The 144,179-nt window shown below is 43.2% G+C and overlaps 1 protein-coding gene across 2 annotated transcripts; it reads right to left on the bottom strand.

Moving 5' to 3' along the window:
• Positions 1-70,351: 70,351 nt before the first annotated feature.
• KCNJ3 (potassium inwardly rectifying channel subfamily J member 3) lies at positions 70,352-123,464 on the bottom strand. Of its 2 annotated transcripts, none has more exons than XM_062637825.1 (3): positions 122,685-123,464; positions 117,318-117,534; positions 70,352-74,604 (listed from the first exon to the last, which is right to left on the bottom strand). In XM_062637825.1, the coding sequence occupies exons 1-3, from the start codon at positions 123,360-123,362 to the stop codon at positions 74,021-74,023; spliced, it is 1,479 nt and encodes a 492-aa protein (XP_062493809.1). In that variant the 5' UTR covers positions 123,363-123,464; the 3' UTR covers positions 70,352-74,020. The 2 variants fall into 2 exon arrangements, with proteins under 2 accessions (XP_062493809.1, XP_062493810.1); XM_062637826.1 differs by lacking the exon at positions 70,352-74,604 and adding an exon at positions 112,320-115,726.
• Positions 123,465-144,179: the final 20,715 nt, after the last annotated feature.

Here is a 144,179-nt window from a genome sequence, read left to right as displayed (position 1 = left end):
GCGCTCCAAGAGTCCCACGTCCTTCTCATGTTGGGGGCCCCAGGGCTGGATGCAGCACTGCAAGGAGGATCTCACCAGAGGGGAGCAGAGGGGGAGAATCCCCTCCCTCATCCTGCTGGTCACGCTGGTGGTGATCCAGGCCACAACACAGTTGGTTTCCTGGGCTGCGAGTGCACACTGTCAGGTCATGTTGTTATTAAGATGGGCTTTCTGAAGTGCTGGCTGCCCGCAGCTGCTGCCCACCACCACACCTCTCTGCCTGTGGGTCAGAAGACCCTCTGAGGCAAGTCTGCCAGTCCCTCACCTGCTGATGGGGACACCGATTACAGGCTGTCGCCCCACGGCAGCCCACTAAGGGGAGCTCTGATCACAACTATAAAACCTGAGCTTGGGAGGAATTTTTTTTAGGGTTTTGGAGCGGGGGGTGGTGTTTCTTTTTCTCTTTCTCTTTTTCTTTTTCTTTTTTTTTTTTTTTTTTTTTTTTTGGTGGAAATTTGACATATATTCGAATTTGTAATTTAGGACTGTCCAAAATGCACACATATTTGTAGAGCTTTTTTTTTTTTTTCAAGAAATTTGGAGTTGTGTTCTTCCATTTGGGTTGGTTTGGTTTTCCCTCTCTTTTGGCATAGGCTTTAAAGGCTATGCTGGAGTTTTAAACTTTATCTGCATAATAAAGGGGCAAATTATGTGGATGATTGTGTTTGGGGCTCTCTGGAGCAGAGATAGCATGCAGATCAAATATATTTGCTTAGGAATATTAGGCCATATTTACTACAAATGTAAACTTGGTGTGATTTTCTGTCGGAGGGCTGCCTGCACATCCAGACACAGAGGGACAGGTGCCCGGTTCCGCTGCCAGAGCGGCTCCCATCCGGGGCTGCCCTCTCCCTGAAGCCTCTGTCATAACAAGAATGTACCTCGTCCATTACGGGCCAGAAAGATCTTTCATTCTGGTTTGGGATTTGGTTAGGGTGGGGTGTTTGTTTATGTTTAATACATGTGGTATCTGAAACAATATGCAACTCAGTGTCTGGCATTAGAAAAGTTAATTCCTATATGATTTTAAGGTGACATTGAAAATGTTTCCAACATATTAAAAGTATCTTTAGGAAGTAACAGAGCAAAGCCTGACTGTTTATAAGCTCTGTCTGATCGGGGAGACCTATAGGGTGTTTACAAAACACTGTTCTTTCCCCAGTGAGTAATTACAGCCCTTGATTTGCATGGAAATATTATCTTAAAGGGCTCAGGTTTTGAAACAGGTTAAGCGTGAGCACGGTTAGCATGCGAGTAGCTCAGAGATGGAAATGCTGTGCTTTAGGGCTTTCATTTTTACTCTTCACTCTTATACCCAGAGACCAACTTGGAAACAGTGCCAGGTTTATACGGGTTTCACACTGGGGTTTTGTCAAGAGGATGCTTCTCTGCAGTTCTGCTCTGTGCGCACGCAGCGGCACTGCAGCCCCAGCCCCTGTGCTTGGACCCACTGAGTCCAACTCCCAGCATTTCCTGCAGCTGCTGTAGTATCTCCCAAGAAGGGAAGGACCAGCCCCCGGCAGCATACAGCTGCAAGCTTCATCTTCTCTGCTCCAGCCGGCAGCTGGATGCATTGCACCACTAGCCAAGGACAACCCGTTACAGGCTGCTGTGAGTGCAGAAAATCTGATTAAAATCAATGGAGAGCAGAAAACTGACCTAACATTCCTCAAACATCATTTTCCGTCATGATTTAATTGAACACTGCATGCAAGCAACCTGCAGTCAAGCTCTAGTAGGTGCAGCATTTGTTAGTAGCACCCCATGGTGAGCCAGCATGCATTTTGCAGACCCTTCCCAACATGTGTTCAGTGCAGTACATGGGTTTTGGATTGACTTTCACCATCAGTTATGTAAATCTTTGGTTTGTAAAACACTTGTTACGTGTCTGCCCTGAAAGGCTCATCATGCCTGCAGCCTGGGGATCCTGTGCTGCTGGCTGTGTGCCTGCAGGGTGTCACCGAGGAGGTGACTGTGGCAAGGTACATTGGCCCCAGATACTGCTGGATGGGCACCAGCAGTCTCTCCTGCCAAGGAGCTTGCTGAGGTTGGGAACAGTGAGAAACGAAACCTCAAATTCCCCAAACCCTCAGAATTCCCTTTGATATATCTGCTCGTCCCAAAGCAAAGGTATGACCTTGTCACAGGTGTTTGCAAAAACAAAGACTGAGGCTGTGCCTTCACATCAATGAGGAGAGGAACAAAACTGGGACTACTATTTGGGATGCTACAGGCTGGTACTAGAAACAGAATTGCTTGCCTGGTCTTCTCCATCTAGTATTTAAATAATTAGCAGATAAATCTGTGTATTATTGTTTGAGAGAGATATTAAGGGGCCATTACTGCTGTTAGCACAGAGCCCTGGGTTTGCCTGCAAGTATCTTTGTTAGCAACCAAGCATAAGACTATCCTGTAATAACACAGCCAAGCTCACAAGATGGTAATTTACAGATTTGCTCTGGATGCAGGCAATCTCAGCAGCCTGTAAAATTACAAAACTTCATGTGTTTAGGAAAGGTTTTAGAAAATGGGTGAAAAGATAACTATGTAAAGGACATAAATCAGGATTAAAAAGGTGTGCCAAAAGAACATAATTTCAGAGCTTTCCCCTGGCTGGTGTTCAGCAGCACTTGCAGGGTGATTTTTCACTGCTCACAAGGCTGTTACAGCTGCTAGTACTCAGGACCTAAGTAAAAATTAATTGGAAACGCATGCAATAAATACTAATTCACCCTGTGTTATGCCATAGTCAGTAGTAGAGCTTAGTCTGAAGTCTTCCCACACAGCTTCAGGCTCCATGGCAGCTCAGGACTGCCTACACATATCTTTGTGTATAGACTATTGATAAATATAAAGGAAAGGATGTTAAGGGTCCAGAATAAACCAGAGCAGAATGAGAAACGCTGTGCTGAAGTTATCTTTGCAACCCCTTGTACTCACAGGTCCTGGCACTGTCTGCAGTTACAGGCTCTCGTATTATCTTTCTGCCTGCCATATCTGCTGGTGTTTGCTGGTCAGCACAAAGTGGTGCAGAGATAAGTGGCCAGGTCCGTCACATGGAGGACATCTTTGTCAGTACTTGGCCAGTGTCAGGTGATTTCTCATGGCCTTTATGTAAGGGGACAAGGAATAAGAAAATGGCCTGTTTCTTGTGGGAACACCCCTGGTTTGTGCGCCCCTGGACACAGGGGTTCCAGTGCTGCTGCCAACGAGCAGGCAGGGCTGATGCAGGCAGGTTGCAATACCAGAGGAGTGGTCTGGGAGTTACTGTGCCAGCTCCATGGCCTGGAAATTTGTTTGAGACCTCCTTGGGCCAATAAATACTATTAATGGTCATAGCTGAACATTAAATTTGTTCTGGTGGCATAACTTAAAAAGAGAGTGTTCTTTCCTCTAGTCCGGAGGCTTTTCACATACTGAAAAAAATGTGTTGTTTTACAGGATCATGTTTTATAAAGAGCAAGAAAAGTTTTTGTTCTCTGAGGACCAAATTTTGCTTTCAATTTTTATTGTCTCCAGCTAGATTTGGCCAAATAAAGGACCTCTGTTCTCACCAGGAGCTGTCTAAGGGGTATCAACCCCTTACTTTTCCGTGGGTAATACTTTTCTTTCAGGGCTAACTTTTAATTTTATTTTTTTAATTTCCATTTTAAGTTTGAAAGTAATTTTTCTCTTCAGTCTGGAATGCTTCATCATCGGTCAGCAAAAATGAAATGCGGCACAACAAGAACAGCTAAGTCTGTCTCCCCATCCCTGGAGCACCATATTCCTAGGTCAAAAGGAAAGCAGTATGGGCAAAACCTACCATCCAGAACTACCAATTTTCCACTTGAAATGCCTTGTATCTAAGAGTATGGTTTGGCTCTGGAATACTTGACTTACACAATGTTAAAGATAGATTTTTATTTCATGAATGTTAATGGGAATTTCATCAAGCTTTGCGGAAGATGGAGTTGCCCTCTTGCATATTCTGCATTTTCTGCATTACTCACTTCTAATTAAACCTTATCTAAACTTCTCAAGAGCAGTTCTCAAAATTATTTGCAGGGCATCACATGCTTACTTACAGGCTATTTTTGGCATTGTTATCTGTGTACAAGCAGTTTTCTACGCCGTGCCTGGTCCATAGCCAGGGTGGCAGAAGATAAGTGGCAGGCAGCTCTGAGACCATCACAGGCCTGGCTGGTGACAGGGGTATGGCAGCAGTGCCAGGGGGATGGGGAATTCAGTGTGACACAGAACCCTTCCCAAAGGCCTAGCAGGAGTAACATGAGCTGGGTGTAAGCAGCCAGCACCCATGGTGGGACTAAAAGATTTTATTCCTTAGAGGTCATTTCTTTCACGCAGGATCCGTGTCCAAGACCCAGCATGGGAATAGCCACATGGGAGCAGTGATCCTCAGCCACAGCTTCACTCTCCCTAATCCTTTATGACCTTCCAAGTGACTTTTGCAAAGCAAAAGCATCTTTGCCTCTTGTGGTCTGAAGCCCAACCTCTGCAGATGGCTCTCAGCCTGGCAGAGGGGCTGCTCCAACTACCAGGCACCCTTTCCCAAGGACCCACATGGCATTGCTGGGGGGACAGCATGATCGCCTTCACCCTAGTAATGCCAGGCTTCCTTTTAGACAGCTAGTCTTGTCTCGGAGGTTATATTAAGGTTGCTAAAAACTACTTCTTTTAATTAAAGTGTTGACATATAATAAGGAAAAAAACCCTGGAGAGCAGTTGTCCAGTTAATTGTACAACTCCATCCAAACTTGCTTACCCAAGGGTATGTCCCCATCCTGCTGCAATTCAGAGCAATTAACCATGGGTAAATGGCAGATTTCAGCTTCCGAAAGACATTAACACATTTGCAGTACTTTGGGACATGGAAGCTGGAACAAGCTAATGGACCATGGCTTGTCAAAGTCCTCTCTAGTTTGGCACAAGGAATTACAGACATTACTCTGCCTGGGGACAGGAAGGGAAGCCAAGCCAGCAGCTTGACCCAGACCTGCCAGCCAGCACTCTTCAGCAAAATCCCAAATGCTGGGATTCAAGTCTATTTTGCAGTGTTGTAGTTTGCCAAATATAGTCTTTCTATAGTGAGGAACACAGATGAATTTCATCTGACCATGATTAAAATAACTTTTCAAATGTGCTAATGTGCTATACATAGACTTTTTTTTTTTTTAGTTACTAACTAGAGCAATGATTTCACAGAAGGCTGGTGGAGGGATGCTGGAAGTTTCGGGCCTTAAATCACAAACTCCCCTTTGATCCCTGTGTCAATGTATTCAGTGAAGGTACCTCCCGGCAGAGGACCCCTGACTGACCGCACATGCCGATGGGAAAGGCATTGGGTGGGCTTTGGGATGAGTGTATGAAAGGCATGGACAGCCAGCCTTTCTAGTGGGATGAGCACCTCTGGGACCAGGTGCTGTGCTTCCAATGCTACAGAAAGGCTGTTTAAATAATAAGTTTTCTGGGAAGGACAAACGGGGTGGCAGCTCTTCATCTATATTTATGGTGCCACAAATGCATGGCAGATGGCACTGCTTTTGTGTCTTCACACTTTCAGTGATGTTTAATTACAGGCCTATAAATAGCTGGGTTTATGACTTCTGGTTAGATGCTCTTTCATTATGGTGGGAAAATAAGTAATAATAAGCACATCAAGAGAGCAGCTTTTTCCCCCTTCTTCCCATCAGATGAGCTCCCCTGTAATCATAGCAGGATTTCAGAGATGGGGGGCTCTGGCAGATTTCTGCTGCACTCTGCTCATCTCCAGCCACCCAAAGGATTTAATTACAGTGAAAAGTTTGTAACCAGAGTGTTTATTACACAGAAAAAAAATCTAGATTTAATGAGATAATGGTTGGGCCCATGCACCCTTGAGTCTTACCAGGAAATAACCCATGTGGCAAAACAAGAACAGGCTGGATGTAAATCTAGTGCTTTCTTTGTAAAGTGCCATTGAAGACTTCACTGGTTTGCCTTCACTGTGTAAAAGAGTAATATATTCCTTGTTTCCTGAACCTATTAAGTCTCATTCAAATGAATCCAACCCCAACAGCTTGGCTTTTGTGAGCAAAAATTGCAGCCTCCCCACTATAACACGGTTTGGGATGAAAATCATCAGCCTCTAAATGCTCACAGCCATTTGGAAAATATGTTTTTTTTTCTCAAAGAAAAAAACTTGGGACAGTGAAGAGCAAGAGGGTGGAAGAAAATTTCCAGGCTCAGGAGCAGGCAGTGGGTAATCAGCCGCAGAACATCTCGTGCTTTGCTTTTACTCCTTCTGCCTTAAATGCTCTGTCATGTGAAGACCAAATAACTGTAATTAGGGGAAATAACAGTAGAAGCAGTGTCTTGTCCAGAGACGTCTCAGCTTTGTCAAAAGTAATACTCGTACTTCATGGGAAGGCTCATTTCAGCAGCAAATGCTCTGCTGCTATGGAAGGTGTGGGGGCTGCAGGGAGATGCTGCGGAGCAGGGAGGAGTGCCGGGGCAGCTGGGACTCATGTGCTGCCAATGTGCTCCTACAGGTAAAATAAGTGGATCCTACACAAGCTGTTTAATGAAGAAAATTAGCTGTCAGATGAATAAAAGCGGTGTAACAGTTGTTTTCGGAAAAGTGGGGAGAAAGAAACTTAAATTCAGGTTAAATGAGAAGCCAAATAGAAAACTAATTTAAAACCAACATTTAAGGTTTTCAAGCTGCTTATTTCTCATCAGTGTGTAAATTTGAACTTTCAGTAAAGCACTTGTAAAATCAGCTGTTCAGCCTCAGTGGCTACAGATCATACTCAGGGCACAGTGAGTTGGCACAGCAAACATCTGGTTATAACCAGGGGCTGGGGTCATCAGCCCAAGGGTGAAGTTTTGGAATCCCACAACCCTAGCTCTTGCCAGGACTAGAGCCCAACTCTTCCTGTTTCAGTGCAGGCTGATATGTTCTGAGAGCAGGAACAGGTAATCGCAGAGAGGGATGTTTGCAGTTTAATGAAAATGTCCTCTGAACCAGGAATTGCAATGTATAATTTTTGAGATTGAGTTTACCCATATTTATTAAAGTTTAAAAACCGGAAATAAAAATAATTGAATTACAATTCCTAGGCAAGTTTATTTTCTGTGTTTTGCTGCAGGTAGCCATCAAATGTTTCCCAAAGCTAAAAGAGCACAAGGCAGGGCATGATGGATAGAAGTGCACACATTTCTGCTGTGCTTCACAAAATGAGGTTTCCCCTTGTGCTCTAACCCTAAGCTCTGCTTGTCCATGGGTAAATATTACTATATGGCTTCTTGTGAGTTCCTCTGTTTTGCTCTCTGTAAAACTGATGATAACTCATCTCACAGAGGAAATAAATTCATTAATTCTTGGGACTATTCTAGTTCTCGGCGATGAGTTAATAGGAAAAACTATAGGAAAATAAAGAATTCTCTTACCAGCCTGTGATGACAGACAGTAAATAAGGCACAGACCACACGAATGGTGATGTACCTACAGCACAAAATGTCTTGTGCTGTGTGTGCCACAGTATAAGGTGAATGAGACATAATGAGATCTCAACCACCTCTTCTTAATGGCTGCTCTTGCAAACTGGTGTGGTCTTCCTAGGATAAAGTGTGAGATCATGGCTGCTATTAACATCATAGCAAAACACAATCTATTGGCTTAATTTGTTGGTCAGACCTAGTCAATACTTAACTTGTAGATATTAACTGTAAAAGAATAATGCTAAATCTTCACCAGAAGCAGGGGTCTGTAACTTTAAATCGTTGGTAGCTAGGTCCACCCCTAGGAAGCCACACTGACAAGGGAAAGATGGTCTCTTGCCCCACAGATCTGTGCTCCTTCCTGCAGTGGCCAGTATTAAACATTCATCTAATTGAGTGTCTTCATGATATTGACTCATTTTAGATTATTTTGGATTTCCTTTTTTCATAAATCTCTCTGCTTTCTTCCTTTTTTTCTCTTTTCCTTTTTTTTTTTCTGCAGGTAGCTACTTTTAGTGCCAATAATCACCTAACAGCTGGTGCTTAGCTGAATTTGTGACCATAATTTTCTGTGCTTAGATAATTTTGTCACTTTTGTTCCAGAAGAGATTCCACTCCACTACTGGACTAGTGCAGAGATGATGTGTTTTTTGGAATACTGTAAGCAATCATATGAATTACTCTGCAGGGAGGAAAAGATAAATATTTTATTTAGTCAAGGTCTGGCTTGGTATAGCATCCTGCTGTATAAAACTCCTAAATCTGAGCTTGTGGGTATTGTCTCCTTGTGTGATGGACATAAGCATGATACCACTTTTGTTTCCACACCCATTGTTTCACTCTACTTACTTAGCTAGTACTTACCAGCTTTCTGTCACATTTTTGGTTTTTAGTGAACATGCACCAAAAAGTGGCCACTACTGTGCTAAAAGAAAACCCCTTTAAATGTGTTGCTGCATGCTCCATTTTGGTCCCAGCCTCTAAATAAAACCAAAAGAGTGAGGAAGGGAAGATTTCAGCTGCCGCCAATACAAATTGCAAACCAGATTTCTTCTATCTAATTTATAGTGGAGCTGCATGACCCATCAGAAGGATCACATTTGAGGATGAGCTCCAGGAGAAAAACACAGCTCATGAATAATTATCTAAGAAGAAACAGGAATTGCTGAAAACACTTGAAGAGAGTGAACATCAATCTGTGATTCGTACCTTGATGAATGTACCTTGAATGTCGTGCTCTGGAAAAACAACTGCATATAAAGCTGAAGGGTTTCTCATTGAAAAATGGGAGTAATCAAATGCAGGGGGTGGGAAAGGAATGCTGTGTGCACCCAGCCCACACAATACTGCTGGGTCATCAGGCACTACACTAATAACAGGTATACTTTTTGATTAGCATGTGTGGGGTGGGAGCAGGGAGAGAAAGCCGGCTAATGTTGGATGACATTAGATAACTACTGTTTTATCCTCACATTCATGGCTGGAAGAGTGGTTGATAGTATTTTGTAGTGACATCTTGCCATTGCTCTGCGTGCCCTGTCATCATCTTCAGGCTCTACCCATCTTCTGCTTTTTGATCCCTTTCCTATGAAAAAGCACTTTATTCGAATATTATGTTTAGTACAATATATTTAGTACAAAGTCATTTAATCTAAACATAAAAAAATTTCTGTTCTGTAGCAGAGCAATATCCCTTTGATTGGGATTTTAGTGATTATTTCTTTCCCTTAGAGTAATCCTATCAATGGGCTTGTTAAAATAATTTGGAATGCTAATTGGTAATGTTTTCATATTGTGAAGGCATAAGCCCAAACCCGTGTGTCTTCTTGTCACTGCCTAGAAACGGATCTTTCTGGCTTGGCAGCATTTCAGGGCCAGGGTGTTTTGGTTAAAGAAAAACAGCCTCTATCTTATTTTTCTAGAAAAATAAGACTTTTAATTGCTTTCAAAGCTTATTATTATGCTGGGTTTATCATTGCGGCCAGTTGATATTTTAGTACAGTGTTGTCTCTCTGGCTTTGACATTAATGACATCTCATGAAAATGCTAATGTGTTCATAAGAGATGATCCTGCTTATTAAATATATTTCACTGATTTGAGGAGTATGTTGTTGAAAGCATGTATTCCCGCAATCAAAGATAAATGTATTTTATGTGCTTTAAATGACTTTGTCACTAATCAAAATTAATCAAGGCCAGATCGTTTGATTAGATTTTTTTTTTTTTTACTGATGCAGCTACAATTAGGCTAAAGAAGATGCTTTAATATTTAAGCTATGTATATTCATTTTATATAAGCTTTGGGAGGTTTACTTTTAAATGCACATGCCTGGATTTTCCACTACTTATTTTAGCAATGGATTTGATAGATGCAGCACTTAAAAAAACACTAGACAAGAACTGGAAACATGCATCTGTCCCACTCGCAGATGATGTGCAGCCACTTCACAGGTGCTGGTGTCTCAGAGGTAAGTGTTGTTGGGTGAATTCCTACAGTGTCATTAAAGGATTTTGGTTGGATTGAGAAGAGGATGTTATTTTAGGGGCATCAGCTTAAAGGAAAGCATGTAAAATGTTCAAAACGCAGGTGTTGCCATTAAACTTAACTTAGAAGGATGCAAATTCCCAATGATGGCACCTGTGATGTTATATGTAACCTACTGTGTTGTACACACCACCACATCAAATGCAGTTATAGAATTGGACATATTTGCTCATGAAACAAATTATACAGTTTCATTTTCTTCTGGAAACTTGCAAGTTCACAGCAGGCATGAACCATGAAGCAGATTATCCCATGGCAGCTTTGCCCTGGGTAACCTCATGGCTGAGATGTTGCTGGTTTTGACGGGAATGCTGAGCCACCAGGGCACTTCAAGAGAAAAGCATTACCCCTTGTAGAGGGTGAACACATGTGCCTGTTTAAGATACCATGGGGTTTCTTAGCATAATCAATTTTTATTCAGTCATGCAGCAAGGGGAAGGAAGCTGTAATGATTTCCTATGGTTTAGATGTTTCTCCCCTCCTGTTCTGTGCTATGGACAAATTAGCATGTTGCATGCTGTAGCAAGCAAACTTCAGAGCAGAATCATTAAAAGTGGAGTTTCTCCAAAAGAATTTATATCACCTGGCATAATGAAGTAGTCAGGGACCATCTAAAAACTAAATATCTAAATTTCCAGGGAAATGAAACATAAATCACTAAAAAGTTTTGTTTATTTGATTACAAATTTTTGGGATTTAGAGTTTATTTTGTCCTACACATTAAATCTAAATCTCTAGACATTTTCAATAAATATCTGATTTTATTACCCATAAATTTTTTTTTTTTTTTTTTTTTACTAAAATATTCTGATTTTTAAAATAATGGAGGTTAGAGGGTTTTATTTCTTTCTTTCTTTGGTAACTTATTTTGGTGGCCGTTCTCTTTTGTATTTACCACTAACTCCACTAGCATCATGCACAGTTAATGCAAACAAAAAGTATAAACAGTCCTTCTATATACATACAAATTATTATTTCTATTGCACATATGCATATATCCTTAATATACACAAGTAGAGGGATATTTAAGTAGAGAAGATGATGAAGCAACCTGCTATATTTGAAGATCTCCCTGCTCATGGCAGAGGGGTTTGGACTAGATGACCTTTAACCCACTATGATTCGATAAATATCATTGCGTTGTTTCATTACTTGGGATGTGGGAATTGCTAGCTTCTGGCATCTGATAGCTCCTGATAACCATCATGGCTGTCTCTGGCAGCCATCATCCAGAAATTTTGGTGGGATTCCTGCTTGGGAGTGAGAGCAATACCTGAAACAATTTCTCTTCAATTTTTGATTATGTTTTTTCCTCAATTTCTTGTTAAAGAAACTTTTTAAGAGGCAGAGTAGAAAAAACATAAAATGTCCACAGGAACCATCCTACTTTCTTTTGAAAACAATGTTTGAGGTTTGGAGAAAATGGGGGAAGCCCCAGGACCTGGTACACATGGGGCTCGTTCTCTTCGCAAAACCAGTGCAGCCCTCAGCCTCTGAAATTAAGGGAGTCATTCCACTGGTATGGTGGCACATAGACTCTTGATGCTGAGGGCTGAAGGCATTGCCTTATGCAGCCTCTCTGGTGAAGCAGTACAGGAGTACTCTGTAATTTCCATTTGTGGGAGGCAAAACCAGTGAATTATTATGAGGTTGCAATGTAAGGAGCATCTTCTGGGAGGCTGATCTCCATGCAGGATGATTCTCCCACAGCAGAAAGCTGCAACCTGCCAGAGTTATGAATTCTAGACTGGGAAGCCTTGGAAGGGTTGAAGGGTAACAGAGAAGTGAAATATGTCATGTGTCAAGAGTTTAATTAAAGAGGGAATGATTCGATGTCCCTCAGATCATTTAAACAGTAGCTCATGGGAGTCTTCTTTTATAATAGGTAATTACCAAAACATTTCCTTTATATATTCCACAAGAAAAAAATGAGTGTACTCATCTATTACCTGGTTAAACCCAAGGTTTGGAACAAATATGAACAAGGCATTATCAGGGCTAAATATTATTGCTAACTTCTCAACTCTTTAATTGTAAAAATGAGTCTTTCAAAAGTCAATCATGGTAGGTGTTTCAAAGCAGAAATATTTTAAAATGTTAATTATCGTACCCTAGTGTAACGATATCTGTATGGTAAAACTACAAATCAAAAGCTGAAAGAATAGCATCTGCTAAAAATAAAAAAGCAGAGCACTGGTTAGCCACCCTCGTTAAGTACCAGCTGGGATCAGAGCAAAAATACTAGATTTAAAGGGACAAAATAAGATTTTAGTCCTTTACACAGTGACTAGTAATTTGCAGTGTGTGCCTCAGTTCCCAAAAAATGGAAACATGCAAACACCTTGTAGAAGCTCTGAAGGCAACTGTGCATGTGCTGTGCTGTAGTGGAGCTCTATTCCCATAGCATAGAGCTCTGGCAGACAGGCAGAGAGCTAAAACTTCCCATGGGACTCCAACAATCTGACAAGTATTGATGTCCTTCTTTGGGTTTGGATATGTCATTAGTAAAGGCAATGCTATTACTATCCATGTGATTTAATATTCATCCCTACTATCAGTAGATACTTCCTCAGGAAAACAGCGGTAGATCTCTTGTTTAAATATGCTGATTTTATCACTTTATCTTACATACTCATTTGCAAACTATATCCATTAATTATGTACCTGAAACCTTGGCTGTGCTCTTGGTTTTTTTGCTAACACCATGTTTACACTGTTGCTTTTTAAGCTGTTGTAACAGGGGTTGGCACAGCCCAGAGTGAATTCTGCAAATACTGGGTAAATTGAACATTGATCTCTTCTGGGAGTGCTTGCTGCTTTTCATCTTTATTACCATTATGATTAAATGCTTTAAGAGAATTATTTTTCTTCTCTGTCAACAGAAACTATAAAATCTATTCTAAATTACACTATTACACACTTATTTTACTGTTGTCTGGAGAACAAATACTTTTATGTTGCAGATATAAATTAAAAATTTCACTGAGGCTTCCCAAACTCTGGTTTCTGTTTCCAGCCTCTTTAGTGCTCAGTGGTGGAGCCTCACACATATTTAACACACCTCCTGGATGTCATTATTGCTCAGGGAGAGTCATCTCCTGCATCTGTGTCACGAATCCTCAGAGAAGTTGCTGGAAAAGGAAAATTTAACTGTGCACCACTACTGCAGGGGCCCCCTTGGCAAAGCACACCTCAGAGCTGTGCCAGCATCCTTCAGTTTTATTGCTCAGTCACAGCAATGCCTGGATTTCTCCATACTGGCAAAATTTTCTGTATCACTAGGTTTAGTCAGCTGAAGTTTTCTTTTCTGTTCTTTTCCTCCCTGTTTTGGTGCAGAGAAAGACTAAAGTTGGCTTCAACTATGGCTGGATGGCACTGGAAATCACGGTGGATGCTGTCCACAGATGGTGGCAGAGCCACAGGTGCCCTGCCATCCTTCCCTTTCTGCTCCTCACCTCTCTGTGCTGCTAAGGAACTGAACTGACTGTACCCTGCCCTGAAGGTTGTGTGGTGACACCAGCCTCAGCAAGAGTTGCTGCAATGCCAAGTGGCACACCAATGCCCTTGCTGAGCACATACAAGCTTAAAAATGTTCCTTTTAGCATTGGCAAATAGAGAACCCATGCATCATCATGTAGCTGTTCTGAAAATTACCTTAAAAGTAGTGATGTATTACACTTCTGGCTGGAAGAACCAGCACCCACCATGGGAACAAATTAGCTCTAGCCTGCAGCAACAGAGCAGAGGGAAGCAGGGATCTCATGCTGAGTGGCCCTTTGCCACACAGACCAGAACATTGCCATACACACCACCACTGCAAAATGTGTTATTAAACCCTGTAGTTGTACCCCTCATGTGGAAGAGGTTTGAGAGCAGCGTAGCCAGGGCTGGTGGAAAGGGCTGGGATCAAGGTCTTGTTTCATCCCTTAACTCCCTGAGCTGTTGTTTCACCTCCATCCTACCTGCTGCTTTGGAGCAAAGGGTGTCTAGTGCAACCACTATGGCACACAACAACCCAGCTGTGACTCAGGGATCCCAGTTCTTGGCAGAGCTGTGCTGACAGGGACTGCAGCCCCGTGGAACACTCAGCCTGGCACCCAACAGGGCAGAGCAGGGTGGGAGGGAGCCCAGTGACCACCATCACTGGCTGATGGACCTGATGGGTCTGTGCTCCTGGAGGAGGTGACAGATACAGTGGTTCCTGTTCAGAAACCGCTCAGCTTCAGGGGCTGCGCTTTGGGGTTTTTAGTTGGCAGCTCAAGCATAACAAATGAAACAAGGTTATATTTAGAGCTATGAATAATTCTGCATTATGAATGAAAGAACATGTCATGTGAGACCAACACAGAAAGGCACTCTTTATGTGAAAGAACTCTTCTCCACTTGGGTGTTGGGTTTCCTTTGGGAAACAGGACTGTTATTCATTTTTGCGTGATTCAACCATATGCAAAAAAACTCTCTATAAAGGTAAAACCCTCTTATTCTCATATATAGATAATGAGAAAAAAGTTATAAATACCTAATGATATTTAGATATTTCATATGTTCATGGCTTAGAGCTTCTTGGTTCTAATTTTCTCCTTCCAGTCCTATCTTAGTCCGTTTTCCCTGGAGTATAGGGACTGTACTTGGAAAGTATGAATGTACTTAATAAGATGCAAGCTAAAAAATATTGCTCAGGATTATGAGGTAAGGTTGCTTAATTGGTGTATCAAAAGTGAAGAACTGGAAAGAGAGGTATTATGAATTAAGTTAGTTTACTCAAAAATATTTTATGTAGTAAAATTAAGTTATGACCCATCAGGAGAAAGACATAAGGAAAGATTACAAAATGCTTGGCTATCTAAATTCTAAGTTGTCTGTAATTGGCTTCCCATGATAGACGATGTATTTCAGGGTTTCTCCTAGCTATAGAAATGTAGGAATGCCATCAAGCCACAAATTCCAGCATCTGACTTGCACTGCTCGACTCACAGAGGGATAATATGTTCTAGAAAACACTGAATGTAAATGATGTTCCCTTGCTGCCTGTGCAGATCTTGTACCCAGCCTTGCCTGAGTCACCGGTGCTGCTCTGACCTTTCAGCCTTGAGATGGTGTCTGATTTCCCTTAGTGAAAACACAGAGCTTTGAAGAACGTGTCACCATACCCCATGTTTCTGGTTTTCATTTTTCATGCTCATGGTATTCTCATGCATAGCATAGACAGGGTGGTACCATCCCTGTTCACACCTCAGGGACCACCACAGCTGCCATCATCAGCATCTTGGGCTGGAGCTGCAGGGCTCTGATCATCTGCCACTGCTGCAGCGTGCTTGCAGTCAGTGAACCTGGGTCTGGCCCTGCCATACCAGCACATCAACTAGCAAACACTTTGAAACATCTCTTTTCACCTTTTACTTCAGATGAGCTCAATCCATTTTCCATCTGTTCGAATGGAACCTGCACATGCCAGGCTCCCCACACACACCTGTCCCTGGGGTTAAAATAGTGCATCCCCACTATTTTGGATACAGAAGGAAAAGAGCAGGAAGAAAAAGTATGGCTGGAGTGTGTTAAAACTGCCTGTAGAGGCCATGTCAGAACTGTAGTGTTAACCCTTGTAGACATAAGAGCCTGCAGCAAGAGCAGACAAGCAAGTGGTAGCTGCATTCTGCAAATTCCTGGGAGATCACAAAAGGGTTACTGTTCATTAACTAATTAGCTGAAATGCTAATTAGGAGCACATATCCCCATTTAAAATCAGGCTGTGGGGTAGGCTGGGTCAGCTGGGCTTTATTTGGGTACAGTTGCTGTTGGTATGGGGAACAGGTAGGTTTGTGGTGTTAAAGGGGCTTGGTTAAGGGGCTTGGTTCTGCTTGGTGTGGCTTTGGAGCTGAAGAGTGGTGGTCATTGGTGGTATCTGCAGCTAGCCTGGTCCTGTGGGACTTGTCTGCCCTGAGTAGGGCTCCCTGGCCCTGTGGCAATTGACCATGCAGTGAAGGGGTGTTTTCCTCAATGCTGTACCGGAGTGTGTTTGGCTGAGGGTTTATGTTTGCTTGGGTGATAATGAAGGTTCTGTGAGCCTTAGATCTATGTGAGGAAGTGATCCCATAGTGGCAGGGTGCTGTGCTTACACAGCTCTCTTTTGCATCAAAAGCTTTGCTTTTGTGGCTCTTCTATCTTATCTAATGTTTGAGATAAAACCCTTCTAATGTTTTGTTTTTTTGTTATTAAAAAAATGCTGTGTGCCTCACTAGGATTTGGAAGTGCTCAGGAAACCGAACCAGGCTCATGTAAGAAGTTGTGTTAGAGCTAAGAGAGGCTTATAGTGTAATTTGAGGTATAACTTATTTTTGGCACCGTGTTTGCGGACCTGCTTCACAACCCCAATAATTGTATTTTTAATTTTTTTTTTTTCTGTGATTGACATTGTCTTGAGCATAATTGGAGCTCTGAATTACTACCAAGATACTTGAGCAGGATGACAAGAAGCCCTGCTTTCTTAAAAAGTCTTTGCAGCATTAAGGAAACCCGTGTAACTGTTCCTGATAGCAGAAATTCATCTTTGAACCCCAAGCCTGCCTCTTTGCAGGTTTGGAAGTGACTTGACTGAGGGTGTGCTGGAGTTCTCCGAGGTGCAGATGAAGACCTGTGGGATAGAGCAGCTGCTGGAGGTGGGGGGGTTATCCTGGTGCCCTTCCTGCCCCATGGTCCCTTTGGCTGCAGGATTTGCTACTGGTTTAGTTTTCTCAGATTCTGATTGGAGTTTAAGTATTCACATAGATGTGTCTGTGACCAGAAGTGTGCCTGTGAATGATACATTTCCAAAACCTTGAGTAGTTCCAACCTGTGGTGCCAGATAAATCCAGCTGCTCATATGAATTCCCCAAGTTGTGTTGAAGAATTGCTTAATCTTCACACATATAGCTCCTAACAAAAAAAAAACAAGAAAACAAAAACAAACAAAAAAAAAACCTCATTATTTTGCAGCATATGGAATCATTCCAATCAAAAATAGCTTGTCTAGAATGTTTGCTGAAATTTCCAGGTATAAGTGGAAAACATAATTACCAGCTTCATGTAAAAATGAAAACACTGTTTAGGCTAGAGGAGATTCAATCTGTTGAAGTACATTTCAATCTCCATCTGATGCTAAATAGCTATCTGCATTGCAGATAAAGCTATATTTGCATGCAGACCTGGGTGTTGTCATCTCTTTTTGCAATTGTTTTGATTCGAGGTCCTTCGTACAAACTCATTAGCTGTCTAGAATATCTAGTATCTCTCTGGAGACAATATTCAAGATACCTTGAGGACCTCTGATTATTTCATACAAGTGTTTTTCCTGCTTTGAGGGCACTTACTGTCTTGGTCACCTTGATTTAACCTAAAATGAATGCGGTCAGGGTAACTTAGTTAGAAGGGGGAAGAAGGAAATTGATTGTAACTTTAATTTCTAGGCAATGCAAATACAGTTGAATATTCCTTATGAGTTTGAATAAAGGTGCTTTGGACAGTTTACAGGCTTTAAAAACAAATAGAATGCCCTTCCTTCATCTCTAAGTAAAATCCTAAGCTTTCCTTCCTGTGTGCTCTATCTTTTCTTGTATCTAAGAGTCCAGAATCTACTTGGATTGTAATTACTTTAGCCCAGAAGGGCTTTAATCCCTTACTGTTGAGTCAGGCTACTTTTGAGATATCACATTCTGTGATTTCTCTAATTTTGCAGCAATATTTGGTCCCTTGATCTTAAGATGTACTTACAAGAACAGAGACTTGGGTTTTGGATAATCCTCCATTTCTAAAATACATGACAAAAGTGTATTCCCTGTAATTCATGGATGTTTTACATCACTTTCCCTACTATTTGGATTTACATGCTAATAGAGCTTTTAAAAAAAAAAGAAAAGTCATGCATGTAGACCAGACCTGGGTACTAAAGGAATCTTCTGGGTTTGTGGTTTTGGTTAATGTGGCTGTGGAGAAAATAGTTTAAATAGATAAAGTATTTAAAATAGTTAATCAATAGTTAAAATAACTATCTCAGTGTTAAATGATCCACATCTTTTTTTTGTATAGCAATTTGACTTATTTCTGTGATTGAGGCTACTTAGGGTAACAAAATGGGCAGATCATTAATTTAGCCAATATTGAGGTTTGATAGCAACACTGGATGAATTATTCTTGGACATGTCTTGGGTTTTAAAATGGTCTTAACTACTTACATGTCCATTTTTTTAAATGTAAACCTGCATATATTCTCCCTCTTTTTAAATTTCATGCTCTTCACACCAGTTGCAGAAATAAATAAAAGCTGGGTTTCATGTTTTCATGTTGAAGTTATTTTTTGGTAACTATTTGATGTGAATATCGTGGGGTCTTGCCATGGATCCTTTCTCACTTGTCTGAGCTGCTGCTTCAGAGGGAGAGCTGCTCTGCTGATGACCAAGAGAGGAGCTATTTTGCTTCTCACTTGCCGTCTTCTCCAGGTGTCAATGTTGTTAGGAGACAAAAGGAATAAAGTTATCCTCTTCATGTTCAAATTCCCTGTAAGCAGCTTCTATAATGAGTTTTTGTTTACCTTGTCTTTCTCAGCGATTAACTCTGGACAATGAATCTTGCTCACAAATACTTGTAGTGCTAGGTTGGCTCCTGGATTTTGTATTATACTAAGGCATATTGCAAACAACAATGGCATGGAGCACATGTACACAATTGTTGGTGCGGAATATTAGCAATTAGATTAGTTTGGGAAATGCAGGAAGGGCTTGTGTTCATTAGCAAGTAGTTATTCAGCAGAATATTTAGGAGTCTATTTGTTAGAACAGCCCTTTCATTCAGAGGATGATGACTCCTGGTGAATATCTCCTGTACGAATGACAGCAGTGCTGGAGCAAACGTGATAGCTTGTTAGTACCAGAAGAGGTTAAAGCAAGTGTGGAGCTAACTGCAGTGAAAACCTTGTGTCGTGAGCTCCACCACTAGTGAGAGCACATGGGGATGGAGGAATCCAAGTGAGCTCTGCGACTGATTTCATGGGAGCTGCCGCTAACCTAAACCTGAAATTAGCCATGTGCTGAAGTCTCCCTTTTTGGTACTCAGGGTGATACATGGATTGATGTCTAGTCACTTAAATGAGGATAAAATGCCTTTTCTATTAATGGATTTTCTGCTTTGTTATGTATGTATTACTGTGAAAAATGTTGCTTTATGATGTTTTGACATGCATGGATCTGAGCGGGAACTGCAGATCTTGGGAACTTATTTTAGTCCTGTGCAGGCGGCTGATTTTGGTGATAAAAATCAGCTCATTGACTGTTTCAATAAAAACAACCAAGCAAAACCCCTTAGAATCACCCATCTTGGGCAGCACCCCTGGAGGTAGTTGATCTGACCTCTCTCAAGGCCAGGCCAGCAGTACCAGGCTGCTCAGTGCCTTCTCTGTTTTCCAGATGGTCCTTCTGTCCTGGCTTTTGGCTACTTCCTTCACAGAAAGTCATTTTCCCCTAATGCCTAATCGTTCTCACATGCCTCTATTTTCCTACTTCCCCTTGCCAAGCACCTCAGGAGGGGTCTGGCCCTGTCTTCCCACCTAGCAGCAAAGGACACAGCGAAGTACTATTGCCGTTCTCTGACCATGAAATTATCATGGTGGGGTTGGACTGCTGAAGAAATGCAGCTGAACTTGGAGCAGACTTCTTTAATACAATCTGCAAATGTATATTGATCCCTCCATTTTCATGTCTTTGGAAACCTTCTGCCTGGGCTCCCTTTGATCAAAAAAAATCATCAACAGACATGAAATAATTGCTCAGAAGTTAGTATAGTTCAACTCTTGGAGAATTTGCATTAATGCAAGGTGGTTTATTTCTTTATTTCAAACTTGGTGAAAAACCTTTCCATGATCTGTGCTAAACTATGAGGTGTTTTTCTTTGTTAGCTGCTTTTAATTTGGATTTGGTTTCATTTCCAGCTGAATTATTCTGTACTTTTGAAAATGATTTCCTGAAAGCTATCACCAGCATATTTTTCCCTGTCGTAGATTTCTCTTATTCTGCAGGTGCAGGTCCTTATCTGTAAGGTGAAATGGGAGAATGCAGTTTCTCCTTGTATGTGTGTTCCTGGATTTCAGCTTCAACTAGTGTGCAGCACTGGGGCTTCTTCAAGCTCTAGAGCTGTGCTTTCTGCTGCAGTTATATGCCCACAATGTTTTCACTTTCCCATTTCCTCCACTTCTGCTCCCACCTTCATGCTGTTTTTTTCCATGCATGGTCAAAGGTGGTATCTGAGCTCTGCACCATTTCCATTTTACACTGAACACATAGAGATGGCTACAAAAGCAGCAAACATGGAAGCTCGAAACAGCTTAGCATCTCTCTTCAGAAGGACTTAGTTAAAATACCAAGAAACTTGATGTAGTCTGCTATTATTTGCCTCATTTATATTTAGTTTGCCATCTAAAAAATGAAGGTAATAGGCTAGTAGTTATTGGTTGAAGCTAATAGATCTTATAAAGGAAACTGTAATTTTTGCAGGGTGTAAAGGGTATTATCCTTTAGATTAAGACCAGCTAGTTGCAACTAATGAACTGTATCCCACATAATGTGCAAGATGAACTCTTAGTACCTCTACATAGAGAGCTTTGGTTAATCTTCTAATTTTCTCATTATTAAAGGAATAAAATTACTCCTAATAGCATGTGATTTTGTCGTTAAGCAGATAATTTCTTGCATAAAGCAGTAACAATCTTCTTTGGTGTAAATCAGCATGTGCCATCATTGGCTTCAAGTCTGGATGGCAGCTCACTACCTTAACCCTAAACCAAAGCTCCATGAACCCAGCTTCTCCATGGCTGCTGGTGTTCTTTGTTAAGCTTGTCTGACCAGCCTGAATTCTACACTTTATTTAAGCTGTTGCTGATGGTCCCAACCCTTCTTCCTCTGTTTATTCTTTTCTAAGCGGCTATCTTCTCCTAGACACAAAATATTTAAGAAATATATGATTATTAAAGTTTCTAATATAAGCAGTTGAAATAGCTTTTTCCTTACAAACCCTATCCACAAAGTTACTCATAATCAGAGCTCTGACACTTAGACCACTGAATAGTGTTTAGATGCCTAAAGTCTCAAGTGTTAGGAAAAATCTTAGAAGTACATGAATGTACTACTGGAATATACAATAGACATTGGGTCTTTCTAAGCAAAGAGGAGGTAGAGCAGGAAAGTGACTGATCAAACAAACTAGTACCACCAGCAGCAAGTTTTAAGGCTGAGAACCAAACAAGTGCCAGATGGGAGGAGACAGACATGGTATAACATGTGGGACATGGACATTCGGAAATATTCTGTAGTTTCACAAGAGCTTTGTATGGGCTAGACATAAAGCACTTTCTTTAGAAAACTGGTGATGGGCTAGCATTTTGTAAAATGGCTTGAATTTCAGCCTGAAATTGCTGAAAATCAGGTCCTGAAGTACTTTGCTTCTTCCTGCATACAGACTGCAAAGGTAGTTAATGATAGCTCTGTATGTGCCATGTGTGGTATGTGTATGTGCTTTATGCCTATGTAGGGTTGAAGGGCAAGTGGGGAGGCAGTTGAGCCTTGGTTTAGGGAAGGTAGTAAAAGGCTGCTAGTCTGGAGTGGGCATGGAACAGAAGCTGCTAGATGAGTTCACCCTAGTTGCAGTTGTAGAGCAAGAGGTCATACCTCCTGCACTGATTGTGGGAGATGTTCCCAGAGCTGCCCTTCATTTCATCACCTACAACTTGGGACTCCCTTCTCCAGGATTTTAGCTGCTGTGCACCTTTGCTGTGTTGGATCAGGACCTGGAAAGTCAGACTGCCCTTCCCAAAGGCAAACCCTGTGTGCCACAGAAAGCCAGGTTCTCTTCCTATGGTCTGTGCTAATTCAATATACAGGACAAAAAGGCTGATTTGTAGTGCTCCTTCCAGCTGAAAGAAGCTTTCTCTGGGTACAGACATTGTGCTTGTTGAGGATCTGTGCAGGCTTCAGCTGATGCCCATTCCCTGCTGCTGAGCAAGGGCTGGAGAAAGAAAGGCTAGCCCTCCCTTTGCAGGAACTGCCTAGAGGAGGAAAGAATGTGGGAAGGAAACACTTTGGCTCAAAATTCAGCCATCCCCTGAATAGACAGTGATCTCAGAGCTGGTATATCTGAAATCAGCAGTAGAATAGACCCCAACCCTTACGGGGATGGGCATGCCACCAATTCTGCAGCTTTCTGTAGCTTTTCCTTTTCCTGATTTCAAGCTAGCTTTAAAAGCTCTTGGTACCCATAAGATGCTGAAGATGTACTTCTTCCTTGCACTGTGTGGTTTGGTCTCATTTGACCTAATTGGCTTAGTTTTAGTTAGGCAGCTGCTGACTTTATCCTTATTAAAATCTTATGCTGCTTATAAATAAGAAATGAGTTTCCAATAATAGCCACTTTCTTTGCTTAATTAAAGTATTTTCATTTAATGGCTGCCGAGTATTTTTTCTCATTCCTGGTTTGTTTTTTAACACCTTGTCTTAATGATTATGTAGTTTGAGGGATTACACTCAGGAGAGGGGAGAAATCTCTTGTACGAATTTGAGAGTGTCTCTAGAGACCATGGCATGAGAGGTGACATACTAGGTGTTACCAAGGGCTCTTCCTATTAATGAGTTGCATATGCATCCAATGAGTTATTAAGGACACCTGCTGGAAAATGTAGGCAAGAAAATGAATGCAGATGATTACAGTAAATATGACTTCCTAGGGCAGCTCCCCCTTCCTCAGCAAAGGACAAAGATGCTGTTTTTATGAATAAATCAAATGAAGGGAGGACCACAGAAGGAAAGCTGGCACCTTAAACTACAGAATTTTTTCAGTGAAACACTGTAGACTATTGCCTAACATCTTTTAACAGCCTTTCTCATGAGCAACAGGTATGCCATTGCACAGGTCTGCCAGGCTGGTTTTAATTTAATTCCCTTTAAAAACTTTAATAAAAAGAAAATACAGCTGCTTTAGAAACAGGGAGCTTTAAGGTGACAGTTATAAAACTGCTTCACAACATAAGCACTAAGAAAAAAATGGCATGATTGGGGGGGGGGAGTATTTGCAATAAAACCTGCAAGTGAAGCAGTTATTGTCCTATGGCTAGAGCAGAGGCAGCTACTTTCCATGGCTTCCATCATGCAGCTTCAACCTCCTAGTAGCATACTTTATAATCTTTGTTAATTATATTATTTCCACAAGCAATGTGTCCCCACAGTAGAAATGTTGAGAATACTTTGAATAATACTATCTAGTCTTCATATTCCAAAAGATCTAATTATGGTTTAATTTGACCTCAAATAATCTCTAGTTAGTTTGTTAGCTGTGCACTGGGAAAACTGTTATAAAATGTATAATGAGAGAGGTTATTTTCTTGCTTCTCTCTCTCCCTGAATTAATAAAATCATGAATTGAATTTATGAGGGTGCTGGCAGGGTTCAGCACAGATGAACTGGAAAAGGCTCGGAGGGAGCATATTCAACTCTCCTATGTGCTTATAGTAACACAGACTCCTTTCCTCCCCTTTATTGGAAAATGCAGTCTAGACTTGGTAATGTATGAACACAGAAACAGTTGAATTTACAATGAATTGTATCAGGTTGAGTTTTTTTGAATAAATGTGAAGTCTACTTCTAGGTGGTTTTCAATGTACTTTTTATGAAAAGTTCAATCTCTCACCAGGGCCTTTTTATGGACTGCTACCTGCATATGCACTTACATGAGCAAACTTAAATACATGTACAGACCTAGGTTTGAGTACAGGTTTCTGCAAAGAGGCATTTCAGTCATTGCAAGGAAGAGTGGAGGTTTCTCTAACTGCCTTTTCCTGCTTTCCTCCCTCTTCAGGAGACTTTGTTTTGGTTTGTTTTTTTGGGTTTTGGTTTTGCTGGTTTTTTTTGTTTGTTTGTTAGTTTGGTTTTAATAGCAAACTAAAACCCAAGAAAAAGCTACTTCAAAAATCTCAGTTAATCTTCAGTTTTGAAGTAGGAGCTGTTAAAGGCATTGCTGCTGCTCTCAGGATGTTTTTCATAAAATCTATTGCAGCTTATTTCCTCTGTGCCACTGTGGTACTAGTTTGGCAAATTCCTGAGCTGAGATTTAAGGGTGATTTTATTAACTACACTGTTTCCTCAGGGTGCTGGCAGCCAAGTTTGTAAGTGACAACCTCCAGAACTGCTCTTTAAAGAGTAGCAAAGATGAACTTTTTTTTTCTCTGCCTACAGGATTAAAGAAAGGCTTTTATCTAAAAATAAAAACAGTAACAAATAGAATTGTGGACCAACATTAACTGAGAAATAACCACAGTAAGTTACCAGTTTAGAAATTCCATGGCAGTTCCTCATTAGCAGAATAACTCCTGCAGTTAGAAGTGGCAACATTTCAACAGAGCTTGCCTTTGTGCTGCCTTTTAAATAAGGCAATACTTGGTTATATTAGAGTAATATAATGACTAATGTGTAATTACATACAGCATTGTAGGCTGGGGAGAGAGGGAGAAATATTTCCCACAATACCATTTTCCATAAAATTTCAAGGCTTTACATGGCTTGAAAGAAACATTCAGTCCCAGCTTTTCTGCGTTTCTTATGCAAAAACATTCGCTAAATTCCAACCTAATTCCACCTACAACAATGCTCAGATTTTAACCCATGGGCAGGCCATGAATTCTGCCCCCCTCAGTCTCTGCACATCTCTAATACTGACAGTGTTTAAGTTGTGTGGTGTTTGGGGTTTTTTGTTGGGGTGAGGTTTTTTGTTTGTTTTTGTTTTTTTGTGTTTTTCTTGTTGTTGTTTTGGTTTTTTTTTGGGGGGGGTGGTTTTCTTTTTTTTTTTTTATAAATTTGTTATTTTTAATTATCCAGTAGAGTGCCATGTTTCCAAAGCCAGACTAGGTGGGGTGTCTGCCTATTTGTTACTTCTCCCCCATGGATCTGAGCTGGAATAAAGTGCAACCTGATGCGATGTTACTTAGTGTTGGGAAATGGCCATTTCCAATCTTGTTGAATTTGAAGGCAAGAAATTGTTTAGGGACTGGGGATGTCCCAGCAGGTCTATGGCCACAGGGGTGGCTACCTTTGTGGGGCTGCAGCCTCTATGCCTGCCAAGTTGCTTGTCAATGTGAAGTTTTCGCCTCTGATATTTCTCCTGTGATGAAAACAGCTATTACTATCTCCCAACAGTCCTAATGCCAAACTTTACATTTTGCCTGACAAAGCCTGGTGATTAGGGGATTTGTTTGGGAAAGCCGGTCCTTTTTGGTTATCTCTAATTGCAGCAGGGAAGCAATTGCAATGACCAAAAATATCTTTTCCCCAGTCCATAATACTGCTGGGCAGTCACTCTCTGAAGAAGTGACTCATCTTGGTGCTAGAAAAACAGCTTTATAATGACTTCCTATATCAAATTGCCAACATTAACTTTCATAGAAATGTGTTATTAAGAATAACCAAATGTAGGGATTTTTTCTTGGATAATGCAAATACCTGAATCTTCCTGTAGGGAAGAATATCAACTAAAAAATCTTTCCTTGGCCTTTGAACTGACTGGGGAGAGTACTTAAGCTTGTGTGTTCCCCTCTTAAATTTATTTTCTCTTAAATTGACCAATTATTTGCATTATATTACTATTTTCTATGGAGCCATAGACTTCTTTATTTTGGAAAAGACCTGGAAGGTGGGTGTGAGTGAAGCCTAACCCTGTATAACATGTGATGCTGTAGCACACTCATTTTGATCTTGGCAGACACATCCCTGTGTGATGCACAAGGAGCCTGGGGACCACTGAGTGCAAACACCTTCTGCCCCTGCACCTGGAAATACCTGCGTAAGCAGGCAGACTCCTGGCAGCCAGGGCCGTGCAGGTGAACAGCCTTTGTCTTGCTTTTTTTTTTTCCCCACCTGCTTCACAGTGTGCAACTTCACTAACAAACAGCTATTAATAAAACATTGCTGTGTCAGGTGGAGCAGAGCAGCTCTGGGCTGATGGGCCTGGGGAGCTCCTGTGCAGCCACAGACTGGCTCTGAGCTGGTGCCCAGCCATAGGGGATGAAAGCAAAGCCACCCAGATACTTTAAAGACATGTTTGCAGATGGGGGAATAATATGGAATATAGAGCAAGCGTGCAGTATTCTTGTCTTATAGCACTGCTATGTTCAGACAGTTGTTACCAGAAGCCATTCCAGCATAATTTTGAAGGACAATGGTGTTTTTGAGATCCTTGAGCTTTTTTTAATGTTGTGTTCCTGAACTGGTTTGGGAGCATTGATTTTATTGTTTGTTTGTTTGTTTGGTCCCTGCTCTTCAGGATTTGCATCTGACTCTAGCTGCAGAAAGCCCCAGGGGGCCAGAATCCCCAAAACTGCACCCATGAGCTTGTTGTGGTACAGCCATATGTACTTCTGGGACCAGCTAGAAAGCTGAGGCTGACTCCAGGGAAAATCTGGCCCAGCTTTGAATTTGTTTCTTTCTTTCCTGTGGAATTGTACTTAGTGCTTCAGACTTGTCCCATAGATTTCAGAGAGTTATTAGGTTTTGAGTGTAAGAATAAAATCTTTTTTTTGAGGGACATATCATCAGCGTTATTTTCTTATTAAAGAAGTTTCATCAAATCATAGAATCATTTAGATGTGGAAACACCTCTAAGATAGAGTCCGAACTTTAACCCAGTGCTGCCAAGTCCACCACTGATAATTTACCACTTTGCTGTATTCATATTCCACCTGGTTTTGCCTTCTGAACATTTGCTTCGTTGGGATTATGAAGTGTTTATGTTCTCACAGGAGGGAATTTGGCCACCTGTTGCTGATCCTGAATTTGATGCAGAAATACCCTTATGCAAAACAAAGCCCCCAGGCAAATAAGGCAGCAATTTTTAGCTTTCTCCAGATTGGTGTTATTTAGCATCTAGGTCAGGGGCAGAGCTTCTAGAGGCAAACAAATATTATAATTAAAGAGTAAAGATTAGACACTTTAGTTTTGAATATATAATTATTACAATAATTACATAAAAAATAAAGTGAATTAAGAAACTGCTCCTAATCCTGAGGTCCCCAGAAAATGAGCTCTAAAACATGGCACTGCAGCAGGTACTACAGCTAAGCCTAGAAAAGCTTGCTTTCCACCCATCTTGGTTTATTTTTCAAGACAAAGCATGCAGCCATCTTGTCTGTGCCCATGCCTCCCTGGGACCTAACAATGCAACACCCCAAGAATCATGGGGAAAGGGAGAAGCATCCCAGTGCAGACAGCCCCAGCATGCCATTTCCAGTGGGACAGGCAGGGACATGGTCGTTTTTTTAAAAACTTATTTATCTTAAAAAATGAAAGGGCTGCAGTGACGTTTCAAGGGCATCTGCATAACAAGGGCATCTTATCTGCCTTTACCGAATGGAAGGCCTCCTATAATCCTAGGGTGAAACCGGTGTGCTCAGCTCTCTCCCTGGAATGTCTGTACACCAATGCGCGCAGCATGGGAAATAAGCAGGAGGAGTTGGAAACCTGTGTTAAGTCAGGAGACTGTGATCTGGTGGCAATTACAGAGACGTGGTGGGACAGCTCACATGACTGGAATATAGTCATGGAGGGCTATGTCCTTTTCAGGAAAGACAGGCCAGCCAGGAGGGGTGGTGGGGTTGCTCTTTATGTGCAGGAGCAACTACAATGCACCGAGTTCTGTCCAGGGACAGATGACGAGCGAGTTGAGAGTCTGTGGGTGAGAATTAAGGGGCAGGCTGGCAGGGGCGATACTGTTGTGGGTGTCTGTTACAGACCCCCAGATCAGGGTGAGGAAGTTGACGAGGTCTTCTACAGGCAGCTGAGAGCGGCCTCACAGTCACAGGCCGTGGTCGTCGTGGGGGATTTTAACTTCCCTGATGTTTGCTGGGAGGACCACTCAGCAACCCAGCCGCAGTCCAGGAGGTTCCTCCAGTGTATGGATGATAACTTCCTCCTGCAAATGGTGGATGAGCCGATCAGGAGAGGAGCGCTGCTGGATCTCATCCTCACTAACAAGGAGGGTCTGGTCGAAGCAGTAAGGGTTGAGGGCTGCCTTGGTTGCAGCGACCACGAGATGGTGGAGTTCAGGATCTTGTGTGGTAGGACCAGTAGAATAGCAAGTAGAATTGCAACCCTGGACTTTAGCAGGGCAAACGTTGGCCTTTTCAAGCAATTGCTAGGGGAAATCCCATGGGCAAGGCTGCTTGAAGGTAAAGGGGCCCAAGATAGTTGCTTGGCATTCAAGGATTGCTTTTTCCGAGCTCAAGATCAGAGCATCCCGGCATGTAGGAAGTCAAGGAAGAGGGCCAGGAGACCTGCGTGGCTAAATAGGGAATTGCTGGGTGTGCTCAAGTGGAAGAGGAGAGTTTACAGGTCATGGAAGGAGGGGCTGGCCACTTGGGAGGAATATAAGGCTGCTGCTAGAGGATGTAGGAAGGCAGCTAGGATGACTAAGGCTGCCTTAGAATTAAACCTGGCGAGAAGGGTCAAGGACAGCAAAAAGAGCTTTTTTAAATACATGGCAGACAAAACTAACACCAGAGGCAATGTAGGCCCACTGATGAACGGGATGGGTGCCCTGGTGACAGAAGATACAGAGATGGCAGAGTTACTGAATGCCTTCTTTGTCTCTGTCTACTCTGCTGCAGGCAGTCCTGAAGAGCCCTGTACCCCTGAGACCTTAGACGAAGTCAGGTGAACGGAGCGGTTTGCCTTAGTCGGTGAGGAATGGGTTAGAGACCAGTTGAGCAATCTGGACATCCATAAATCCATGGGTCCAGATGGGATGCACCCGCGGGTGCTGAGGGAACTGGCGGAAGTCATTGCTAGACCACTCTCCATCATCTTTACCAAGTCTTGGGAAACGGGAGAGGTGCCTGAGGACTGGAGGAAAGCAAATGTCACTCCAGTCTTCAAAAAGGGCAAGAAGGAGGACCCGGGTAACTATAGACCGGTCAGCCTCGCCTCCGTCCCTGGGAAAGTGATGGAACACCTTATCCTTGGTGCCATCTTAAGGCATATCAAGGATAAGAGGGTTATGAGGGGCAGTCAACATGGCTTCACCAGGGGGAAATCATGTTTGACCACTCTCTTAGCCTTTTATGAGGAAAAAACATGGTGGATGAATGATGGCAGAGCGGTGGATGTGGTCTACCTTGACTTCAGCAAAGCATTTGACACAGTCTCCCACAGCATCCTCACAGCTAAATTGAGGAAGTGTGGTCTGGATGATCAGGTAGTGAGGTGGACTGTGAACTGGCTGAAGGAGAGAAGCCAGAGAGTTGTAGTCTATGGGGCGGAGTCTAGTTGGAGGCCTGTAACTAGTGGAGTGCCTCAAGGGTCAGTACTGGGACCAGTATTATTTAATATATTCATCAATGATTTAGATGAGGGAATTGAGTGTACTATCAGCAAGTTTGCTGATGACACTAAGCTGGGAGGAGTGGCTGACACGCCAGAAGGCTGTGCTGCCATCCAGCGAGACCTGGACAGGCTGGAGAGTTGGGCAGGGAATAACTTGATGAAATATAACAAGGGAAAGTGTAGAGTCCTGCATGTGGGCAGGAACAACCCCAGGTTCCAGTATAGGTTGGGGAACAACCTGTTAGAGAGCAGTGTAGGGGAGAGGGACCTGGGGGTCCTAGTGGACGACAGGATGACCATGAGCCAACACTGTGCCCTTGTGGCCAAGAAGGCCAATGGCATCCTGGGGTGTATTAGAAGGGGGGTGGTTAGTAGGTCGAGAGAGGTCCTCCTTCCCCTCTACTCTGCCCTGGTGAGACCGCATCTGGAATATTGTGTCCAGTTCTGGGCCCCTCAGTTCAAGAAGGACAGGGACCTGCTGGAGAGAGTCCAGTGCAGGGCAACTAAGATGATTAAGGGAGTGGAGCATCTCCCTTATGAGGAAAGACTGAGGGAGCTGGCTCTCTATAGTTTGGAGAAGAGGAGACTGAGGGGTGACCTTATTAGTGTATATAAATATATAAAGGGGGAGTGTCACGAGGATGGAGCCAGGCTCTACTCAGTGGCAAACAATGATAGGACAAGGGGTAATGGGTACAAACTGGAACACAAGAGGTTCCACTTAAACTTGAGAAGAAACTTCTTCTCAGTGAGGGTGACGGAACACCGGAACAGGCTGCCCAGGGAGGTTGTGGAGTCTCCTTCCCTGGAGACATTCAAAACCCGCCTGGACACATTCCTGTGTGACCTTATCTAGGTGTTCCTGCTCCGGCAGGGGGATTGGACTAGATGATCTTTCGAGGTCCCTTCCAATCTCTAGCATACTGTGATACTGTGATACTGTGAAGGGAATAGGCAGTGGGGAAGTGACATAGTGTCACTGCAGCCCTTTTATTTCTTAAGATAAGTTTCAAAAAAGCTAACCATGGCTCTGCCTGTCCCATTGGAAATGGTATGTTGGGGCTGTCCTCACTGGGAGGCAAGGATCCTGCAAAGTCCTTGGAAGCTCTATGCTGGAGAGGGGCAGTACAATAAGTCAACAGTAGAGTGTTTCTTGTTCTTTCCCGTCCTAATAAGTAAATTGAAATTGTATCTATATTTTAAGTGTTATCCTGACACCCCTTTCCTTCATCCAGGGCTTAAATGACTATAGGAGTTATAATTGCTGTCATTTTTCTCTCATTTGTTAGAGTATGAAATGACTTCTACAGGTAGACTATGCTTCTTCAGTTGAGAAAATGACAGAAAAGGCACTTGAAATGAGCTTGCACGATATAAAAACTAGTGTCACAGAGAAGGCAATAATATGAGAAATAGGAGACATAAAATTCATATGAAGCAAAATGAAGATTCAGAGGAAGAATAGGTTCTTTCATCCTCTGTAATGAGGTTGTGAAACTCATTGCCCCAGCAAACTTGTTTGAAAGCAGATTTTTTATTTTTTTTTTTTTTAATGATTTCAAATAAATAAAAGCCAGACAAACTGAGGTTGCAGCCTCAGTATTCAAGCTCCTGGTAAAGCTCTCAGGACAATGGTAGGAAAATTAGAGGGTGAATATTTGGGAAGGGCAGATGGAAATTAAACCTGTAGCTGAATTTACATACAGATGGCAGCAAAACCTGTGGCATTTGACTTGATTCTAGGTTTTAATTTATAGAGTCATAGAATAGTTAGGGTTGGAAAGGACCATAATATCATCTAATTCCAATCCATCTGCCATGGGCAGGGACACCTCACGCTAAACCATGTCACCCAAGGCTCTGTCCAACCTGGCCTTGAACACCACCAGGGATGGAGCATTCACAGGTTCCTTGGGCAACCCATTCCAGTGCCTCACCACCCTAACAATAAAGAATTTCTTCCTTACATCTGATCTAAACTTCCCCTGATTAAGTTTTAACCTGTTACCCCTTGTCTTATCACTACAGTCTCTAATGAAGAGTCCCTCCCCAGCATCCCTATAGTCCCCCTTCAGATACTGGAAGGCTGCTATGAGGTCTCCACACAGCCTTCTCTTCTCCAGGCTGAACAGCCCCAACTTTCTCAGCCTGTCTTCATATGGGAGGTGCTCCAGTCCCCTGATCATTCTTGTGTCCCTCCTCTGGACTTGTTCCAACAGTCCCATGTCCTTTTTATGTTGAGGGCACCAGAACTGCACACAATATTCCAAGTGAGGTCTCACGAGAGCAGAGTAGAGGGGCAGGATCACCTCCTTCGACCTGCTGTCGCGCTCCTTTTGATGCAGCCCAGGATACGGTTGGCTTTCTGGGCTGCAAGCGCACACTGAAGCCGGCTCGTGCTCATTTTCTCATCAACCAACACCCCCAAGTCCTTCTCCGCAGGGCTGCTCTGAATCTCTTCTCTGCCCAACCTGTAGCTGTGCCTGGGATTGCTCTGACCTAGGTGCAGGACCTTGCACTTGGCATGGTTAAACTTCATGAGGTTGGCATCAGCCCACCTCACAAGCGTTTCAAGGTCCTTCTGGATGGCATTCCTTCCCTCCAGTGTATCAACGGAACCACACAGCTTGGTGTCATCGGCAAACTTGCTGAGGGCGCACTCAATCCCACTGTCCATGTCACCGACAAAGATGTTGAACAAGACCGGTCCCAACACCGGTCCCTGAGGGACACCACTCATTACTGGTCTCCAGCTGGACATTGAGCCATTGACCACAACTCTTTGTGTGAGGCCATCTAACCAGGTCTTTATCCACCGAGTGGTCCAGCTATCAAACTGATGTCTCTCCAATTTAGAGACAAGGATGTCGTGTGGAACAGTGTCGAACACTTTACACAAGTCCAGGTAGATGACATCAGCTGCTCTACCCCTGTCCATCAGTTCTGTAACCCCATCATAGAAGGCCACCAAATTGGTGAGGCAGGATTTCCCCTTAGTGAAGCCATGCTGGCTGTCACCAACCACCTAGTTGTTTTTCATGTGCCTTAGCATGCCTTCCAGGAGAAGGGTCAACCATTTTCCCCTTCTTGAAAATGGGGGTTACATTTCCCTTTTTCCAGTCATCGGGAACTTCACCCAACTGCCATGATTTTTCAAATAAGATGGACAGTGGCTTAGCAACTTCATTCGCCAGCTCCTTCAGGACCCACAGATGGATTTCATCAGGTCCCATGGAATTGTGCACATTCAGGTTCTTAAGTTGGTCTCAAACCAGATCCCCTCCTACAGTGGGCCTAAGGTCTTCATTCTCACAGTCCCTGCATCTGCCTTCCAGGACTTGGGTGGTGTGGTCAGAGTATTTGCCAGTGAAGACCGAGTCAAAGAAGTCATTATTATATTAAGTTATATTATATTAAGTCATAATTTATTTTCTCAAAGGCAAAACTAGGGTGGAAATACGTTCCACAGTGTTGGAAAACTTTCAGCAGAGGCAAATAACCTCTAAATAAAGCATGAATAAACTCCTTGGAATGGCACGGTGTGGTTGGTGCCACTTGAACTGATACTGGAGACCTAGAGGACCTCTCTGGGGAGCCCTCCACCATGGTGGCAGATGGCATGGTGGGGAAGAAGCAGGCAAGTATTGAGATTCCCTCAAAGGACCTATACAAGGAACAGACTTCATGGTTTATATACATCCTACAGGTACTCTTTTGAAGGTTGGGACCTTCCTCTTGGGAAGGCTCAGCTGATGCTACAACCCTGGCAGTGCTCAAAGCCAGGTTGGGTGGCGCTTCAAGCAACCTGTTCTAGTGGAAGGTGTGAACACACACATCCATGGCAAGGGTGTGGAACTAGGTGATCTCTAAGGTCCCTTCCAATGCAAACCATCCTCAGATTGTAGGATACATGGTAGTCATAACTAAAAAGAGAAAAAGCTAGTAATATTTTTTTGCAAAACATTGTGTGCCATTTGAAGATGTAATTAAGAGCAGTGTTTACTACTGTAACTTTTATTCTCACTGGTGCTAACAGACTAATAATATTCCTTCATTTCCTAGGCTTATGATTATTCTTTAAGCAAATTTTAACTGTTGACAAAAGAGCAGAATGTTGCATTGATATATACATGGCCCAGCAGAAAATACAAAACATGAACATTGAAGGGATCCAAGGAGACCTACTTGAGCTATACATGCAAGATCTTTGAGGTAGAGTGTTATACATGGATCTCTTAAGTTTTACTTTACTAGCACACCTGTGTAATTTCAATACATGGCCTGCTTCTTGAATAAGAGTTATGATTACTGATAACTCCAGTATTTTTAGAGCTGTTAATTCTCCTGCCCCAGCACTTTTTGTTTTCACACACCAAGTCTCATACTGCCTGTCACCCAAAGGTGGTGGTGGTTCGCAGACCCACAGGCTGCCCACAGGGACAGCCTGGGAGCTGTTGTGTGGCTGCTGAAGGCTGAGGATCACTTAGCTTTTGCTAAATGTTTTGACTATGCAAACTTGACCATTTATTTTTGTACCACTGCTCTAGCCCTGCCGTGTGTTAATCCATAGTGCTCAGGTCTGCTGCAGTGACAAGCCAGAGGAAACAGAAACCCCTGCCATATAAATGTCATTGCAGTCAGGGTCCCTAGATGGCATTTGAGCTAGGTGCTGCAGGGACAGCTTTCCAAGCAATAACATGGAATCTAGTGAAGTGCACAAATGCAGGAACTGAATCCCATGCAAAATATGTCCCTGTATAAACAAGCACAATTCAGCACGGTGCTCCACATTAATGGGACATTAAACCCTGTCCTTTTTATGAAAGGTGGTTTCTATGGCAACAGGCCAGGATTGCTAGGACCAAGTGTGTCCTTGCTCTGTGCACTGATGGCAGGAATCCTGGTCCATTCTTTTTCATATTTAAAAAGGCAGCAAGTTACAGCTGGTGCAAGGGGTGCTGATAAACTCGAAGCTTCTCTTACATGCTCTGCCTCTATGCTCTTGAGAGAATTGCATGATTTTTTTGATATAAAAGCTTGCAGTCCCATCATGGACCAATGGTTAGACATGTGTCTGTGATCTCTGTTGCACCTTGCTGTGATCCATCCGTTCCCCTGGTGTCAAAAAGCCCCAGTCCCTCCAGCTACAGACCTCAGCCCTTTGGGCCATTGCCAGCCTTCAAAGTGCCGTGGCTTCATTTAAATGAATAAAGCCAAAAATACTTGCAACATCCCTGGGTGTTCCCCTCTGTTCCCCATGTGGTTTCACTTTTCTTTTCGAGACTGGTTCAAAATAGCTTGAAAGAGTTTGCGGGTGACAGCTCTGGACTTTGAGCTAGTGGTCCCTATTCGAAAGGGAGAAGTAGAAATGTTTAATAAGTGGCAAGGTCCTAATGATTAGGCTGAACTAATTAGTGAGTGCTATATCCGTGATGGGCAGTAAGAACAAAACTATGATTTTATTATCTGTTACAGAAATAGTATTTAATGAGGCTTTGGGGGTGTAACGCTGCCACAATGACAATGCCTGCTGTTCTAAGTGCATTGTGCCTCTTCACTTTTTTAAATGATAATAATATGGAATATGTATACAACAACTCTTCCTTTTAAGAATCGGCAACAGAAAGAAAAATCCTTCCCTACTTTCTATAGCTTTTGAAATATACTTTAATTGGTATTACTGAAGTCCTACAAATAAAATACATCACATTTGTAACAAGAAATTGTGGAATAATGCTTAGATAAATCACTGCTCTTCTTTCTTAAAGGGTTAAAGAATATGCATAGTGTATAACTGTAACTGCTTTTCTCTACGGTGGATACTTTATGGTCTTGAAATGGAATGTGAATTATCTGCAAATATCTAATATAAGCCTCAGCTCATGACCTGAAAACAAACAGGGCAAATAAATCTTTTCAAAATAGCATGATTTAAGTGCCTTCTGGAGTAGGGAGCTTTCACACCGCTGGCAAAGTGTCGTGGTTTAAACTCAGTCAGGTAACTCGTTCACTCACTCTCTCCCTTCTTTCCCTCCCCCTACTACCAGAGGGACGGAGAGGAGAATCGAAAAGAATGCAACTCCCATGGGTTGAGATAAGAACAGTTTAGTAACTAAGGTATAACACAGATAACTACTGCTACCACCAATAATAATAATGATAAAGGAAATAACAAAGGAAGAGAATACAACACCTCACCACCAGCCAACCGATAACTCGCCCCCCCAGCCCGACCAAGCTCTGACCGATACCTCCTCCAACCTTGCAGTCTCCCAGCCCTTCCGGCTAAATCCCAGTTACATCCTGGGCATGCCGTGCTGTGGTATGGAATACCTCTTTGGTCAGTTTGGGTCAGGTGTCCTGTCTCTGCTTCCTCCCGGCTTCCCCTCCTCCCTGGCAGAGCATGAGGCTCACAAAGTCCTTCGCCAAACCAAAACATCCTTGTTATCAGTTCTGTTCCCGAGCTGAAAGTCAAAACACTGCACTGCACCAGCTACCAAGAAGGAGAAAAATGACTGCTACTGCTGAACCCAGGACACAAAGTTTGAAGTGTGTCCATACACCTGAGCTTCCGTGCCAGTTTTTAGCTTAAATTATTCATGCTAGCTGAAATGTAGCTTGAGTACTGAAGCCTAGAGCTTGGGTTTGAGTAGGTTTCTTGGGGTAAAGGTATTTCTCTTAATGGTCACAGTCAGTGCTACTCTCCAGTTCAATTAAACCTACTCCAATCCCTTGACTGTAGTCATGGTGAAGCTGATCCTCAACTGTGGGGGGCAGCTGTCTCTCATCTTGTGGGACACAAGGAGCAGCAGAAACGTGGATGTGGAACATGGTGCCCTGCTCTGCCTGGAGAAGCAGGATTCCAATGGCAAAGCTACTAGATTATGCAACCTCTTTACAAACAACTATTCACTAATTACTTATCTTTAAGATCAGTGGATTATAGTTATCCAGTGTATTTAATGCTGCTCATTGTCCTGATGCCTTGTCCTTCTTTCTTCTTGTTACGAACCCTTCAGTGTAACAAGACAGACCTGTCTCTATAGAAACAGACTCTGGGTTTTTCTGCAGTCATTTAAGTGTTTCATTTAATAATGTTCTGAAGTTTAAAGACAGGAGAAAATGTAATGAGGAATAGGGAATAATCAGTTATGAAGATCTCAAATCTATGAGTTAAAGGAATGTTTACCATAATGGAGATGGGGAAAGAGGAAGAAAAATGACAGCGATTTATATATATTTCATCAACATTTTAATATACATGAAAGAATGGAAGTATTTAAATGACTCCTCAACCAACAGTGGCCATCTCAAATAACCAGAGTTTAATGGAAAATAAATAACAAGTTTAAGAGTATCAGTCTGATAGATATATCTCTCTGCTGTCAGTGTTTTCCCCTCTCTGAAGGTGGTAGTTCAATGTTTCTTTGGTTAAATCTCCTCCTCTGTATTATACCTTGTGTGGTTTGGAGTACTATCAGTACTACATTTCAGTTTAGAATAATCTTTTTCTAATGCATACTTTCAGCAAGTCATAGAAATTCTAATAAATGCTTGTACAGTCTATACTTGCAAAATACCCTGGAAAAAAAAGAATTTAATGCACTGTTCTAGCTATGACATTAGCAAGTGCTGTGTGGGCAGTTGTTTTACAGAAACAGTACCACTTTCTTTCATAGCATGATGAAAAGTAAAATAAAAAAATTTGACGTTTTCACTCCTGCAAATTACTAATTTTAAAAAGTCTTTGCATGCTACATTGTCTTCTGCAGGAAGCAAGGTCTTCTCATCAAAAGACTTTGCTAATGACGATAATGTCTAAAATAAACCAGGTGATAAATATTTAAAGCATTCATATAAAGTTCCCTCTAGAAAGTAATCTTGCCTTGAAGGTTTGCTGTATGGTCTGTTATATTTTGAGTTATGTAAATGCTTTGCTCTCACTGCATCTTCAGTAAGAGGCAGGTCCCACCCAAAATATCTCATGGTAGCAGAAACCCTTCATCTTTCTTGGGCTAGGAAATAACGCAGCAGTTTCTTTCATTTTGGCTCTGCCTGACTCCATGAGGAGCTGGTTCTGCCTTTCACTGTTGGGTGACCATGACAGCCTATGTGCCTGCTGACCATCTTGTCCTGATGTCCCTCTTTCTCAAAATGCTTCTGGGGAGGTGAAATAAAATTAACAACAACAAAATCATTGTATTGATAAGAGTGAACTAGGAAAGTAAATATTCAAACTAGAAGTGCAGGGCCGGGGGGGGAGTGGGGATCTCCTCAACCTATTGTTTCTGAATGGTTTGGTTGTTGTTCCCTTCCCTCCCCCCCCCCAATTTCTATAAAAGTCTAAAAACAATTCAGAAAATAACAAACCAAGAAACTTCAAAGCCTTCCTGACCTTGTAGGACTCTGAATGGCATGTACGCAGCAGTCTGAAAGTACTTGGATTGAGCTATTTCTCAAATTACTGTTATTACTCCAGGGATGTGAGCTGATGATGTGACCATCAAAGCCTGCCTGGGGAATCTTAAGGACCCCTTTCACACCAATCTGTCTCTCCTGCCAGCACCAGCCCATGGGAGCTGCAGCCTGTTGTGGTCTAGCCAGAATCTCTGACTAGCTTTAGTCACCTCACCTGCTCCCTCCTGAAAGCCATAATTTCTCTCTGAAAAGTGAGCTCATAGAGAAGGCACTCCAAGTCGTGACATTAAATTTCTTCTTTTAGAAAAAGCATGCGTTAGAATGATTTACTAAGAGAAAACTACCTTTGGTATCAAATGTTTATCTGTAGTTTAGTTCTGAATTATCTAGCTTGTAGCCGTTGCATTGTCTTGTTCTTGTCTGCAAAACTGAAGAGCCTTCCTGCTGTTTGCCTTCCCTTGGATAAAATCAAGGAGGCTTTCATAACAAAGATGGTTTTGTAAGCTTAGAAATCATTCTGGTAGCTTCCTTTTGGCACCCCTTTAGATAATTGTCCTGGGTTCAGCAGTAGCAGTCATTTTTCCCCTTCTTGGTAGCTGGTGCAGTGCAATGTTTTGACTTTCAGCTCGGGAACAGAGCTGATAACAAGCGATGTTTTGGTTTGGCCAAGGACTTTGTGAGCCTCATGCTCTGCCAGGGAGGAGGGGAAGCCGGGAGGAAGCAGAGACAGGACACCTGACCCAAACTGACCAAAGAAGTATTCCAGACCACAGCACGTCATGCCCAGGATGTAACTGGGAGTTAGCCGGAAGGGCTGGGAGACTGCAGGGTTGGAGGAGGTATCGGTCAGAGCTTGGTCGGGCTGGGGGGGTGAGTTATCGGTCGGCTGGTGGTGAGATGATGTATCTCTTCCCTTGTTATTTCCTTTATCATTATTATCATTGGTGGTAGCTGTAGTGATCTGTGTTATACCTTAGTTACTAAACTGTTCTTATCTCAACCTGTGGGAGTTGCATTCTTTTCGATTTTCCTCTCCGTCCCTCCGAGAGCAGGGGGAGGGCAAGAAAAGGGGGGGAAGTGAGCGAACGAATTACCTGACTGGGTTTAAACCACGACAATAATTCATCTTTTGTTATAAGCCAAAAATTTTGCAAACTATTCCACTTCAAAAATCTGACCTATAAATGGGTGCTATGATCCTGCTCTACTTTGTAACCTCTTTGAGACTTGCTTAGACTTTGTGATGCAAGCCTGCTGAGGCATAGCCCATAACTGCTTCTATCTGGTGTTGAATGTTCCAGGGTTCTGTAATTTTACATACGCTGGTTTTATAGCCAAAAAAGTATTGTTTAGCAACTACACAAATTGTTAATACTCCCAGTTTTTCTCTCTGATCACTGGCAAACCCAGTGGATTAGACTTGCCACCAGTACCACACAGATTCTCACTTCACTGGTCTAATTTCCATGACAGCTCTAGCTCAGCAACAAGTCCTCAGTATAAAATCCTTTTCCTTCTCAACTGGCACTCAATTTCTGTTTGACACTTACAGGCTCTGTTAAAATTTGCAAATGAACATTGCTTTCCCTGAAAGAAATGAGTTCTGTTTGTATGCTTCTAATAGAGCTTGAAATTATAAGTAAATAGGCTTTGGCCTCATACATTATCACCTTTTAATATTCCAGGCATCCTGATATAATAGCTTCCTAAAATTATTTCAATTAGATATAATTTGTGCAACTGGAGCAGACAAAGTAGATGCAAATGACCAATAAACCAGAAGATTTAAGTTCATCCTTTGAAGTGAAAGATCTCATGGAGCTAAGTTCTTCAATGATCCATTACTTGTAGATGGAAAAAGATGAGTGGTTAATGTCAGCTTTACTCCTCATGGCTCCACAGGGAAAGGAAATAGGTAAAGAAAAAAAATGCTAAACTCTTCTAATAGGCTTGTTAAGTAATTATTATTTCTACTAAAACTTACAGACCATTCCTGAAAATTTGGATGCTCCTGTATCTTGTAAATAAAAATAGGGAATAGTGTATATTAATGTGCTTTGTAAATGAGGAAAAATAAAAGTCACAACAGAGATCTTTGCAGTTGGTAGTGAGAAGTCCAAAATGTACACTGAGGTTTAAATATTTGTTGCAGATGTAAGCCATCTTAGGTTCCCAAAGGAGGCTATAACAGGGCACATGCAGGAAACTCCAGCTCATGAACTATCTGTGACATAATCTTAATTCTTGAACTTTCTAGGTAACAGACCTACTTTTCACAATAAACCACTCAAAGTTTGCTTTTATTGAGAAATTGTGCTGAAATTCCCTTGTGACACTTGGCCATGCTGGGATCAGTGACAAGTTTGATGCCAGTTTTACCCCGAGAACTGAAGTAATTAAGACTATCCCGAGGAAGTGGTAGAAAGAAACCTTTTAACTAGAAAAAGTTCCTATGTTTTGGGTTTTTTTTTTAACAAATTTGTTCTATTCTGGCCAACAAGATCAATTTCCAGTTATATCTTCACACTCCAGATATGACTCACATAAAACCCACAATGAACTCCTCACTCTGCTCAAGCCCCGCATTCCTGCCCCAGGTCAAAAGCTGTTAAAGAGGGAAATCTAAAGGAAATGCCTCAGGGAAGCACACACGTAAGTGGTGAAAGTGAGCCAGGTATGTAATGGCTCCCTCGAGGTCAAGCCTGTTTCTGGTGGGTAAAAAACAAATCCTTGAGAACGTTTGTTAAACTAAAATTTTGCAGTGTAAGCTCTTTGGCTCTCTGTCCACTGCGTATCAGTTCTGCTGGCTGCCTGCTGTACTTGGAGTCTGGCTGCTCAAACACGGGTGGAAGGAAGGAAGGGGCTGAGGAGATAGTGTAGAAATCAGGGATGCTGAGCACCTGAGATCACAGACAAAGGTCGCTGCTGAGGAGCCTTTCTCAGCATTTACCATCACGATTAAACCAGAAGGTACTGAAGTACTGACGGGATGACAGCGCAACAACCATTGTGTGAATCTGACTGAGGCTGTTCCTGTCACATCACCCAGATCATTAACTAAGCTTGTTAGATGGCTTTCTGGTAATACCAAAAATATTATGCTTTCCCTAAGAAATTTCAGTGCTGTGTTTGCTGCAGCCTTCCTGAAAACTAATGCGCACACCAGAGGGGAGCTGCGGTTTTGTCAGTTGGATGTATCATTCTTCTGCAAAGCCCAGTGCTGGTGTGGCAAGCTGGAGTGGCACTATGTAAAATAGCAGTTTAGGCTTATTTTGGGCATGGTTTTGTTATAGTTTTATTTGTCAAAACAGCTCGGATGGGTTTGCAGAGGGCTGGTGTTGGAGGTCTGTCAAGGACTAAGTGCAGCTGCTGCCTTGTAAGCAGGATTGTAAAGCATGGAGTGCAGGAAAAACAGCTCCAGAGATGGGAACATAAAGCTACAGGGGCTGCTTTTTCAGGCACAGAATGTCATTAAAGTTATTAAGCAGTGATGCTTCTGAATGTTTACTCCAGGTGTGAAGTTCCCCTCTGCAGCACCACTGGTGCAGCCCAGGGCCCCCTCTCCCACTGATACCCACATAGGAAAACATTTTCAGGGTTCATTCAGGAGTTTTATTTTCCCTAATCCACACATAAAGGCTTCCTAGACTCCTGTAAAGATTATGCTCAGGTTTCAGTGTGAAACTTGCTGCAAGGAATGTCATCCTGTACCTGAACAGGTTTGCATATAGGAACTTTACACTAATTTTTCCACCATTAAAATCAGTTTTAAGCTGTGAGAAGAATAAAAGAAATTAGACACAATTATTTTAACTTTTCAACCCTAAATGGTCATATTTCAGGATACCCATCAGTGTTGCATGGTTGTATTTTGATACAGTGGAGCGGAATTTTATACCTTTAATTGCACTACTACTGGTTACCTCACTATGGTTTTTTTTTCTTCAGTTATAATTTTTAAAGGGCACCTTATTTTCATGGAAATAACTCATGCTCTGAGCACAGTGAAAGTTTTTATGTGACACTGATTGTGGAATGCTTTCGTTGTGTGTAAATCACAACAATATTGAAAGTATTGAAACGTAAGAAAAGAAGAAATTAAAGCACATAACAAAAAGGAGAAGGTGAATGTCTCAGAGGAAATCTCCTCTTGTTTGAAAGTACCTAATTCCTTTGGATTCACTATTAGAGTGAAACTGATGCCCTTGTGCAAAGTTAAAATCTGCATCTATATGTGAACTTTCACTTCCCTACATCAGCACCTCTGCGTGGATTTGGGATTTAGGGCTTGCCTCCACCTGATATTTACAGTCATACCTCAACCTCTCCAGGGAAAAATGCAGAAGGGCCAAACTGTGAAGGGAGATATTCAGTGGTTTTCAGAGGGGAAGGTGGTAAAGGAAGGTCATTTCTTATGCTGAACAGATACGCAAAAGCGGATTCCTGAATTGTATACCCAATGATAATGGAAAGAAAGTCTTTTCAGGAGAAATATGGCTTCTTCCTTCCTGTGGTCACCACTGGGTGCAATTAGTACCTATTCTGATCAATACTGGATATGCCCTTGGATAGTCAGAGATTTAGGTTAAATAGGTTCTACTAAAGCTGAACCATATGCTCAATTTCATTAGCACACTGCTGCATCCTTACCAGGAAATACTTTGTCCCTGTATGTTTGTATGTAAAATTATATAAATGTTTCCTTGCAGTGTAGGACTGCAACCCAGCCTGACTGCCAAGGATGGACTTTGCCCTCTTCTGAACATTGTAGAGTAAATAAATGGCAAAACCAAGTTTTCATTCTTTAACTGATATACAGAACGAAGTCATGATCTTGTTAGTCAGTGGCCAGTGCGTTCCCTGGCAGTAAGTATGAAGCTCTTCCCTAATGATGTTTCTTGCAGTGATTTTTGAGGAGTAGAGCAACTGCTGGCACACTGCTGGGGAAGGTGCCCTTGCTCTAAGGCTGGCTCCACTGCCTCCCAGTAAACCTGTTCCTTTGCTTCAGACTTCTCTCTGTCTTTAGCATGAGATAAAATCCATTTAAGTAATGCGAGGTATTTACCTCTCAGCCTAATTATGCAAATCCGAAAATAATCCAGTTAAGATCTGGGGATGAATTGAACAGACCTTGTCTGGTTGGGCACCTGCCTCTCTTGCAGAAGCAGCACCTTAGGGTCACACAGCTAGTTGCGGCGTCTGGCTGTGCCACCACACTGGGTAGACTCCCTGGGCTTGTGTCTTCCCAGCAAGAGCAAGGGGCTGGCCACAGTTTGGGATGGTGTTTTGGTGAGAATGTGATTGAGAATGATGAAAAGGCAGTTTAAAGCTAGGAACAGTATTCAGGTGTAATAATGTCCTCTGCTCTTTAGCTGTGCTGTACGGAGCTGACCTTTCAGCAAAGGAGTACAGTAGTCTGCATTTTGCAGTAATTCATTACAAAGGCTGTTAACCAAACCTGAAACAAAGCCTCTCTGTCTTAATGGCTGCATGCAGCATTAAAGGCTTGCTCAAATCCCAGTTACTGCCCTCTGTACTCTCAGCATTTTTTTGCAACTGCATCTGTGCCCCTTGAGGATGTCCGCATGGGTGGTTTCTGCACAATGGGAGTATCCAGCCATAGTCTCCATATCAGACCATCTATTCATGCTCCTCTGAACCACCTATCCTCACCATCCAGCCTCCCTGGGAGAAGCCTGGCACTAACCTCTCTGCACTTCCCACCACTTTCATTCCTAATTAACCAGCATGAAATTTTAAAGAGAAAATTTTTGTCTCCTGCTGCCTGAGCAGCATCTGCACTGGTACAGACAGTTCCACCCAGCTCCTTGGCCCAGCTCCGCTCCGGTCAAGTCATGGCAAAATGTCTAAGGGGTTTATAGTAACAAACTTTGTAATGAGTTTTGGAAGGTCAGAAGGAGGTTTGGGGAACAAGGAAAGGGGCTGCACAGATTTTTCCTCCTAGCAAACCCCACTATGGGTCCCTTCACCCACTCCTGCCTGGTGCTGTCTCCTTCTTCTGCGCTGTATTTTGGGGACGAGGAAAGAAAATTTAAAACTCCAGCATTTCACTTGCATGCTTCCAGAATTTGAATCATGTATATACTTGGAGGAAAAGCAGTCATCAAAATTTCCATTTATACCATGGGAATGACTATAAATACATAACATAACTCAGCTGTTCTGAGGAGATTTGGGGATTGTCTTTGATTTTTATTGTAAGGTCTAAGAAAAGAAAAAAAGTGCCACAAGAAATGGAAATAAAGGTTTGGAAGGTTTTCTATGCAAAATGGCATAATTTTTACCTTTCCCTAAAATTGTCTGAATGTTGGCCACCTTCAGTAACAGAGGAAATGGATAGACTGCTCTGGTAGTTTTGGCTCTGCTGGCTGGGATCTGGCTGATGGTTTCTCCAAGGACACAGCGCTGCTGCTTCACTGCTGCAAGAGCTTTTGTGTTTGAAACCTTTGTGATTCCCAGTGGTATATTTCATAGTAGAATTAATTTGAAAAGGAGTGTCCATATAGTCCTTAACTGTCAGCATGAAGAATAGAATCATTTGTGTTGGAAAAAATCTTTTAGAACACTGAGTCTGACTGTTAACCCGGCATGGCCAAGTCCCCCACTAAACCATGTCCCTAAAATATTTCTTTACATGCAGAAATTCAACATGGAGTTGATGCAGACTGAGCAAAGTCTGCTTGTAGGGCTAGTGGAGTCTTCTGTATCCCTCTGAACTCAGGGGAGCTTTAGGTCTGGGGACAGCAAGAGCATCTGCAGTGTGAGTTGGGGTTTGCACTGAGGGATAGCCCCATCAGCCACTTCTGTCCCTGTGAGTCAAGATTTTATTGTAAATAAATGTAAATTAGGCCAGTGCAATGTTAGCCCTGAGCTATGCTTGTAAAACAGTTCCAGTCCCTTTTTTTTATTCCCTATGAAATAATAATGGTATAAAAGAATTCTGTAAAACATGCTTCAGACTTCTCAAAAAATCAAACATGATCAGTGGAGTAAATGGGCTGTAATTTTATGTGGCCTGTAGTATGGTATCTGCTCCCTGCAGTAACCAGAAAGTCATGGCTCTTAATGTTCTGGTTTGCTAATGAATTTTACTGAGAGGACAGGGTTGATGAGTCCATCTCCCTGTATCTTACCTGTCCTAATGCAGTCCTCTAAAGCCACTTTAACAGGAATTTTTGTGTGCAAGAGAGAGACTGAACCAAAAAGGATAAAACTCCGAAGTAAATTTTATATAACTATATTAGGAGTGGCTTCATTATTTTATTATTTTGTGTCAGTAAATTTTGAAGGCAGAAAACAAATAATAAAATTCTCAATGTTTTGGATTCTTGATTATGCTACTTCAGGAAGAAGGGCTCTTTATAGGAGCAGACTGTTGGAAATGGCATAATCAAAAAAAAAAGGAAAACTATGTGAGAGAAAGCTATCATAAGTAACTTACAATAAGAGGTAGGGTATAAGGGCTGCAGTGTGCTCTGGGGAAATCTGAAGGCATGAATTGAATGAAAATCAGAAGATTCTTTGAAAATTTAGTCCTTTGCTGTTGCTTATTTGGAGAATATGAATGATGCAATCTTCAGAGTCCTTTTTGTAAATGACAAAATACATTGGGTGAAAGAATGGGAGAAACCATGTACATACCCTTGCACAAACACCAGCAAAAAGGCACCAGTAGATTGCAGCGTAAACATGAGGAACAGCCTGAGGACCCTCCTTGGCCTCCCATGCAGGTCATCCCTCTGGTGCCCTGAGCACACTCAGCTCAGCAGCACCAGGTGTTTTACGGTTTTCTCAGAGGGGCAGGAAAAAAAGCATTTTGTGTATACATGTAATACTTGAATTGCAAATACATTTCCACTCTTGCTTTCTTGCAGGTCCCTGTAGGGTGATGTCTTCCCTCACCACCTCACATCTCCTTTTCCTGGGCAGTGGCTGTTGTTTGCTGCCCTATGCTGCAGCACTGTGCTCCGGGGTTTCCTTGTTTCACGGAAGTCTCCAAGTCATTTTTTGGGTCGTTGCTTTGTGATAAGTAGCCCTGGGACCTGATTTCCTGCTCCAGCACTGGGTCCCAAGTGGTGTTTGGGGTGCAGCCAGCACCCCATTTATCCAGCCATCATCCTATCTTTAATCTTGAAGCACAAGAGACATTTGGCACGACTTATCCATGATGCAATCCCTTTTTTCTTTCCCTTTATTCCATACATTTTTTCCCTTCTTCAGTTCATCAGTTGAATCCTTTCCCCATTTTTCTTGCTCCCATCTTGCTCATTCAGTTCGTTAGCCCAATCACAGCACTACGGTAGCAATAGTCCACTTTCCTGGGATTTAATGTGAAATAACGCAGAGGCCAGTCTCTCTTTAATCTTAAACTCTTTGATCTGGGTTAGAAGTAGTGCTACAATTTAATGAGTTTCAGTATATGCCATGTCCCTTTTTGTTTCAGTAAATAATGTATATCAGAGTGTACATAACCAGAATTGTTACCAGCAGATATAAGACCCGTTGCACCTACACAAGCTTCTTTAAAGTAAAGCGAACTTTTGTTCAAGTGAGGACTTCAGATTTCATCTGCAAAACATCAGGCTTGAATTTTATCTGTTTTCCAAATTATTACAGGAGCCATCTGCATCATGTGAGGATTTCCGTGTGATAAGCTAACAAAGCAATGTGTGGATTAAAAAATATTATTAACTTTTCTTATTGTCTGGTGGCATCACCTGTGCTGTGCATTATGAGCAAACCAGCAGTAACTCCCTTTTAGTCCTGCTCTCTCTCAGTGCCAGATAAGCCTGGCTTGATCATGACACACTCTTAAGGAAGTAGATTATATACAGTTTTATCTGTAAATGCAGTTTAGGATGCGGAGGGTCAGGGCACCAATACTGCTAGGGAGAAAAAGGAAAGAAAAGAAGGAAAACCCTACCCCAGAGCTGATCCATACTGGGCAGTGCAAGGGAGGGCTCCGGGAATGAGGTGGGAATATAATTTTTAAAGGAAGGTTGTCTATGTTCCTGCATTTTTATGTGACTAGGTACTTGCAGATGCTGTGTGGTATGGCTGTCTTCAACACAGCACTTATATGTTGAGCAAAGGCAGTAAAGGTTTATTTAAAATACCGCAATGCCGCTTTTGTCCACATAGATCAATTTAATGGTTATATAGTGGAAATAAATTCAATCTGGCACAACAGAAACAGCAGCAGGAGAATCTAAATATAGCAGCAGCAGGCCCTGGTGTATCATTTTTTCCAATTGCCATATTGGTTTTTTGTAGGGCAAGAGATGCTGTTGGAACTTAAGGAAGCTGGATTGCTCTTAGACCCTCCCACCAGTACCAGCGGCTACGCTGTGGTTGGCATGTCCAGAGAGTTGAGGTTGAACAGACCTGGTAAGAAAACAGTAACTAATGGCTGTATTGCAGGGACATTATGTCCCAGGGGGATATATCAACCTAAATGTATTTAGGGGGTGTAGAAAACAACCTAGATGTACACAGAGGATAAAGGAAACCTGCATAAAATGGAGTGATCAAATAGTTGAATAAAAGATAAGTATTCTACAATGCTAGATTTTATTTATAGTTCACTTGCTGTAAATACATTAATAATTTAGGGATGCTTTAAGTAAGCAAAGCAAATAAGAGGGGCCTGTCTGAGAAACACATGCCTGTGGCTGGTGGATACCAGTGAGTGGTGAAGCTGCACATCCCTGAACTTCTCGGCTCTGCTGTCCTCTGACAGTCATGTGGCAGCCCCCCCCAGCTTGGCTCACACCTTCCAGGTGATAGATGGCTTTTCCTGTGGTACACATCATGAAACAGATGTTTTCTTGCTTTTTTCCCTTGCAAGAGATGTTCTGCACACAGAGAACCAGGCAGCAGGATAGTGCTGGGGGAACCAGGCCGCTTCCTGCATTGGGTCCTCGGGTTTTGGAGTCAGAGTTCTTTCTGTAACATGCTTAAACTGTTTCTAATGCTCCAAACTGCTGCAGCAGTATTTGCCAGGAGTAAACTGCCTGTGGCTTTGCTGCCGGTTGCTCTGGCTCGGTGGTGCTCAGGGACAAGAAGCGCCAGTGGTTTCCTCAGCAGTTCAGGCAATAATGTTGATCAAATTTGTTCCCGTCTGAGAGCACAAACTCCTTGCTCCCTGCCTCTGCCCTAGACCTGCTGGGAGCCCAAGTCCATAAGGGAGAGAGAGCTGCAAAACAGAAAACACAGTTTCGTCCCTTCTGAGCACCTCATCCCGCCCACAAGCACTTGGTCTGTACGTCCAGCAGAGCTCCTGAAAGGCAGCAGTTCCAGATCATTAAGCTAAATTATTTTTGTATTATCATTACTAAGTTACCTGTTGGAAGAATAATTCTCCCTTCTTTGTGAAGGACAGATTTTATTTCTGCCAAAACATTTGCAGCTCAATGAGCAGAATTAATCTATAATTTGGCAGTTAATGTGTCCGCAAGCTCTCATGAAAGAAAAAAAAAAGCTTATTAAACTTAATCGGGTTTTAGGTTTTCATTATTTCTGCCCTAATAAACACAGGAAACCATAGTGCAGAAATACAAAGGCTCAGTGTGCTTTTGAGGGGAGGGCTCTGCCATCCCATAATGAGGGGTTAAAACTGCATGACTTGGGTGGCTGCCCCTCAGTGACTTCTTGTTACTGAATTATTGGAGTCAGCTCAGTACAGCCCTTTCTGATATATGCATACACATACATACCCAAACACACACATATATATATGGTTTTATGTATTTAAAAAAAAATGCTTGACATCATTATGCTAGTAAATAGAATGTATTTTATATGTATTGTATGTAACTATAATGTTAGTAATACATATACGGAAGCTGATGCTATTTACTAGCATTGCTCCTTTCCCAAGAAGCTGTTGATATTCAGGACCTTGCTAATTAGTTTCACAGTCAAAGCTGAAATTAATGACGCAGAGTCAGATATTTTAAATTCTCTCTCTTTTGCTGTTGTTTTTTCCCCCCTAGACGCTGGATGTGTTCCTCTTAGGTGAGGTATTGGGCATGGTGCCAGAGCTCTGCTGCATGGCACATGGGCAGCTCTTTGTGGGCGCTGGGCAGTCCCGGGAGCAGGCAGGGGTCACAGAGGTGAAGGAGGGTCTGTTCTGTACCAGGGGGGATGTGATGGCACATTCTAATGGAGAAGAGCCTTTCCTGAAAAGAGTGGAAAAACTACTATTGTGCCTTTTTTGTTTGTTTGGGGTTTTGTTTTTGTTTTTTAAGTAAGTTGCAAGCAATGAATATTTTTAAAAGCAATCTTTTCCATCATATCTCCTGAATGGACTCAGTGCTGGGTGCCAATCACCCATTCCCACGGCAGTGCTCAGCATCTGGTCCAGGCCTAAGGTACTGGAGGATCTGCTCTGCCTCCCTCTGCAGCTCTGACCCATGGCTCCCTGCACCAGCCCAAGATCCCACACTCTGTCTTTCACATTTTAACAGATTTCCTTTTTTTACCTATTCTACCTCCTGTAGTGTAAAATCTTACTGTGCCAATGCACTTATTTGGAGTCACTTCTAAAACTGACCTCCTGAAGCGTAGACAAACACTGTTGTCCTAGTGATAGACATGATTTCTAGGTCTCCGTCACCCACACAGAGTCACAGGATAGGGATGCTCAGGGTCTCAAGTTCTGCAGATCTTTTCTCTCCCTCCTGCACTGATGTGCCTTCCCATCTGCAGTCTTTGCTTACTGAGTAAATTGTTAGTGAACATCTTGCTCCAGATTGTTCATCTCTTAGTGTAGCTCATATCCCTTTGAAATACAATGATACAACAATAAAAGACCACTGTTGTCTCATTCAAGAAATAATTATTTAAATGCAAAAAGGTTTCTTAAAGAATTTGGCTCATCCATGTGAAGTACTGGTGGAAAATGCGTGCAATTAAAAGGTTTTCGAAATTCACATTGGAATTTGAAGGTACAATCTGTAGCAAGTACCTAAAATTCTTTCCTTGGAAGGACGTGGGAAGTGTGTGATGTTCCTGCTTGCTGGGTGGGCTGGGCTCTTATAGCCAAGGTTAGATTAAAGGATAGCTGTTTTCAACACTTTTTAGGTAGCTTGGGTACCAAATTTAACAGCATATTTACCAGCTGTTGTAATTTATACACCTGTCCCTTACTGAATCACTTTTCTGCTAACAAAAAAACAAGGACAATATGTGTTAGCCCCATACTTTTTGGAGATAATTTACTGAGGGATGTTAGGCAGATGCCAATCGTATTAATAATGTCTTCCTCTGACAGAGAAACAAAATTATTCATGTGCAGTAATAGCAAAGGATTGCAGGACTTGTAATGGGTTTGTGAGAATCCTGTAATTTTCTTGAAACATTTTTTATCATACATTGCGCTGAAATTACTGTGCATTTGAAACAAGATTATCAAACACCTTTTTTTGCTCAGTCGTGCCTTTACAGCTAAAATATACCTTTCAGATGAAGGGTAGCGAATCAGCCTTGCAGAACTTGAAATACCCTTTCTGTGGCACCTTTGCTGGTATGTTCTACTAGCAGCTAGGAAAAATTCATTTTATTTCTTTAAGTGGTCACCCTATGGGGAAGGCAAACAAACTGCATCCAGCTCTGGGGCCCCAACATAAGGATGTGGACCTGATGGAGTACAAAGGAGGCCACAAATATGCTCTGAAGGGCTGGAGCACCTCTCTGATGGAGACAGGCTGAGAGAGCTGGGCTTGTTCAGCTTGGAGAAGGCTCTGGGGAGACCTTATGGTGCCCCTGAGGAGCCTTCTGGTGTCTAAAGGGGCCAACAAGAAAGCTAAAGAGGGGCTTTTGGAAAGGGCTGGTAGGGATAGGACAAGGGGGAATGGCTTTAAACTGACAGAGGAGAGATTTAGATTAGGTATTAGGAAGAAGTTCTTCCCTGTGAGGGTGGTGAGGCACTGGCACAAGTTGCCCAGAGAAGCTGTGGCTGCCCCATCCCTGGCAGTGTTCAAGGCGAGGTTGGACAGGGCTTGGAGCAACCTGGTCTAATGAAAGGTGTCCCTGCCCATGGCAGAGGGTTGGAACTGGATGGTCTTTAAGGTCTTGTCCAACACAAACTGTTCTATGGTTTTATGATTCTATGAAGCCTGGGGGAACGCTAAGCTTTTTTAAGATTGCCCCAAGGGGGTGCAGATCACACTGCTTCCCTCTCTTTCCATCTGCATGCCTCTCTGGTTATTGCCGGGTGCTGAATCCTGGGTGCTCCCAACACCTTCAGCTGTTGTGAAGGCACACTTTATTCTAAATGTCCTTGTGTGCATGACCAAACTGCTGCACCCATCCTCAGCAGAAGCCATCCTCAGCAGCATTGTTTAAGCAATAATCAAGGAATACCACAAGGTTTCTTTAAATTGGAAAATAGAAACTATTTTTTTTTACTAATGTTTGTATAGACCTCTGTACTGCACACTGCTCCTGCATGCCAGAGATTCTGCCTTGTTCTGCTTTGCCTGTCTCAGTGGGAATTTTATATATGCAAGGCAAGTCAGTGCAGCAACTAGGCACTGCTTTATTGAGAATACATTTTAGTGAATGTTTTTAACTAAAAGGAAAAGAAATAAGTTGAATTAAGATTTAATAAATAATTTGATAAATAATGTAATATAATCAAATACAATAAATATAATAAATATAGTATATAAATATATAAATTATAACTTAATATAATTTAATTATTGAAATAATATTTGAGAAATAATTTAATAATCTTTTTTAAGAAAGAACCTTTACAATGCACGTACTAAGCCTGAGACTTCTACCAACACTAAAAATTATTTGTTCTTCCAGGATTTTTAATCAGGTAAAACATATACAGAAATGGTGAACTATGGCTCTGAGGAAAAACAATAAACAAAATAAAATGGTCATGGCAAATGTCTGAACTGCAGAGAAGCAGCAGACATGACCTGCAGCATCCCCAGGCATTTTGAGGATGCTGGGGGACACATTGCACCTCAGAACAGATCAGTGTGATACATGTGCAGTGTTTGGGTAGAGCCTGCCATAACTGCAAAGGGATTTTATACCCTGTCACCACAATGGAAGAGCTGTACAAGTCTCTGAAGTGTGTATGTACACAAAGAATGTGGAGAAAAAAGCTGTGCTTTCTGGAACAGTTTTCAAGTCTTCTTTTCTGAAGGATTTAAGTGTGAACACTGTGTCTTCCGTGGGAAGATAGTTCTGCTGGATGTTTTCATAAGGCTTAATGTTTTCGCCCTATGACTAGCCCCACTAGTTACAAACTGAACCCTGCATGATCCAGGTCCCACATACACTTGGGACACAGCTGCATTTCTTCCCTTTGCTATAAACCTGTACAGAAGATACCGTCATCAGATTTCAACAGATGTAAAGAATTCAGACCACTACGTGTCATTACCGGTAATTACATGTAACATAACTTTTCTGTCATGATTCTTTGCAGTGCATTTGCAGTTGTGCAAGCTGTGCAAGCCCACAGCTAGCATTAAGTTTAAACCTGGGTTTTTTTTTCTAGTGTTTCAGGATTTTTTAGAGTTCAAACTATCCACTGAGTGGTATAAGCTCAGTTAGGACTAGCACATACAAATTCTAAACTCATTTATGGAAACATTTTAGGGGTTGATTACCTGCTACAGGTAATGCTGGGAAAACTTATTTCACCACTAATTTCATTAGTGTTTACTGATTATTATGGGTTTTTTTCAACCTTCTGATTCCACAGATGATTAAAAAAATTGCTGCCCTGATAGAACAGCTTTTGTCTGGGAAGAAAACTTCTTACAGAACTGTAAAAAATAATCCCTGTACATAGATTAAAACTCTAGCAGTCTCTATAGATGCCATGTTTAATAAACTAAGAGTGCTACAGAAAGACTGGGCAAATAAAGGAAAATAAAACGTGAGTTTATGAGACAAAGGTCTGAAAGTATGGTGGGAGGCATTGTTCTTAATCCAGTGAAGACTGAAAGCCTTTTTTGTAGAGTAGTTTGATAGCTGCATTTCACACCACGTGCCTGAACCCTGTAAGATACCCTCAAAGCTTCTCTCTAGACATCCAGCAGAACTCTTCCCACGGGAGACACAGTGTTCACACTTAAATCCTTCAGAAAAGAAGACTTGAAAACTGTTCCAGAAAGCACAGCTTTTTTCTCCACATTCTTTGTGTACATACACACTTCAGAGACTTGTACAGCTCTTCCATTGTGGTGACAGGGTATGAAATCCCTTTGCAGTTACGGCAGGCTCTACCCAAACACTGCACATGTATCACACTGATCTGTTCTGAGGTGCAATGTGTCCTCCAGCATCTTCAAAATGCCTGGGGATGCTGCAGGTTATGTCTGCTGCTTCTCTGCAGTTCAGACATTTGCCATGACCATTTTATTTTATTTATTGATTTCTCATATTTATGGCACTTGCGTAGAAGGTCTATCCAGAAAAATTATTGTTTATGTCAGCTCAAGGGTTATATATGTATATAGCACAGCTTTCGTGCTTATTACACAGGAAGTTTATCTAATGGTTCCCTGCAGGCACACTTTGGCTGGGTTTTACTCTGCTTTCTGTTCTTCCTGGTGAAGCATGGCAATTGCTCAGTGCCTGGCCACTGTCATGCTTCTCCAAACAGCAGCGTGGTTTAGTTGGCAGGGAGAAACCGCTCTAGTCCTGAATGCTTACCCAGCCCGCTAGCAGGTCAGGGCTGCGTTATTTCACTACAGGGACAGGCAGATAACTTATTAGTCTTTGAACATAATGGAATATTCGATAATTAATTTTGTTAATGGGTGTTTGTGCAGGCTAAATGCAGTGCTGAGAGACGAGTCTGCCTTGGTTCCCTACTCAACAGAGAGCAAGAAACCACTCCAGCTGGCAACTGAGGCAGAAATCTAACTTATGAGCCCTGAGCCTGTGCCTGCTGTACTCTTGCCTGCCCACTTGCCTGCCCATCTCCCAGGGATGCAGAGGGAGCCTGGGGAAATTAAACTCTTGTCCTTTTTTTTTCTTTAATTCTGTTTTCTTTTTCTTTTTTTTTTTCTTAATTCTCCCTCTCTATTTGTCCAGTTATACTGTTCTTTTGGTTTATTTTGTCTGCCAAATGTGACAAATTGGTCATATTTCACAAACTCGAATGAGAATTTTATGGGTAAAATGTACTCAGGAATACCACCATACCTTGTTTTGTATTTACTTTGACTTTAATTTGCAGAACACTCTTTTTTTCAATAAATACCTAATTGCCAGTGCTTACAGAAACAGCTGGAATTCTGAGTGCTGCTGTGCCAGGATCTTCTTCAGGACTCTCAAAGCTGAGGGAGGTTAAGAGAAAAATCACCAGTGGGCAAAAGCCCACAGGGGCAGCAATAGCTTTCTCTCCTCCCTCAAAGAGGTGTGAAGGTTTTCTACTATTTATAACACTAATTAATGCCTGGCAATGGAGACACTTGTTTCTGCCTCTTCCCTCTTCCTCCCCTCCATCACCTGCATCTCTCCCCACGATGGAGTTAATTACAAGGGGGTGGAGGGATGAAGCATTGTCAGGGAACTGCTGAGAAATGGGACCTGTCCACCTTGTACCTGTGACACTTTGTTCTCCTAGCTAATTATAAAAAGGTGTTCTCATTTTGACAGTGGCATATGGGTGGATGTGACACATTGACCTTCATAACTCGTGTGTTTCTTCTTTATTTTGCTGAGCAACTGTAGTAACACCTTTCAAACAAGCAAAGATTTTCCCCTAAAAGTCAATAATTGGTGAGATTTCATTTTCATTTGTCCAGTAAGTTTTTTAGTCAGGGTCTTCCCTTGGATGATCTATATCTCCTGGCAGCACCTTGATGGGATTTTTTTCTCTTCAGGACTAGACAGAGGGTTGAATCCCCACCCAGACTGGAGTGATCCTCATTTCCCACCTTCTGTTTCCCCTTTCCTGAAATGATCCTTATTTTTCCCAAACTGCTTGGCTGTGTGCTAACCCCTTGCTGCAGCCAGGCTCAGGGAAAAGGTCCACAGCAGGAGCAGTGCTTTATGTTTTCTGTAGCTTAGGAGTCATTTCCATCACAGTGGGCCCCCAAATAATTGCAGTGGTATACTTTTCTCTTCCAGGAGAATCAGCTATTTCAGGCTGAAATCCTATGTGTTTATGCATCTGGCCTCCTGTATTTACACTGCCAGATTCTTTCTGGTCACAGTGTTACAATGCGCATATATATATATACATATATATTAATAAAGTTTATATATATAAGTAAGTATATAGATGTATTTTTATATATGTAAAACTATATATATGTGTGTGTGTGCATATATATAAAAAAAAAGCTTGCTAATCTCCATATGCCTACCAGCATTTTATTTCTTTGAGCTGGTGGTTGTATTTTCTTTATCTTGCCCTGTGATACACTGAATTCACTATTTCAGCAGGGCCTAATGAAAAGATCATTAAGTGAAAGTTATTGCCATTACAGGATTTCAGCTGCTATCAGCACTGTGGTGATAATTCAAATCATGGACAAATCCCTTTACATAATCTTATTATTGCTCCAATTAATGCTACTTTGCAGGAGAGTTTTTTTCCAATAAATAAAAAAGTGATTAAAAATACTACGTTGGGAGGGGGTAGCAAGGTGGTTTAGTGAAGAATTCATTTCTCCAGGTGACTTTTCCTTGGCATGAACCTGTGACCTCACTGAATACATTTGCCTGCTGAAGGGCTGGACCCAGCTGCTCAGCAAAGGGGGTTGGCATAGTACTGCATTCAGCCCTCAGGTCCCAGGAGCCCTCGGTGATGCTTGGCATCACCCCTCCAGCCTCATCCAGTACTGCTGGGACCTGTCGGGTGACTCTAGACCCTCTTGAGCTTTGTTTTCTGATGTCAGTGCCATGGTTCAGTCCACAGCAAAAAGTGAGCGCTCAATGTTATCACACGGAGAAGAGGAGCACTGACATTCCCCTCCTTGTGGGGTATCCAGTCTAGACTTGACATTGTGTGCGTGACATGGCACAGGCTTATGAAGTGACTCCAGTGAGTAAAATGAGACGTCTGGGAGCTGCATGGGAGGTATTTAGAGCTGTGACATAAGCACAGAGTCCCTGAAAACTGTACCACTCGACAGTGACAACAGAGCAATGACTTTCTGGGTGTGTACGCAATATGCAAGTAGAAAGGTATTAATGGCACATTAATTAAGTCTGGAAGGGTTATTGCCTCTAGCCCAAATTTCTCTCAAATGGAAAGTTCCATTTGTTACTGCAATGTAGAGAATAAAAGCTTGCCTTCCATTTCTTTGAAAGGTGTAAATGATTGTGATTAAGTCTAAGAGGTTGCTTGGAAAACAATCAAATATTATTGATAAGTACATGGTTCAATGAGCTGTCCTCCAGGGATACAGAAGAAACAAAGGGGATATAATCTACACATTTACATCCTGTGGATTCTCAGACTGAAACCTGCTCCTGCTTAATATTGTTTAGCTATTCCAGTGGCTTCACTGGAGATAGTCAAAGCCTAAGATATTTTAATGTAAGTACCTGAAATCTCTTTGCTCTTAATTCTGAAGTTAGTAGGATTTCTGCAGATTACCACTGTGAAATTTGGATTCATGGTGCCTGCATCTCTCTGGGAGATGTCAAAGGTCCCCTGGGGCTCTGCCATTCTATAGGAAAGCCATAGAAGAGAGCCCTGCTGCGGCCAGCTCAGGTCACCCTAGCTTATGGGGCTGTGTTCTGTCAGTGCTGCTGCTTGGAGAGCTGGGTGAAATACGGGTGCTGCAGGCTGTGGGCTTGGCCACCTGTGGGCTCTGCCATGGAGCAGGTCTGGAAATGCAGCCGCAGAGTGGAGGGGTTTAGCCACAGGCACTCTTGCTGCAAAAAAGACTAATGCAAAACCAAACAGCAGAGCTAGTTCAGAATGAAAAAGGAAGGAGCCTGAATTAACGGTGACGTACCTGCAACAGATGCATAGCTCTTGGTGCAATTTTAGAAATAAAACTGGAGGCGCTGCTTCCTCATAAAATCTCATAGGAATTATTGTGGTTCCTAAAAGTCCACTTTGTTTGCTTATTCTTGATTACATAGTTTTTCTGGAATATAGCATTTGCTTGTTCTAAATATACTGACTTCTAAATTGGTGACAAAAAGAGAATTTTACTGATTATGGCCTTGATCGGTGATTGACCCTGGTGAGCTTTGGACACAATTATTTTCTCTTTTTTCTTTCTCTTTTTTTTTTTTTTTCATTGCTTAGCATCTGATTTCTTCTATGGCTGAAATGAACTGAGTATCACCCAAAGCAAACGCATGCATATGCCACATCCCCTGCTGCTGAAACTGGATGAATTTAGCACCAAAACCTTGGCTTCTGCAGCCAACTGAAGTCTGTTATCTTTGGGACTTTTACAATTTTTAGCTATTCTTTTATTAACCCTGAATCCTCAAAGCCAGGCCAGAAGGCTGTGGCCTGGGCTGTACTGGGTTAGGGGTGACCACGTTCTGCCACTGCATGCATATCTGTAGGATGGAGCAGTGACACAGGGACGGCAGTGACATGACACCCAAACACAGTCCAGTACCAATGAAACCAGCGATGGTGCTCTTCCAATTAACATTTAAAATTTAGAATAATGAATAAAGCTTCAGAAACTTCATTTATAACCTGAAACTTTACATTTTCTAAACTTCATAAAGCTTTAGAAACTTTTTTTTTAGTGCTCCTATCTCATCCATCCTCCAGAGTGATGGTCCCTCAGCAGGGCTAAGGGCCACCAGCTGGCTCAAGGCATAGCTAGCTCAAGGCACGACAGGTGCCTGCAGTGAAAAACTGTGGCAGCTTTACTCTTAAAGGATTTCTTGTTGTTTCTCTAAGGTCAATAGTACTGCAACATCTACGAGAAAGGGGGTTTTCTTAAATATAATTGTAGACACACGGAAAATACATTTTTTAATATAGCAGTATTAATAGGGTTTTGATGTCTTTCTATGCACATACTCATAAATATAGACTGATGCCTGCACAGATGCCCAGTTAGTATGTGCACACAAATTATAAAGACAAAATATAAATACATCTCAAAACTTCTGGGGATCTTCCTAAGGAAATGTAGCTGACCTTTAAGATGTAGGACCCTGTGGCATTTGTAGCTGCTTTTTAAAATTTTAATTAACAGATTAGAAAGTAGTGTGATTAATAATGCCAACATAAAATAGTCTTAGATGAACACAGGGTATTTCAAGTGTGTTATTTTTAGACCTTTAAACAATGCATCTTACAAAACAATCAACATTGTTTTCATGTATGCATTACAATTATGCAAGCTTTTCCTAATTGTATAATACATGTTTGTTGGTAGGATTCAAAGCCTGGTATGTAAGAGCAGGATTCCCTAAAATATCCAGAGTGTCATTTATGAATATACAAGAACATCCTTCCTCCTAGGGCAAGTTTGCGCAGTAGTAAATCAGATTAATCTCTTTCCAACCAGTCTTGGGGTATTTTTATTTTCTTCTGATTCAGCAAAGTTTTGTTCTCCTCATTTCTGGTCTGACATGCAACAAGGTGTGAAAATACACATTAGGACCGGCATTGACTGCCTGCATGACAAGGCCAACCATGAGCTGGGTGTTAGAGGACAGTGTGCATGGTGGGACAGACAGAGCAACGAGTGGATTTACACTGAGTGCTGTCCCAGCCCTGGGCCGGTTGGGGTGCAGCAGGGTGGCATCCTTTGGGGTCTGCCAGGACCAGGCTTAGTGCTGCTGGAAATCCTCTGAGAGCACTGGGAGATTGAGAGCTGCAGAAAGTTATGCCGCTGCATCCCCATACTGGTCCACTCCCCGCTCAGGGCAAAAGCAGAGAACTACAGCACAGCAGCTTTACCTGTTGCATTTCAGAGTAGGGAAAAAGTTCTAGACCACAAAGATAGCCTCAAAACCAGCCACCTTACACTAGCTAAGAGCAAAGTTTTCCATTTAGCCAGTACTGTTTTATGCAACTAATTATAAAACTAACCTACAAAATAGCTGGCACATTGTTCACTCATGGAAAGCCAAAGTCTTCTTGGCTTAAATGTTTGCCTAGTGCCATCAGGATATTTTCCTTTTGCTCTGCTTCTCCACACCACAGCGTTTTCCTGTGCAGTCCTGCAGTGCACTGATTTTCAGGACCCTTCTAAAAGCTGCTCATGGGACCAAATACGGTCAGCCAGGTTATTATGGCTTCTATTTCTTTCAGTCCTCCACACTAAATCTATTAAGGACTGCATGCACAGTATATGGATATAGTATATAGTATAGATACAGTATGCACCATATATAGTATATCTTCTACAGCCCAAATTGTTCTGGTAAATAAATTTGAAGTGTCTTTCATGTTGCCATCCCCTAAAGCATTATTAAAGAGGCTGAATGCCATTTTCAAGGATGGATTAAGGAATGGAAAATTGAAAGACTATAGAAAAGCCAGCAAACCTCCTTACCCCAAGCCTCCCACCAAAACAGTACTTAATGATTGCACATCAGACAGGAAAGCCAGTGCTCTGCCAGCTGGGTAAGCTCGGCAGCAACAGCAAGGATTTCTAATGACAACGATGCAAAAAACCAAAATCCCCAGTGAGATGGTGAGGTGCAAGTCAGAGTGATTGTGCTGCAGTGACACTGCTCTTGCTGCAGCAGGATCCCTACAGACACCCATGGGACCTGGAAATCAGAACCCCAGATGAACCTGGCTATGATTCAGAGATGCTTCGCTGCTGAGAAACAAATACAGTTTGATATTTTTTCACAGCTGTAGCAAATCCTTAATAAAAGGATTTAGTTATAAAAATATCTCGATTCACAGGGAAATGGAGATGATTAGCATGCTCAAAGTGCACCCCCAACTGCTGTTTCGGAAGAATGGTTACAGAAAAATCATTCCTTAATCCTGATCTCCCCTGGGAACCCCAGGAAGCTCTTTCTTCCTGGATACCCGTGGGACCAGGGCGGGTACTCTCCTTTTTGTTTCCACTCTAGGGTGAATAATTAATTTCAAAACACAAAATGGAAAACACCAGGGATAAAAAGGGGAGCTGTTACCATGGCACCGCAGGATGGGCTGGCTCCATCCATTCCCACGCCAGGGCGGCTTGTCTCGGCAGTAATTTAAGGCCAGGAGGCAGCTCAGGGTTCCAGGTGGCAAGTAACAAGCCCTGCCTGGCCACTGCAGAGGGGTCCCTGAGACTGGCATGCCCACCAAGTGCTGCAGGACATGGGGCTGAAGGCTGCACACTCCATGGCTGGGTAATGAAGTCCCTGAACTCAGTGGAGTACCTGGGGTGGCTGGGTTGGTACTGAGGGGAATGCAGCTCTGGCCTGTCTTACAGCACACAGGAGCTGCAGTGCAGTCAGCACCCACCTCCCGGTTACACAGCTGAGAAAAAGTCTGAAATTAAGCCTTAAATGCCACTGCAAGGTCTGACATTTGAATTTCTCTCCTTTTCCTTCAGCTTTGCACCAGTCGAAGGCTGGTACCTAATTGCTGCGCTTCATGCTGCAGTGTGCGATATGTCAAGGGCAGGGTGCCAGTACTGCGAGAGGATAAATTCACACCCATAAATGAGGGATGTGTGCTAAAATTCTGTACTATTAATAAGGTACATTACAGCAGTCTCTTAAATGCTGTAGCGTGTAGGTCGTACATACATAGCTAACAAATCTTATTCCTACTTTTCCACAAGCACATGTACTGTGCTTATTGCTCCTCCACGATGCCTTTTAAATAATCCATCTGGTCTATTAGCATTTCTGCTAATTAATGTCAATTCTAATCACAACCACCTACATAAAACCACAAAATACTGGGAAAAGTGCTTTTACAAACAGTGACATTTCAAATTGGCCTGGCTGCGCATAGCAATACACCTTACAGAAGTTTCTATTGAGAGCAGAAAAAAATGAAAAATACACAGTGTTTCATCAGATATGACAATATTAGATTTGATTAGATATGAGGAAGAAGTTCTTCCCTGTGAGGGTGGTGAGACCCTGGCACAGGTTGCCCCGAGAAGCTGCGGCTGCCCCATCCCTGGCAGTGCTCAAGGCCAGGTTGGGTAGAGCTTTGAGCAACCTGGTCTAGTGGAAGGTGTCCCTGCCTGTGGCAGGGGGTGGGTAGAACTAGATGATCTGTAAGGTAACTTCCAACCCAAACTATTCTATGATTCTAAATGAAGTACTTTCTATCACTTTCCTCAGATCATGGGGGATGATGAAAGTAAGAAAACTGGACAAGAGTTTTAGGGAGTCTAACAAAGATTTGTGAGTTTTTACTAAACATTGTTTTCCCAGGCAGAGCCTACATTCCTGCCCTGAATATTTAACTTATACATGATAATGTTAACTTAAAAGGTCTTGGCAAAATATTTGTGAGAAATACCTACAAAGGGATGAAGAATGTCCACCAGATTTGAAGCCAGGAAAGGATCTCTGTGAGCATGTGTCAAAGATGCTGCCAACATCTCTGCACTGGGCCCAGGTCTGCCACTAAGAATAGATGAGTATTAATTTTAATACTTGTTGCTTATTTACAACTGTTATTAACATCTAAACTTTCCAGAATTAAATGCTTCATCAAACAGTTTAAACATTAAATTTTAAAGCCTGGCTAGATAGTACACACCCCAAGAAACCTGTACCTCATGTCTGCTGTGTGTGGAATCTTCAGCAAGTGTAACTTTGGTGAAAAATGCCATATCTGAAGTGAAGGTATTCCTCCAGCATGCTGCCTTTGTTTGCTGCTTTGCTTTAGCTTTGGGCTTTAAGTGGTAGAGTTCATCATTGTACCTAACTCCAGGTAAGAACAAACACTTGACACCAAAGTAGTGAGCTCTTATGCTCTGTGAAACTATAGTTTTCCAGTCAGTCCACGACTTTAGTGCTTCAGGGACTGAGTAGTCATGCAGTTCGTTGTTTAATTATTTATTTCTTATTTCTACAAGTGAGACAAGCAGTAAGCTAGCATTTGGAAGTGTAACACATTTAAATATTTCAATTCTACCTCAATCCAAAGGGCAATCCTCCTGAGTGCTGTGCTGAGGTTTCTCCTATCAGGGAAGAGGTATCTAAATATGCATTTGAAATATTAAAGATCTAGGAGAGGCGTGATGATACCTGCTCTGGCTACCAGTTGTGATGTGAATCATGATAGGAGAATAATCATTCTGGTTTTATTCCAGCAAAACTTGCATTCCAGGATTTTAGATGATAACATTAAGAACAGCTTCAGCTCCTGGTGGTGTTTACAGGTGTATAAGGATTTGACTAGTGTTTCCATTTTTAAATCTGACTCCATATAGACTGTATAAAACTCTCCTGGTGGGTGTAGAGCTCCCACCAGCAGTTCTAGCCTTTGCCTACTGATGTGGGAACCAAATTTGGAAATGGCATTTTTCAGATATAAGGATAAAAGGGGAATACTTTAGAAAATACATCCCTTTTCTTATTAACTCCCTCCCCCCCCCCCTTCCCTCCAATATTACAGCTTTTAAAACTCATGTCTGCATCAGCCCCCTTTTTTATTACTGAGTAGGCTACCTATGGATTTTCCAGTTTCTGGTCTGTCCATGACAATAGGATGTTTCTGGCTCTAAAAGACCAAAATTGAAAAACACCCTTTTACTTTTTTTTTTTTTCTCTCTTATACAGGAATTCCTGGCATCAGGAAGGTGATTATTATTAACTTTCATATGCAGTTTTGCCACAGTGATTTTGCATTGCTTAAACCTGTGATATTGTCCATAAGTCTCAGCTGATATCTAAGGAGAATTAGATGCTGTATTTTTTACTGTTGATGTTGGAGACCTTGCAGAAAACAGGCAGCTGAAGGCAGCCAGGACCACAACACATTTGCTCCAATCTATCTCCATAGAAACGGATAATCCACAAATGGTCCATTTCCACAAAACCGGTTTACAAGATGGAATAGGAAGCAGGCTGCCTTATTAAACAGCACTTTACACTCTGTATCAAATGCACCCGAGGGGAAAAAGTCTGGAGAAAGGCGTTTACATCTGTAAGTCACCCTGACACCTATGCATGGGTGATGCAGCCAACTGTGTGCCAGACCAGGTTTGTTTACTTGCACTAATCATCCACTGGTGACCATAGGAACAAAGAAAACCACCACGATGATCCCATATACGAATTCATATGTATGAGACCCAAGGAACACATGGAGGAGGGTGGCCATTGCAGCCTGGAGCCAGTTCAGATCCCTATGTACGAGAGCTCTGCTTTCCTGCTCCTCAGAGCTGCGGCTGTCACTGAAAGCTTTATTTACCTTTTACCCAGATGTTGCAAAAATGTAAAGCCTGATACAAGGCATCCTTCAGGAGGAACGTTCATTGGATAGGGAAGAAGAGATCTTTGCAGTGTCTTGTTTAAGCTGTAATACAGCCACTTGCAGCCTTATTAAAAAGACAAAAAAAAAAAAAAGAGCCAAGTCTAGAGCAGGAAGAGAGGTCATAAATTAAGTTACAGCTCTTTCCTCCTGCTTTAGAGGAATATTTTGCGGAGAATGAATACAGTGAAAGAATGGATGCTCAGAGGTTTGCAGAGCTGCAGCCAGCCTGCAGGAGCCACCTCCCTCTGCAGCCCCCAGCAGGGTGGCGTGTGTTAATGGGATTTCAGAATGACTACTTGTAATGTGCTTGCTCCACAGCAAACCAGCTCTGGAAAACTTATGGCTCAAATGGAAAGCTCCTGTTAGTCACGCAGTGGGGGTGTTAGGCTGGATAGGGTGAGCAGCCTGCCCTGAGGCAGAGCCTGGGGTAATGCCTGCTGTCTCGCTCTCCATCCTGAAGAACAGTGATTTATCCAATTATTTGTAATATGCTAGCTCCTAAAAATTTGGTAAGGAAGCTCAGCTTTCATTAAAAATATCCTATCTGTGTTACTTCTATTTCTTGGCACTCTTTAGAAGCAGTCTATATGCTCCAAACTAGTTAAAAGGCACTGAAGCAGAGGGCTAGATATGTAATTCAAGTTTTCATCTCTTAAATCCCTTCCATTTTAATGCAAAGATTAGCTATTTATGGAAGCAGCAGCAACCTGAGTCCTACGGCAGTTGACTTAACCAGTCTAACTGAACTCTTTACCATAACAATAATTACATTCATATTTGCTTATTAATACAAAAGTAAGGAGCTTCACCTGAGACGCCCATGCTAGCACATCCTGCCAGAGCAAAAGCCCCAACTGCTGCTTGCCTTCTTCCCTTCTGTGGACCCAGTGTGAGTATTTTTCCTTTCATTTTCAACAAAGGTCTTAATGAAATAGAATCTGTTTTGTGCTCAGTGTCCTGCCTGGAGTTCCACACCTTCAATACAATGAGGAGCAAGACAGAAAACTAATCCCCACTATTAGGACACACTAATCCAGAGCAGCAGTATGTTTGCATGCCCAACTCCCCATCCATGAGGGAGGTAACAAGGAAAATGTAAAAATATCTATCATCTCTTTTATTTTTCTTAAAATATATATTTTCTTTTAAAAAAAATCTGTTTTTCCTATGAAACACGAGAATCATTACTTCCCAGAGCAATGACTTATATGTAAAAGAGCTGGTGCTTGACATTTACCCATTTACTCTCTTTTTTTTTTCCTTTTTTTTATTTAGGAAAAATTTCAAATGCATCTGTTTGACTGCAAGTTCATTTCCTCACTTGTTTAAATAGTCTGTTTTTTAACCACTCAATACCCAAATCTCGCAGAGCCTCGAGTCACTGGCCTTCCCAATGAGCCTCTGCAGAAAGCAGCAAATGGCTCATAATCTTATTACTATGCAAGGTTTTAAGCCCAAGGCAGAATGATGTGCAGTGCTCGGAGAGCACATGAGCACTTTCAACTCCCTTACTGCTGGAAAGAAAAGGCAGCCTGAATAAAGAGGACAGGGACTGACAGCTAAGCTAAATCAGCTTTTTATTTTTTTGTGCACATCCAGTTGTTTATAGGTTAAGATTTTGATGTCTGGATTTAAGAAGACAATAAATTGTCTTCACAACACCTAGACCTACAAGCACTTAAAAACATTCTTTCACTGTTGGCTTTCTGCTCCATTAACTTTTGCACTGAACTATTAGAGCAGCATCTGACATTTCTTAGATTGTGTGCCATTTCCTCACATAGATATCCTGAGGGCTAAGCAAACTAAGTTTGTATGCACAAGGAAAAATATAATATAAAATACATAAATTATGCAGCAGTATTAAGGTATCTGTATGGAGGTCCTATGGTCTAGCCAAGTATTGTGTGTGTGTGTGCGTGCGGAATTGTAAATGCTTATAAAACATTGCACTGTGCAGGACCTATGATAGACCTGGCATGACACCCTAATTTTATAACAGATACTTTAGGAATACTACATAAAAATTAAGAATAGGTCTTGTCAAAGAAACTGTTGGTTCAGGCTTAATAAATTCTAAATTACATAATAGGAAGGGGACATTGTGTTTTTTGAATGTTTATCATTAATGCTTTGTGCACATTTTAAATTGTGTTTCACGTTCCCTAAGCAGTAGCATTCCTTCCCTGAGCCTTGCAGAGCAAAGCTGAGGGCTGCCAGCTCTACCAAGTGAGATCCCTGTTCCTCTGAAGGAGGTAGGAGGAGGGACCTATTCTGAGAGAATCCACTCATGTTTGTAGTCCTGCAGCAGCACTAAATAGTGCTAATCACAGAATCATCATAGAATCTTAGAATGGTTTGGGTTGGAAAGGACCTTAGAGATCAAGTCCTGGTTTCGGCTGGGATAGAGTTAATTTTCTTCCTAGTAGCTGGTGCAGTGCTGTGTTTTGGCTTTAGTCTGAGAACAATGCTGATAACACACCACTGTTTTAGTTGTTGCTAAGTAGCACTTACCCTGATCAAGGACTTTTCAGTCTCTCATGCTCTGCCAGTGAGGAGGGGCACAAGAAGCTGGGAGGAAGCAGAGGCAGGACACCTGACCCAAACTAGCCAAAGAGGTATTCCATGCCACAGTACGTATGCCCGGTGTATAAACCCCAGAAGGCCCAGATCGCTGCTTGGGTTAGGCTGGGTATCAGTCAGCAGGTGGTAAGCAATTGTGTTGTGCATCACTGCTGTTTATTGTTTTTTTTTTTAAATTACCCCTTTAGTTTTGTATCTCTCTTATTATTATTCCCATTATTAGTAGTAGTAATAGTATATTGTACATCATTTTAGTTCTTAAACTGTTCTTATGTCAAACTGTGGGCTTTACATTCTTTTCATTCTCCTCTCCATCCCACCCTTGAAGGAGAGGAAGATGGGTGGGTGATCAAGCAGCTGCGTGGTACTTAGCTGCTGGCTGGGTCTAAACCACAAATGATCATCTCATTCCATTCCCCTGCCATGGGCAGGGACACCTTTCACTAGACAAAGTAGCTCAAAGCCCTGTCCAACGTCGCCTTGAACACTGTCAGGGATGCAGCAGCCACAGCTTCTCTGGGCAACCTGTGCCAGCGCCTCATGACCCTCACAGGGAAGAATTTCTTCCTGACATCTGATCTCTATCTGTCCCCTGTCAGTTCAAAGCCATTTGCCCTTGTCCTATCCTTACCTGCCCTTGTAAAAAGCTCATTTCCAGATTTCTTGTTGGCCGCCTTTAGGCATAGGAAGGCTGCTCTAAGGGCTCCCCAAAGCCTTCTCTTCTAAATTAAATTAATTTTGCTAAAAGTGTGAATTTATCAATAATTTCAACTAGTATAAAACATTTTGCATAGCTCCATCTTGTAGACTAATGTAATGTTTATACAAGGGGTAATAGGTTCAAACTTAAACGGGGAAAGTTCAGGTTAGATATAAGGAGGAATTCAGGTTAGATATAAGGAAGAATTCTATACAGTGAGGGTGGTGAGGCACTGGAATGTGTTGGCCAAGGCAGTTGTGAATGCTCCAGCCCTGGCAGTGTCCAAGGCCAGGTTGGATGGAGTCTTGGGTGACGTGACTCAGTTAGTTCAAGGTGTCCCTGCCCATGGCAGGGGGGTTGGAACTTACTTGATGATCTTAAGGTCCTTTCCAACCCAAACTATTCTATGATTCTATGACCCCAAGCAACATCCCAGCATAGGACTTAATTTTCTCTCTATTTTGGGACATGCATTAATTTGTTTTTTCTGACTGACAAAGGCTCCAAGAACGCTTAAGGAAATGATGCCTGGAGCCTTCCCAGGGAATGACTGGAGGATGCCAAGAGAAAAGTCTCCTGAGGTTATTCTGACAGCGAGTGATGCTGCCATGCCTATGCTCTCCCTCGCTTTCTGTCTTTTGCACACTTGTCCATCTGTCATGAGCTTTCCATCTCACACAGATAGTGTGGAATGAGTCCAAAGACTTGATTCCCAAGGCAGTGCCCAAAAAGCTTATCTAGACCCACAGACATTTTACACAGAAATGAATGTAAAAGTTTGGAGAGTTGAAATGAGGAATAAATCTCATTTAGCAGAGAGCTGTCTTGACTGCTGTTACCCACAATATTATGAATACACAGCCATCAATGGTTATATATTTTCTTAATTTATATGTAATTATTATGTGCACACTGTTTGTTTCCTTACCCGTATATTGTCTTACTGTATCTGGATATATGATGCTCAGCTAAGCCCACGGCATTTGCAGTCACCAGCACATCTCACCCTCATGTTTTGCACAGACTGTTCCTCAGTCCTCCACCAGCTTGGCAAAGCCCATTACGGTGGTGACCAGCAATGGGCTCTGAAATGCCAGCTGCTGTGTGGTGATGTGTTAGCTCTGGTGGGAGGTAGTGGACCCCGTTACATGGGCTGGTAAGCAGTTTCAAAGACAAATTGTGTAACTGGTTGTCATGTGTGGTGGTGTGGTCACACCTCATTATCATCCCCCACCTGACAGGAGGAGAGTGATGGTAGCCTCGGTGGTTTCTCTGAGTTGTCTAATTGTCATAACCGTAAGACAGGCTTAATAGTGAGAAAATGCTCATGGACCTATTGGCATGGTGGAGGACTCTACATGGTGACAAGACTTGGGTCAAAAGAGCCTTTCTGCCTATGCAGATACATGTGTATGTTCCTGATAGGGGTCTCTGATGGATGAAACAGTCATGAGTCTCATCCAGGAGATGTATAGGTAGTTAATGTCTACAGCCAAAATATATATAGCTGTGAAATAGGAGAACCCTGTTTCCCTGTTTTGCTCATGAAGAAGGGCAGCCAGGTGGGAATGACTAGATGCCTGACCATCCACAAGTGATGGTCCATTACTCATGGGTCCAAGCCCATTGTTCTTCCTGCAGTTGACTGGGTGGGCTGTGGCAGGTGTGATGCTCACTGACCACATCACTTGTCAGGTCTCAGACTGCATCCCCAGCAGCAAAACTGGTGGGAGCCCCAACAGCAGAGGTGGTTGGGATAGCTCACCCCTTCTGTTCCTGCAGTTCTGTGGCCAATTATGTCCACAAACCTGATGGATTCCTCAGAAGCAGCTCACCTGGGCTCCAGAGGGCATGAGCCTCAGAAGCATCTTGGTGCTGTGCCCAGGCATCCCCCAGTGAGCTGCAGTGGTGGTGATGGAGAGCAGACACAACTGAGCATGGCTGCAAGGGCTGTCCAGCATCTGATGGATGAGGCACAGATGTTTGTCTTGGGAATAATAATTCAAGTGCATTTTTTGCAGCAATTAGAGTACTTGGAAGTAGTGTAAACAGATTAACAGAACCAGTATTGCACTCAGGCTAAATAGTACTAATAACCACAGAGAAAAATTAGGTTGCCATAAAAGGATGTGTTCCTTTCTCACCTCCCCTCTCTTTCTCTTCCTCAGTCTTTACTTCTCCCCCCCCCCCCCTTTTTGTAAAGTGGAAATGTGAGAAGCATGACTGTAAATCATCTTGAATCTATCTGAGTGGTGATTCTATTTATCGCACATAAACGCTGCCCTTCCTGCTCCTGCTCCGTCACAGGGTGGCTTCTGTGAACTGCAGCATGCTCAGGAGCCGCCTGTTGCCACCATCTAATATTTTTAAAAGATATGTGGATGTAGCTGCTTTCACCAGTGACCTGATCCATAAATCCTACCCGTGATGGGGTTCACAGCTCAAAGGGCTGCAAAGCCAAGGCTGCTGCCGGGCTTCCTGGGCACAGAGCTCCCCCTCCTCCCTGACAGTGCCCCCTGCCTTGCAGTGGGCAGAATAAAAGCCCTCAAGCCTCCTTTAAAGGTGTTTAAAGGGGTTTTTCTCGTTTGTCCCAGCACTGGATGGGAATATATTTCTTTTTCAGCTCTTACTAGGGATGCTTCTCTTTCTGTCTTGCTCTTCCTCCCTGTCAGATATGTTTCCTATGTAGATATTTAAAACTTACCCTCAATGTCATTTTCATATCTCCAAGTAAGCAACGCAAGTTCCCTTTGTTTCAGCCACAGGTGAGGAAACAAATCCAACTGTATCCCACACCCCGTGCTGCGGGATGATGGATACAGACCTGTGCTGTCATACCTCTGTTCTGCCACACACCGTAATTCAATCATACGAAGCGCAGTGCCAACACCTCAAGTGGCAGCATTTTTAACACAGGCAACAGCAGGATGGCTCCTCGGTTCCCCAGGGATGCACCTTGCAAGCTGGGATATCCACTGGCCGATAGAGGTACGCCCAGGTGACCCCAGCTATGCTGTATCGAGGATGTGGAAATAACACTGAGAATAAAACTGTGAATAAAACTGTGGATGGAAAACAGATGTGTGACAAAAGAGACCTCCAACTTTTACTATCTCATCACTTCTAATAGTATGTATAACATATATTAGCATTTGGCGGCAAGTGCGGACCACCTATACAGGGTTGGGACCCAGAGCAAGGCAAGCATTTAACAGAGAATACCAAAATACAGTTACGCTGTAGTAACCTTCACCTGAGGTGAAGAAGTTAAAAAGTCAGCTACCATCACACTTCTTTTGCCGTTCCAGAGAACATATTTTGCTCACCCTGAGTCTGATGCCCAGCCACCAATGGGGCAATTTATAGTGAAAAACAAAGAGGAAGGTGTGGTCTGTTAATGGGGAGAGATCTCAGAACCTCTATTGATTTCTGAAGCTTTAGCTCCTGGGGTGGGTGGGTGAGATAACGACAAAAAGCAAAGGGAAAGCGAGCTCCCCAGTCTCTGCTACAGAGGAAACAGTATTTCATAACTTAATAAAGCTCAGCAGGACATAGGCGTATCGGGGCTGCCTGAATCACAGAGCCCATCACCTCTTCCCAGCACATACCTTGGGCTCTGCTCTTTGCTCCCCTTTAGAAAGGAGCATGTGTCCTCAGAGCTACTGGGGCTGGGCTTAGCCAGACCACTTCCAAAGACCCCGGAAACACGTCTCGACTAAACACGGGGTTTATTTTGCTGCTTTTAAGAGCAATTAAGATGATTGGCTTTTTGTATACATTAAATGTGAAATCAGAAGCCCTTAAGATAGCTTGGATACATTGTCATTTATTAAAGTGATAAAAAGTGGACAGGGAAAAAAAGACAAACACATTTAAACTGAACAATTTTTCAAAGTTTAATATAGCTTTAGATAAAACTGAGCTTGCAGTATTAATGAATACAAGAGTTTGTTATTGTGTATAATTCAAATAAACTTGTACATTTATACAGTTATAGACTGCATGCCAGAAAATGCATTTAGTTTGTTCTAATTTGAGTATGTACAATTTACAATGTAATTCAAGCATAAATTCAGCAGTAGAGAACACAGACCGGCTGTGCAATCAAACAGTTACTTTTTCTTATCTTAAGTGTTAGAGTTGGCTAAAATGTTACTTGGGGAAAAAAAAAATTAAAACACAGCCACATAAATTAAAATGAAATACTAACCAGAAGTAACTTCCTAAAATAAATAACTTAAGAAAGTTATTATCCATGTTTGTACTTTCACTCTCATTAATGAAAGATGTATACATTGTCACCTTAACACATGTAACGCATTGCAATACAAGCCACAAGCCTCGGAAATCTTGCATCCAGCAAGGACAGGTGCATATTTTGATTAAAAAAAAACAAAAAAAAACTTTTCAGTTAATCATAACTATTTTCTATGGCATTAATTTAATAAAAATGAGGCTACTTCTCCAGTGTTTCACATACTTTCAATATATTCATACAGGCTACTGAGTAAGCTGCAGCCACTCAGACTGCCAACATTTTTTACAGCTACAGCGCTTCTTCCTGACACTTACTTTACGTTCGACTTGTAGAATACATTCACACCAATACTACGTAATTCAACCTTGTACAAAGATTAAACCCAAAGTTTCCCAAAGAAAAATGCCACTTGGCTCTCCTGAAGGCTGAGCAGCTACCCTCCCTGCTGAAGGCACGGAAAGCCAGGCTCCTTCCCCATCCCCCATGGTTTTTGGGAGGGAGAATGCTGGTGGTCCCAGGGCAGGACTGGTGAAACACCATTGTCCTTAGTCTGGGGACATGTCACATTTACCTTTCTATAAAAAAAAGCCAACTGGGCCATGAGCCATCCCCCAAGCTGATGGCAGGAGAACTCTGCAAACATGGGCAACCTCCAGGGAACCCCACCTTGCACCTGCACTTCTGAACCAGAGACACAAAACTCTCTGCAGCACAGGGGAAGAGAACAAGGTAAGGTAGGGTGGGTAGGGTAAGGTAGAGTGGGATGGGACAGAAGGGGACAGAACAGGACAGAACAGAACAGAACATTTTCCGTTTGAAGGGACCTACACTGATCTAGTCTAACTGCCATGTCACAGAAAGGCAGTGGGTTGGTTGGGTCACGCTTTGGCAGCACCCTGGGAAGGAGGCAGTGGTCTCCCACCCACCCCAAATAAACCAAAGTAGTTTCTGAAAGAGGACAAGCTGCTGGAGACCGTTCTTTCAAAACCAGACTGATCTGCTCAAGCTTGCTGGCAGGACTCATCACTTGGGTGAGCATTTACCATGCTGATTAACATTCTTGGCTCTCTGGTTTGAACTTGGTGGTGTTTTTAATGTTGACACCTGGCAGTTTTACATGGCTATTTTTGCTGTCAATCAAGGACTGGTACAAGAGTTACACGTGGTACAAAAATCAGTGGTATTTTACAAGACAACCTGAGGAAATGTTAGTAAACGGGGGAAAACAAGTCCAGATTTTATCTCACCACATCAACAATCTGCTCACCACACATGTAGAGCACAGGATCAGCACACAGGGAGCAACTCACACTCCTCCCTTCAACAACAACGTGCAGAGAATAAGTATAGCCAAAGGTGTAAAAAGCATGCAGTGCCACTCAGAAATCATGACAAATGATGACAAGAAACTTTGGAAATTAGTATAAAGTCCTTGGGTGTACAACTGACGAGTCATACACTGCAACTTCCAGGGAAAGCAGAGTCACCGTGGTGTCTGAGCCAACCCTCCAGCAGTTTTAGGTTTGAGTTTCCAAGCTCTTATTCCATGCCAAAATTTATAACAAAAGCTATTTTTTTCCTCAAAGATCATCGGATCTGTTGTTACCAGTTATGTAGCAAGTGTCAGCATTCATGCAGGATGGTCCAGAGCCTACGAGTCAGAAGTGCCCATTCATGACTGTGCATGCACCTCCTGACCCCATGTGTCCATGTCCAGGACCACCTGGCTATCAAGGCTTTTAGATACAGATGATGTCGTGCAGAGCCCTTTTCCTGGCCGCTGCTTGTGGTGGCTTTTGTGCTGGGCTCTCTGACAGTACCACCCATCACTCCACCTCACTCAGATTTCCTCCTCCAGAAAAGAGCCCCCAGGAAGCCACTGCAACCTGGTCCCCTAACACAGACCACAGACCACGGGTGACTCTGGGCATCACAACAGCCTACCTCGGGCATTTTGGGGATGGTCCAGGGGGCGTGGGATGCTCCAGCCAAGATGATGGAGGCACCTGCATGACACTCATCCTGACTCAACCCTGCCCAAGCAGAACGAGATGGATAAAGGAAACCCAAACACAAGCACAGAAGGATATCAAACCAAACATTTATACAAAGTATTACTCATTTTGAAACCCACAGGGTCAACTTCAGTTAGGAACGTGTTTAAACATTATTTTCACCATAGCGAAAGCAATAAGGAACGATGCCACCGGCTTGGGACTTGCCGCGACTCCACACAGCTCTGGCTGTTAGACCGCAGCTCAGCGACCACCACCTGCATCGCTGCTGGCCCAGCTGGGCCATCAAAGCAAGAATGAGCAAAATCCGGGCACTGCAGAAGTAGGGGGAATTGTGACTCTACCTTTGGTGCTCATCCAGAATAAATGCCTGCTTGGCTTCATGGAGACATTCAGCTAATTTCATGTTCAGCTATTCTATCAACATGAGAAATCAAGCACATCCTGCTTATTTAAATGGTTTTCTTGCACAAATATTACAAATCACAAAGATTTAAAAAAATTTTTACTAATTATATCTAAACTGTGAATTTTATTCATTTATTTAGTGTTTTGCCTAGGCTTATTAATACAACTTTCCTCCCTAAACAATGTCTTATGAAATACTTTTTTTTCTTTTTTTTTGGTAGCCTAGATGCAAAAAAGAAATCCCAAGAAAAGCAAAACAGAAACCAGCAGTTAATTTAAGGCTAGCAGATTTGGTGTTAGGAATTAACCAATATACCTTCTTTAAAAAAAAAAGACATGCAGTATAACTACTTTGCTGAACAAAGCATCACAATCCATATCAGGAAAAAAAATAAATAAGCATTTTCAAATCAAATTATTACTCACCCTGAAAGTTACCCACTTGCATGTTTTACCTACTACTTACTCTTAAGAAATACAGGGGAAAGGAACACCCCTTCCCACATTTTTCAGAATATACAGTATAAATATAGCAGGAGTCATGCCATAAAACTATATGCAAAAATTGCACACTATTATTGCATGCGTGTTGTGATACTACATGCCAATGAACATCAGCTCGCCAATCACCCTGTTGTTCGTACTTACAGCACAGCCACCACTACCGAGGGGAAGCTGCTGCCTCCTGGCACACCAGAACCAGAGAGTTTAGCACACATACGGCTGGTGGAGGACCTGCTCTCCTGCCCACACTGCCAGTTCAAGCTCTAAATGAAGCTGGAAGTCCCGTCAGGTTATGTAAACCGGTCTGAATTCATTTTTCGCAGTTTGGGTGGAAGGTTCCCTTCCATCCTGCCGCCACCTGAGAGCTTCTGCAGCTTGGGTGGCAGGTCGGCCACTGACTGGCTGATGGGATCTGACATCATCTTTGTGGTTTTAGACACCAGTTTCTCCTCCGAATTCCCAGGGACCGAGCTGATCCGCTGAAGTTTCATGGGTAAATCCCCCATGCTGTAGGCCTTCTCGGAAGTGGTGGAACTCATCCTGAGGAGTTTTTTGGGGAAGTCTTCCCTCCCAGTTATTTTCTGCAGTTTTGAAGGTAGCTTTGTGCCAACTTCATCAAGACCATCCAGGCACTCCACCGAGTTATTCCTCTCCTTGCTGTTGCTCACAGCAGGTGCTATCAAGGGAGAGGACATGAGCAGCATCTCCTCCTGCTCCTTTACACTGTATGGTGGGGTTGGGACCTCAAACGTTGCATGGAACTGGGAGTAATCAACTTTAAAGAATCCTTCTTCCAAGGAGATAACAGGAAAGAAACGATGACCCCAGAGCACCTCATCCTCAGTATAGGAAGTCCTGGCTTGGCACGTCATCCCTGAAATGAGCAAGGGAAAAAAACTTTCACCAGTTATAGTCAATTGTGGATGCACATAAATCACAGGGGCTTTTTAGCATTTCAATATTCAATATTCATAATTCAATACAAAATACATTTTATGTTTTTAAATGTATAAAAGAAAAAGCCATTCTCATATGGTACCTATTAACATACAGTAGTTATTGTCATCCTCAAGGTGAAAGGAGTCAACAATACAGGAAGTAGTGTAACTGAATAATTCGCATCTACTATTATGGACACTTTTGAAGGTGCTGCTGAAAAAGGGGAAATACAGGGCTAACTGATAACCCTGGTATTAAATTAGCAAGAGCTGCTAATTGTAGTGTAAAGTTGGACTTGTCAGGATCTTAAAGTATAAACTAAGTTTACTGATGAATGCATACAAAACCAGACCCTCCATGTCATGCATTCATATGCACAAACCAAGCCGATGTCAGCACATTCTGACTCACCAGTGAGCAGTAATTATGACCTATGAAATACATTTATTCCTTTTTAAGGGCTTCACCAGCAATCTGCTCTCATTGCCAGGCTGAGATTCAAGCTTCAAAAAATTAGCAGGGAAGACACACGACTAAAAGGCACAACACTGCCCTTCCTCTTCCCCCACTGCCTCCCACTATGGAGAAAAGTCCTCCTCCTGAGCACCTGGACTTGACCATCTCAGTGACCCACCTGACACCAGAAACCTGAGGGTAACGCTGACCATGGACTGCTGGAGGTTTCTAGAAATTCTGCTGCTGCCTCTCTTTTTTTTTTTTTATAGTATCTGTAGCGATCTATAAATAGCATTACCCTGCCATTTTATCCTAGTATAGCAAACTAGAAACATGACATTTGGTTTTCAGGAAGCTAAATCTACCTCTGCAAACACATCCTCTGCTTAGCTGGCAAGAATGCCTTCAAGTCAAGATAAAATTAAAGGAAACTTTGAAAGGCACAAGAAAAACGATAGAAGGGCTGTAGTGAGGGGGAACAGAGGATGGATATGTGCCTGGTGACATACAGCCAGAAAAATACATTCTTATGATGCTTTACATTACTGCTAATGCAAGTTTTAGTTTTGCATAGCAGTTTCTACTGCTAATACATCTGAGTATTCACAAGACCTCAGAAACCTCAGTTTTCTGTTTTAGGAGAAAAATATAAACCCAGGCTTTTTTTACCACTCCCACACCCCCTGAGGGCTCTTCACCTTAGCTCACATGCCTGCAGGGGCATACCCTAAGACCAAGCAATCCTACCTCCCACCCACAGCCTCCAACAGGACAGTAGTTTATTCTTTATAGTGTATTTTCACCATGTGTTTCAGTTTACTATGTGAAGTGCAAGCAATCGCATATCTAATGGGCTTAGAAAAAAAAAACACAAACCCGCAATTTTAAGAAAAATGGTAATTACAGTGAGTACTTCTTCCATCTGTGTCCTTTACCCTGCAGCTGTTCATTAGCTGTACCTTTGCCGCCAAAGCTCAGACCTTTCCCTCTCTGCTTCTTCAGACCTGACCTCCGAGGGAGACCTCATTAGCCAACAAATGCGTCTAATAACGTATGCAAATGGAACTGGGTCTACAGTGCCTGTGAAGCAGATGGCTGGTTAACTCCAGTGGCCTGTGCTTTAGATAACATATTGCTTAAAATGCAAATCACTCTGGATAGAAAAGTTGATAATGATCAGTGCTGCCGGCTTTGCCAAGGTGGGTGAGCTGCACCTCCAGCATGACCAGAGGGCTCGCATGGGAACACCACCAGCCATAGCAACACTGCTCTGCAAAGAGCTGACTGTTGGGTAGAAATCCCTTGCATGGTTTTTGCTTTGCACTGGCAACACTAAAAAAGATAAAATAATTATGCTTTATTGAATCCCAGGTTGGAAGGGACTCGAGAATCATCTGACCCAACCCTTCCAGGCAAAGCATGACCTAGACTAGATGGCCCTCCACCCTCTCCAGACAAATCTTAAGAGTGCCCAACACTGGGGAGTCCACCACTTCCCTGGGGAAAATTATTTCAGTGGCTGATTGCTCTTGGAATAATCCTCCCAGGGAAGTGGTGGATTCCCCACAATTATTTTTACCATAATGAGATGGTAAGAGATGTGCTATCAAAATGCCATGTGGGGGGCATAACAAGGGAGGTGGAGGGGAACACACTGTCAGGAACACTGCCAGGGCTCGGGGAAGCAGATGGGTGCACAGAACTGGCTGGCACCTGCACCCACATCCCCATTCCCATCTGCTTCCACATGAGGTCCCACAGGCGATGCTGCATACCCAGGGCAATGCTGTGGCACAGGACCTGCCTGGTCAGCCTCTTCCATCCCCACCAGCTGCTGTGCTGCAGGGCTATTTCTACCTCTGATCTATCATTCTGCCACCTCCCAAGCCTGCTGTTGCCAGCAGGCTTTCAAAGAGGGAATGTTATACCTGCTTCCTATCGAAAAATTTATTAGCTGAATCTCAGAAAAATCAGCTTCACATTTTGTTCCACTGATGGAACCCTTTGTAAGCACAATGGAGAAAGAAGTATTTGCAGGTACATAATTTCTTTAAAATCAATTTATCTTATCCACTAACAAAACCAAGTATGCAAATTATTTAACAGCCTCTCAGGATAAACAGCAGCAACTAATATGTTTGTCATTATAGGGAATACTTGTCACGCCAAGATGATGATGCTAAGAGGTGCTAACGTGCTCTGATAAGCCCTTGGACAAGAAATCAATTTTCAGGTTTTCTGCCAGCTCTGCTGCATTCCCTGGCTCTCGCTTCCCTTTCTGTTTTCTCAGCAAAGCCTTGGAATCCCAGCTATAAGCTATGCAATACTTTTCTGCTATTACATGCTTCAAACAGCCAGCTGACAACAGCTCTGACTATAACCATCTCCTTTGTATTATTATAGCAGAAACAATGGAGTTACATAAGGCACTTGATGGCAGGAGCCATTATCCACATAGTTGTGCAGAAAAAGCATCAGCTCTTCGCAAGTGTCCTCACGCATGGCCTGTGCTCCCTCCTTGGGGAGCTAAAGCTGGCAGCAGTGCTCGGGAGAGGCAGAGTCCTCAGGGCTGCTGGCCAGAAACACGGTGTACATAGAATCACAGAATGTCTGGGACTGGAAAGCACCTTGAAGGCCATATAGTTCCAACACCCCTGCAACAGGCAGGGATGCCTTCCACTAGACCAGGCTGCTCAAAGCCCCATCCAACCTGGCTTTGAACACTGCCAGGGATGGGGCAGCCACACCTCCTCTGGGCAACCTGTGCCAGTGTCTCACCACCTTCATAGCGAAGAACCTCTTCCCCGTATCTAATGTAAATCTCCCCCTTGTCAGTTTAAAGCTATTTACCCTTGTCCTATCCCTACAGGCCATTGTCAAAAGCCCCTTCTCGTTGGCCCCTTCAGGCACTGGAAAGCTGCTCCTTAGAGTTTTCCCAGAGCCTTCTCTTCCCCAAACTGAACAAGCCCAGCTCTCTGAGCCTGTCTCCATAGGAGAGGTGCTCCAGCCCTTGGAGCATCTTTGTGGCCTCTTCCGGACTCGCTTCAACAGATTCATGTCCCTCTTCTGTTAGAGCCCGCATACATCCCACATCAGGAGCATCTCATCTCACTCAGAACATCCAAAAGCCATTCTGCTGCTTCTCACAGCACGGGTAAATCTAACCACAGGTGAGGCAGGTTCATGCATTTCATACAGCATCAGTGTGGTGGGGTAAACGCATTGCCCACAGTGTGGCTCTTCCCTTACTTGCACCATGAGCTGTGTCTTAACAGTCTGCCTGGACAGGAAAGCACCAGACCAAAAATCAGTGGGTATTTTCCCATAGAAAAAGCAGGAGCACTTGGGTGCAACTCACCAATAACAGCCCTTCCTCAGAATTACTTTCCATTAATTTATGCTCAGACAAATAAAGGCTTTTCATTTATTGCAGATGTAGTTTCTTTCTGATGTCTCAAAAATAAGATGCACAAACCAGCAGGAGGTTGGTAGTCATGCCAGGCCACTTCAAGGATGGACATCTATGGTGGGACTGCACGCTGTGGTCTGCATGGGCCCATGCCCAACAGCCTCTAATAGATCAGGCCTTTAATGTCAGGAAATAAGTTTTCCTCTCCTCCTATCGGTATGAAAGGCTTTTTGTTCTTTTGGTTTTGGGTTGTTTTGGCTTTATTTTTCTGGAGGGGTAGTGGGGAGTTGTGGGTTTTTTTGTTTGTTTCCACTAAGAAGCTATTCATCATCAGGTTATGCAGCCTGATGCCTTCATCATGTTAACAGGCCTGTTAACATTTTACCGAGTTGTCTATATTATTAATATTCATTTGTGGTATAAATTTTAAACTTTCATTTGGAAGCAAACACACTGTATGCACTACATATAATTAAAAATCCATCCACTTGTCAAAGTAAAAGGTTTCGATGCATTTCATTCATTGCTCCTAACAGAAGCTTCCACCACAAAGTGCTCTCCAGAGCTGTTAATGGCTGGTAATTGCAATGCACATTAGCAAAGCTCTGGCTGCATACCAATCACAACAATACACCTGAAAATGAGGTACCCTTATGCATATATTCCAGCATAAAACCTGAACCAAAGAGCTAATAAAACCCCTGTTATTCAGAAACAGAAGCTGTTAAACCCTTGCTCACTATGTCCAAGGGAAAAGACTGCCACCCAGAAGCACTGCTCCTAAGCAGGCAAGGAGTGCTATTTTGTCTGAATACCCCTTACTTTCATGCTCGCTATTGCATATTTGGGACCACCCCTACCCAGATCATGTCTTCCTGCTTTCAGGAATTATATTCCCTCTGCAAAAAACAGAATCTGACTGTTTTCAACTGAATGAGCTTAAAGGAAGAAAAGAGCGAAGTTTTGGGAGTATCTCCTCACAGGCAGAGCCTGAAACTAATTTAGAGAGAGCTTGAGTATTGGACTTTAGCTGAAATTTTGCTACTGATAAAATTAAATCATTTACACCCACCCATAGTGACCGAGAATCCCTCTGTAGAGTCCAACACATAATGCCACAGTCTATAACACCAGAAAATTCCAGCCATGCATACTTAGGAAAATTTTCCATTAACTTCCTTAAATAACACACAGCAGAGCAGCCTTGGAGGATGAGCACAGGTTAAACTGATGGATTTCTCTCCTCAATTTGATATGAAAGTGTTGGGGTTTTGCTTTGTCTTGCTTTTTGGTTTTTTTTTTTAATAATCATGCCTTCTCCTTTCAGCATTTGCTTTGTCTGAACCAAGTGCTATCACTGGAGAATAATGCATCTATCTGCCATATTACAAGTTATTAATTACAAGTTGTTATTTCTAATGAGGTAGAACTCTTGGTTTTAGAGCCCTAGCTGAGCTGAAAAAGTTGATGCAATTATTCCACCCTTGGCCAAGCAGCAGGCTGTTAAGCTTTTATTTTTCTCTCACTGTCTCTGTACTCAGTACCTCATTTCCAGGAAACACCAATGAGAAACAAGGTTATGCAAACACTCAGACACAGCTGACAGGGACCCGAGCTCCCAGCACGCTTGCTTGATAAACACGCAACACAAGAAGAGGTTTGGTGCCGCTGGGATGATGCTGGGGGCAGACTCCCGCAGCCTCTGAAATCCTGGTAATTCCATTAATTATCTTCATAGCTTCTAGCTTTGCAACAGGGTAAGACTAGTTCCTCATAAAGGCAAAGGCATCCCAAGGAACAAGGGTTGTCTTCCTGATTTAATAAAGGGGCAGATGGAGGACAAAAGAATTTGTAAATAAGTGCTTTGACTAATTCTGCCCTATAATAACCTTCAGATTATTTCCAGATTTCTAAAGTACTCACCTGGAGCTGGCTGTATTCAGGCAAGAACTTGTGATACACATTAAAAAAAAAAAAAAAAAAATCACAGGCATGCTTGTTATTTATATGCCCCCTTGCATTTTATTATAGAAGTTGCTGACAAATCATAGGTCACCACTAAGCTTTTAACAGCACTCCCCCTCCCCAAAGTCTTCAGAAGCAATTTAGGCACACAAAGGTTATATGGTTCTCTTCTCTCTCCAAGGTAACGCCAGAAATTTCACCTTAAATCTTTTTTGTTTGTTTCTGGGCTGCAATTTGCTGGCCAAGGGCTGGGCGCAGTGAACACCAGGAGGTGTCCTTCTTAACATGGAAACATGGAAAACTTATCTTAACCAATCAGGAAAGAGATAATTACTTTGGCACTACAGCAATCATCCCAATGCCCCCACAAAGGGCATCTTGTCATCCCACCTGCCAGGACTGGAGCGAAGGGAAATCCTCCAGCAGAAGTTGGTGACAAAAATGCACAAATATGCTTACATTTTATTACTTTTCCTTTCCTTTTTTTTTTCCTTCTTAGGAGCTATGCATGTTAAAATGCCTGGACCTGAGCAGGGTCCCAAGAGGCTGCCTGTGCTGCCGGGTGGCTCTCCCAGCCCTCTCTCAAATGCTTTACTGCTCATTTCAGGGGGTATTTACCTGCCATTTATCTGAAAAGCCTCAAAAATAAGTGTTAAAAATTTATCACCCGTCAATGTTAAACCAATTACTAAAAATTAAACTAATTTACAACTGCAGTCTAAGGCAAGGGTAAAGCTTGATGTGAGACTTGATATAAAAGTATACCACACTCATGCTGTACTCCTGCAGGACTAAGGGGAGATTGACTGCTGTAGAAAAAAGGAGTTGCACGATTTCCACAGCAAATTCTCCTCTTCCAGAAGTGGTTTTATCCTGTTAAGCTAAGTAACAGTGTGAGATCCTGATGTTAACATCTGGCCTGTGCGCCACTCTGTATCTGAAATGCCAACAGATGTCCGAGCTCTCTGATAAGCCAGAAAATGGGAGGTCAAAAACCAAACTCTGAGTGAAGGATGCTTTCAAATATCTTCGCTCAATGTTCACTGCCACGTTATTTTTTAATGTAAGTTAAAATGACAGGCTGTACTACGCACGGCTGAGAAATGCGCAACCTGATGGAAGGGTTTCTAAGCAGGCAGAAAGCGTGGTGTCTAAACTGCAACACTTCCCGTCTATTTGGAAAGAACAGCTATTCTTAGCACTAACATTTTCCCATCATAATTCAAGGGGTATTTTTTTATTAAACTGACGATGGTTTGAACCACAATAAAACTTTCTGCCAGTTTGTGGTTGACAGCCCTTGCCGCTGTCTGCTGTCAATGTCTGCTTTGAGGCACTGGCACTTTTGCAGCTTGATTTTGTTTAGTAGAAGGGAGATGGGCATCCGCCTTGCCATCTATGCCTTTAGCGCTGCTGATCACTGTTAAAGCAATGTTTCAATTAAAAAAAACATTTTGTTAAAGAACAAAACAAAAAAAAAAGCATTTCCTGAAATACAAGAGACAAAAAGAGTCTTAAGGGTGCCAACTGTAAAAAGGTGCTCTACGAATTCATTGAAACAGAAGTGTGTAAATTCCAAGCCTTGCCTGAAGCTACGGGGGCTGTTTGAGGTGGCAGGATGCAGGCAGTGACAGAGCAGCCATTTAGCAGAGACATGGGATCAGGGAAAGACATGAGACACAACCTGCTCACCCTGCCCTGGCCAGGACCTTCTGGAATGAGTGAACATCCTCATGCTGCCTACTTTATTCTTTACACTGATCTCTGGCTTCTTAGACCATGACACAAACAGGTACTGGGATGAGACCCACAGCAAAGCAGCAGCCCTATGGATCAGCTCCTCAAGAGCAGCGCCCCTTTTGCATAGCAGGAAGAAAAAAGGGGAAAAGACATGGAGAGCCTGCTGTTGCCCAAGAGCCTGCAATACCACTGGAGAGACACTGGCATGGAGATTCACCCATGTCTTCAGGCACCCCCTCAATACACACACAGCAGGACAGGCTGAGGGTGATGAGTAATTCAGGATGTTGGACATACCACAGAACAGAGCAAAGCAGCCAACTGGTCAAGTGAGAGCACTGTTTCTCTTGAAATGTCAATCTGCAGCAGGCCTTTCTAGAACATTTGATGCTTACTCATCATTTATTACTGAGACCTAGAAACTGCCCCAACAGACAGGGGTCAGAGACTGAACAAATTAAGCATGTTTGCTAAAAGAAACCAAGGGAGCGGAGTGGCTCAAGGAACACAATGCACACGTTCCTGCAAGAGTCAGATATCAGTCTTATGCTAAACATTCTAATTTCTTATCACAGTGAATAGCAACCCCAGGCTTCTGCTCCGCTACCCGATTTAGAGACATTGTTTATGCTCCCGCACTATAAATACCTCCTAGTTTATTCAGACTGTGCTGTTCTCCCAGGAGCTATCTTGACGCTTAAAAAAATAGCAGTGACAGCAAAGGTATTTTTCTTATCAACTGGTGCTCTTCTCAGGACAATTTTTAATCACTCATACACACATAGTTTTCTGACATGCTGCAGACAGGTTATCTTGATGCTCACCAGGACCACAGCTACCCATCATTAGCACAAGTTGTAGCAGGTTTCGAAAACGTCATAAAATCAGTTTGTAAAACAACTGCAGAAACTAATAATGTTCCCATGTAGAGGAATGCAGCAGGCTACTGTCAGGTGAGCTAACCTCCCCTCTTCTGCATTAGTCATTTACCAAAAAAAAATGGGGAGAAAAGAAGAGCTTGAAGCCCTCAGCAATGCCCTTCTGTGCTCAGCCGGCAGATTTCTGCAGCATTTTCCATTCTTTTTACAAAAACAAAACAGGCAGAAGTGCAGTTATCTGAACAAAACTGTCTAATGCACATTTCTTGCAGTGACAGAAATTTACACTATCTGAGAATCTGGACCGGTATTTTTATTACCTCTGGTTTTTTTTTTCCCTAAAACCAGAACCTCCATGTTATTCTGAAAACACTGATCCGTTCCTGTCTACCTACGTGCAGGAGTGCGTCAAGGCTGATTTCAGCCCCTTCAGCTCCTTTCTTTGAGCAGATTTTTTTTGCAGAGCCATCTGCCACACTACTGCTTTTGCATCATTTCCCTCCTACCGGGATGTTATTGAATAAGAAGTCACAGCACCGAAATGGAAGTATTTAATTCCCATGCAGCTCTCTGCTGGCAGGAGGAAGGGGCAAGAGGAAGAGGCAGGAGGAAAGGAATAATGAGAGGAAAGGAGGATTGCAATGGGGAGAGGTGATGCACCTGTTCTACCTGGATGGGGATATTTACAGGATGCTCATACACAGAGCTGTTGATACTTATGAAGTGGTACTCTGGCATAAAAGAGAGTTACCCATCCATGCCCTGACAAGGTGCAGTGGATGCTCTCCAGAGCTCCCCTCCAGCCTCAAGTATTCTGTAATTTTTACTGATAACACAGTCCTATGATAACTTTCCTCACACTACTAGCTGATAATATTTTCAATGCCCTCACCCTCTCCAGACCCAGCCCTGGTACCACATGTTGCATAACCAAGAAAATTCTGCATGGCTGCTGACACACTGCAACTGACAAGGGGACATCTTCAATAACCCTGTAACTCTTTCAAGCTCTGGTAAAGTAAAAGTGTTTTGTTTAACATTAGTGTATGCATAGCTCCTATCACAGGAGAAATCATTTCTGAAAATAAAAACAAACACTTATCACAAAATGCACCTTTCAGTATCCACTGATGCCGGAACTTCTCCACCGTCATGACCATGTTCCCTGGCTGCAAGGAAGGCAGTGCTCCCTGGGACTCTACCAGACCCCAGCTCCTGCTGCTGAAGCATCATGCTGGGTCCCACCTGGCACAGTCCCACTGTCACCAGGCTCAGGGCTGCAGCATCAGCCTGTGCAAGGCCAAACAAAAGGGGGTTTGCTGCAGAGGGGAACGGCTGTGGAACCTCAGCCGGCTCCTCTGTGCGTGCATGGAGATCCACCACCCGTGTGGCAGCTGGGAAGCCTCACAGCCAGCACCAGCAGCTGGGACCGCAACCGTCGGCATTCTGGATGGTTTCACAGGGATGAAATCACCACTCATGTTGTCTTATTTCATGCCTGCTCCACCAGCAGCAACCTTTAATTTTAAAAGCAAGAAGTTCTCAATTATTCTGAATTAATATCAGCATAACTTTCTTCCCTTACTAGTATCAGAAGTGACTTCGCTCAGCCCCAAAACTGCCTGAATCACACTGACAGCTTACAGAAAAACCCAGGGTAGCTGCCTCCAGGCTGGATTTTTCTTCAAATTCAAATTACAAATCCATTTTTTCACTAAGAATTAAAAAGTTGGGTTCTGCAATTAATGGAGTTTTGGCTCCAAAACACGGCCAAAAATGCGTTTTATTTTGTAGCACAATGTAACTGTCCATTGGGGATGTGTGGGCAGAGACACGGGAAGAAAGGATTGTTTCGTCAAATCAGAAGAAAATTGTTTGTGGTCACAGAATGCCTCAGGAATGCACAGCTACAGTGGAACATGAGAGAAGTCTGCCCCTCAGTCAGTTAGAAAAGGGGGGGAAAACCCCCCACATTTAAAATAAATTACCCTCTTCAAACGAGAACACTTTAATTATGAGGCAAGAAACACAAACCCAACCCTTCCCTTTGAATACATGGTTTCGTCAGCAGCCCTATGCTTCTCCAAACACCCACCAAGCCATATGCTGCTCAGCACCAAAATAGAGCACTTTTAATCTTCAGGGGTTTGGCATACCTAAAAAAAAAATCTGAATTTAGAGACTACCTTCCTGGGATGGAAAAACTATTTCTCTTTGTATGGAAAAGTCCCATTTGCTGATGCTACACAATATGGCCACATAGTTGATACAGTTTTGGGCTCCATGTTACATGGATGTCCTCTAACTGCTGCCTGAGAGAGAGAGGGAGCTTGGCAGCGGTGCTGGCATTATAGATAGACCCACTGCAGCACCAGCTCCTCCTTTCCAGCTTCTTTTCCTGCATCCATGGTATGGAAAAAGGCTCCCTGGGGATGGCCGAGAGATGTGTTTTAAATATACCATAAACCTGACAGCCAGTTCCTAAGCGGAAAATAATGTGCCATTTGGTATGAAGCTCAGGGGAACTCAGGTTAAATGTAAGGAAGAAAGTTCAGGGGAAGTTCAGGTTAGACTTTAGGAAGAAGTTCTTTACTGTGAGGGTGGTGAGGCACTGGAATGGGTTGCCCAAGGAAGTTGTGAGTGCTCCATCCCTGGCAGCTCTCAAGGCCAGTTTGGAAAGGGCCTTGGGTGTCATGGTCTTGTGCGAGGTGTCCCTGCCCATGGCAGGGGGGTTGGAACTAGAAGATCTTAAAGTCCTTTCCAACACTAGCAATTCTAGAATTCTATGAACTGTATCAATACAAAGATGAAATGCAACAAGGAACTGAGTTTGGAAATGAACTTTTCTTACTTAGTGTTGTTTGCCTAACACATGTATTAATTTATTGAATATCTTTGCAGCACTAAACATTTCAAGGCAATCAATTCATCCTCAGGACTGCTTCAAACAATCCTGCTCCTGTACTGGTGTGACTTTTGCTCCCAACCTGCAGCCCCAGCTGACCATGGCTGCTTCAAACAGAAAATGCAATGTGAGATACTCCCATACAGACCACGAGCCACCCAGAAAAGAGGAAAAAACTGCATGTAACATTGTCCTCTCTTGGTGTACTAGTATTTAAAAATTATGGTGATCACTGACTGTCCTAGCACTCACATGTACCCCATAGGTATACCAGAGCTAGATACAGGGATGACAGGTGTACTCAGCTGCTGGAAACCAGAAGGTGACCCCCAAATTGAGGGCAGATGGGGGCAAATGGCCTCCCATTTTGGGACAGCGGCTGCCTACTTCAAACCCAGAGCAAGATCTGGAGAAGAGGGCAGTCTTACTGGCAACCCTAACAACCCTAAACCACTGCCTTCAGTTTGTAGGGACTGTTCTGTTCCTTTCTGCTACAGACAACATCTGACGTGGTGTTTAACCCAGCTTTTCTAACTATGGCTCTTGTCCTGCAACTAAGAGTGCCTGTCTTGCACATGAAACATTCATAGCTCCCAGCTCCATCACAAGCATCAACCAGCCTGGTACAGCTTCTGTCACGTATTTAAAATTAATGCACAGTGCTTAATACAAGATCCCCTGAACTAAACATAGCATATGCTGCACAGTCTTTGGTTTTAGCTGACAAACATTTCATGCAAACACATCAGGCACACAGAATTTCCTAGGGATGAAATGCATCAATTTTGTCAGTGCTGTGGGAAATGATTGTCAGGCTGGAGGCTGGGCTGGAAAAGTCTCTTCAAGAAACCAGAAACACCTTGATGCACAAGATACGTATACATATGCAATGATACATATTTAGAAAACAAGTTATCCTCTTCATCATAGTGCTGAATGCCTCTTGGGCAAGATCACGGCCTCACAGGTTGCTACAGCGACCCAAGCACCAGCATCAATTATCTGTACTGTTCTATAATGTCAAGAATTAGACTTAAATTACATCAAAGCCGCAAGAGCGATAGTATTCACACAGCTTTTCAGAAGTGATCTGCAAGAAGAGCATCTGTGCAAAGGCTGGGAGAAATGTGGTGCTTCTGTGGGAGAAGCCAATGCCCAGCCAGGTGCCCACCAAAAATAAGCAGTTTTAAATAGTGCTCTTAGTCCCAGCAGCTCCCACAGAAAATAAACACAGCTGCATGAAGACGAGTGAAAAACCAGGCAGTATATCCCTGCAAATACACAGTTTTTCATTAGGATTTATTTCCTGGCAGCAATTTCAGATTTCACAACACCCATATTTCTATATAGGTCCAGAAATGCCTCTGAGGTTTCAAAATAATCATGAACTTTAGAAAGGAGAGCATCTTAAAAATCAGGATTTTCTTGTCCTCATGAAGTAATTTGCTGGTGGTGTTGATGCAAGCAGTTCCAGGTATATGTACGAGCATATCCATCTAACCCAACACCTATTTATTTACATTTTGAGGGCAATCAACATTCATTCCAGCTTACTCTCCCCCTCCCCCCGGCATGTTGCACACGCTTCAACACAGGCTCTGCACAAACCTTAAACAAATCTGTTGCGCTCACTTTGATCAGGTGTTACATCTCTCAGCTGCCAGCGAGAAGGGAAAAGGATGTTCTAGCTTGTACTTCCAGTGCAAAAACCTCTACCTAAACTGAGTCCAAAATACCCGTGCACACCACTTCTTGCCTTTGCTAGAAGGCAAACCAGTGCAGGCTCTGCTCAGTTTGACCAGCTGGAAATCCTGCTAAAATATAAAGTTGAAATGGCAGTACTTTCAAAGGACATTCTTTAGCATTAATTACCCAGAATGCAATTGCTTTAATTTTCCTAAGAGCCATGATGAGCCCCAGGCACCCAGCGGGACATGACTGGGTTTTGTTCTTCCCATCTGAGCAGTCCTTGCCTACAGAGAGCAGGGAAACAACTTGCCTGCAACCTTGTTTTTTCAGCCTTTGAAGATGGGGCTTACTTAGCAGAACACCACCATGCTTGTCCATGTCCAAGAAGAGTCTCTAAGCCCTGACCTGATGACTGATTATGATTTTTAAGGGAGAGAAGATGGAAGACAAAAGGTGCTTTTCCTGGAAAAAACATGGAACTACTTTGTTTCCCCCTTACTCCTCAGAGAAAGACATGCAGAGCTTTGTAGCTACAATCACATAGATGCTGGCCACATGAAGCCACGCAACACGCTTTCTTAATAACAAATCCCACTTTTAAATGCATTGAGCACAGAAAGATTCACACTCTCTTGCCTCTGATTGGGTCTTTTCACAGAGTTGAGATGTGAAAATCAGCCTGCCCAAATATAAGGTTTCCCCTTCCTCTTCAGTGAGCCCATCATCTTAGCATTACCTCCCCAACCTACTGAGCTCTTACTCTGCTAAACCTGGGCTTCCCTCCAGACAAACTTCTGAAAAAACATCTTCATATGTTTGGTAATTTTGTGGGTTTTGTTTGTTTGTTTGTTTGTTTTCCTTGGAAATAACACTTCACTGATCTCCACAGATTATAAAGGTACCTTCATATTGCCAGATGCACAACCTTTCAGAGCTGTTTCTTCATCTGCAGCGTCACCAAACCTCTCCTATATTAAGATAAAAATCCCAAATAAAACAGGACCAACATTTCCTTATGCAAGGGCAGGAAAGGCAGATAAGGCTCAGAGTTATTGAATGCTGTTTTCTTCATATGGCCCCATCTTCCGTTATGGTTTATATACAAAGTATGAAGAAGATCATATAACAGAAAATAATTTCCTGTGGTGCACACAGGAGTAAGACTATTACACCAGTCAGCAAAGGTTAATTAGTGACTATACATACTGCAGTGAGATGTCATGCAGCGTACTTGTTGCCTACATGTGCACCCCAGGAGAATAAATAAGCTGCAACTCAAAACTGTACTGTACAAATAACCACATCCCTGTAAGGAGTTTCTAATTTTATACACAACTCCCTTTCCATACATTTAAATTGCACTGCTAATAACTCTCACCAAGCTAGTGTAAAATCCTGTAAGTCTGGGCCCTTTTTGACATTTTGGAGAAAACCATGACTTTTCTTTCTGAAAATCTCAAAAGCAGGTCAGTATTTTTGACATTTCCTTAAGAATTTCTTATGGTATTCTTTTTCACTTCCAAACCTAAATGTCAGTGTACTGCTTTTCTTCCAGGAAGAGACCCAAGAAGCTGTGGCTGCCCCATCCCTGGAAGTGTTCAAGGCCAAGATAGAATGGGTTTTGAGCAACCTGGTCTAGTGGAAGGGGTCCCTGCCTGTGGCGGGGGGGTTGGAACTACATGGTCTTCAAGGACCCTTCCAATTCAAACCATTCTGTGGTTCTATATTTGAAAAAGCAAGCCAAATTTCATCACCTGAAACCATGGCAATGCCATGACACACTGAAGGCACAAGCACTGCCAAAACAAGCTCCTCTCCACAGCTCAGAGAGGGAAAAGCCTGCTCTGCAACTGCAAAGTTAGAGAAAATAAAGAGCTGAGGGCAACCTGCAGACTGGTCTAGTGGAAAACCTGAAGCAGAGCTTTTGCTGCTGCTCAGGTGAGGAAGAAGGGCTTGGTTTAACAGCTACACTGGAGCGTGGCTGTTTGCTTTCCCCTGGGTTGTGTGTTTTATGCTGAAGAAGAGACCCACACTGAAGCAGCCAGGATGGCAGGCTGGGGCAGGGGGTGTCAAGCAGCCCCTGGGGGAAAAAACCTTCCTTTTTCCACTCAAAGTCAGCAGAAGTGTCTCCTCCTCTTGGAAGGCCTCAAGGATGCCTCTTCCTGGCTGCCAGTGCCCGTTACCAGGATATGCAGCTCTTTTTCTCTCTCTCCCCCAGAAGGACTTTCATCTCTAATGTCAGGCTCCCTATGCACATTTAGAAAAACCAGTTAAATCTGCACAAATACAAAGCAAAGTTGTTAACTTCAATCACTTTCTACAACAAGACCAGCCACATCTCAAAAATTCTGGCTTCTATCAGGAACTGCTGTGATCAGCTACTCTCCAGAGCGTTACACTTCTTCTTCCTTCCATTTGAAAAGAAAAAAAAAAAGTCTTGTTTTGTTTTTTTTTTTTAATCTATTACTGTCCTCTGTGCACTGAGGTATGAAAAGCCATTTTGTGCATTTTCTGTGCATCTTCTCTGTCTGCAAGATGTAATGTTCACGAGAACAACAAGAGAGATGGGGGTCTTCTGCTGGTGGGTTGCTGCTGCTTTCCTGCTGCAGCCCCTCACATAAACTGCAACAAGGACATGCACTTCATGGACCACGGAATCATAGAATGGTTTGGGTTGGAAGGGACTTAAAAATCATCTAGTTCCAAGCCCCCTGCCATGGGGGGCATACACAGCACTAACCACAAGTGTAAGCATCATTTCACATCACACTGGAAAAGCCCAAAGGTCTGCTCCATCCCACTGTGCTGGGCTCTTCACTTCAGTCTCCTACTCCTCCCTTCATTATCAACAACAAACTATCTCACATTTTAATATTTTTCTTACATATATATATTTAAAAAAAAAATTAATTTTCTGTATAGCAGCTGCTGCTGCTCATTTTATATTTTTTTTTCCCCTAAAGTTCTCATGCCTATTATTTCCATGTACCTTCCTGGAATCCAGCAGGGGGGAAGCTGCCCATTGCAGAGCTGCAGAGACTCAAGTAGGAGAAGATGGCCATCTTACCCTATCTGCACATCAACACAGCACAACTCAAGCCCCCAAAATCCATCTTTTCCAAAGCGAGCACCTGCACCCTACCCACCTCAGTATTCACAAGGAGCAATCCCAGCAGCCAGAGAAGCATTATTACACTACCTGAAAGTCCCTAATTATTCTGTTTGTGTTTACTGATGTTCTCAGGTTGATCTGTTCAACGCTAATGAGCCATTTACTCTCAATTAGAAGCCTCTCTCAGAACAGAGCTTTGATTCCAGAGAGTTTCACTGATGAATTAATTACAACGTGAGCTCAGCCTTCTGCAGGAGCTTCTCCTCCCCTTGGAGCAGGTCCCCTGAGCCACAGCACCCAGAGAATATAATTTACCTTAATGCTACTGTTAGTAACACGTTCCCATTGGTAATATATACACACAATCACAGAATGCAAAGATGGGCATCATGGATCAAGCAACATCTCAAGGCATGTTCGCTGGATATGTTTTAAAGGCTTAAACTATTTCAGGTTAAAAAAAAAAGGAAAAAAAAAAAAGAAAAATATGATTTTTTTTATTATGTATGTGGTATTTAGTCTAAAGTGTTATGTGAATTTCCCACAGCTTTAAAAACCTGCCTAGATCTGGCTGCTGAGCAGTACTGAGAGAAACAGCCACAAGCAGAGAAATCTTGCACTGCGATGGCTGCTTGAAAAAAAAAATATTAAATATAAATCTGGGCTATTTCATCACGCAACATTAAGTCAGCAATGTTCCACTGTGGGAAATTTCATCCCCATTACTGTGTACCGTGTGAATTTAATGCATCTGCAGCATAATGAGGAAGAGGAAAGGATCTCCAGGAAACACTGTGAATATGCTTAGCACCACAGTTTGCGTCCCATTAGATGATTGCGGCTAATGTAAGTGAAGTGTCATGCTACAAAATAAAAAGGCAAAAAAGAATGAATAATTAATATGGCCCTGAAGGGCCGTTTGGAAGATAGCTATAGTCAGAGGGAGCCTCTAGGGTCTGCTTTCTATCCGGTACTCAGACCCTGATGGCTGTAACATGATGGCCAGCTCACAGGCACCCCAGGGCGAAAGGACACACAGGTTCCAGTGAAGTTTCTATATTCTAGATATCAGCATCTCCAAGAGCTGAAATTGCCATTTTGAGACACAAAATACTTGGGAGCAAATTCTGTTTTACATGGAAGGTGACAAACTGGAGACAAGGAACTAAGAAATAAAAAAAAACCTAATTCTGAGAACCTGTCTCAGAAGCAAAATCTGTGAGATACACTTGGCTTGGTCATGGCAAGACAGAATGTTCAGCAACATTGAGATTAAGGGAAAGGCAGGTGAAATCTGTTCAAGGAAACTACGAGCCCAGCCATGGGTCACCCAGTGGCATGGCACCTACACTCACCCCTCAAGCATGGTGTAGCATCACCCCAGCACCCCTTGCCATGTATTGCCACAAGTACTGAAGTGAGGGCAGGAAACCCAAAACCTCAAAGGATGCTCACAGTTTACTGCTGTCATAGCTTAGTGTGCTCAAACTGTCTCCAGAAACTTCCAACAGACTATTGAGAAGACACATCCCTGCATAAATCTCAGTCTGGCTCTTTGCCTGTTACATAAAATAATGGAAGCAACCAACTCTGCCCAACTTGCCACAACGTTTTTTTCACAAAAGGAACTCATGTAAATTAGTATTTCAAAGAGCAACTTGTGGGTGAACATGGATTGCTGAAGAATAGTTTCTATGCAATGCGTTATGCAGTTTGCTGGAAAAGACCTGGTAATAATGCACACCAAGGGATGGAGATACAAGCTTCCATCTACAGTTAGACACAGAAAGATCATTGTAAGTATTTACCCCTGAGGGCAAAATCTATTTAAATGGGAAATCCTGGGGGCAATGACGACAAATTGCATGCCACCACAAAGTAAAAGCCGTCAGAGACTCTCCTTCCTATACCTGCCCCACATCTTTTGGGAGATGCTAATAAATCTCACATCCCTACACTTCCCAGCTTCCAAACTGTGTCTTGTGCACATGGAGGCAGCAAAGCAACCCCCATTCCCCACTGAACGCTTTATCCCAGCCTGATGCCCAGGTCCCAGAGAACCAGCCCAAACTCTGACCCACAAGCTAAAAACACCAGCAGACATGAAAATCTTCCTGGAATATTTCAGCTTTAAAATCTAAGGCACAGATAATCATTCTTAGAAAACATTACTGTCTTGGATGCCAAAAGGCTGTTTCTACATTGCCCTGACACAGTCCTGGTATGAAGCAAGGGTTTCAGCTTTTCTTTAGGAATGAATCTCCACTTTGTTCTCCTGGAAAGACAGGAGGTGAAGAAAAAAGTTGTGTTTTTACAGGTGAGCTAGGGTAAAGGCAGGCTATCATGAGAAACCAGAAAATTCATATCCAAATGACACCATCAATAGCACCACTTTGAAACAATCTCCCATTAGGAGTAATGGTAATATTATTTGAACAATAAATCCTACTGCCAGAGCAAGCCACTTCAGAAGCACAGCAATCTGCACGCTCTTTGCGCACCAAAACTGGGCACATTTATGCTAAGAAAAATATTTTTGCAATTCAGTTGTGTATTATTCCCCCCCTCCCGCCCCCCTTTTGGTTCTAAATATTCTCCTAATTCATTTCTCTTTCCTATAACGTTTTCTCCCTTCATCAGCAAAATACTTATCGGCACATTCAAGCTTCAACCTGGCAGCAAAACTCTGAGAGAGAGGAATTCAGAGGATGACACCAGCTACCTACTAACTAACAATTAACTACTCCATGGCCCCAGGGTACCCTCAAACAAACAGCTTCATTGGATATTCTTTGCCTAAATCAGTAACTGGGCAGAATTCAGTGGGACACCCAATCTTCTGCTGCTGGTCACTCACCTCTTAAAAACTTGGGAGTATTTGAAATTAAAGCCTTCCCTCTCATATCATTAGCCATAGGAATAACAAAACACAGAACAAAAATCCGTTTACATATCATGTAACTTGTTAATTTTCGGTAATTACTTTGTGTGTTTCTATATTCCTTTGATTACACACAGAAACTTCACAAAGCACGTTAAGCATGATGAAAGGGTGCGGAGCCAGAGCCTCTCAGGCTCACCATGGTTGCAGACACACCCTGCAGCTGGATTACCACTGGACCCATTCTGGCCTCTTTATTGCCTTCTTATCTGGGGTAATGATTCCTAAATTAGAGATCTTGCACTTCTGGTGCTGCTATAGCATTTATCACTGCAGCTGTGAACTTCTGCAGACATGGTTTTTAACGGAGGAACTAAAATTACAGCTCCAGGAGCAAAGGTGAAAGGGGGATGACCAGGAGAAAGAGCCCAGGCAGTTGATGGGCTGAGAACATCAGTCTGAAGCTCTCAATATGGAAAGGAAACCAAATTTAGCACCAAATGCAGCAGTTGATTGCTGGTTCACAGCTCTGTCCAGGCACCATCTTTATTACCCTTGCACCTTCCTACACCCTGAGGTCATAATTTTAACTTTAAAGTTATTCCAACTCTTACTCACTCTCATCCCAAAAGCACCCCAGAAGCCAAAAACAGCCAGAAACCCACATCCTCCCTACACCAAAAACACTGCAGAAGGGAGGGAAAGCATCGTGGGGCTTGCTGGAGAAGCCACTTCAGAACACAAAACTATGAAATGGCTAACAGCAATTGGTAGAATGATTGAAGGACCTTAACACAGCACAGCCTCGTCGGACATGGTGTACACATGTCCTTAATCACAAACAATTAGTCACGCTGTGTCCTCAGTTATTTATGCAGGAGATGGGAGTGCTCAGCCTTGTCCTGAATCATCCTACTACAGACACAGATCCATGTCTTAATGGGGAGCAGAGAAAATCTTATCAGAAAAATTGCTGTTCCAAGAGGCCAGCTCATTTTTACTATGTTTATTTCTGCATTTATGTTTGACCTTTCCTTAGACCTGCCTGAAATAAACACATGGCGATTCCCAACAGGACTGGTCTACCTGACTCACGTTGGAGAAGCCATGGGACTCCACAGCACCTTCAAGTCCTCACTCCCACAAATATTCCATAAATCCATTCTCAGCCTGTGGAAGGGACGCAGACACTAACTCCCACTGCAGCAATGATAAATGCAACTACAGCATCTCTTGTCCAGAGGTTTACCCAAAAAGTGAGCCCCCCCAGGCCAGCTCCAGACACAAGCTAAAAGCAGCCGGGCAGGGCAGCACTTGTCCTTCCTGGACATTCTGACCATTTTTCAGGTATCTTACAGCCCTGACTGCTATGTACTTGGCCACCAACCCAATGCCCTCTCTGAAGTTCACAGTACCACCTCTCTGACAAAAATAACTGCTTCTGTGCCTGTGCTGGGGGAGCCCATTAGGGTGAATGACTTAAAGGGGTGATTACTTTTTTAAACCTTTGCCTTTTTAATAGGTAAGTAGGATTTTTACATCATTTGCTTAGCTCAACCATAGGACATTAATTCCATTTTTACTTTAAGTTGGCAGAAGCACGCTGGCTCTGCAGGGGCAGAGCTGACTAAAGACAATGTATATTAAAAAGTGAAGGTTGCTAATCACCCTCCCCTGGTAGCCCTCAGTACATTTAGGTGTATTTCCCCCACAGCTGAGCAGGACACAGAGTCGCTGCACCCCCCATACAGCATGCAGGAATCCCATGGTGGTGCTATGGGGAGAGCCAGCAGATCTGCACCCTTGTGGATGTTCCCTGTGCTTTCACTGGGCTGCAAAAACCTCAGCGCATGTCACACCTCTTGATGAATGTCCTGTCATCAACACATGCATCCGTGTGATTGCTAGTGGTATTTAATGCATATCATACACAGCTTTTTGGGGGGTTTGTTTTTTTTTCTTTGTCTTAACTATGTCAAGTAGTTGACTTTCTGTTTCTGCAGAATGTTTCTTGAAAATACAAATTTTGCAAGCACATTTGGAGCTGGCAGAACAAAAACCCACAAGAAACAAGCAATTCTGCCACAAGGCAGTAAAACAGTCTATGAAGTCTGTTTATCCAGAGATTTATTGTTTGTGAGATTAAAGCTGGCTCAGTGCGTTATCGGTGTGAAACTGGTGGACAGCATGCAGTCCTGGGCTGGAAATCATCTGTTGTTTATTCAGCTTCTGGATTTGTTTTATACATGTGCCCTACCCATTATGTTAAAATACTTTCTGTTGTTAGAGATTTATTCAATTTCTTTCCTAGAAAGACTCCTCATGCCCATGTTTTGTCACTAATGATAAAGATTCAAGGAACGATTGTATGACCAAGATGCCTCAACACTGGCAATGAATTTTGTGTCCTTACATGAAAGTAGCGCTCCCTGACACACAAAATACCAATACCGTGTCTGGTTATCCTATTTCCAAGCACATATACCGATAGCTTAAGCATTAAGTCCAGGCACCCTTTGCAAAGAAAAGCTCAGTATCATCAATCCTGAGGCTTTATAGCACAGACCTGTCTAAGGAGCTCTGGACAATGACATTTGTAAGGGCTGATAAAAAGAAATAAATGCAAATAATACATAGAATTGTAGAGTCGTAGAATGGTTTGAGTTGGAAGGGACCTTAAAGATCACCCATGGGCAGGGACACCTTCCATTAGACCAGGTTGCTCAAATCCCCAAAATGTTGACTTTTTATCTGTTTTGAAATACTTCAGTGTCAAATAAGCATCCTGGAGACATGTCCATTCCAGGGAACAGGCAGGCTGTGTAAGCAGACTGGCTTCCCACTGCTACAAGGCAGAAAGTAACCCCCACTGTCCACATTCTGGGGCTCAAGGAAGACCATGGCCTCAAAGAGAACACACATCTAACATACAACCAGGCACCTAACCTGACTACTGTATTCACTGCTGTTTGTGAATGCAACAGCAGTTACAGTACAATGATCAAATACTGCTCTGAAGGCCCTACAGTCATGCATCACCTTAGGAACAGCATGGCACATTGCATATTTATTTCTTAAAAACCAATATATTGCATAAAGACCCTTAATAAATCACTTGCCAGCAGCAATGTGCGCCAAGCAGGGCACACAAAGGTCCCATAGTGTATTTTCTTCACATAAGTAATTCAAAACAATAATTCCTGTCAAAAAGCAGCTACACTGTGGACACTGAATACCAAACAATACGCAAGGCTCTTCTCAACTTCCACTAAGAAATAAATTGTTAGATATCAGACAATTTCCTTTTAAGAAAACTGAATTTTTCTGGAACTTCCGAGATGAATTCCATGAACTCCTAAACATCTTGCCACAGAAATACACCGGAAATTGTGCTTCATGATATGAAATGCCTCTCAGTATTTAGAGATCCTCAGGCAATTAAGAAACTTTTTATCAAGTCATATGTGACAGGAGACTGAAATCAGGTCAGATTAAGGAAAAAAATAAATCTCTTAGCAATGTTAATTCTACCTCTTCTGCTGCCTTTCCACTTCCCGCCTACCAAGAGAGCTGTATGTACTGGCCAGGGAATGTGCAGCTCTGCACCACAAATCCATAATCCACCGAATGCAAATATTTTTTTGTCTACCAACTTGTGAAAATATATTTTCCTCCAAGCAAAGACCAAGCATGAAGAAAATCCAGTCCTAGAAGGTAATTGACTGGGAAGTTATAAATAACTAGAAGCAGAGCATTATAGCTGAAGTACTCTTGTGACCCTACCAGGGATGAAGAGAGCCCGTGAATACGCAGATCTCCCAACAGGAATGAAAGTTCCTAACCTTGATTCAGAAAATAAGAATTTACTGAAAGAAGAGGGTAAATGTGCTTTCTGGTACTAGGTTTGACAGTTCTGTCAAAGTCAGGGCTGGCAGCCTGGTGTGTGGTGTTCCCCTCCCCACAGTAGTACCTTACCTGGGCACTGCGGGTTCACAGTGTGTGGGGGGTATGATTTATTAATCTACAGCACAAGTGATATGTTGAAGACCCACAGAGAGCTAATAAATATGGGGGGGGGGGGGGGGGGGGGGAATGATTAATCTGTAATAAATAATACAAACGAAGAAGGAAGCGGTTCTCAAGATCCCCAGCATCTGCTACTAATACTGTGATGACATACACAGATAAAAAAATTCTTTGCACCCCTATGAATCCAGCCGACCCTAAACTCTTCTGCTCACTTTAATGTGATATGCCAGAAGCAGGACAGATCAAAAGTGCTGCCACTGTAGATAATCATAAAGGCAAGTTTTCTCAGGACCTCTTATTTCTAGTATAGCCTGCAGTCCAGGAGTAGTATGTCCCATCCCAGGGCAGGGCACATGGGCTGTCCTCCTCATCTCTGGCTTCCCTAGCTGCTCTCTCCAAACCCCACACAGCCAAGCCAATAGAGCAGGGAAGGGATGCAGAAGGAACAGCCCCTAAAGGGAGGGTGCCAGAGCCCACCACAAGCAGGCCCCCAGCCAGCCCCCATAAAGACAGTGCCTGCAGGCTGCTCCTGTCAGCCCAACCCTAGCCTGAAGGGCTCTACCCACAGCCCACAGCACTCGAAGAGCTTCTGGGCTGTTTTCAGGCTGAGCACAGGTTTCCCCTCCATTAGATTCAGAAGCTCCTAATTATGGTCTTTGGATGTACATTTTGGATGACTCTCCTGAAACATAACAGCATTTCACCCACGACAGGCTTTTTCCCCTTCTTCCTGCCAAACAATTTCATCATCGAGGTAGTTAAAAGTAGTGAAGGTCTGATTTTGTTAACACACACAGCTAAAACAGCTGTCTTCTTTTGTTTAAAACTCACCTTTGCTTGACAAATGAAACCAAAGCAGACATGTACAAAGGTTTTAAGCAGAAACTGTAACTTTTTTATGTCACCCATTAAAACCACATGAGCCCTGCAGCCAGTAGGAAGCAGCAGCAGTAGGCTGCAAATTGTCCTTCTGCCTGTGGATGAAAGAGCAAACCTTTCCTGAGGTTCTTCCTCTGTAAATGAACCCCACATTTTGTAACCCAGTTACAGTTTGCTGCGAGCAACTGTTTGGGTAAGGCCGATTTGCTTTGGGATATTACTGATGATTGGATGCTCTCTGCAAGTACACACCCTGCTCCCTGCATGCTCCCCATAGAGTCCCTTAGGTTTCAAACTTCCAAAAAGCAAAAGAAACAGAGTTCATCACAAGGAAGAAGTCAAGATGATGTGCCAATGAAGTCTTTTGCAATAAACAAGCATTGGTGCTTTGTGATGACAATGACTGCACCATAAAGCCATTTAAGCCATTTGGAAATGCAATACTATGGTTAAACCAGTTTTCCACCTCCAGTAAGGAGTGCCACCTTCAGAGAGCTATCTGTGCCACTCCCCACACAAACCTTCACAGAGAGGTTTTGGGGAAGAAGCTTCAAACTATGGTCTCTCAAAATAACCGTATTTAGTGGACCAGTGCTGAGGGCACTGCATCCCTCCTCATCCGGATGCCTGTGTTGTCAGCAGAACCAGGGCACTGCTACTTCTAGTGCAACTAAGATTTCATCTAAACACTCCTTTTGCTTGGTGATTACAAGCTTTGGCTTGACAAGCAACCTCTGCACTGACAACAAATCTAGCAGGCAGGTTGCTGATGGGGAGCTTTGCCGTAAACACTATTTGTAGTTGTCAGCATTAAAAGCAGTTTGCCATCCACACCTGCCACCCCTGCACACATCCCAGCAGCACCTCAGCCCATCTGAACAGCACAGTAAATCACATTACTTCAGAGCAAGCAAACCCCGGATAAGCTGCTTAGAAAAAAATAAGTGCCCTTTAGCACTCTGAGCACAGAAATTATATTAGAAGTGCCTCTTCTAGGGCTTGCGGAATACAGATAGGAGAGGTTTCAGGGGTATTTAATATGTTTTTTTTCTTCGATTGAAACTCATTATCCCTTAGGTGACCAAGTACATGAGGAAACACCTGGGAACAACCTAATGGGAGCTGAAATGTTTAGTAACCCTGCCCCCGTTGTGCAGTGCTCTAAATAAAGAATAGTGAGCATTAAGGTATCCAGGACAAGTAACAGGTATCCATGGAGAAGCCAACTGGGCATTTTTTTCACATTTTGAGCAGACAGAACATCTGCCAGAGGCAGGTACCCTGCTGAATATAATTTAAACTATAAATAAACAATACTTGGGAGGTATCAATTGGCTGCTGATAAAAAATACTGACAATATCATTAATAATTTATTGAGGGTAACAATCCAGATGGAGTCTGAATGGCCAGTTGATCTGACATGTTAATTAACAAGAGGAAATCATTTCTCACATAAAAATAATAGCTAAGACTTCAGTACAACAGACAAAACACTCTCTTCAAAGCCAAGCACTCCCCCTCACTTCGCTGCTCCACAGCAGCCTGGGGATCAGAGACCCCATCTTTGCCTAAGAAATATCGGCCACTGCCACAAAAGTGTTTTCTCAGCATAGCTTGAACACCTTCTGAGGAAAACCTGCTCCCTCCCGATTACAGAAATGTGACGGAGCGCAGGAAAAAAAACATTTCTGCCCCCTACCCAGCTGTGCAAAAATCAAGAATACCGTGTATTAAGCTGTAAGGCAAAGGGGAAAACAAAAAAAAAAAAGGGGGGGGGGGGGCAGGAGGAAGAAAATATGAAAAATATGAAAAAAAAAGGAAAAGAAACAAAAGAGGAAAGAGAAAAGTTACAAAAATAAAAAACAGAAGGAAAAAAATTAAGAAAAAATGGGGGGGGGAGGAAAACAAAACAAGAAACTAGAAAAAAAAAACAACATAAAAAAGAAGAAAAAATGGAAGAAACTGTAAAAAAAAAACCAAACAAAACAAAACAAAAAACATTCTTGCCCCCCCCCCCCCCAAGCTATGTAAAAACCAAGACAAACACATATTAATCTGCAAAAGGAAAGTCCATGTAGGTCTTTATAAATGTAAAGAAAGTAAGTAAGGATTACTAAGCTCCCAGTATTACCAAGGGGTTCAGCATTCAGTTAAACACAAATTCCCCGTGTTGGCAGGACTGCCAATACACTTTACTTGCCACAGAATGTGGCAGCTTCCATTTCCTCCTTTGATTCACCACTTCTTCCAGGTCTGAAGGAGAAAACACATTTCCTGATGCTTCAAGCTCTGACCCAAACCCTGGGCATCCCTGAGGCTGAGATGACCCACAAGCCATCCCACAGGCACTGGCCTCTGGGATTTCCCTTTCAAAATACACTGAGCTGGATATCACAGAATCACAGAACGGTTTGGGTTGGAAAGGACCTTAAAGCTCATCCAGTTCCAACCCACCTGCCATGGGCAGGGACACCTTCCACGGGCAGGGACACCTTCCACTAGACCAGGCTGCTCAAAGCCTCGTCCAATCTGGCCTTGAACACTGCCAGGGATGGGGCAGCCACAGCTTCTCTGGGCAGTCTGTGCCAGGGCCTCACCCCTCTGACAGTAAAGAATGCCTCAAAAGGGAAGATATTTCCTTTTTTTTTCCTCACCAAGTTTTGGAGAGAAAAAGAGAAAAACATGCACCACTTGCTGCCATGAGGACACCAACAGGTCTAGCCTTGTTGTCAAAGCCAATGGCTTAAAAAAATAAAAAAGGAAGAAGACACAGCATCTTTTATGTATGGCAAAGCCAAGAGAACAGGGAAGGTTCAGGCTCATTTCTGCAGGCCATTGCTTAGGAAAGGAGTCTTTGTATGGGTCCTGGTGGGACACCAGGAGCAGCACCCAACACCCCCTGCCTGGCACAAGATGTTCAACAGAGTCAAGCAACCCTCAAGCATCACCACCTCCTACAGCCCCAGCAAACCATCAGAAACCCCCAAGCATGGGAGGTTGTGCCGGAGCCTCATACAGGGCAGGCAGACAGAACTGCAATGTTGTCACTGAAGGCTGTAACAGACCCTGCCTCCCAGGAGAGGTAGCATAGTGGTGCAGAAACCAATCATGGGCTTTTGGAGAGCTGTTCTCCATGCAGAAAACACACCAGGACACCTAGCTCTGGAGGGTTTTTTTACATGAAACAAGCAAAGAAACAAACAATGTAGTAATAAAGAGATTGTAACTCCAGGTAAGTGCAACCATTATGCCTCAAATGACATCTATGTGACGTGGGACACAAAACACTACATTTAATAAGTTTAATAAGTTTTAATAAGTTCACTACACACAGTACTTTTAAGGAATATCTAAAACTATGAGTAAATAATTCATAATTACACTAAAATATTCGGCAGTATGAAGAAAGGAACCTCAGTCTTAGTGTCAAACATCCACTTTATCATATTCTCCTAATTCCCCTGAATTACATTATCCTCTTTCTAATAAATTAACTCTAGGAAATATGAACCCGCTACCAATGGTACTATGCCTCCACTTGACCATGCATCCTAAACACACCCTTGATGTGTGTTGGGTACCACCCTGAGTCATTGCCCTGCCACCAAGCATCAGCAGCAATAAATTGCATTGAGTGCCAGCAGCAGTCTCCCTGCCTATGGGGTGAGGAACGAAACAACTACCACTCCCACACTACAGCTGGGCTAAACAAAGCACATCAGAACAGACTGCTTTGTGACAGGCTTGCAGTCAAAAAACCCAGAATAATCCCTGGGAAGCAATGCAAAATGTCACTCCAGTCCAGCGTACCAACTGGGCAGATGAATTGCAAATGGTTTCAAACCAGTTGCCTAAAGGCGCACTATTGAAACAGAAAACTGCACATGCTATTTCAAGGAACAATGATTTATTCATTTTACTAAAAACTTCATTCTCAGCATTCATTTCTTTATCATTTCTATTCCATGTAAAGGAAGAAAAATTAATATTCTACAATTTGAGTGACAGGTATTTATCTTTCAACTACTTGATTTACGCTAAGTTGATTTTTTGAGTATAGCCTAAATTTGCCATTGCTCCCCAGCCTTCTGCAGATTTACAGAATGGAAAACCCCAGCAAACTGTGATGCAGCTTGTGCCTGTCACCCCAGGAACATTTACGATTGTTTTAAAAGGGCAAAATGCACATGTAACATCTTCCCCGCTGTGGTGAGCAGCGTCTGAATGTCCTTCTGCTCGAGGAAGCTCAGCACTGCAGGAAACATAGGGCAGCAGCTGCAGCAGGAGCTGTGAATATGCAGGAGGAAGCAAGCCTGCTGCACATCCCCTGCCTCAGCAGGTGCACATCTGGGGAGAAGAACTCGAAAACTGCTTTGCAGCCTGAGAAGATGTCCACATGTGCAAGCAGAGGATGCATACACCCTGCCCTGCACACAGCGTGAGCAGATTCATGTCAGCATTAAGCAGCAACTGATTTCCATGTTGTAAGTGTATTTTCAGATTACGAACCGAACAGGAACAAAAATTTGATGGGTTTCCTCCCCTGTGGGACACATTAGCTTACATGTAAACAGTGCACAGGTGTTCACAGGGTGCACAAAACAAATTTATTAACATCAGATTTTTAAAACGAGATTTGTCTGACACGGCAAAACATTTCCTTTGCTTGGCTTGCTGTGTGAGCTGGTATCTCAGACAACAGAGAACTCGGGGGAAAGTTAATACTGAATGAGCAGTATTGTGCTAAGTCAAAAAGACAATATTTGGTGTTGAAAACCATGCTTAGCAGAAGGTGGATGATCTGGGACACATCTTAAAGGGTATCAAACCAGCAGGCATATAAATACCAAACACAAACCTTCCCTTGGTCACAAACACAAACAAAGCTCTCTTTTCAGAGAAGGAAATTAATGGTGAAAAACAACACTGTGCATTAAAACAGAAAAACCATACACTGCATTCAGTACCACACTCACAACTAACCTGCTGACTCCAAACCTTCTCCTTGTGCAACCGGCCTTTGGAAATTTTACAACTAACTCAACTGTTAAACATAAAAAATAATTGCAATCTAAACCTAAAAGACAGGATTTTTGTGGCAAACAGAAAGTACTCGTTTCCTGAGACACCACAGTAAATCTCTCTTTATTTCCCAGCAGCGATCAGGAAACACTCACTGGTTCATTATTTTTCTTTCCCAGCTAAGTATCTCAAAGACATACTTTAATTCTGTGAGCCCCATGATCAGCACTCATCATTTCCAGCACTGAAATAGTTTCCAAATGGAATTCCAAACACTAATACAGGATATGTAGAATGCAGATTTTATTTCCCACTTGCAGATCTTGCCTGCCCTCCCAAAGAGAAGCATGTTCTTATTTGAACAGGGCAGCTCTAGGGATTCATTTGAGCTCAGATGATAGAGAGAAATGGGCAGTGGGCCATCCATTTAGTCTATGACTCACCCAGGGGATGCCCAGCATCCTCGCCGGGACTGTCCCAGCAAAGGCACTGCAAGATAAAGGATGACCCAAGCTCCACCATCCTCCTGGGGAGTTCCAGCTAAAAGGCTATACAGAATGGGTTCTCAAGGGCAACGAGGACGAGTCCATGATTAATAAAATGCAGTTCAACAGGGAACAGAGTCAGCGGAAAATTCTTCACCTTAACTAAGTTTAATGGATTTAATTTCATTCTTTCTGCCTTTTCAAACAGTCCTGCCTGCTTTTCCTCCCCTTCTTCTTCATCCCAGAGGACTCTTCTCTCTATCCTTCCCACAGGGAAGCAACAGCCCTGAAGGGCAAGACCCACATCCCCTTTTTTCTCATTTCATTTAAGAGCCTAGGTTGGGAGCAGCTTAGGCTGAGTTTAAAAAGGGTGAAATGCAGCTACTTATATTTTATTTTCCTCCAGAATGAAATAAACTCTAGACACTAGCTATGTATTTTTCCACCAAATAAACTATTTCTACCTAAAGCAGAAATTAAGATACATACAGGAAAGCTGGAGAGGCACTTTTGCAAGGGCCTGTAGGGATAGGATAAGGGGGAATGGCTTTAAACTGACAGAGGGGAGATTTAAATTAGATACGAGGAACAAGTTCTTCCTTGTGAGGCCCTAGCACAGGTTGCCCAGAGAAGCTGTGGCTGCCTCATCCCTGGCATTGTTCAAGGACAGGTTGGACAGGGCTCTGAGCTACATGGTTTAGTTGAAGGTGGGTTGGGACCAGGTGATCTTTAAAGTCCCTTCCAAACCAAACCATTCTATGATTCTACAATTCTATATACAGAAAATATCACAGAGTGCTTTATGCAACGTGCATTATCGATATGTTTGGAGACATTATTAACAATATGCTACGCAATTATCTTTTACTGGCACCACAAATCTTTTTCCTACTTAGTCCTGGAAGCTGAATTCTCACTAGTACTCAAATTATTTTAAAGCACTTGCCAATGTCTTGGGACTTTATCTGATGCCTTCCCAACCATACCAAGTCACGCCCACTAAGCTAAAAATAGGGGCGGGTGGGTGGCCCTTCAGAAGAAGGTGGCAACTTCAGGTATCTCTGGGCATTCCTTCCCTGCCTCTAAGGCATGGCCTGATTTTGACTGAGTAGTTATGAGAGATGCTGGGTTTGCTTGGGTGCAAACAGCATGTAGATAGATGGGCAGGCCCTGTCCTAGCAAACAAACATCACCCTCCTGCGCTGCAGTGCACATGCAGACAGGACTGGCATGTCTGCAACATTTGAAACAGTGGGGAGGGTGGGGTGTTAAATCTCATTTTTAATCTTTCCTGACACTTCTGTGAGTTAGTATAGTTTCAATATCAAGGTTTTGCTATGAGGAAAATCTAAAACAGAACAAGTTTTAAGGGACTTGGCTGGAAATCAAGAAAGAAAATGTATTTCTGCACCTAATGGAAGAAACAGACCTTCACAAGAGCCTTCTACCTTGGAGGTTAACCAAGATGTTTAAAAGCATAGGTTTCCTCTGCACTCTACCTTTCAACTCACATAACTGACATGCATAAAAAAACCCCATCTTTTTGGTGAGAGGCCATAGAGGCCTACACCTCTACTTCCACGTGCTCTTTGTTTCTATGGCACAGACATGCACATGCAATCACACACCAGCAGCTAAAAGGCTGCCACTAGGACATGGCATCCCTTTGCAACCTGCCAATACCAAATACACTAAATACACTATGTGCTGCGGACCACAGCTTTGTGCATCAGCCAGAGGTACCACCTCATTTACCTCTCTACAGTACTGAATTTACTATACTTACATACTTATTCATATGTTACATATATACTGATATGATATATTAATTATATTACATTATCACACTATGATCTGGCCCAGTATCAGCCAACAGAATGACCTTATAAGCATAAAAAAGCAGCAAGAGCCTCTTAGACTAATAGTTGAAACCCGTCACTTCAGCAATTTCAATGTAGAATAAAATACCTATAAAATTTTTACTGAACTAAAATGTCCACATAAGTGATTAGGCAAAAGTTAAAGAGAATTGAAAGTCCTTGTTAATAACCAAAGCACATAGAGAAGAACCACTTATTTTCTTCTTGGGCATACATGGGCATTTTTGACAGTTCAGATGCATCCTGGAAACACCTAAAGAGTATTTCTGAAGTTTCTCATTAATATTAAAATTAAATTGGCACTATCACTCTTCCCAGTAGCAATGAGAAATCACATAACAAATGTAGGAGGTGTTGGAAGGTCAGGCTCCCTTCTTCCCCCTTTCCACCATCACGTCCTTCTAATACCCTTAAAAGAAAACTGCTACCTGATTGATAGCTCTTTGACTAAGAAAAACCTAAGGAAACTCCACGCAGCGCAGACACAAACCCTCCTACAATATCTGTGGGCAGATCACTCTTTGTCATTGTATGAACGCTAAATTTAGGAAAACCCTACTAATATTATGATAGTACAGCTGTATGCCAAAGGGCTGGGGGCCTAACTAACACAGAGTATGGTCTCACCTGCACATGCCCTTCTGAATTAGGACAGTTTACTTGAAATTTGTGTGTATATACTATGACAAACAGAATGATGTAAACTGTAAGCTACAACAGCTATGCTTGCAAAGATAACAGCAAATTACAAACCTTGATCTACGAGGACCAAATGCATCCGAACAGAAAAGGTAAGAAATGGTTCATCTGACTGCTGTCACTTTATAAGACCTTCCTGGGACAGCCTCTTGCTCCTACAGATGTTCAAACAGCTAATTGTGTGGAAGGATAAGAAGAGGTTTGTGCTTATTTACATGAATGAGTTAGGATTTGAATACTAGGTCTTGCTAGGGAGCGCTCAGTAATGAGCACTTTGTGTCTTCACAGCTGACCTCTCAGGCAAAAAAGCAAAGATCTTTGGGTTTATAAGAGATAAGATTTAACAGCAAAAAAAGCCATATGAAGATTGAAGGATGCTGATGCTCAGCAGTGTCTGTCCAGAATTAGCAAGCAATAAAAGGCAGGAATTTTTTAATTTGGAAAATATGAGCATTTCTGGTTATGTGAAACAAAGGAAGACTGCAAAGTACAAATTGCTCTAACCCCTTGGTTTGCATCAGTGAATACTAATTAATCCTGGTTTACAAACTGAAGTCAAGCTAAAAGGGCTTCACCAAGCTGGCTACCATCTGCAAGCCTTTCCCAGGAACTATTGGTATTTCCAGTTTTGCTTTTCACCCTTTCGTATTATGAAATCCTTTTGCTGATTTGCCACCCCTCTGCTCCTCCGCTGCCTCAGAAGCTGAACAACGGTGAAGGCAGAGCCCATGATGCTGGAGAAGGGGAAGGCAGGGGATGGGTAGTTATACCCCATCAGGCCAACTTCAAATCACGGAAAAACACTGCACAAAGTAATCAAACAATTTTCATCAGCTAGAAGACAACAAGGTTGTAAGCAAGGGCCAAAATAGATTTGTCAGAGCAAATCAGGTCAAATGGACTTAATTTCCTTCTGAGGCAGAGGAATAGAGCTGCTGAGTAGGAGGGAACTTGACTGCCTGCAAGAATACTATTTTTATAGTTTATTTTTCAATACTATTAACAAACTAGAGGAAAAAATAATGCAGATGCAATATATGAGTAAATGGCTAAAAAGTGCAGCTCTTCGCAGCAGGAATACATTTGCTTCATCAATAGAAAAGTGAAGATTTTCCACTTATTTCCCATTAAATTCCCTGTAAGGCGACATCATTGCTGGAAACCCCAGCCTGATCTCCAGGGTGGTCCCTCCTGCAGCACTGCCACTCAGAAAATGCCTCCAGCCTTTACACTGACCTCACCTGGGATTTCAGGGGCTGTCCAGGACCAAAGGGGTTGAGTTGTCCCCCCTCAAGTCCCACTGGGGAGTCAACACCCCAGAATCCTGGGCACTGGGATTTACAGCTCCTGACACATACTTGTTCTGCACAAATACAGCAACAGGAACAGGCTTGAATTAAATTAGAATAAATTTAGCGCTCAGCCCAGGAGGAGCTCCTCTTCTCAGGGCGAAACTGCTTGGTACTAAATGGAGATCTGAGGACAATCCCATACTGAAATACCATGGAATGAGCTATTCTAGAAAATACCGACATGGCAAAACCAGTCACTGAAATTATGCTCACACTAGAGACCATGTTGCCCAAGGCTCTGTCTAACCTGGCTTTGAACACTGCCAGGGATGAAGCATTTACCATTTCTTTGGGAAACCTGTTCCAGTGCCTCACCATTTAAAATGTTTCCTGAACTAAGATAAAAATAGCCATTCTCAGACTAGTAGTTTCAGTCTTTGTTCAAGTTATTTTGAAGGAACATTCTTATTTAAGATATGTCATGCTCCACTTCCACATTTGGCTAAACAGAATGTCCCTCAGATTCATGGTGGCTCAAATTCAGATCCTGGCACAACCCATACGCGTACGTGAGTTGAACAGGTCTTCAAGCCGATCTTCTCACAGATCCACAACAGCATCCTTGTGACTCCAATACCAGGGCTACTGCCAGAGCCTTTTTCTGTCCAGAAATACAAAATAATCACTAAATCATTTATAAAACTCATTTGAAGAGGCAGTGATGGTAAGAGGATGAATAAAATGAAAACCTCCAATTTATGCTTATTAACTAGAAAAACAATAGATGAGAAACAAAACAATCTGAGCACTGTAGTTTCCTTAATCGCTCATGAATTTCTCAGAGAGGAGCACTTTGGTCTATATTTAGCAAGCAGTGGCTCCACATCCCTGCCCACTGGTGAGTTTACAGGAGTGAAGCATTCCCTGCCTGTCACTGCAGCATGAGAAAGCAACACTCCTCACAACCACATTGCTTTTGTTCCGTGAGAAATTCAAGCACTTCATCTTCCACACTTTTCCAAACAGCACTCACACAACACCTTCAACCTGCCAGAGCTTGGCATGTGTGAACACCATTCCCCAGCCCCACCAGGGAGATCCTGTCCCCCAGCACCCCATAACCCAACCCACACGGCTCCAGCTGCAGCAGGGACAGAGTTCCCATGCTCTCAGGGAATCTGGTATTCATATTTTCCTCTTTAGATACATTTGATTTCCTGGAGGCATGGCACAGATTTGTATCAGAGATCAAGTTTTAGTGCTTCTGAGTTTTCTCAATCATTGCACATGTCACTCTCCCAGAGATTACTAGCTCTTGCTTAGCCCTCCAATACTTATTCAAGGAAAATATTGATCTACATGAGCAGACTGATGCTACAAGGCCCGTCTGTGCCAGCACACACGGCACAAGATCAGCACAAGAAGTGCTCAAGGAGAATGTATTCTGTTTGATTAAGCGCGAACAAGTATTTTTTGCAAAGACATGACTTCTGATGAATCACCAGTTATTCAGATTATATATATGGTGAAGGGAAAGCTCCTGCCGAGCTCCAGCTTAAAACTGCTATCATTTTTCTCTCATATATCTCCAAAGAGATCTCAGGGGGAGAAAGGAGAAAGATCCACAAAAGCTTTCTGCATTGAAGCTCAGTACTGTGGGAAACTGCTGTCTTATGCAGGAGGAAGGATGTGTTACCCAAATTTCAACGGCTGCAAGTTATATAAGGGTTGTAGTTACCAAAACTGTTCACTCCCAGTTGTGCCTCCTTAGAACCAGCACATAAACCACTACACATTTGCTATATTTTCATTAGCATTTAAAAATGGGGTGGGTTTTTTTTTCCCTTTTTTGGTCCAGCTGGGCCCTTTGGCTGTGCTGCACCTGAGTAGCAGCTGCAGGAGGGGCAGCAGGTATCTGAGCCATGAAGGTCCAAATTTCAGCACATGATCACTTAGCGACAAGCATGTTTGCCTCCTTGACCACCAAATACTGTTTTTTTCCACTAACAGATATTTTCTATAATGGCAGCACTGGAAAAAGATTTGCTGAACTGCTAAAACCACAAGATTTTTAAATCAGTTTTGTATCATTTTTAGGTTACACTTAGAAAAAAAAAAGAGAAAGAAAAAAAGCCACTTTCATGACGCAGAACTCCTGAATTATTTTTTTGCTGTCACTTCCCATCTAACACACCTTATTGATGTCTCAACTCATATTCAAAAGCTGTCTAGACATCGTCTTCAGTAACCAGGTCTAGGTGGCCCGGCTTAACTAGTGGAGTTGGACCAGATGACCTCCGGAGGTCCCTTCCAAACTCAGTGATGTTTCAAATCGGTGATATTTTGCAGAGAAGTGGTTCAGAGTGATGGTTTCTAAGCAAATTCAGTCACTGAGTTATTCCTTGTGAAAGCTGGCTTGGGTTTCCCAAGACTCTGGCCCCCTCCCACCAATGCAGAAGGCCAGGACTCTCTCATTCTTTGCCAGAGAACATAATGAAGAGGTCTACACCACATGTGCAGGTCCATGCTCCATCAAACCCAAGCTAGAGGTGGCTTTCTGCCATTCTCATGCAGGCAGCAAATCCAGAGTGAGCAAGGGCCCATCCAAGGTCAAGCAACACCAGTACACACGATGCTGCAAGAGTCTGTGCTGGACCTTTGCGTTCCTCACTCTACCTCTCTATCCAAATTTCTGCCCTGTCAATACAATGAGATTGTCTGAACACCTTACTAGCTTTTGTGACCTCGTCACAAAAGCTAGTAAGACAGTGAAGGAGAGGAAGAAGATGAACCTAGGTATAATTCATGAACTGTACCAACCATTGATTGATGCAATATTTTGATTCTGGTTAGCTCCTCCACTAACTCCAGAGTATTTTCCCTCCCTTTTGTCCCCTGCCCACAACACTTTGCCAACATTTGCACACACCCCACACCCCACCCAAAATACATATGGTAAGATAAAAATAGAACAACTATACGTTCTACCTTTAAAGGTGCTAAATTTGTACTGAGCTTTCTTTAAAGCTAAGCGACCACGAGAATAACACATAGGAGAAACATCTTTAAATGGCTATAGAAATTATCTATATCACAGCAGTCTTCAGATTTGTATTACAGTTCTTTATTCACTCAAGTTGTTTTAGTTCTGAAATCGTTCCCCTGCATCTGTTTCTGAGGGAAATCTTTCCGTGGAGACCCACAGTTACATAATTCAAGCTATTCACATTTTTAAAAGAACAGTGGAATATGCCTTTGATTTCATCACTATTTATTTAATTAGAAAGCCTGGCAGGCTGTTTGATTTCTTTAATCAGAAAATGATCTTAAAAGTTTTCCAAAATATCATTTAATGAGTTTCGAAAATGGATGCATATACCATTCCTGCCAGGTTTCTGTATATTTCAGGTTCTTATTAACTGTTCAAGTTTTTTCAGCCATTTCAGCAGCTTATCAGTAAGTCACAGGATAATACAGCAATTGTAAAAAGCTACATGCTCCTAAATGCATGCAGAGGTAAAGCCCCAGAAGGGGAATCTAACATAACAGTCAAAACCTGTTCTCCCCATGAACACCATCGTGAAGGTTTGCTGACAACCGAGCTTAAAATCCTCCATCACAATAATGTGAAATCAGGACAATAGTTTTTGAAAATAAATGCTTTGAGTGTTCTTCAAAATTATATGTTATCATAATAATGGAGGGGTTGAATATATATCAAAAATAATCCTAAATGGTTACCAATTACCCTTATGAATCATAACCATCTTCAGATTCTGAAAAGCCATTTGAACATCTCAGCTGTGAAACTCTCCCCTTGCTGACTGACACTCCAAAAAATGGAAACAGTGCAAACCCCAGAGCCAGACCTGAGCATCCTTGGGCATTCCCAGGGAAAGCTCTGGGGTCTGGTGCTGGGCGTAACCTCAGAGCACTCCCCATGCAGGAGGTTTAGACTGTGGGCCATACAAATTAAAAGAGCCAGGAGCCATCCATGAATGCTTACCTCAAGTATCTGTGGCCCCTAAAACAAAATCTGTTTGTGAGGGAAGGTGAGGGAAGGCGAGGGAACAGGAGACAGGCTCTGCTGAGCTCAGCCCTGCTGCTACCCCCAGGAAGGACCAGAAGGGATCAGCAGACCCTGGCTTCCTTTCCTCTAGGGATGTGCTAGGTCCGCTTCCCACTTTCCACGTGTTATTATCCCAACAACCTAAAAGCTGTATGTAATTAAGGAGGGTAAGGGAAACATAAGGAAAAGTCTTCTATTTCCAGAAATTAACGTTTCAGTGATGAGACAGTAAATTATCTTAATCAAGCTGGGAGGCATCTATGAGAAATCATTTTTATATGATTTAATGAGAGAAGGCATCAGAAATGGTGATTTTAATCAGTCAAGTGGGATTTAGAAGCAAGAAGATCCTGCTTAAACAACTCGTTAAGACTTCTCAGAAAAAAAATCTTTACTGTCTCTGCAGACAGTCAAAACAAAATTTATTGTATATATTTACTAATTCTCTAAACCCCTTGGTAACATTGCATATCAAAAGTCAACCGATTAAAGAGAAAAACAAAGTTAAAGGAAAAAAAAGTCTTCATAAGCACTTGCTAGAGAAAAACAAGAGGCTCTGAGTTTCTATCAAAAGACAGGGCTGACTCAAACCAAATGCTATTAGGACTCGTAAATTTCTATTTATTATAAATCCAATGGCTATATTAAAGTGAGAAATACTCAATACCTTCTAATTCTTTTCCTAATTTGTAAGGCACTTGCACCCCAGCCTGCACCACACAGTGACAGCAGAAGACTGGAACAAGAATAACATGGAAAATGGCAAATTAAACAGGATCCTTCAAAAGGGCTTAGCCTCAATTTGTACTGTCCTGACTTAATCTAACCACCATGACATGCCTCCCAAACGCTACCTCCCATGGCACTCTACAATCCCATGTCATTGCAGAATGCACCAGTACTGCTACATCTATTTTGAAATCATGATTTATAGAGTAGTTCAAGGTTAAGACATTTCAAAACATGTCAAGATCCCTGAATCCACCCCACTGATCCTTCCAATGACTTTAATTCTCTCTTATTTTTCTGTTGAACCAGAAGTCTGCTTTTATTTTTCATAGGTATTTCTACCTCCTTCAGTTCCAGACTAACAAACGGCTGCCTCTGTCATGTCAGTACAGAGAGAAGAAGTGTTAACAGTATACCATGAAATAAGTATTTTTTGTTACTTATTGTTAGTCGCTTGCCATCCGATTTTGATGATGGGAGCAGAAGATCTCTGTAGGACAGAGGAGATATGTGGACTCTTCGTTAGGGACTGTAGGGGTAGAACAAGGGGTAACGGGTTCAAACTTAAACAGGGGAAGGTTAGAGTGGATATAAGGAGGAAGTTCTTAACTGTAAGGGTGGTGAGGCACTGGAATGGGTTGCCCAGGGAAGTTGTGAATGCTCCATCCCTGGTGGTGTTCAAGGCCGGGTTGGACAGAGCCTTGAGTGACACGGTTTAGTGTGAGGTGTCCCTGCCCATGGCAGGGGGGTTGGAACTAGATGATCTTAAGGTCCTTTCCAACCCTAACTATTCTATGATTCTATAGTTCTATGAGTAGCTTGGTTCTTTACAAAGGATATTGCAGATCTGAGCACAATTCAGACACAGGAAATAATTTACTTGAAGAAACAAACAAGGAGCGCAGGCTGAAAGCACCTAGCTCTCTCTTAAATCTCTAAAAGTTAAAGAACTTGGATGAATACCAAAGCCTTTTCCACTAAATATGCTACAAATTCCCATCCGCGAAGACACAGGCAGCCCAGGCAGCAGCAGCTCCCTGCGGTACCTGCTGTAGGAATATGGTAGTGGGGAGCAAACACAGCAATTCCTCTGTGCCATGTTTCTGGGGTGGGTAAGAAACCAATTTATTTCTATGGTATTGATGCTCTTCATGGCAATCTTACAGAAAGATAAAGTAAGACAGCAACTTTAGAAAACTGGCTGTCTCTAAGGATGCTTAATGACTATGTGCAGAAGCCATGTTATTTTATGAGATCCCCTGAACTGGTTGTCAAGTCAGGAGACGTGGCACAGGAGCCAAACAGCACATCTGGCACTGGGAGAATGTTCATCCTAAAACTGCTGCTGTGCTCAATACACAGCTCCCCACTTGGGACTGAAGACGCCTGAGTGAAATCAACTGCTTTCATGGGGAAACATTAGAGCTGGTGTGCAATTTTAAACTCAAAATATAGATCACAAGCAGGGTTTCCCAGCCCTAACAAAGAAGGATGCCTTGGTCTGCGGCAGTACAAGGATAGAGCCGTCACGACATCAGCACAGGAAAGAGCACATATCGCTACCAGACCTCACTTTGGCTTTTGCACCTCATCTTTGGAAAGAAACCAAATGCCAAAACTCCATCACTCCATCACTGTACAAATTCATCCATTTTCATCATGTTCTAGTACTGAAATACAGTCTTCTGAGTTTCAAAATCCAATTCCATTTCAATTCAACTTAATGATACAAAATGATGATGATTTTTTTCATTGATAGGAGGGTAAGAGATAACCACTACAAAGGCAGCTTTATAGACTGAAAGTTAGAAAGTTACACACACTGCATTAAAGGTCTCTTTTACTTCTGGGATGTGAGAGAAACCCATTATAAAAATGGGGTTGTACAAAAGAATTGCTCCCTGGAGGCTGCTGTCCCATCTGCATAGGTTTCACTTAAAATAAATGCTGCTCCCAGTAGGATTAACAGAACATTGTAATTGTATTTCAGAACACAAAATGTAAGGAAGCTTATCCCACACCAAGACAGAACCTGGAAGGCAGGCAGGGTACCTGAAGTACCAGCTAGGCTGATACCAGCAGCATAAATGATCTTGTACATAACTCAACCTTCCTCTCCGCTCAGCCTTGGCTCTGACTTCTGGCTGGTTCTTCTGGGTTCAACTGGACCAGACACAAAAAAAAAATCCTAGAAACCCTCTCCCATTTGGTTCAGACCAAACACTTGCACCTGTAACTTCAGCTTAATGTGCAAATCAACCACAGTCTAATTAATCTTCCTCCAACCTACTTCCTACAGACTATATATTCATCATCCCCAGGATTCTCCTGACCTACATGCAGATTCATCAGACTCACCCCCAGTACCACCACTGCTCTTTCTCCAGACAAACACAATTGAAATTCATTGGAAAAACCTTTTCAAATGTATAACCTACTCACTGACTTCCTGAGACAAAAAAAAAACAACACCAGACATTGTTTTTACACCTAACCAAAACCAGCACCCTGGTTTCTCAAGTTATTTCTGTTCTTTCCGTGCCAGCAGACATTTCAGACTTGTACTGCACCCCTGGCTGGCATCACATAAACACAACAGCAAGGGCTATCCTACACCAAGAAGGAAGAAAGCAGACTGAGTCTCTTACTGGATTTATCTACAAAACATCCAACAGAGCAAGCTGGAAACAGTTTTATCTTTCTAATAATACCCTTCAAATTATTGCTTCTATCTTGCAGTAGTGGTGGGTTGTTAGATGCAAACTCTAAGTTAAGATAGCTTAGATGGAAGATTTTTGCAACATATTATTTCCACAAAGAGGAGAAAATTGTCTTGCACAGCCATATGATCAATGCTGAGGCTGTTGTCCCCTGATCTTCAGTCCAGCTCCAGCAGCCAAACGTCACAGCACCATGCTTAGCTTCTCAGAAAACTACCTCTGAATCAAATCCATTTTTTGCATTAGCAGAGGTATTCAGGTACATAACCCATGCGAAACACACCCCATTTTTCTTGATCTACTGCGTACACTCCTAAACACAAGTTGCCCACGTTTGTATAGGTATGTCACTGCATGTTCCCAGAGCTAGACTGCTGTCTTGCCAGATACATTTTAGCTTTCAACTGACTGACAGGGCAGATTCCTAAAGAATCTGCTGAGAGCACCAACATAGAGAGATGGGTCCTGACTTTCTGCAAGTTTTAACTTACTAAACATCCAGCCTTCCCCTCTTTAAAAAAAGGACATGCTGTAGGGAGGACTGCACCTTCCGTTGTGTGTGGTGCTGTCTTCCCTCCCTGAGCCAGGGAAAGCTGCCTGCTAGAAACCAACAGGAAGAATTGCTGCAGCTTATACAGACCCCTGTGCTTGTGCCAAAGGCAGTGCCACGAAGGAAGACTTTTTGTCTCCTCACCACCTCCATCTTCATATTCACATGTTCTTGCTATCACTGATACTGATTCTCCTCCAGTCCAGCTGCCCTCCAGCTCCAAACTCTCCTCCTCCCTCATTTACTCACATATTTAAAGACTTTTTTAACTTAAAAACCCTTTCATCCCCCCATGTTTTATCAAGACAGAGCACATTTTGCTCTACTTTACCCAGTATTCATCTCATCTTATAAAACTCGGTCCCAAAATGTGCAAGTTTATATGAGTTAGGCTTTACAGATCCAGAAAATACCTTTTTTTGTTGTTGGTGGTGGTATGCATGTAATTTCTAAGCCAGAAATATTTGCAAAAACATATTCAAAAGTATACACACACACCACTTTGTTTTGAAATTCTAAGGAGTTATTTACAAAGTACCTTTTCTTCAATTGTTTGTGTTTTAAAACACTTCTGCTAGGAAAGAGGAAACACAAACACCTGGAGTCCTCTTGTCTGCATGTCAGCCCAAAAATCTTTATATGAGCGAGAAAACAAGAGAGTTTTTCTTGAATTATCAGGGAGTGTTTCTTGAAATATCAGCAGTGTTTCTGGAAGAGCGCAGGCAAACAACCCCTGCTGCCCTCAGTCCCTCTTGATACCAGGCTGAGTTACGAAAATGCTGCAGCCAGAGGTTCTCAGAAGTAGCCTCCTGCACTAGAAAAGCAGCACAGCAAGGAAATGCTGGGAAACCAGCATATGGACTGAAAATCTAAGATATTCTGAATATTCCCCTCTGAATATTCTGAACGGCTGGCAGCCCATGCCAGTGCTGCAGCATCACAGGCTGCCAGGCAATGCCACAGGGTGCATAGCACACCGACCCCTCTGCAGCATCCCCACACCACTGAACCACAGCGAAAGTTTTTCCACCTTGCCAGGAGCGCCAAAATGCATCACCTTGGTAACAGACACATTGCCAAAAATCCCTCGAACATTTTCACTTTGTAGGAAAAAACAAGTGAGGCCATCTCAAAGCATTTGCAAAATTTGACTGTCACTGAATTAAAGGGCAACCTGAAGTATACAACTTTTCAAACGTGGATGGGAAGACCTGCAAGGTGACATCTGCTTCACAGAGCATTTGCTTTCCCTACTCACCCGTCGTTTCCACGATGCCCTCCAGGATGACGACAATCTCAAACTGCTCCGTTTGCATGCTGCGCTGGGAGAGGTCGTAGAAGGGGCTCTTGGCATCAATCACATGGCAGATGGTAAGCGGGGACACAAGGAAAAGCTGGTCGGCCCCTGTGCTGAAGCCCACGTCGAGCTCCAGCTGATCAAGTGGGAGGAACTCGCCCTCTGGGGTCTGGCGGGACTGGATGGGCAGCGAGGGGAGAGACACAGAGAGAGAGATATCACCACTGGAGCAGCCATCACCCAGGCACCCCAACAGCATCCTGCATCCCTGACAGAGCTCTGTACCACCTGTCACATGAGGCAAAACCCGGTCCAGCCATTAGGCCATGAAATGGGTGGAAACCTAGTACTGGACATGCTGAGCAGGGATGAATTACTTCTAATACATATCTTACTGCAATTGCAGCTCACCAGCATAGAAGCCCTAGATCTTTAATGTCCCTTCCAACCCAAGCCATTCTATGATTCTGTGAAAATCACAGGCCACTGATTTGAGTGATGGCTCTGGCATGGACCTGCAGCATCACCCACCAAGGGGAGATGAACATCCAGCCTACCCTTCACCCAGCTTTGCACACCAACCTTTGTACAATGGGTGCCCAGAGTGGTGTACCCATAAAGGGTCCCCTGCCCAAGATCTCAGACAAGGTATCTCCCCTTGAGATACCCAAAAGCTCAACAAATCCACACTGCAACACAGTGATCACAGGAGAGGGCTCACAGCCACCTCCAAGGTCACTCCCATTTCTCCTTGCAGAAAGTGGCAGCAATTAGGTTCATTAGCAGCTTTTCCATAAGACAGAGCTCCCCAGCACTAAGAACAACCACTGTCAGCCCCACAGCAGCTGGGCACAGTCCTCCAGGGAACTTTTTGGATTGCTGTCCTTTTGACAACAGAAGCCCAGAGAAGGGGATGCTGTTACTGTGTTAGTTATCGCTGCCTGGTAAGAGCAGCTGTAAACCACAATTTGACAGCTACGTAACAAGTCCATAAAATCATGCCTGGAGCTGCAACCTCAGATTCAGCTCTCTGGCTCTTGCGCCTTGCTGCAAGCTTCACATCCCCAGTCCATAAGGAGCACTGTAACCAGCACAGCCCTGCCCAAATGCTCCCACTCTGGCTTTTATTGCTTCTCCCTGTGATGTGAATAGGCAGGAACAGAACATTATATCCCTTCCCAGTCATTACTTTTATTACAGAATTTTCCATTATTTGCTATTCAGATTTAAAAAAAAAAAAAAACAAAAAAAAACCAACAACAACAAAAGTTTGGCAAACTGCTGTGCATCAAACACAGCCAAAACCCAGTGTTAAATCACTACTTGGTTGTGGGTGGCCCATTGCTAGAAGTGTTCAAGGCCAGGCTGGACAGGACTTTGAGCAACCTGGACTAGTGGAAGGCGTCCCTGTCTGTGGTAGGTGGTTGGAATTGCATGGTCTTTAAGGTCCCTTTCAACCCAAACCATTCTGTGATTTTATGACTCTGACACTTGAGAGGCATATCCATCACCCCTTACATTTTCAGCTGATGTCAAACTTCCAATATTGAGCAATAAGACTCACTTGAAATAGGCTGTTTTTTTCTTTAACAGGAGCATGATTATGCTTGCAGGAAGAAGCATAATCATTCCCTTAACTTCTGCTGTTCTCATTCTCCTTGTTATTCAGATGTATTAAGTACGAAAGGGGGCAGGAGTGGGGCAAGATGCCTCACTGGACAGGGACCAGCACAGCCATCACCTCCAGATTAACAGCTCTTCTACAAGTGACACCAACATCTCCTAGAGAAACCCAGCCCCATGACTCCCACAAAACAGCCCTGCACTGGCTGCTGCAGAAGGGGGGATGCCACATGTCAACAGGGCAGCCCCCAGCGAGGAGGGCAGCCACGGCTGATGGTCAGAAGCTGTAGGGAGCCTAAAAGCAAAAAAGGATCCTAAAAGCAAAAGGCAGCAGACAGAGCAAAACCGGATTATGTGCCTCGCTTAGGACTTGGTTTCTATTTTTAACATATTCCCTGAATGGTGGCTGGATTTGAAGGAGACCTAATCCCAAACAAACAATCGTGTGCTTCACTGCCCTGAAGTTTTGGCTAAGAAACACGCCTTAATTTTTCTGTGTGAAAATTCAGATTTATCACACCTGTCTCTTCCACCCCATTCTAGCATACACCATACAGTTTTATATAAAGACATCAGAGCCAAGAAACATCTAGAGCACATCTGCATAAATATCCTGCCTGCGGGGTTTTGTTTGTTCTCTTATTAGAGAGAAGTCTATTTTCCAATAAAAAAGAAAAAACACATGCAAAGCACCAAATAACACCCATTAAGCAGAGCAAGGAGCAGCTGTAGGGAGAGAACTACTTCTACCAGCCATCCCGCACCCCTAAAATACCATTCTAGCCCCACAGAAGGCAAGGGCTGGCCCATATCTGGGCGACATGGTCATAATGGGGACATAAATGCACCTGGCCTGGCTTTGAGACAGAGGAAACTGCTGGCCCTGGGTCAGACCCAACAAAGCACAATTGCATGCACCCAGCTTTAGTAAGAATGCTAGTGGTTTGGGAAAGTCCTTTAAATATATGGTTTTAAAATTGCTGCTTGTTCTGCCTTCTGGCTCTTCTGGTTAGCTTTTCATCTGCCACTGCTACTGTCCAAAGTGTCTTGCCTTTTCACATCACATCTCACAGAATCATGGAATACCAGGTTAGAAGGGACCTCAAGGATCATCTGGTCCAACCTCCTCTGTGGATGCTTTCCAAGGGACATCAAGCAGTACCTGCCCCAAAATCTTAGTGTGAACCAAACAGCCAAAAATCCCCTACCAACACACAGGAGAGGATGAAGAAGCAGAGTGAACTATTATTATTGCAAAAAACCTCCCATATATAATGGACATCTTAACAGATGAAACAGTCATGAAAAAGGAGACTTAAAGACAATGTGGTTCTTGATGGACGCAGCAAAGTCCAGAGAAACAGGCACGAGCTACAGCTGGGAAGAAGAAAATGATGGGGAAGAAAGGTTAAAAATGGGTGGGCTGCTATAGGAACCCTAAGAGTTTACAGCCGCAGTAAAATCAAGTGTTACATTACCTAGATGTGAAGTCATTTACAAAAGTAAGACTGCTTCTGTTCTGAGGGAACTGAGATAAAGATCGAGAGTTAAAATGTTACAGACAAACCAAGTATGTCTTTATAACTTCCCCCCAAGTTACAGGCAGTACACTATCCAAGGCAGGGCACATACTATTGACCATTTTGCTATTCAAGCTAACACAAAAGAAATTACCTTGGGTGACTCTTTTGACTCAAAGTAACGTAAGGAGGAGAGTACAGAGCTTCTAAGTGTCATTCAAGTTCTTTACAATCCTGGAGATTCATTAAAGAAAGTGAATATTAAACTGCGCAAGTCTTTGCACTAACTTGCCACTTTTAAGGCTTAATATTTTGTTTTTCTCCTGCATGATCTAACCAGGGAAAAAAAAACTATTAAACAGAGTATATTGGGATTTCCAATTTTACACAGGTTTTACAAGCAGAATAACCTGCTGTGAGCAGCCCTGCAGTTAACTCTGCCCTTCCAGTTCTGGAACAAACCTGCAATAAAGATTATGTGCAAATCAAAGCAGGAACACTGAAGCAGCAACACACCCCTGCCAGACAGAAGAACTGCCCGTGTGTGGCAGCACCCTCTGGGAGAGGGTCGACTCTCCCTGCTGCAATTCTCTTTTTTCCCTTCTTGTTTTTCTATGGCCAGGAGGCCCAGCCAAGCACTGCTCCCCCACAGCAGCAGAAGGATGCACCATGCAGAGACATTTGGTAGAGGCTGAGCAGAGCCAACCATAACTGCATCCACAGAAAAGACACATTTTAGACCTTTATTATCCTCCACCTTTCCAACCTCAGCCCTGCCTGCTCAAAACCAGAAGAAAGATGGCTATGAAACTGCTCTTTCACATATTTAAAGTTCAGGATTTTTTTTTGGAGCCACACTAAGTTTTAAGCACCAACTTAAAGCTATTAAAGAGCTATGTTAAACATGACGTCCTGACCTTTCTCTAGTCAGGATGGCCTCCTCAGACAGGTCAGTCAGAGGGGTCAACATGGTACCCTCTAAAGACAGAATGATTACTTACCAGCCTAATTGCACATCATTCAATTTACCCAGCTGAACTTCTGACACAAGGAAACAACCAAGGATAGCTCACGCCAGGGAAAACCGTAACTGAGATCCCAGCTAATTATTCAAAAAGGAAAGCACAGGAACAGGCACCTCCAGGTCAGTGGCAGTGAGTACATTCTCACCAGTCAGTTCCCAGATACCACAATCATCCAGGCTTGGCAGGAAGGGGACAAGTGAAATGATGGGGATTCTTTACATACCTCTTCCCACCCCAGCTTGCTGAGTGCAAGCACTGCCCCTCCTTCAGGCCAGTGGCTCCCTCCTGTTTAGGGTGCTGTGCGAGTTCATTGAGAACGCAACAATGATCCCGCCTGCAAGACTCCCATCAGAAACATGCCTTTGGACCAAGAGATGGCAAGCCCCCAAGCAAAACTGCCCAAATCCAGGCACAACAGAGGGGGGGGAATGAGCATTCCTATGCATCGTGCAGCCAGAGGAGCAAGGACAAAGTCAGAGCAGCACTCCAAGTGGGGTCCTTTCCTGGCAGGGGACCCTGCCTGCCCCTGCAGTGCACCCACTCCCAGGGCAGGACACCCACAAACCCCACCAGCCACAGAAACAAACTGGGGTGCTCTGCATGCACCAAACATCACCCCCAAGCCATCCTCTTCCACACACACCACCCTTATTTCATATGCCCTATGGATATGCAGCTGTTGTAGCAAGCCTCAAACAAATACTTAATTTTCCCTAGACATACAGGGCCATTAGCAGGATTTGTAAATGTCTAACCCTGACATCCTGCTTTCCGTGAAGTTATGGCCCATATCAATGAAGTTCTGCCTGACTGGACTCAGCACTGCCTGAAAGCACAGAAATATGCCAGAAAGGCAAACAGCTTTCTTTGAAAATGCACACCAAGGAACTGGAGCTGCAAAGTATTTATCTGGCAGAGAAATTTAGCACTTTATGGAAATATAAAAATATGCATATAAATCCAGGTCTGACTATAACCATTATCCTAGACGGCTGCTGGTAAATCACTTGAGAGTGAACCTGGTGCCCAAGGAGCACCACAGGATGCGAAGGCAGGAGTGAGGGGCGACAAAGCTGGTGGCTCCAGGGCAGTGCAGAAGTGGGGACATCCCCGGGGGACCAGCAGTGCCAGTGGGGTGAGCATGGAAGGACAGCACTTACTTTGAGCAGCTTGCAGCGGATCTGTGCGGAGACCATGTGGCTGTTCCGAAGGTTGCCCACCCTGAACATGAGCGTGAGCTTGCCATCCCGCATGGAGATGGCGGCGTGCTCACTGAACATCAGGGTCTCAGCCCTCTTCTTCGGCTGAGACATCTTGATGAACATGCAGCCAATGAGGAAGGCATCCACAATGGAGCCCAGGATGGACTGGAAAAGAAAAAGAATGATGCCCTCAGGGCATTTGTCCGTGATGTAGCGGTACCCATAGCCGATGGTGGCCTCAGTCTCTATAAAGAAGAGGAAGGCAGAGGGGAAGTTGTAGACGTTGGCCACGCAGGGCGTATAGCTGTCATCGTGAGCCTTGTTGAGGTCGCCCCGCATGTAGGCAATCACCCACCACATGGAGGCCATGAAGAGCCAGGCCACGGTGTAGGTGAGGATGAAGATGAAGAGGTTCCAGCGCCACTTGAGGTCCACCAGCGTGGTGAAGAGGTCCGAGAGGTACCGGCTGGTCTCGCCGCCCAGGTTCCCGTGCTGCACGTTGCACCGCCCGTTCTTGTCCACGAAGCGCTGCCGCTTCCCCCGCGGGGCCGCCCGGGGCGGGGGCAGTCCCCCGCCGCTGGCCGAGGTGCTCACCACCTGGTACTCATCCCCCAGCTTCCGCCGCAGCGCCGACATGCTCCGCTCCGCGCTGCTCCGCGCTGCACCGCCCCGCGCAGCGCAGCGCCGCTGCTCCCGCCCCGCCCGGCCCCGGCACAGCCCAGCCCAGAACGGAACGGAACGGAATGAAATAGAATGGAATGGAATGGAACAACCCGGTCCGCGCCGCCGCTGTGCGGGCGCGGGGCCACCGCTCTGCGCGGCCGCCACCCACGCGGAGCCGGCGGCAGCGACGGCGCGGCCCCGGCAGGGCGACACCCGCCCCGCGCTCCGCCCCCCGCTCAACGCCCCGCGCTCCGCCTCCCGCTCCGCCCCCCGCGCAGCACAGCCCGAGTACCGTCCAGCGCCCCGGCTGGTCTGCTGCCCGCTGCATCCTCGGAGCGGCCGTCACCTTCTTCCCCCTTATCATCCTCCCCGCCGCTCGCACACGGGTCTCCCCCCGTTCCTCCTCCTCCCCGCCGCGGTGCTCCCTCTCTGCCGGGAGAGGAGAGGCCTTGGGATGGGAGGGGGGGTGCGGCACCCGCTCCTTTGTGTTCCGTTTCATTTTTACTTTTGGCCGTCGCAGGAGCCGGATGAGGCCAGCAGCATGCGGTGGGCTAGGGCAACCTTTTCCACCTGCTTTGGTTTCACCTCGCTCCATTGGCAGAAGGAAATGGTGAAGAGAAACAAAAAGGTCGAAGAAGACCCATCATCAGCAGAGACAGTGGCGGGGGTTCAAAATGTGTGTGTGCTAGAGCAAAAAATTCCGCCAACAGAACTACCAAAAATGATAGCAAGAAGGCTGGCAATTGTTCTCCATGTGTCTGTGGAAGGGCTGGGTGATGCAGCCATTGTGTGACACCCGTGCACATTTCCCACGCATGTTTTTTATCCCATTTCTGGGTCACAAGGTCAAAGTAACAAGAATAGGGGCTTTAAAAAATAGTTGGATTTGGGTATTTCTCTGTCACTAACAGCCATTTTTAATCACTCTGCAAATAGTGGATGTGTTCCCACATCTCAGGTGGGGCCGCAGGTGATGAGCAGGAGCAAAATAACTGAAGAGCCAATTGTAACTATTTGTGAGGCATCAGTGGAGACAACCGCAATGTTCATCAGCTCAGGTCTATGGAAAATACATGGTTTAAAGTTAGCCTGACCTACATTTTGGTTTGAGGAGCAGAGCAGGGGACACAGCTGGGTAGGATGAAGGCATGACGAACTCAGCTCTCCCAAGCCTGGGTCTGAGGAAGATGTGGCGCAAGTACATGAAAATTACATTGATGTGGGAAAGTCTCACATAACGGATGTTTGCAGACAGAAACAAAGCACAAGTGGGACCATGAATGTGTCATTATGTCTGTGCCTGGCCATTACATGTGTGCCAATGTGATATTATGTCCAGTGCTCATATCCAGTCTTCAAAAAAGACAGGTGTGAGAGGTTCTGGAGAGCAGGGAGGGAGGGCGAGAGAAGGGGAGAACAACAGCAGGATCCTTTTCATGCAGCAGAGCCACAAAGCACAGCCCCTGCCTGGGCTGGGCAGGCGACTAAAAACTCAGTCCAAAAATTCAGACAAGTAAACATTTTCAAACTGAGAGAAAGAAAACAAAACCCAAAACCCTAACCTGGAAATTGTGTCTGGGGTACAGTGAATGTTTGGCCGCTGGGGATTTTTAAATGATTGAAAGAAAAAAAATAGAAGGGGAATAATGTAATTTAAATGTTTGGTTTCAAGGGGGTTGTAAAATTATCATGACAAAATACCGAACAAGAACTCACGCTGCATAAGCATACCTAGATTTTGGTATGGTTTAGGTCGCCTGGTTATCTGAGCTGCCAGCTAGCCGGGCCACATGGACATAGCTGCTCCTTGTTCATGAGCAGTCATGGGAAAAGACTTTTAAAATTTAGTCAATTCAACTAATTTAATGAGAGTAAGTGGAAATAGCTCGTAACTCCATGGCGTGGCCCCTGACCCCTAGTGCTGACCAAACGCCTGTCCCTACGGCACATTTTCAGTGCTGTCCTATAAACCTTAGTCACCCAAACAGATGGGTTTTACCACATGGGGAGAGAGGTGGTGTTCTGCATCCTTATCACTGCTGAGTTGTTTGTAATACACTAATTCTTTTGGCTCATCCCACATTTCTGTAATAACTTCAGTAAAGTTTTATAATAGCTTGTACAAACCTGACAATGTTTTCCCACCTGGTCTTTTTCTTTAGTGGTCCATGCAGCTGTTGCATTTCCATGCTAACCCTTCCATTTCCCCGGTGAGGAGCCGTAGGTTTTTCCTCCTGTCAGTGTGTCCTGACAGTATTCTGAAGATCCTTTCCTCCTCACGCACTCTTCCTCCTCCTGGTGCTCAGGGGCAGGTGCCCACCAGCACTTGCCATCTGCTCCCCAGTGGTGCAGCAGGAGGCTACCCAGAGACAATTTGCATTGTTAGCCAGGTTATAAAGCACAATCATACCTAATTTTCTAGCCATTATTGCCTCAGCATTATTTTCCTAGGGTTTCCCTGCCACTGCATTTATGTTTCAGAATATTTTTTATTGTTGTTTTCACAAGATGAATGTACTTTTACCAAAATGACTCTACTTTGCTATTTTCTGTTCACATTTGATCTCTCAGATCCTCTACCTTACTTTCTCTCCTGCAGTGTATGATGTCTGTTAATCCCCCTCCACCCTCCAGGTTAATACAAAGGCTAGGTGGAGTTCATCCCAAGCTAGGGCTAAGCAGTGCAACACTAGTGGAGTCCTCCTGGGACAGAGGCTGTCTGTGCTTTCCAGCCTCCTCTCTCTTGTACTCAACATTGCTTTTTTCTTCCTCCAGCTCTCCCTGGTTTCCCAGACTGGCCTCTCTCGCCTCTCCTGTCTATAGGCTAGCAGTAGGCAAAGATTTTCTGTTATTAATCACAATGTTATGGTAACAGAACTACAACAGTCTAAGGGGAGCTATTTCATTCTAATTACTGAAATTAAAATCAAAATTATTATTGCTCTTGGGGAGACAAGCAGATTGACAATGTGCTTGTTCTGTCATCCGTGATGGGGTAAGGAAATCATGTGAGTGGAAAAGAAAATGATAGGCATTAAAAAAATGTCCTCCATCATATGAATGATCTTGGTGACAAGAACACTCTGCTCACAGGAAAGCCCTGGGAAGAGTTATTTCCTCCCAGCCATGAGTTCCAAAGTGATGCGAGTCCCTGCTAATTGCATTACATTACAGCTGCAGGACAAAGTGAAAACACCCAGAAGCTAAGTGTGTCTAACCTCTAATTCCTCCTGATGTCCGTGATGCTCTTCACTTCATGCCTGCGTCTCAATTCAGCCCAGACCTCAGCAGCTACAGAGTTAGGAAGGAAAAGCCAAGAGCACTCTTTTCCCCTCCATAGCACAAACTGATTGATTTTTGTTTTTTTTCAGCCATTGATACAAGCAGCCCTGCCACTTGCATAGGAAGAAGCAGTGATGCCTGGCAGTGCAATGAAACGGTTTTTAGATGCAAAGACGCTCAGGAAACCCATGTGGGGATTTCCAATTCAAATTCAAATTGATATCCGGAATATTCTTAGGTTGCAGAACAGAAAATTCCACCATGATTCATCAAAATTGTTCATAAGCAAATTCACACCAAAATCAGAAACACCACTAATGACTGCAGAGTTGGCTGAGTTCCTGAGTCCAGAGCAGCAACCTTGCTACTCCTCAAAGTGACTGCGAATGGGCTGGGCTAACATCCATATCCTGTGACACTAGCTACGGATGAGTTCAGCATTAGTTATGTTAGAGGGCAACATTAATCATAGAATCCTAGAATGGTTTGGGTTGGATGGGACCTTAAAGACCATCTAGTTCCACCCCCCTTCCATGGACAGGGACACCTTCCATTAGACCAGGTTGCTCAAGGTTGTTGGAGCCTTGTGCCCTCTGTCTCCCAGCTCACTCCCTGCCAGTGTAAACATCCTGTAGCCCTGCCTCTTGCCTGAAAATCTAATTCAGAAATAGGAAAGCACTGCTAGCCACTGTGGGAGGCCACCTACAACAGACACACAGGACACAGTCCCAGCACCCTGCTGCAGGGTGTTATTTAGTGTTAGTGTGCCCAAGTAATGAATTTGTTTCTGTTTTTTCAGGAAATACTGGGTAAATCCAAAGAAAAAACTGTGTGTTGAAAGAGGATGTCAAATATAAATACAAGCGTCATGAAATATTATGGTTGCATAATATTCAGAAGACCCTTCTGAACTGTGACGTTCAACTGAACCATACACTCATGGTCATACCATCTTGGTCACATTTGTCTGTTTGAATATCAGAAGGCTAAGAGGGAAAACTGGAAGTGAAGCTCTGACCCTTCTGAAGTCTGAGGCCACCAACTGCAGCCAGGAAGGTTCACCCAAAGCAGGAAAATGCAGATGTGTGTTGCTGGTTCCTAAATAGTTTTGGGAAGGGGTAGAATATCCCCCTGGCACTGGCATCTCCAGCTGCTGCCCAGAGATACATTTCTGAGCCTTCTCCTCACGACAGACACCACACTTTAGGTCTCACTTCTTCCCCGTGGAGCAGAAAACCACCGTAACAGCAGCATGACAGTATTTGAAACCCTGTTGCTTACCATGTTGTGTGACAGCAAAAATACTGCACATGAACTTGTTGGTGGCTGGGCTCACAAGCCAGGAACTGCAGTCATGGCACAGCAAGCTCAATCAGCATCTCCTTGTCTTCCAAGATATAAGTCACAACTAACATTTGTTCACTTATCTGTTACACAGCTCATTCTGGAGAGGAAGGGCATATTCCCAGGGGGCCTGTCCGCACGTAGAGCTCTCTCTGCTCCCAGACCCTGGGCAGCTTTCAGGCACTTGTCATTCCGCTGACTTCAGAGAAGCTACTTCTGATTTATGTCCAACTAATCTGTAGCAACATCAGTGTCCTGGTTTCAGCTGAACAGTTATTTTTTCCTCCTTCCTAGTAGCTGGTGCAGTGCTGTGTTTCGGCTTCAGTCTGAGAACAATGCTGGTAACACACCACTGTTTTAGTTGTTGCTAAGTAGCACTTACCCTGATCAAGGACTTTTCAGTCTCTCATGCTCTGCCAGTGAGGAGGGGCACAAGAAGCTGGGAGGAAGCAGAGACAGGACACCTGGCCCAAACTAGCCAAAGGGGTATTCCATACCACAGCACGTCATGCCCAGCACATAAACTGGTGTGAAGGCCCAGATCTGGGAAGGCCCAGATCAGTGCTTGGGTCGGGTTGGGTGTTGGTTGGCAGGTAGTAAGCAATTGTGTTGTGCATCATTTGTGTTTATTGTTTCTTGTCCTTTCCTCTTTTAGTTTTATATTCTCTCCCCTTGTTATGTCTCTTATCATAATCATTAGTAGTAGTTTTATATTATACTTTAGTTACTGGGCTGCTCTTATCTCAATCCATGGGGTTTACATTGCTTCTGTTCTCCTTCCCATCCTGCCTGGACAAGGGGTGTGGTGGGGGATGAGTGAGCGGCTGCATGGTTCTGAGTTATAGGCTGGGCTTAAATCACTGCAATCAGGCTTCAAGGCTTCGAGCTGTCAAATGCAAATGGACACAAACATAATTTCACCCCCACTATTCTGAAGCTAATGTCACTTTTACAATTACTGTAAAACCTGGCAAATTTTGAATTCTTTATATCCACTTGCCAAATTTGGAATATTTTTAATCCAGTTTCCACTGGATTGAGAAACCAATTTTTTTCTGAAAAACACAGGTCCCTTGATACAATGATTGCTGCTGTTTTTGCTTCCCACTCAGGTCTGTTTTACTCCATGAATTTTCCTTTTGGAAAATAATGGCTGCAAAAGGACCAGGCAGGGAGCCCAGCAGCAGCACTGGAGGTGTCGAGCCAGGGCAGCCTTTGCTGTAGGCTCTGGAGAGGACCGAAGGTGTCTTGCAGCTCTCACCAGTGCTCACAGCAAATACTCTCTCACTAATATTTTCTCCTATCTCATTTTAATATGATAAAGCCCTAAAATCCTGTCTTGACAAATATGATAAAAATATTAGTCAAAATAGAGTCTTGACCAAAAGAGTACTTTTTCCAGTGTGGGGTTTTTTTTCCCCATCTATACTGCTTTCTTGCTCTTTTTGCAGTTTTAAATGAGCTGCTGGCCATGCCAAGGCTCCCCTCAGATTGCTTCTATTAAAAGGGCAGTGTTACTTGCCTGAAAGAGGCATTAGGTTGCCCTGAATATGTGGTCAGAGCTATTGATTTGATTGCAGCACATACTTTTGCGTTGGCACTTAGAAATCTTTGCTTTACAATCAATGCCCATTTGCTGCTTTGTGAGATCACACATAGACCAACATCCAAAGGAGGGAAAAAAAAAAAAAAAAAAGAAGAAGAAGAAGTGTTTCTTCATATGCTGCATATACCAACCCTTTCTGCCCCGTGGGACTCCTCACAGCCTATCAGGGAAGATAAGAATATACATGAGCTCAATAAAGCAACCGGGGAAATGCAGTAAAGATCTGTCCCAGAGTAGTGGGCACACAGGTGCCATCTCCAGGCACTAGGGCCAAGCGCTCTGTCAGTGTTTGAGAGGATTGTCACCAAATCCCATGTCTTCTGCTCCTCCCTGCGTATGAGTATTCAGCCCAGCAGAGCACACTGCTGGGAACCACTGTGTCCTGCCATGGCATATGAAGGTATCACATGGATGGTCTTGCACATTTTGAACTCAAAATAGTTTCAGAGTAGAAGTGGTGCCAGAGCAACGCTCACCGAGGATAAAATTGCTCTGTGAGGGAGCTGCATTGGATGTACGTGTGTGATCAGCAGGAAGCATCACCAGGTCTGTATTTCTCCAGGGCACTGTGCTCAACATCCCTCGTACAGTATCACAAATTGAATTTTGACAGCTGTCACGGTTTCTGAAATATTTTCTTTCCTCTAAAAAGTGCAGTGTATTTTGTGTGAGTTCTTGAAAAGCTGCAGCTGGTGTCTCTGCCAAGATTCAGAGGCTCAAGGCTGGACTGGAGAGATCAATAACCAAGTGTCTGCAGCAGGTCCTCTTGGTTCCAGGTCAAGCCATGGGTCTATGGATGAAGAAGGTGAAGCAGGTCTGTTAAATTTACAGACAATATCGAACATAGAGGCAGTGCAAGAAGACTGAGGACAAAGCTAGAATTTAAAATGTTTTGATAAACTGAAATAATAATTTGGAATTAAAAGGAAAAAAAAATGTATAATTCAGTAAGAAAAAATTCAAAGTACTAGAACTGGAGAGGAATAATCACCTTCAAACCAACACATTGAAATGGAAGAAATGACTACAGTAGTCTCACAAAAGAATGACAGCATGGCTTACACATGTAACTAACTTAAGTTTAGAGCAATAATTCACCAAAATGCACAGGTAAAGCTGGCAAGGTATAGAAAACTATGTTGAGTAAATCAATCTTCATTTCAGACAAACAGTTAAAGCTGAAATGCAGCAAATATCTTTTTCTCCAGAGAATAAATGGCTATTAGTTTGAGGCAGGCATTCAAGTAGTCTCTACATTTCCCATCTGTGCTATTAGCAAACTAGTGTTTTCCCCATTTTTCCTACAAAACAAGTGTAAATGATGACAATAAAATACTGTTATTGTCAAAAGTTGGTACTGAGGCTGGAAAACCTTTCCCCCCACTACTGGGGCAGTGGCCAGTTCATCCCTCAGTGATGGCTGGAAATATCTCTGCTTTCTGCTCTTTCTTTTCACTATGGAGAAAATGAGTCCTGGCAGAGGCAGAAAAAAACAGAGGAAGCAACTTAGTGAAGAAATACCTGGATTTTCCTTACGAAAAAATCCCAACCAATCAACACAAGGGAAAAAACCCAAACCAAAACAACAACAAAAAAACCCTATTTTAGTATTTTGACCTGAACTGGTCAGGCAGTTGCACCAGATGATCGTTGTAGGTCCCTTCCAATTATTCTGTCCTGTTCTTATAGTTTTTCATTATTTCGGTTTCGGTGTGAAGACAAGCAACCTTGAGGAGACCCCAAGCTGCAGGAGAGTACACAGACAGTGAGAAGATGGTTATGGGACTGCTGAATACAAGAAATGGTGTAAAAAGGCAGTGACTGGATTTCTGCTCCTGGGAGCAGAGGGGAGCCCCAAGCAGTGTGGCAGCGGTCACTGCGCTGCGTGTCTTTCTTCCAGTAAATTAGTCTCAATTAAAGAAGCCAGTATGTCCTACTGTCTGCTTTGTATTGTACTCATCCCTGGAGTGAATGGAAGAGGTCTGCTCCATTGCAGCATTTCAGCTTGTCTTGCCTCTTTCTACCACTGAATCTTGAAAAAAACCCACTGTAATTAAATCAACATACTGCAGTGAAGACAAGAATGAAAAAAATGTTCTGGTGTTAGAGCGAAAGCTCTTGCAGTGAACTGAGCAAAAGGGGAAAAGCTAAGACAAACCATGCAGCATTAATACAAACTGGCAGCTGCAACTATTGATTATTTTTATTTTTTAAAATGTGATCACTTTTGAACAATTTCTATCAGCAACATCAGCACCAGCCTTCCCTTGCACTACTTTCTGCTCAGGCTCTATGAGGTTAATTTGTATCCTGCTCTTCACTGAACATCCAGAAGAGCAGGAAGTACATACCAAATTGCAAGGCTTTCGTTTTTAATGCTAAGTCGAGATGTCTCAGGCCTGGCAGTTAAAGAAGCAATTGCAGTCTAATACAGAGGTCTCTGCATTCCTCCAGAACATTAAATCAATGGCACAGCACAGAGCACGACCAGGTAATGAGTTAGAGAACCCCAGAACTGTATCTGATTTTCTCCCATGTAATAGCACATTTCTAAGTGCTGAGGTCAGTAACTGCCTCGAATTATCCCTGGGGCTTGACCCAAGTGCAGGAGCAGGGATTGCTGGGGGAGGCAGATAGGCGCCTGAATAGTAATTTGCTATTATAACCCCTCCACTAAATTAGATCATACAATGAAGAGCTGCTCACAGGGAAAAGAAGGGGTATGTAGCCTCAATTTGCATGAGATTAAATATTATTGGAATATTTAAAAGCCATAGTAAGAAGAGTGTATTACAAGAGCTTGTATTCCATTAAAGAATGGAGCACTGCAGGTGACCTCCACAAATATCATCCATTTCTGTTATGGTACACGTAAACCCCTTCCAGTTTCCAACTCACTGCCCACTGATGCCAAGGCACTTGATCGTTATTTTCCATTGATCTGTCCTGTCTCCTCTTCCTGCTGTTGCTGTTGGACTCCTGCACTCTCTTTCAACCCTTCCACTGCTCATACTGAAGTTTGTGAGACAGAGCAGTGACATTTGACAGAACAAAGAGACTCACACAGGCTACAAAGGAAGAATAAAGTGTATGAGTCTCCAGATCCCTTACAAACGCTTTTTCAAAGTTTCAGGGCCAGAGAGGTGACCCCAGGTCATCTGTAGGCATTTATGAACTTCCTAAGTCTCAAATCATTAATTCTTCCCCAAATAAACTTAACAGATTGTAAAAAATGTGCAGTTTATTCTGTTTCTGCTGGAATGTAGACCCAATTATTTCTGCTTGAAATGTCAGTGCAGGCAGGTCTGGAAACTGTTCCCTTCCCATCACATCTTAAATAAACCAGCCTAGGTCTCCCTTCTGGAAGAAAGTTTTATTTGCTTATGAAACCTGGGAGAGAAGTGGATGAGAACCCAGGCACGGGGCAGGTTTCTTTGAAAAGTCTGCAGGAAAGAGAGGGGAAAAAACCTAAGCTTTATGGAGGAAGTCAGGCTCTGTCCTAAGTTGGATTTTGTGAATTTGTGGATTGAAGGAGCTATTTGGGCTGCAGCTCTCCCATGGACTGCAAGAATGGGTACCAGCAAGAAAGGATGAGCACTTTGCTGGGTCAGCAACAGGGCACTCACACCCCGTTCCTCACAGTCAGATTAAAAATCACACACACGCTAAACCCACCAAAACATATATATATATATATATATTCTTCATAGGGAGAGCATATGTGCTCTTTCCTGCGACCAAAGCTGCTGAGAGAAGAGGGGAGAGGTAAAGAAGAGGGTTATCCATTTTTGCAGGAAATTCTTTATCCTGCTTCTCTATACCTGTAACCTGCTTGCTTTGCCACTGCCTCATCCCTGATCCCCTGTGTTCTGGTCTTAAGTCAGTATCAGAAAAAGAATCCAGATACCTATAAAAATCAGTCAGGCTAAACACGGTTGTAAACCTGATCTTAGGGGAGCTTGAAAAAGAGCACAGGCTGGCGCTGGTTAGCAGATATCTGTACTAAGCCACTTAATTCAAGATGGAGAAGCTGCCCATTTACATTTTATCTGATTCAAGGCATGGCTTTCCTCCGGATCATGCTCAGTTTAACATAACAGCAACTTAAGCCTCCCATGTTTAATTTATATCTAACATGCATTTTTCAGCATTTCTCTAGCCTGGAAGGGTCCCAATGTAACACATCTTGGGGATGCAACTTCTAAAGCCTACAGAAGGCAGGAAATCTTACACATCATGCCTCAGTTTACCAGCTGAAAAGTAGTGGGTGTTATCCACTGGCAGTCAAGTCCACTGGCCATGGAAAAATTGTATGGAGACTGACGCTCCCTTAAGCCACTGCTGCAGGGATTCATTATTAATCTTAGCAAGCACTTCCTCATGACCGTGCAAGTCTCTCTCCTCTAGTGCCGATTTAGGCTGCTCAAAATATTCCTGCAGACATTTCTACTACAGCATCAGCATCCTTCAGCTCCTTTTTTCTCCTCACTCAACACCTTCTGTTAGCATTCCTGAGGAAATAATGTCACACCAATAACTAATATCACATTTTATGGAAGATTTAAGGGTAAGTTTGTAGTAAATCAGAGCCAAGAAAACAACTGCTGTACCAGCAATAAAAGACTGTATATCAGTTTTACCAAACCACTTGCCTGTCAGGGCAGGATATACACCCTATAGGTTATCCTGGTACCTGAGTTCCTGGCTTCCAGCTGCCCAACAAAGCTCAGTGCTGGTCACCGCATTTACCGGCTCCATGCTCAGTCCAGAGCCCCATTATTCAACCTGCCAGTGCATCCTGTCAGCAGTTTTCACTGCATCACCAGTCAGACAGTTTTAATTGATGACAGAATTCACGATTGGTGGTGCTAAGTGTCCACTGGAGGTGAGCCATTTAAAAAGAAAAAATACAAATATATTTTTAATTTTTATTTTATATATAATAAAAAAATATATATTTTGTTACTCATATATATATAATTTTGTAGAATACATTCCCGGAAAACTCATTTATTTATTTATTTGCTTAAATCCTTTCTGCTGTTCATAGGCAAGGTTCAGCACAGGAACATGAAGACTGTGACTGTTTCCACTGTGACAGTGCATTCAAGCTTCATCAAGCACTGGAAAATAAAAAAATACAACCACAAAGAACAATCTGTGTCTGTTCCTTAGATACTTACTGAGTGTTAAGCGGTGCTTGCATATTAGAACGTAGTGCCCTACAGCCACTGGTGCCAAGCAGGTATCCAGCATCCTCTCAGCTGAGGATGCTGGCTGACAAATGTTAAAACCTCCTTCCAGCTCCTTCTCCGTGATAGGACACAGGGTATGCTGATAAAAGCCATTAAAACACACGGGAAGTCACTTGCCCTGAGTCCTGGCTGGATATGTGTGGTGAGGAGGGCAGGGTGGTGCGGGCCCCCACGTTTGCCCTCATTGGGGTGGTGGGAACTACACCCCTAGGGAGATGGTATCTGGCACATAGATCTTATGCAATCATGAAATTAAGCATTTTATTAGAAAATGCCAGAATTGAACTTGCCTGCACAACCTGAGTTTGCTTCACCTCCTCTTTCTACAGGACTACAACCTAATTTTTAATTATAATACTCTGTGACAGGTTTTTCCTCCACTTCTGGCTTTCTGTGCAGCGTTTTGTTCAATGCTTTAGTTCCTTCCAGTTCAATGTCTTGCCCAGGGCTTTAGTTATTGCACATAACTTGAAATTTATTCCAGACAGAAAACTATAGATTTCCCCCCATGTTCCTCTGTCACGCCTGTCATTATGTTATTGGAGTACTTCATAAAACCTAATTGGTTTTTACCAGATTCCTGGGAGGCAAACAGATTTTATCTTCCCCTAATTTTACAGGCTGGAGCTTAAGACTGAGGAATTGAGGTCAAAAGTATTTTGAGAGCGCCATTTAAAATACCCAGTGATGTGATCTTTTGTAGTTCTTCACACTATATTGTGTTTCATGTGTTCAAACAAGGGCTTTACTGATCCCAGTCACAGAACGTCCGCAAACGACACTGTAGTGCACCAACCAGAGCCAGAAACAGAGTCAGTTTGACTAGAATATTAAAAAGCCTTCAAGGAAGAAATCAGACATCTAAAGCATCGAAGTGGCAATACTTCTGGAAGAAAAACCTCAGGGTGTCCAAAAACCAACTAGTACAGTGGGACAGAGCGTGCCTGGGCAGCCGGCAGCAGTGGGACCCTGCAGAAAAGTCCCAGTCTGCCTTCAGCGGTCATCTTGCCACTGAATGAAATTCGTACCATGTACAAAATCAGAGACTCACAGAATACCAGCTTGGAAAGGACCTCAAGGAACATCTGGTCCAATGTTTCTAGGCAAAACACGACCTAGACTAGGTGGCCCAGCACCCTGTCCAGACGGATCTTGTGTCCAACACTGGGGAGTCCACCACTTCCCTGGGGAGATTATCCCAATGGCTGCTTGTTCTCAGTGTGAAAAACTTCCCTCGTGTGCCTAGTCTGAATCTCTCCAGAATTAACCTGTGCCCATTGCCCCTTGTCTTTTCCATCTGATTCCCTGTGAAAACAGTCTCCGTTTTCTTTGTAGCCACCCTTTAAATACTGGAACATGGTGGTCAGGATTCCCTGAGCCTTCTTTGCTCTAGGCGGAACAAACCCAGCTCTCTCAGCCTTTCCTTACACAGCTTGCCAGTCCTTGTATCATCTTTGTGGCCCTTCTCTGGACCCTCTCCAGCCTGTCCACATCTTTCTTTTCTTTATAGGGGACCGAAAAAGAGCACACTATCCAGGTGTGACCTGACAGTGCTGAGCAAAAAAAAACAAAGTACCAGAAAGGACTTTATAACATTAAAATAATTAATATTCTGAGTTATATTTCAGTCCTGTTTGTGTTCATCTCAGAGGAGATCTGCTGTTCAGAAGCCCATCACGGAGCATAGTTCTGGTGTCGCATCCCTTGATGCACTGCCTTGTGTGGCTCTGATTTGCTCACAGAAAAAAAAGGTGAGATCTGGACAGTGCCTTTGTGGGTTCATCAGGATCTGCTCCCATGAAGCTGCACCCTGAGAAATGGGTGCTGAAGTCCCATGGGTCAGCAGCGCACTGAAGGCGGTTGCCCAGTTGCCTTTGCAGACAGCCTGGGGGATGCCTAGCTCCCTGGGGATGCCATGGCATGCTTCCAAGGGAGCGTGAGGAACTGAGGGAGGGAGATAGAGCCAGGCAACAGCAAACAAAGAAAGGACCCCAAAACACTTGGGGGAACCCTAGCACTGCGATGTCAAAACATACAGGGACTTGCAGCCTGCTTTGAAGAGAGCATCTGGTGCCCACTCAGGCCCTTCAAGGCAGTGTGGCTAATTATTGTGGCTGCTGTCTCTGGCAGAAGGAAGGGACTCAGCATTCTTAGTTGCTTGAACTCTTTTTAGAAGGAAAAATGCCTTATCCCATCAAGGAAGGGCTGGGCAGGCCACCTGGGACAGCAAAGGGGAATGCCATGTACAATGGGCTGCTCCTCGCTGTTCCTGCTTCCTCTGTTAGCACCAGACACCATGAATTATGCTGCTGCATGCATATTTTATAACCACCACCATCAGTGCAAAAGAACAGCCCCATAAAGCCAAGAGAAACTTGCAGAGCACCCCCTTCTCCTCTGCAGGTGGACTGAGGAGGGCTGGGCTCAACAGGAAGATAGATAACCCAGGCTGGTGACTGCCCCTACTCTGACCTGTGGGACCAGGACTGCCTAACTGGGCTTTAAACCCATGTAATTGAGTCTCAGCATTTCTTTGATGAAAGAATCAACTTTTCCCTATCTTGTGAGAACAGCCAATCATGTGAAGATTTTTAAGCTCTCAGAAGAAACTAAAGTGAGCAGGACATGGGAACTCATGAGTCAGACTTGGACTGACTCAAAATTACTTGCCAAAACAATGTGTGTGTGTGTATGCGTGTGTGTGTGTGTGTGTGAAATCCCTCTTTGCCCAGACTCCACTCAAATGAGGGTAATATGATTTAAACTGCACTGATCTGTTGCAAGAATAGGTTTGGAGTATTAGATGCTGGGGCAGCACATTTCCTAAAAAGCATTTAGAAGAACACTACTGCAGTGAATAGGCTCACCTGCAGAATTGAGGGCAATTCGTTACTGAAACAGTTTTCCAACTGAAGTGCTAGTTCTCCAGATCAAGAGCTGATTGCTTTCTAAAATGTATTTCACTCAAATACAGGAAAAATGGGCTGATGCCCTCCAGCCTACACTGTATTAGCTAGCCTGACCTTTACTATAATGATCCCTTCTTGCCTAAAAACCTGCAAGTGTCTACAGGAAGGCAGCACTACTGTTTGCTTTTGGCAGCTGGGTAAATGGCCAGAGACACGCAAGGTGCTGCTCAGACTCAAGTCGGATCTGTACCCAAAGCCTGTCATCCACCCGGTGCCCACTGCACTAATGCAAATCACTCAAGTACCAAGAGCAATATTTAATGGGAATTTGAGAATTGGTGCCAAATCTAATACATAATTTATTTTTCTTCATTAATACTGCACTACAGGGCTAAATAGAAAGTAAAGAGCTCCAAGTCAAATGTTGAAAAATGGTAGCATACAATCAGCACGGCTGTGGTGCTGCAGTACCGCTGCTCTTCACAACCTGAGTTATGCAGACTCAATATGAATCTTCACTTATTAAACACCTCTTTCCAGGAAGGGAAAGCCTTGATAGATCGTCAAATCCTTATCTGCTGAATGCAGATAGGAAAGCCTCAATGCTGAGCAGCTTGTCCCACAGGAGGGACACTCCATGGTACCCCTTGTGTCTGAAGGTGGCCTGGCTTCAGCTGCAGGAGCACCACAACCGAGGGCTCTGCGCTGCTGAGCTACCTTCCTATGGAAATAAGGCTGCTCTGCTAAACTGCTGTTTCTCAAAATTAAATCATTTAAAACCCATTACTAGAGGTGTTTTCATGCAATATTCATGAGACCACTTATCTCTGAATTCACTGAAAAAGAAGCAAATCACCTGCAACAGTTACATTAGCAGATTCCTTCAGCTTTAATTTAGTTTGACCTTCAAAATAAATTCCAGTGAACAATGCCAGTTAATTTACTTAAATTACTGTGCATATTTTCTTTCTTCCAGTACATAAGAAAGCCCAGTGTCAGTAAGCAGAGGCAATACCACAAAGTGAGTATGACTGTGTTCAGAGTCATTTCTGACCGTCAGAGGCTCTAACTGATGTCGAAGTCCTATCAAAGCTGAGGAGGAGCAGGGGGTAAATATGCAAACTTTCTGACTGCCTTCAGCAATATCCATCCCAAAGTCACTACTTCTCCAGGAGACCCTGAGAGAGAAAAGAATATGAAAAACAGGTATTGTGTTGTACAGAAATACACCATAAATCAAGGAAGCCCTTGGTGAATGAATGCCTAGGCTTGTTCCATATTGCTCAGTGTTTGAACTGGAATGATGAGACTCCATCCTTTGCGAATGAACCTGGAATTTGATTTATTTGCTCTCCAGAGACATATAAATTCTCTTTTTAATATTTAGGCTGTCTTCACAAAGAAATAACACCTTTTTGGGGTAAAATAAATGGCCACTCGATATTATGGCAAGGCAGGAATTAGGAATACATAAACAAATTAGATCAGAAGATAACACTAATGTGAAACCCAAATACTGCATCCGAGGCTGTCTGGTATTTCTACCCATAGAGCAGCACAGGTGCACTGTGAAGAAGCAGGTTTCCTCATTTGCACAGCTCACCTGCCAGCCAGGGCTTTAGTCTAGAAACTTCAAATTCATGTATGCAACCAGCTCTACCCATTTTCTCATAACAGATTTATCCCTTTTCCTTTCAAAGTTATAGAGAAGTTGGGTTTAGGTGTTTTTTTTGTTGGTGGATAGTTGGTTGGTTTTGGTTGGTTGGTTTTTTTGTGGGGCTTTTGTTTGTTTGAGGGTTGTTTTTTTTTTTAACACATTTTTTCTTAACACGACTCGCTCTGATTTATGCATATTCACACTCACTGGAAACCTGAACTACTGACTCCAGGGTGAAACACCAGCTCAAATGCTTCCAGTCTGCCTGGGAAAAGGAAAAGGACAAAGAAATTTGCAAACTATAAACATGAAATATCACCCACCGCTTATCTTTGATAATTAAATCCTCTAAGTCCAACTGGTGCCAGCACTACTGCAATGCATGGTTATTTAGGGAAATGTTTGCCCTTTGGTATTGATCTTTTCCAAGCCATTGCTGCAGTGTTCAATTTCCCCCATACCGTGCTGGTAACAGCGCTTCCTCCCATCACATTTAGTATGCTGGGGTTGCTCTGAAGAACATGGGCCAAAATTAACCCTGTAATTTCTGCAGAATTATAGTGACAGACTGTATTTCAAATATACTTTCTTTATAAGTCCACTTGATGTCATACAGTGAGCAGGTTCATACTGGTCCATAGGGAGAGGCTCATTTTGCACAAGGCAGTATCTTACCAAAACAGACCGCAGATTTGCTGGCACTTCCAGGCAATGGACAAGATCAGGGTAATTTAGAGATGGCCAAGAAGGTGGCAAATAGTGGCTTACCTTACGTGAAGCCGTACAAGTGCAAAAGCAGATTCTGATCCCCAGGTTTTCAGCCAAGTTAGAGGAGTCTCTATTTCCCCATGGAACATGAATGGAGCTGAGCTGAGGCAGGGGCTGGCTGACTAAGGGAAGCAGGAGGGGGGGATGGGGGCAAATTCCAGGCAACATGGGTATGAACAAAAAGGAAGCCACACTTTTTCTTAGAAAAACTGGCTGTAAATAAATTAATAAATACTCATATTAAACTTTGTACAATACTTAACCTCCCCGTGTTGGTGGCTTACTTACCAGACAGCAAATAATCTTCATGACGTAATGGAAAGAAGCTTTTGATATATCATCACGTCCTCACAAAAATCGTCTTATTCTCAACTGGACCTATGAAACACTACTTTTATCCATTGCAGGCATAGGACTCTTATACAGGATCACAGAGGGTTGTCCCAGTGCCTTGACTCCTGCTGCCTCTATTTCCAAATTTCAGCCTTCAAGCCTCACCGTCCTACCACACTTCCATCATCTCTCGTGCTTGTGCTGCACAACTGCCATAGCTCAATCCTGGTCAGACATGGCCATCATCCCAGATGGCAGGGTTTGAATTTCATCCTAAATCTGAAGTGTATGTAAATTGTATATCCATCTTATTAACAGATTAAAAGGACAGTTTTGTCTCACATGCTTCACCATGCTGAAAGGCAGTTCTCACTAAATGCAATGATAAAATGACGAATCTTCCTGTGACTTACGAGACCAGCACTGGCTTGACGGACCTTATTAAGCAGAAAACAAAAAGCAAAAGCCACATTTTTTAAACTACAGCTTTACATCCATTTACACTGAAAACAAATGTATTAATTTGATCTTGGGAACTGCATAAGGGAAACAGCACTTCAACAGGCACACGAGCAGCGACAGGAATACTGCTCTGCATTCTGAAAATCAAGAATTATTCAGTAAGTTATTTAGCAATTTTCTCCCATGCTAATGCTCAGCCCAGGGAAGTATGTTTCCTATTGCATGCCTGGATGCATCAGCATTGCTTTCATACAGGTGGAAGCAGCAGCTGGAGCAGCAGCAAGGGCAGTGATGGCAGTGTCTCTAGCAGCCCCATCATGGGCAGGGAACAGAGACACTGCTGCTTCGGTGCAGGCTGAAACCAGCCTGTGTGCGTCTTGTGCAGCAGCACATCAGAAGAATTTTCTCTCTTTCCAGAGAATCTGGGGGTGTGCATGGCTGCATCTGCAGAAACACATTCTTTGCTTCTGAACAGAGCTGGTCCCTGTTTTTTATTATAGCCCCAGTGCGATTTGAGAGACCTGTGGTGATTTACTGAGGAAATACTGATGTGAAATAATGACAGACATAAGGGATTGACACTGATGTGCCAGACAGCAAACCAAACCAACGGTATTAAACATACACCAGCCTCCTCAAAGGGAGCTCAGCTGCTCAGAGACAAGAGGGCACCAGGCAGAGGAGGCTCCCTTTGTGGCAAGGCAAATCCATGAAAGCTACAGAAAGGGCATTTTACTTGCACAGCAAAGCCAAATCTGTGCAAAGCACACATGGCTCATTGCTTGTATGTGCCTGTAGTCTGATTTTTATTCAAAAAGTTCCCTCTGAGGCAGCACCAAGAGATTAGGACCCACTTCTATTTTTAGGAAAGACAATAATAATGACATTATTAATACACATATAAGATCTTAATTTACCTAAGGCATGCCTCTTCATTTCCTTGCCTTATCATAATCATGCTAGACTCATGAAGCATTATCAGGAGCCCAGCCAGTACATCATATTAGAAAATAATCACGCAAAAAACCCCACAACCATTAGACATTACTTTTAGGGCTAGAAATTCAGGGGGGTAGGGAGAAGAAGGAAAAATAAAACTGTACTCAAACCCTCTCCACATTACAAAACCATGACCCTATTAGTCCATACCAATGAGGCAGAACTGTATCTGCCCCACACAATAGTTCCCGGGAGGGCAAATGCAGGGTGTGCACATATGAATACATCTATGAATAAAAACGTGTCAGGAGAAAGTAAGTAAATGAAGACCTGTTAGCATGCTGGGTGCTGGCAGGTGAGTTAAAGTTGGCTTTGGAGAAAGTTTCTATTGTATTTATCATATAAAGGATCAAAAGAGAAAGATCACCTCCCACCTTCTGTTACAGGTTTCCTCCATGTCACCAAGCACAGATCTCCATCACTCGCACTCACACGTTCAGCGATCTTTTCCTGATATTCTTCCTGCCAGGTACCAAGAAAGCCCCTGGAAACATGTCTCCTTATAAATATTTCAGTTGCTTCTGCATCTCTTACTCTCTAATTTATCAGATTTCACTGTATTTTCTTGCTGCTTGTGTAAGCAGGGGTAGCCTGAGGTTTGCTGGGTGCTAAGCCAGTGCATGGGGAGCCCCTCACCTTGGCCTTAGGCAACCCACAGCACTGCAAGCAAGAAATAATGGCCATACGGATGAAAATACTGATTGCACAGGAGTCACTTAAGGAGCAGATTAACTTCAAGGAAAGCCTGCAAGGTGCTGATCTTGCTGATCAAGAGAATCAATAGAAGCCTGAAGGATTTCTTACAGGTAACAACTTTTTACGTTGATGGAAGTGGCAGGAGGGAGCAGAGCATGGAAGAGGTACCAGTATCAAGGAAAATCATGCCATGAGAGCATCGATGTTGCTCACTGTGCCACACCAGGGAGGTTTCTTGTGGCACTGCTTGCAACAGAGATAACCACCCTGGCGCTGTCTAGCCACTCACCACACACCAGCTTGCAGATAGTGCAATGGAGAGGTTCTCTGTAACGATCTCTCAGCTCCCTGAAATCATGCAGGCGATATCACAATAGAAACCCTGGCTCTGGGGCAGAAATGCTGTATAAACTGCAGTCCTAGGCTGCTGTACCTGAGGATGGGTCTGAAGGTACATGGCAACTCACACACAGCAGCAAAGTGGGGCACCTGCAGCCAGGGAGATGCTTAGGAGCCAAGTGCATTCTTCCAAAATGGGTAAAAATCAGCTAGATGACTGGCTTCAATTAATACTCTATCAATGATCCCAAGAGGACCTGAGATCTTGGGCTCATAGTCACTGGCTGGTTGGGCTTTCAACTGTTTTACTACTTCATACACTGGTCAACACCCAGCTGAGTTTCTGCTTCCCAGATCCCTGTGGTGGCTTTCCTACCTTGCCTTGTGCCTTATCCTACTCTGGTCTAAATTTCTGTTCAAGACCAGAATGCCTGCAAAATGGGCAAATGGCTTGGAGAAGAGTACATGCGTGTGTGCAGGCTGGGCACTTGCTTTAGCACCAGCATGCTTTGCCACAGGACACAGGCTGCAGAATACAAACCTGGAGAGCAAATTTCCATGTAGCCATGCCTGCAGGACCACAGCAGCAAGCTGTAAGAGTGGCAAGTCCTATCTCTTAACTCCTGAAGGCCAGGTTGGAAGGGGCTTTGTGCAATCTGGTCTGGTGGAAGGTATCCCAGCCTGTCACAGCGGGTTGGAACTGGACGAGCTTTAAAGCTCCTTCCACCTCAAACCATTCCATCATTCTATGAAGCAGCACTAATTTTTCCACACACTCAGAAGCATTTATAGAGGTGGCTGAAGTTCAAAGAGAGTTGGAAGTGGCCATCAAACTGGAAAACAGCCTGGTTCCAATCTTTTTCATATGCAAAGTTTATTGGCATAATTATATACCCTTTAACCATTTCTGTATCATTCCTTGCTTACTTTGGCGTTAAAGAATGTTATCATTGAAAGCACCTTAAGACTGGGATAAAGCACCTGGATTGCCAAGTCTTTTGTGGGAAACTACCATGAAACCCCAGGAAAAATAAACTACAAAATCGAAGGGGATGGAAAGACCTGAACCAGATCCACAGCCTCTGAGAAGCTGAAAGGGACACAGGAAGCATAATTACCACCAGCTATGATGTTAAACGC

This window comes from Pezoporus occidentalis, unplaced genomic scaffold (genome assembly GCF_034315485.1).
Source record: "Pezoporus occidentalis ecotype Australia unplaced genomic scaffold, CSIRO_AGI_Poc_V1 ctg54, whole genome shotgun sequence".
Lineage (NCBI taxonomy): Eukaryota > Metazoa > Chordata > Aves > Psittaciformes > Psittacidae > Pezoporus > Pezoporus occidentalis.
The sequence above is the reverse complement of the archived record's forward strand: the minus strand, read 5'-3'. Positions and strand labels throughout refer to the sequence as shown.

Bases quoted from the DNA above. Each gene is read 5' to 3' on its own strand.
- KCNJ3 (XM_062637825.1), bottom strand. From the start codon at position 123,362: ATGTCGGCGCTGCGGCGGAAGCTGGGGGATGAGTACCAGGTGGTGAGC. The intron at 117,535-122,684 runs GTAAGTGCTGTC...CTGCCCATCCAG, and splicing joins TCCGCTGCAAGCTGCTCAAA to TCCCGCCAGACCCCAGAGGG. The intron at 74,605-117,317 runs GTGAGTAGGGAA...TGCTCATTTCAG, and splicing joins GGGCATCGTGGAAACGACGG to GGATGACGTGCCAAGCCAGG.